This window comes from Benincasa hispida, chromosome 12 (assembly GCF_027475165.1).
Source record: "Benincasa hispida cultivar pf3 chromosome 12, pf3_genome.v1.1, whole genome shotgun sequence".
Taxonomy (NCBI): Eukaryota; Viridiplantae; Streptophyta; class Magnoliopsida; order Cucurbitales; family Cucurbitaceae; genus Benincasa; species Benincasa hispida.
The window spans coordinates 62,622,011-62,766,189 of NC_143489.1; the positions used below are offsets into that span (position 1 = coordinate 62,622,011).

Genomic DNA, 144,179 nt, shown 5'->3' on the forward strand with positions numbered 1-144,179 from the left:
CCTCTATCAGCCTATATAAAATAAGATTATGATTTTGTTATTTTATGTAAATAGTTTTCCTTATTTTTATATTTTTAAAAATTTCTCATATTAATATTCATTTTAAAAGATCCCTACGATAAAATACTTCCAAATTTTATAGTAAAAATACTAATAAATAATAAAAAAGAATTAAAAAAAAACTATAAACAAACGACGAATTGCTTTCAAATATAGAAAAATGAGTTAATTTATTTATAAATATAACAAAAATATCACTATCTATCAAATATTGATAGGCGTCTATCAATATCTATGTACAGTGATATTTTGCTATATTTAAAAATATTGTTAGTAATTTTATCGTTTAAAACAGTTATCCATAAACAATCTTACAAACTAAATTTAAGATTTATTAAATTTAATATATCAAAATGGTACTTTAATAATAAATAAATAAGTAAACAAATATGAAAAGAGGAATTTTCTTTAGGGGGAGATTGATTATTAAAGAATAAAGAGGGAACAAATCTACGAAGCTTTTAAGAGCAGTGGGGACAAATTCAGAAGTGAAATGCAAGCAAGCAATAATTCTCTCGTCTCCTATACCCTTTTTATTATTGTTTTTTTCGTTTTTTTTTTTTCTTTTCTCCCTCTTATTTTATTGAAATTATAAATAAAATAAAAAATGGTCCCATTGGGAATTGGGTCTGGGGGGACATTTCCTCTTCACAAATCGGAACAGGGACATTGAACTTATAAAGGAGAGAAAAAGAAAAAGGAAATTACTATAAGTGATTTTATCGCATTTTAATAGTTAATATAAAGATTTATTCTTTTATTTTAAGCGAGTACTTTAATGGTCTAAATTAGTCTCTAATATTAATTTATTGTTAATATATAGATTAAAATATAGGGACGAAATGATACTCACTTATATATATTTTTAAATATAAATATAAATATATACTTTCAAGATTTGGAATTTGTACCACTTTTATAAGTTAAATCTATTTAGATGAAAATATAGGGACGGAAATCGATTTGGGTACCCATTACAAAATTAAAAAAGAGTAAAGTTGGTATTTCGTAAATATAATCATTTTTTAAGTAGAATAAAGGTATAGGAACTCGAACCGTATATCTAGAGATGTTCGCGAGGTGAGTTTGGAGATATCATTTTCCATCCCTGTGAAACTCTCCATGGATATTGGGGTGGGGATCAGGTTCTTTGCGAGAAAAATTTCCCATTGTTTTTTTTTAAAAAAAAATCAATCATTTAAATCATCAATGTGAGAAAATTTTAATTAAATAATTAACTTTATCACTAAATTGTTTATCATGATTAGTTCTATATGACAATTTGAATTTATAGATAAATTAGTCGAATTTTGGCCCAAAAAGCTAATTAACTTTTTTAGTATAAAGAAATAAATATAAATCAAATTATTCACATATATAATCTAAATTTAAATATTCAATCTAAACATATTGATTAAATAATCAAACTTGAAAGGTAATATTTATATAATAATAATAATAACATAACATTAAATAATTATATTTAAAAAATAAGTAGAGGCTAACCGGGGTGAGAATAGGGAACGGGGTGGTGGTAGGGACGGGATATGCATCTCCATCCCCGTTTAGCTCATGGGGATTTTTTTCTCCATTCCTTGCCTAATCGAGAAATCCTCATCCTGTTCGAGACAAAGCCCTATGGAAAAATTGGACATCGCTTGACATATCTCTTTATCAATAACACATATTGCGTGTGAGTTGAGTTATGCTTCCTAATCATGTTAGCTTTACATGTTTTGTAAATTGGGTTTTGTCTCAAAATAAATAAAAATTGGAACTTCAAAGTGAAGAAAATCGAGTATGTTTGAGGATAGTTATTTTTAAAAGATAGTTGACGTTAATTTCATTTTTTAAAAAACATTGTTGGATGGTCTCTAAACTTTTGCGAAAACAACATTTTGGACATGTTTGATGATCATAATCACTTTTTACCTCTAAAACTGTGATGTTTGGCAACAATTAGAAAGTATCAATCACTCAAAATGTGATTCTAAGCGATTTTTTTTTTTTTTTAATCTTTTTAGTATAACAATTGACTGAATGGAGGATTAAACTTCCAACTGTAACACCCCAACTTTCTATCATACTTCTAGGAGCTACTATATGCATACGTGGACTTGACATTAGATTTCTCGAAGAAAAAGTAAACAAAAGAAATAAAATTTTTATTTCATTAAATAAAGCTCAAATAACAAAATCTTGAAAAAAAAACTCCATTCGGGGTACTCCTGACTCTAATTTAAAATAAATTGAGCAAATAACTAAATTAACAAATAAATTGAATAACCAAGAGTTTTAAATGCTAGACTCCTAAACTAAAACATACAAATAAATAACATGAAGGAACTCTAAATAGAGAACTAGTGAGCGGAAGCGGATCGTTCTAAATTCCATTGAGAAAGAACACAAATAATTACAGTCAAGAAGAACAGCTTGTGCACAACGAGTAAATTACAGCATGTTTCTTTTAAGAACAAACAAGGGATAGAGTCTGCAATACCTTTGAAAAACCGTTTCTTCAAGTATCCCTCGATCGTTCAGCAACGCATCCAACAGCACAAACTCGAACGCAACGATCAAAACTCGATCTCAACGAGCAACTGGATGAGCCTCAATCATAATCGAGTACAACTCGATCCTTGACCCTCGAACGGAATAAGAACACCACCACAAGAGTTACCTTGGTATTCTTGGTGTGAGAATCTATGAGTTGTGTGCCCTGTATGACTTTGGATAGAGGAATGGAGGAAGGGAACAATCGAGTATACAACAAAAGAAATAAGTCTATTGTATAGACTTGCTATTCAATCGTGTAGCAACAAGTAACTATCATATAGTAAACTCGATACTTGATCATTTAGGCTGTGAAATACTATCGTTTAGTAAAAGTCTCTTACTCTATAGTTTTTCTTTTTGTGGGACGATACGGATTACTCCTTTTTTTTATTTTGAAAAAATCTTTTTCTTTTTATCTCACAGTTACCATAAACCGCCAATAACCTCACATTTAAGTTGGTTATTGAGAAAAAAAAAATCATTAATTATCACATAATTAATATATTATAAATAAATATAATAACCAACTTATCATATTATACTTATAACCTATAATTTTAATATTTCATCACATGAAATACATAAATAATAGTTATTTTTCTATTTTATGGTATTTAATATAAATCATATTTATATTAATTCATCTAATCAAATAACGTATCAAATATAGTATATCAATTATATCACATATAATTGAATTAATTTAATTATATCATATATAATTAAATTTCCTCTTGTTAATTTGAACACTTCAAATTAACCCAAAATCTGATTCTCAACTTGAACCCATTGAGCTACCAAGGGGACCTTATGGACCTGTAGCTTGAAGCTTCAATGGTACGCGAACAACAGACTAAACTCTTTAATCACGAGATCCATCCTCCGTTAACTGTCAGTCACTCCACTAAAGACTAATAACTCACTTTTCGCACTACAGATATATTTCTGAGTCAATATAACCAATCAACAGTACGATGACCCTTCACAAATCGCTCGTAAGTACAACTCGAACAATTTACCGTTTTGCCCCTATAGTTACATCTAACTCCTTAAGTACCACTAGTTCCTTTAATGAACAATAAGTCATAATCCCACTATAACCGAGTCCTCTCTTCCCAAGAGAGGGTGTGGCTACTATGTTCAAGACCTGGAATCAACTCTTAAGGGAGCAATTTTTCTACTTACCCCTGCTTCGGAGTGAAGGAAATCGAAAACGAGATTTCTATGAGTAGTGGAACAAGATTATTCCAAATTACAATCATGAATCAACAAATCATTTACAGTCGACTTCAAACAAACAGTTATGCGATTCATACAGAAATTACAGCATGTAAAATACAAAGGAACAGAGAGTAAAACTCTACGCACATAGGCAAAATCGTTTCCACGTTCTGTTGCGTGACCACTCGAATAACAGCAACCACGAATGCTCGATCTACATGACCGCAACACCGCACAAACACAGCACGAATACTTTGCGTTCGTCCTCAACAATCTCCTCGATCACAAACTCCTCCGCAACATGAACGACCTCCACAGCACCACGAACGGCCTCCAGAAAACCTCGACGGTGTCGAGTCGAGTCTAACACCACCAACAAGGCGACCTTGGTATTATCGGTGTGAAAATCCAGAGGGTGGGCTCTGTTCGGACTTGGTATGAGGCAGACGAACGGAGGAAAGAACGATTGCATCCACGACTGGGCAAGTGGGAGATGGCTGAGACCTATCGTATAGGTCGATGCCCAATCGTTTAGATAAAGCTATACAATCGTCTAGCAAAAGCTATACGATCGTTTAGCTCGGTTTGTCGCGTACAGACTCTACATGATCGTTTACCTTGGGCCAACGATCGTCTAGCAAAGCTATGCGATCGTTTAGTAAACACTGCACGATCGTTTATCTCGCACCTGCACGATCGTTTAGCTCACACCTGCACGATTATTTAGCTTGCACCTGCACGATCATTTAGCTCGCCCAGCCGTCGTTTAGTAAATCTGTATTTACTTGATGACTTACGTGAGTTTCTTTTCGCAGAGAGAAAACTCAAAATCCTTTTTCAAACTTTTGTAAAAAACTTCTTTTTCAAATAGGAAACCACTTTTCTTTTAAACTCACGGTTACCATAATCCAATAACCACCCACTACTTTGGTTATTTAAAAGATAAAGTATTAATTATCCGATAATTAATATTATTATAAACATAAATGATAACCAACTTATCATACTATATTTATAACCTATAGTTTTAATATTTCATCTTATGAAACATATAAACCATAGTTCTTTTTCTATTCCATGATATTTAATGTAAATCTCATTTACATCAATCCTCCACTAGGTGTATCTTATACATCATACTGATTATATCATATATAATCAAAATACCTCTTGTCAATTTGAACATTTCAAATCAACACCAAGAATTGATCCTCAATAGAATTTAAGCTACCAAGGGGACATCATGAACCTGTAGATCTGAAGCTCCAACGGTACGTGAATAATTGACTAAACTCTTTAGTCATGGAATCCACCATCCGTTAACTGCCAGGCACTCCACTAAAGACCAACAGCTGAACTCTCCTTACTACAGATATATTATGTGTCCATCTTAATCAATCAACAGTGCGACAACCCTTCACAGATCGCTCGTAAGTACAGCTGGACCAGTAACCGTTATGCTCCTGTAGTTACATCTGTCTCCTTAAGTACCACTGATCCCTCTAATGAACATAAGTCATAGTCCTACTATGACTGAGTCTTCTCTTCCAAAGAGAAGTTGTGGCCACTATGTTCAAGCCCCAGAATCAGCCCTTAAGGGAGCAATCTCTCTACTTATCTCTGCTTCAAGAAAGGAGTGAATTCCATCTTATAGATTGAGTTCCCAGCTCCTAGATCAAACAAGTCCCCAAGAAGGCAGACATGTTTAATTGACAATCTGGCCACTCTCACCCATACTAATCAAAGGACCGCCCTCAAAGGCAAAAGTTCAAAAAACACTCAGGATTGAGGTCGTGTCACCTATGGTCGTTTAGGTGAGATGTAAGTCTCTAGTATCAACGGCGTTATATACAAAGTCTAATCATCTCGTGGTCCAGGTCTTATACAAACTCTTTGTATAGGACACCCCTGCTCCACATCTCCACACGAATGATCAGGATCTACCATCTGTAGTAGTTTACAATATTTGAAAACCTGCAGGCCGTATTCGTAGTGTCACCAGGATCAGGTATCCCACCTTAATCCTTATACTACATACCGATTTAGGTTATCATTTAAGGTATGATCCACTTGTATATCACATATACATGCTTAAGTTCACATAAGATAACCAAGGAGCTTTGTTTATTGGATATGAGTAAATGCCTGAATTAAATAATATTTATTTTCTTCATTGAACAATGTGAATCTTTACAAAACAACGAGATTCCGAGAGAATTAGGACACCAATCCCAACACGGAGAATGAGTGAATTCTGTCTTGTGTAGCTGAGTTCCCAGTTCCTCAATCAGATGAATCCCCAAAATGGTAGGCTTGTTCAGTTGGTAATCTGACCATTCTCACCCATAAAAATCAAATGACCATCCTAATAGGCAGAAGTTCCCAACTCACTTAGGATTAAGGTCATGTCACCTATGGTCATTCTAGTGAAATGTAAGTCTCAATTATCAATGACGTTATATAAAGAGACTAATCATTTTGTGGTCCGGTCTTATACAAATTGTTTGTATAGGATACCCCCGCTCGCATATCTCCACATGAATGGTCAGTATCAAACCATTTGTAGCACTTTACAACACTTGTAAAATCTATAAACAGACCATATTCGTAGTGTCACAAGAATAAGGTATCCCTCATTTATCCATCTACTATAGATCAATTAGGTTATTACTTAAGACATGATCCACTTGTATGTTTCCATACACATGCTTAAGTTACATGAAATAATCACAGATCTTAGTTTATTGGATTGATTAGGTGCATCCAATCGTTCATCGAGATCGTGTTCTGATCGTTGCGTTCGAGTTTGTGCTGTTGAATGAGTTGTTGAACGATCGAGGGATACTTGAAGAAGAGTTCTTTAAAGGTTTGCATACTCTATCCCTTGTTCAGTCTTTTGAAAAACATGTTGTAATTTACTGTTTATGCATAATCATTTCCGTTTAGACTGCAATTGTTTGTGTTTTTTTTCAATGGGATTTGGAACGATCCGCTTCCACTCATTGAATCTCTGTTTAGATTTCCTTCAACATATATGTGCGGAAGCATTATCCTTTCCCAATAGTGGGGTCATGGATCCTTCCTGTCATTCGTCAGTCTATTTTTACCTTTACCTGAACACATGGAGAGAAAGGGATGAGTACATAAATATACCTAATAAACGACCTACTACTGGGCCCACGAGGTGGACTATTAGCCTTTCTATTGGGACTCAAGTGCACCAAACACATCGTAGGTATAGGCATAAGCATAGGCATAAGGGGTGAACCCGAAGGCACGCTTCTATAAGTAGTGACCCTGGAGGGACATGATGATAAACATAAGTGATGGTCTCAAGGGAGCATTGTATATAGGCAAAAAGTGTGAACTCGAAGGCTCACAACGTGTGATATGCATAGACTGATAGAAGTTCTAACAGTCACTATCAGTCTCACATAGGCATAAAAATCAATCAAAGTCTTAAATCATGCTTAGGTTTCATAACAGTTGAACAATTCATCCATCAATCAAACACCACAACAATATGTAATATTGAAATTCCATGGCATAAACATAAGCTTCAAAAATTCCAAATGACCAACAAACATGTTATAACATTCCAAACCAACATAGGAACTAATACTTAACACATACTTGGGTTTGAGGGCGAACCGACAGTAGGTAACTTACCTTACTATTAAGCCCAAATATCAAGCAATTAGACCTCCTTTTTGGCTTTGAAAATCTTGAATCAAGGTGCCTAAACATAAAGCATAAATAACTTTAGTTTCAACTTTAAGGCCCAATTCTAATACATACATTACAAAAACATAATCCACCTACCAAACACGTGGTTTACTCCAAACCACTACAAAATTCCACAAAGTACTCCAACCTATCATAAGCAAGAACCAAATAGTAAAATTTAATTTATAACAATTTTCTCAAACTTCACAAGTCACAACGACTTAAAACTTACTAAAAATCTACCAAAATCACTCTTGATACCACTGGACAACATGCTTGTAGCTCCAAAACCTCCTTCAACCTTTCAAACATAGTGGGTAACTCAAATCAGACAAATCTAAATGGGCATTTTAAAAATCATACAAGAAAAGCCAAATAAACCTTAAATCCCACCCCAAAACAAAGATAAACCCAAAAATTAACTTAACTCCAAATTTCAAAACCATTTATCACCTATTTTACACCCAAGATTAAAAATTCAATTTTTTTTCTTTCAACCACAAAATCCTCAATTTATACAGGATAAAACAAATTTGATTTACCTTAAAATTTTGGGATGTCACACCAAGTTTTAGCAATGAAATAATGTCAATTATCGTTGACATAAGCTTACTTTGACCAAGATAATTTTAAGTGGTTTTCTTTATTAAAAAAAAACTATTATTTTGTATTAAAAAATTATCGTCATATTTCACTTTATTTTGTCTTTTTTTTAAAAAATATATATATATTTCTCACTTTTCTCTCTCTTCAGTGGTTTTTAACTCTGTAATTTTTTTCCTCTCCTCTTGAATTTTTTTTCCTCACTCTTAATTTTATTCTCCATGTAATTTTCTCTGTGTTAATTTGTTATAAGAATTGTTTAGTATTTGTTGTGAGAGTTGTTGGGAGGTTATGCCTATTATTAGATAGTTCTTTGGGTATAAATACTCATGTATTTCACCATTCAAACATACAGAAAGAAATAAAGTAATAAACCAAATATTCTTGCATGGTATCAGAGCTTCTGATCCAGCTTCAGACTGTGCCTCCCCCTCAATCTCTTCAATTGTGTAGTCGTCAAGCATTGTCACACAACGCCAAACCAAGCTACATTTTGTGAAGCTCTGCCGTACCACTGCCACCACCTTCGTCTGTTTCATATCTGCAAAGCTCACTGGTCCTAGAAATCGTTCAGATCCGGGATCGTCCATGCACCAGACAATCGTCCGTGTAGCGACTGTCCGTTCAGGTCTCTCCTCTGCCCATCCGAGCAGATTGTCAATCTACTCCGTTTCTTTTTGAGGTCTGATTTTCGTTTATGTCGTCTCTAATTCGAGCTGACCAAAGCATAAAATTAGTTGAGCTGACCGAGCGCCACCGAGCCAAGCCGAACTACCTGCGAGCCAAACCTCTCCAAGCCAAGCCAAGCCGTCTACGAGCCAAGCCTTAATTTGAGCTATATTTTCCTTAGGTGCCATTTGTCATGTGCATTTTTTTTCTATTTTTTTCTGCCTCTAATGGGAAAAATCGATGCCCTTCGTTTTATTAGCACTGTGTTGGACGACACCAACTACGTCACGTGGGCATATCAAATGAAGAGTTTCCTGATTGGACGCAAGTTGTGGCGAATTTTTACTGAAGATGCCACTCAACCCTCCAAAGTGCAACTAAAGATGATAGCAAAATTATTGAAAGATTGGAGGATTGGGATAACAAAAATCACCAAATAATCACCTGGTCGGGTAACACTTCCACTCCGGCCATTCATACCCAATTTGATGCATTCAACATAGCTAGAGAATTGTGGGATTTTCTATCTACACCGTTTCAAACCATTGGTCCCAGTCACTATTATCAGTTGCACTCTACCCTCATCAACAGCAATCAGGAGGCCAGATAATCTGTGAATGACTATCTGACTATTCCTCAACCTATTTGGACCCAGTTAGATCATGCCAAAATTAGTCTGGATCATCTGCGACTCATCAAGGTTCTTATGGGGCTCCAACCAGAATATGAATCTGTTCGGGCTGCCCTATTACATTGTAATTCTCTGTTGTCTCTCGATGCAGCAATTCAGAAAATCCTCTTTGAAGAAAAAAAAAAGGCTTGGGCTGGTCTCCTCTCTATCATCAGAGGTTTCTCTTACAACTACTCATTCATACTCTTTCACCGAGTCCTCTTTCTGCAAAAACTGCAAATCACATGGTCATAAGTTTACTAATTGTCCTACCATTGAGTGTAGGTATTACCACAAACGTGGTCACATCTTGGACAGTTGTCCGACCAGACCGCATGCCCCTTGGTTATACTACTAAGTCAAAAAATTCTACCAAGTCTGGCCCTCCACCTATTGTTGATCCTGCAACGTCTGCTGATGTGACGTCTTCCACCACTCCAAGCCTCCAGATCAGTGACCTCTAGGATTTTCTCAAACAAGTGTTATCTACTAATGCACCCGCGCTTGCTGTCCACTAGGTACATCTTGGCTTCTGGATTCGGCTTGCTGAAATCATATAACCTCCAACATTGCTCTGTTATCTGCCTCTACCTCTATCAAATCACTTCCTCTTGTTCACTTCAGTGACGGTAACCACATGACCATTTCTAAAATTGGTACTGTTAATACAGCAACTATAACCCTCTTCGATAATTATTATGTCCCTAATCTGACCTTTAACCTTGCTTCTTTGTTCAGTTGTGTGACCTTAGACTTACTACTTTCTTTTTCCCTCATGGTTGTTAGGTTTAGGATTCGCGGACGGGTCAAATAGTTGATACGAGTCGCAAGGTGGGAAGATTATTTGAGCTCACAGTCTTTCAACCACCAGTCCTCCTACCTCTTTCTACCGTTGTCACTGATACTGGTATATTTCAGTGGCATCTATGTCTTGGTCATGCATCTTCTGACAAGATTCATAATTTAATTTATGTTGGTAGTTTGAATAATGTTTCGCAATTAAGTTCTTTTGACTATTTACATTGCAAACTTGCAAAACAACCTGCTCTATCTTTTTTTGCTTCTGACTCACTATGCGATACTCCATTTGGTCTGGTTCATTCTAATATATAGGGCCTTGCACCTACTCCTACTGTCGATGGTTTTCTATATCTTGTGTTGTTTATTGATGACTACTCCCATTTTACCTGTATTTACTTTATGAAACATCATTCTTCCTTATCCCAAGTCTATATTGAGTTTGCAAATATGGTCTGCATGCAGTTTTCACATACTATCAAAATTCTTTGCACCCATAATGCAATGGAGTACAAGGATGCCCAACTACTTTCTTTTCTCACCCAACAGGGTACTCTTGTCCAATGTTCATTTCCTTATACTTCCCAGCAAAATGGTCGAGTTGAACGAAAACATCGCCATATCCTGGATTTTATTCGTGCTCAACTTCTCTCTACGTCTTGCCCTGAGAAGTTTTAGGGTGAGGCTGCATCTACGGCTGTTTATGTCATCAATTGCCTACCCTCTGCGATTATTCACAACCTGTCTCCTTTTGAACGGTTATATGGTATCTCTCCTCTTATTCTCATCTTAAAGTCTTTGAGTGTGTGTGTTTTGTGTAAACCCTGAACCCTAGTTTTCCTACTTAAGTAAGTAATAAGTATGCTAATTAAGATTAAGGTTATGTTAAGGTAAAGTTGTAGGGAAAATTTAAAAGATAAGAAGAGTGAAGGAAGAAAATTCTAAGTGTTGGAAGACTTGTACTCGGGTAGCTTGTTGGTAGGCAAAATAAGTAAAATAATGGCTAAGTGTTGGAAAAATGCATGGAGGCCATGGGCATTAATAAGGGAGCCATGGGCATTAGTCTTATATTTAGAGGTTAAGCAAGCTTATTTGATGACTAGGTGTAGCCGCGTAGTGATGCTTGGCGATGGAGTTGTGCAAGCCAAGGTGATGGAGCTGGACGCATGAGAACACCATGTGTTGATAAGGGTTGTGCGACACTAAAAACTTGTAGAGGTTAGTGAAGCTTGCGACCAATGGTGTGCTATGCAATGACAAGAATGGGCAATGTTAGGCAACACATGGCTTGAGGCATTGGCATGGGCGCTAACTAGATTGATGTGCAATAACCAAGAGCTTTCCATGCATTGGTGATGGTCAAACAATGATCAAAGCCTTAAGACGTTAGTGCGTGAGATGGTGCATGCAACAAGGTAATGCCTTTGGCAATAGGCATGTTGAGGCGTTGGTCTTAGGGAAAGGTGATGAACAAGGGCATGCAGCCAAAGAAGTGGGTAATGGTGCAAGCATTGGTCTTAAGGCATGAGACAATTGGATGGCATGGGTTGATGGGATTGTCATGCATTGAAGATTGCTGAAGAAAATGGCTTGCATTAATGGCCAAGGGAAGATGATCAGCTTAAACCACCGTTTAAGTATCTACCTGTAGAGATTAGGTTTAATAATTCCAAGTAGAGGTTGAGGTGGCAGCCTAGTAATGAAAGTTTAACAGGCAGATTTTAGTATAAATAGAGTGGCTGAATTCAGAAGGATGGTTTGAGCAATCTACTCGTGCAATTGAAGTGATTTTAAAGCCATCTACAAACTGAGTAAGTCTAGTTGTTGAGGTAGGGATTCCGGAAGGAAATCCCAAAGGAATCAAGCTGGAGATTGAAGAATTTGTAAGAAGGTCGAGCTCTCGGATAAGTCTAAACCAGTGTTGAAGATTTGAAGTTTCTAGCCAAACCACGAAAAATGTTGGGTTCAAATTTTAAGATAAGCTTGTTAAGACAATTCTAAACAAGTTTGTAGAAGGATTTTTCTTGAGAAAAGGTCTGAAAATTAAGTTATTTGAATTATAAATTAAATCTGGAAATTTTGAACAAGCAGGCAGCTTCTTGGGATGAATAAGCAGGTAGCTCGATGGTCAGCATTGTGTGCATGGGCTGAGATGAACGCCAACCTATGTGAGGTTAAACATGGGGCTAAGTAGGCGATCATAAGAGGCTTAGACACCTAAGGACAAGGTTGGGCATTGGTGTGCAGCTTATGGAATACCTAGGACATGCGATAGACACTTGATGGTGGGTGATGGAAGTGTGTTGCTGCCTAGCCAAGCTTAATCTAAGAAATTTTCAAAGTTCAACATCTAGAAGGGTTGGCGTTAGAAGGTAAGGTCACTATGGTGGGGAGGTTATGAGCTTAATTATGGAAGTTAGTCTAAAAAAGGGAGACCATTGCTAGTAGCTAAAATATATTGTTATGTTCACAGGGTTGACACTAATAGGAGAAGCTTATCAACCCTTGAAAGATTGCCAAAGCTGCGAGTGACTATAAATGTTTCTGAATGTTTTAGTTAAAAGTTTATTCTGATGCTAGCTTATTCTAAAGCAAGTTATCCAAGCAAACCAAGCCTAGAAAAGATGCTAACGCATGCTAGTTTTTAAAAGAAAGTTTCTAAAATATGATTAAAGTAGTGATGTACTTAGTTATTTGAAGCATATGTTAGTAATGATGTTTTATGACACCGTGTTTTTAGTAAGCCTTTCTATGAAAATATTTCCTTATAATGTATTAATGACTCAATACTGAAGTACTAGGAGAAGGTATCTAAGCTTAGTTTTAGTTACGATCCTTGATGTCATGATCCAGGTTAGTTATACGTACACGCATGACAAGTGTAAAGGTTTAAGATAGAAGGCTGAGCAAAAGGGTCTCTCCCTCAAATGAAGATCAACATGGAGGACTAAGCAAAAGGGTTTCTCCCTCATGAAGATCAGTTTTAAGGTCATGGCAAAAGGGTCCACACCTTAGCCTAGGTTATGGTTGGAAGTTGAGCAAAAGGGTTTCTCTCTCAACTAAGGATTTGTTAAAATATGTTTTTAGATATGATATGTTTAAAAGGTTTTATGTAAAGCCAGGTTTACGATTGGGAATTGAACAAAAAGGGTTCTCTCTCAACTGAGGATCAGATAAGCTATATTGTCATAAATGTTATGTTTTTTTAAGTTATGCATATATGTGTGCTTGGCCAGTATTCAGTATTCAGTTTTCAGTTACTAGTGTCTAGTTTAAGCATGGGATTTGTGTTTTAATTAAGTCACTCACCAGGCTAGTAGCTTACCTGTTTTTAAATGTTTGCCTTTCTAGGTAGAGGTCATCTCCCTAGAGGTTAATTGCATCGCTGCTCTGCCACTTAAAGTTTAGTTGAAGGAAACTTAGGTGGTTACTCTGTAAATATTTGTACACATGTATTTGCATACTAGGGACTAGTTCTGAGTGTGTGAGACCTACTAAATCTTATTGTTGTATGTATATATTATAAGTCGCTATGTATGGTACCCTAAGGTTGTCTTAATATTCTAAGTTCCGTTAGTCCTTGAATGTTATTTATGATGTTCAGAGTGAAGGAACTCGTTTACAAGATATCCATGAGTGGAAGCGGATTGTCCAAATCCCATTTAGAATGAAAACACAAATTTACAGTAAACAAACAGTTTATGCATTCTAAGTGAAATTACAGTATACTCTTAAACAAGAAATAGAGATCAAGTGATTAAACCTTTGAAGAATACTTCTTCTTTTACAATCCTCGAACTGTCACGAACTCTTCGAACGGCAAAAAAACTTGAACATAGCAACCTTGAAGACTTTCTTCAAGAATCTCACGAACCAAAACAAGACATAACCACGTGGATTCCTCGATATACTCAGGGTGAGAACCCAAGAGTTGTGGGCTCTGACTGTTTTGGTTAAAGGGAGTTTGAGAGTTTGGAGGAGGAAGCAGATTGAGGAAAAAGCACTATCGTATAGCAAACACTCAATCGTGTAGAGGAAAAGCACCTATCGTGTAGGTTCTGCCTTTTTCGTGTAGATCTGTTTGTCTATTCCAAAATAAAAGAAAAACAATTTTTCATTTTATTCCAATTGTCATAAAGTTGTATAACCACCCACTAAGGTGATTTGAGATAAAAAAAAAAAAAAAGATTATTATTCAAAATAATAAATAATATAAATAAATATGATAATCAACTTATCATAATATACTTATAACCTATAGTTTTAATATTCCATCATATACAATATAAACTATAGTTCTTTTTCTCTATTTTATGACATTTAATATAAATCATATTTATATTAAATTTAACAACTATGAATCTCATTCATAGAGAATATATTTGAATCACATTCAAATATTTATTCCTCCAATTAAACTATAATGTATCAGTTACATTATGTCAATTATATCATATATAATTGAATTAATTTAATTACATCATATAAAATTAAATTCTCTTTTATTAATTTGAACAATTCAAATTAACCCAAAAACTGATTCTCAACTAAAACCTTTTGAGCTACCAAAGGGACCTTATGGACCTATAGCTTGAAGCTCCAACGGTATGTGAATAATTAATTAAACTATTTAATTACATTATTCACCATCCGTTAACTATCAGGCATTCCACTAAGGACCGACAGCTGCACCCTTCACACTACATATATATTTCTGTGTCTATTGGATATAACCAATCGACAGTACGATGACTCTTCACAAATTGCTCGTAAGTACAATTGGGCCAAATTACCATTTTACCCCTATAGTTATCTCCAACTTCTTAAGTACCATTGATCCCTCTAATGAACAATCATAGTCCTACTATGACTAAACCTCTTCAGGCCAGGAGAGGGTGTGGCGCCACATTGTTCAAGACTTGGAATTAGCCCTTAAGGGAGCAATTTATCTACTTACCCCTACATCAAGGAATGAATGAATTTCATCTTGTGTAACTGAGTTCCCAGCTCCTCAATCAAATGAATCCCCAAATGGTAGGCTTGTTGAGTCGGCGACCTGACCGTTCTCACCCATACAAATCAAAGGACCACCTTCATAGGCAAGAGTTCACAACTCATTCAGGATTAAGGTCATGTTACTTATGGTCATCTTATTGAAATGAAATTCTTTATTATGAACGGTGTTATATAATGAGACTAAACATTTCGTGGTCCAGTCTTATACAAACTCCTTTATATAGAATATCCCCGCTCGCATGTCTAATATATGAATGATCAGGATCAGATCATTTGTAGCACTTTACAACATTTGTAACATTTACAAAGCGGATCATACTCGTAGTTTCGCCAGGATAAGATACCCGGCCTTATCTATATACTACAAACCATTTAAGTTATCACTTAAACATGATCCACTTGTATGTCTCCACGTACATGTTTAAGTTACAACGATAACTTTGGATGTTAGTTTATTGGTTTGTGGTTAATGCAACTAAAATATCACATATTTCATAGACAGAGTGAATATAATATCAAATATTATTAATCACATACAAGTTTGTTCATACAAGGTTTACAAACTATAGGACCCTACGAGATTTAGGGCATCAACCCCGACATAGAGTTCCTAAACATGACAGCTAGGCAGTAAGTGCCACATAAAGGGTTGGCAACTGCTATCATCACACTCTCTTTCAGGTTAAAAGAGTAATCTGGGAGGGGGTGTGGTGTTTTGTCCTTCTCCATCCTCATGAACATACCAAACTCAAACCCAAAGCTCGCCTATATTGTTTTCTTGGTTATGGGACTGAGCATAAAGGGTTTCGCTGTTGGGATCCTATTTCTAAAAGGCTTCACATCTCTCGTCATGTCACGTCATATGTTCTCCAGTATATTATCGTTTCATATTTCCCTTACTAGCCCCCACCCATTCTTTATTGATCACTCTACTTATATCTTCTCTGTATGTGATTTTTTGCCTGACTCTTCCCTCCTGGCTGTTCCTGAGCTTGATTCATCTTCTTCCACCAAAGCGCTTTCAGATCTGCCTTTTGCCCCCGATGCGGAATTAGAACCTGTACTTGTTCGTCGATCCACTTAGGTAAGAGAAACTTTTCATCATCTCAGAGACTATCATTGTTTTTCCACTGTCATGTCTTTGGTTGAACCTTCCTCTTATCAGGAAGCCTGCACTATTTGGTAGCAAGCAATGCATGAGGAACTTCAGGCTTTGGAGAAAACACACACCTAGGATTTTGTTTACTTACCTCCTGGCAATAAGCCTATCGGGTGTAAGTGGATTTATAAGATTAAGACTCGTTCCGATAAGTCTATTGAGCGATATAAGGCTCGCCTGGTAGCAAAGGGTATTCTCAGAAGTATGGTATTGACTATAAGGAACTTTTCCTCTCGTTGCCTGAATGATGTCTGTCCGAAGCTTGTTAGTCGTAGTCGCTGCCAAATAGTGATCTCTTCTTCAAATGGATATTAAGAATGGTTTCCTGAATGACACTCTATCTGAAGAAGTTTATATAAAGCCACCGCCTAGTATTGCTTCGCCATCTCAGAAAGTTTGTCTTCTTCGCAGTGCTTTGTATAGACTCAAACAAACACTTCGTGCCTGGTTTTCAACCTTCAGTGCCATTGTCACCCAACTTGGATTTGTCTCCAGTGCTCATGACTCAGCTCTCTTTACTCGCAAGACTCTGCATGGCGTTGTTCTTCTGCTATTGTATGCAGATGACATGATTATCACTGGTGATGATTCGCATGCTATTTAGGAGAACAATTTGAGATGAAAGATTTAGGCCCTCTCAATTATTTCCTTGGTCTTCAGGTTTCGTCGTGTTCTAAAAGGTATTATTTATCTCAGGCGAAATATGCGTCTGACCTTTTAACGCATTCTGGTATCACTGATATTGTTATTGCACCAACACCATTGGACTCTAATGTCCGCCTAACCTCTTTTGATGGCATTCCTCTCGAGGATTCCACTATGTATCGATAACTTGTTGGCAGTCTCATATACTCAACTATAACACGCCCGAACATTGCCTATGCAATCCATGTGGTCATTTAATTCATATATGTTCCTTGCACTATTCATTTCACTATTGTTCTTCATATTTTGCGATGTGTTAATGGCACTCTAGGACATAGGCTTTGGTTCTCTTCTCAGTCTTCCTTGGTTCTCTCTAGCTGCACTGATACTGACTAGGCTGGTGATCCTACTGATTGACGATTCACCACAGGTTACTTTTTTTATTTGGTTGATTCTCTCATCTCTGGCAAAGTAATAAACAAACTATTGTATCTTGCTCTAGCATAGAGTTGGAATATCGGGTACTTGCTGATGCTACTTCCGAAGTTTTGTGGCTTCCCTGGCTTCTAGCTGATATGTGAGCTCTCTAGGTCTCTGCTACTATTTTTGCATTATGACAATCGTAGTGCTATTCAGATTGCTTATAATGACGTGTTTCATGAACGAATGAAGCATATCGAGATCAACTGTCACTTTGTTCGTCATCATCTTCAAAGCTCCACCCTGTGTCTTCAAGCCATATCTACGACTGAACAGCCCGTTGATATATTCACTAAAGTACTCTCCCCTGCACGCTTTGGTCAATTATCTTGCAAACTCAAGTTGGTTTCTACTTTACCACCTTGAGTCTGAAAGGATGTTAATTTGTTATAAGAATTGTTGAGTATTTGTTGTGAGAGTTGTTGGGAGGTTATGCCTATTCTTATATAGTTCTTTGGGTATAAATATCCATGCATTTCATCATTCAAACATACAGAAAGAAATATAGTAATATACCAAATATTCTTAATCTGGTTTTTTCAATCTCAAATGTAATGTTTTTTTTTTATAAATAATTTGACTATTCTAAAATTACTTTAAAAAATAAACATTGTTTAAAAAATATGCTTAATTAACTTTTTCTCTTTCTAATGGTTTCTAACTCTCCCTAATTTTTTTCTCAACTTTTTTTTTTCAAATTAACTTTTTCTCTCTTTTTTTTTCTATTTAACTTTTTCTCTCTATCCTTTTTTGCTCTCATTTTTCTCCCGCTCTCATTTTTCTCCATCTCTGTAGTTGTTCTCCATATATATTTGTTAGTCTCCCCAAATTGTATATGTATCTTTGACCTTATTTTTCTAGGTTCAAATTTTCGTTGCCTTTATTAAAATTTTCATCTACCTAACATTTTTTGCTTTAAAAACTTTCTCTAACTCTCTATTTTTTCTCTTTTAAATTTTTATTTTTCTCTATACAATTCTCACTATCGCTAATTTTTTCCAATCTCAAATGTAATGTTTTTTTTGTTTTAGTAATTTGATTATTCTAAAATACCTTTGAAAACAAACATTAGTCATTTGAAAATATTTTGAACTAAATATAAATAATTTGAATAAATATGGAACCAAATACTAACATTATTTATCACACTTTTACAAAAACTAATTATAATTAAATAATTTAACTAAAAACACTATGAGCTATCTCAATTAGCATAATACTTGTACTATCAATATCGTGGCCAGAGGTTTGATTCTCCTACCCAATTCTTAATGGATCACTTGTTAATAAATCAAGTCTATTAAAATCACTATTTTTAAAACACTCCCCAAAACATGCCCTTAGTCTTCAGACTTTAGTTTGTAACCATGTAACTTTTTATTTTCTTAATTTTGTAACAATCGACCTGTAATTCAACTATGCAACAATTTAGTAGGTTTCATTTGAAAAATTATAACAATTTAGTTTTTGCGTTGTGAAAAATATTACTAACATTGCCATCATGAGCATAGCTCAATTGGCATGGTGTTTGTACTACCGACCTCAAACCTAATCTATTTGATTATCTTTGATGTTGTTTACTACCGTTTTGCACATGTACTGACGTATGGGGTCTACTTCTAAATCCGTACTAAAAAAACACAAATTGATTGACGAGTGGAGGGTAGTCAATCCAATCCAATTGCGTCTGAAAATTACGAGTATCATTATCGTCATGACTACGATTGCCATTATTGTCAATGTTCTAAATGAAAATTTATGAATTTTGACATTTTTACTGTTACCATTACAATTATCGTTATTGTTTGACCTTTAGAGGTAATGGTAATGGTAAAATTAAATTTGAAAAAATTCATCATTTTAAATAAATGCAATAAAAAACAATCTGATTATATTTTCGACTGGAGCCCATTATAATCGATATATCAATGAAATTCCATTACAACTACATCAATTTTCATTACGAACTGGTAAACTTAGCCTTGATTTCTTTTGTGATTTTTTTCATGCTTGAGACTAATTTGCTATAAGTTTGAAAGCATATAACTACATTGTACTCATGTTAAAGATCATGGACTTAATTGCTACAACCTAAAGTTGTTGGACGATGTATTTTTTAACCTAACTTCTCAAAAAAATTTTTAAAAAATGAAAGTAATTATCCATGCTACGGATATACTAGTCAATAAACACGTACAATGCACGTGAAAACTTGTAATCTAATTTTGTTTTAAATAGTAATTTTTTAGGATAAAATAAATAAATATTATAAATTTTGTTTTAGTTACCATCAACTTTTAAAAATTAGATAATGTAACCATTTTTATTTTAATATTATCATATTATCGTTTTTTTTAAAAAAAAAAAAATCTTATATCTAGTACAGAGAGAGAAATTTGTCATAGTAATTAAACTATCAAACCAATATGTTAATATTCCAGTATTGTAATATATATAATGCAATATTTTTTATTCTAATGTTATAATATATTTATGGTGAAGTCACACAAAATGATGTTTTGTTTCACTATATTAATTACTACTTTGATTCAATTAAATAATCTATTTTTTTGTTTTTCTCTAAACTTTCTGTCACATAAAATTACTTTTTAAATAATGTGAATGCAAGTATTTGTTTTGTTTTTCTTTTACACGTGCATCTCACATATATATTTGGAAGAGTCAATACACCAATTCAATATGTGTAACCACCTCCACCTCGAACATCCAATTGGCATCTATTGCATTCAATCTCAAAAAGTTGTGTCCTATCAACATCAATTGCATTTATTCGACCTAATACTTGATTTTTTAATATATATAAAGTTATTTTGTAACCTAAAATTGAAAAAGTCACCACCACGGTCTTTCAAACGAATACTTACACTCGAAAAGTCACGATCACTCAACAAATAACAATATGAGAATTTATGAACAATATAAGCCCAAAAGGGGCATATAAAGATTCTCCCTACGTAGACATTTTTAATGTAGTAGAAAGAGATAATGGACTACGAAGAAAGAACTTTTACATCCTCGTTTCTTTCTTACATATTTTAGGAATTCTTATTTTGTCATTTATTATAATTATATAGATCAAAATAGTTACATGCGACATATGCATTCTTTTACTTGTGGATAAGAGTTATACTATAGATATAAAACATCGAGATCATGCGTAGATATATCTAATTTATAGAATTCAACATTCTAAGTCCAAGTCAACGTTTCTCTCTAGAAGTTTCTTACATATGAGAGAAAAGGAGCGACTCTCAAATGTTTTGACGATGCAATTTTAATTTTTAAAAAAGAAAAAAAAAATCTCATTCTTAGAAGTTTCAACCACAAATGGGAGAGGAGTAAGTGGGATTTATTTTATTCTATTAATTAAAAAAAGTAATTGAAAATAATATAAAATTAGGGTGAGAGCAAGTTGACAATGATGTGTCCAAAGATGCCTTACAAAAGTCCGATGGGAAAGTAATAAGCACCCTCCTTTTTCCGGCTAACACGTGTCTTCCAATTAGAGGCCGCTGAGAAGCTTCCATTATATAATAAATTTATATTTTTTCATACAATTATTTAAGATTGCGACCAACTACCCCAAGATATTCCAATTAATCAATAAAATCAAATCCTATAGGTTATGTTTTAATAACCATTTTATTTTTGGTTATTGATTTTTGAGAATTTTATTTATTTTCTTACCATTTTCTTAATGCTATTTTATCATCCAATTTTTTTAAAAAAATATTTATTAAGTAAATTGTTATGAGATAATTGATTAAAAGACCCAAATTTTAAGTCTCAAAACGAATTTTATCTCACTTTTTAAAGTTTAAGAATTTTGGTATTTAACTTACAACTGTCGCCATGCAAATTTACAAAATTATCCTTAAATTTTATTCCGTCTTCCTTCATCTTCTTCCTTTTACGTTTTCTTTTTTTTCTCCTTATTCTTCTCCCCCATCTTTTCATCCATAGTACTTCCATTTTGCTTTTTTCTTCTCTCCCTCTATTCATTTGTTGTCTTCTTTAGCAACATATACTTAACTCCGGCGACCTCTCTCTTTGTTCAGTTTGTGTTGCAGAGCGAGAGTGTGAGTTAGAGAGGGAAAATTGGAGAGCGAGATCATCAACGGGAGAAGTGAGACTGTGAGGGAAATGAGAGAGAGGAGAGCAAGATGCGTGAGAGAGGAAAATGAGCTGGAGAATGAGAGAGGAGATAGCAAAGAGGATAATGGGAGAGTGAGAGAATGAAAGACCAATTTGCATGCGTGATGGTTTCGTTTTGGTAATTTCACCTTAAAAAAAATATCATTTTCAAAAAGCGGGGCAAATCTCATTCATCCCTCCCCTAATTATATTTAGCTTGGGACATGTTTATGAGTGCTTTTGAAATGGTTAAGAATCACTTCTGTCGTTTTTTTTAAATCATTTCGAAACATGTCTTTAATAATTCAAAATCGATTTTTAGTATGAAAATTACATTTAAAAATATTAAATTGATTTTAACACGACAATTATGAGGATGAGAGATCAAACATCTTTTCTAAATAGAGAGAGCAAATCTCAATTAACGTTGAGCTAAACTCATTTTGACAAACTTCTCATTTGGTTAATCATATTTTCCACGACACATTTCTATTAAATGAACTAATCTAATATAATAATAAAAACAAAAAACAAAAAAAAAAAACAATCACAATCAACCCCACGTTGCTTTATAAAGTGGAGCCCTCCAATTTTTTTCGTTGAGTATAACAGATGTTTAATGGATTTGAACAATCTCATGAAAAATGACATTTTCATACGCCAATTGAGTTATGCTCATTTTGGCATGGAGCTTTTAAATTTATTTAATTTAAATCATATTGGAAAAAAACATATATTGCTGTGTAATTTATTTTTTGGTTTTACTATCAGTGATTTGCATTAGATCATTGTCATAAATCATTAATCTAGTATTTGAAATTCATTAGTCAAACAAGAATAAAACTTCACATCCACCATCTGATCATATTTTAACAAATAAAATACTAATTGCCACTTCAAAAATTGAATATTAATTTAATTTTCCACTGTTTCACCTTTGATTGAGAGGGGAAAAAAAGGACATTGCTAAATGCATGAAAATAATATCTCGTGGATAAAATTTAACTTTTCCTCTCACCCTCACAAATTTGCTTATTATCAAATCAACAATTCAATAGTAATTGGGGGAAAAATCTGCTGCATGTTGTGGTGGATGGATTTTCCCTACATTAGCCTTCAAAGGCTACAGATTGGATTGGTGGCTTCAGATTGATTAGATCTCAGCCACATAAAAAAACCAATCTCTCAAGCCTCAAATGTAGGTCCCACCTCTCTCTTTCAATCCCATTTATGTTCTCTCACTTCAATAAATAAAAATTTAATCTACGTGTCAATATTTTCACCCCATCAAAGTACGAGGTCGATATATCATTAGCTTTGATAATGGTTTTGAAATAGCTAAAATATTTCACTTTAAAATACATCTCAAATATTTCAAAATCAATTTAATGTTTGATTTGATTTTTATAAGTCATAAAATTATGAATATAGCTGAACTAACATAAAATTTATATTATCAATTTTGAAATTAAAGATTCGATTCTCTTACTCCGCAAACAAACATGCTAACAAATAAAACAATAAATGTGAACTAAAGTCGATATGTACATAAATTCGATAGATCAAATGTGTGGTATCATCTTAAGAAGTATTTATTCAAACTCTCACTCTTCTAACTGTTGAACTAAAAGAAATAACTACAAAAAGGCATGTGAAAAGGAAGCCTATATAAGGTCTATTTGAATATTATGAAATAAATAAGTTTGATAAATACCAAATCTAAATACTTTGCATCTTAAAAGTTAATGTGTTCCCCAAACAATAGCTTCGTGTAAATGTTAATTTGAATATGGCTGTCACTATTATCTTCACTAAGATCAAAAGTTTGATCGCCTACCCTACATCCGTTTCACATAGGAAAAAAATTGAATTTGCTAGTCTCCCCACCCTATACACCAAATAATTATTGAATGAGACGACTACAATGTGGTTACCTTCAAATGACCATTAAATATAGTTTCAAAAATTGAATTTGCAGATTTTAATATGTTGATCAATGCATAATTGCTAACCACATCATAGCAGCCACCGCTAGTCATTTCATACCCACGTTTAAGTCTCAATGAACCTTTTGTGCCGGTAACATGTTGTAAGACAATGAGAACAAAAACAAGAGGTAGTTACAAATATAGCAATCAGATCCAGAATATTAGCAGATATAACACAATGTAAATGAATTTGTAGATATAATAAAAATTAGATCTAGCTCTTAGAGTCTATCAGTGATAAATTATATCATTGGTAGGGGTTTATTAGAGATAAAATCTACCACTGCGGTAGAAGTCCATCACAAATAAATTTGACTATATTTATAATTTTTTAAGAGTGTTGTTATAGAGTTAATTATTATTTTAAAAGTGCCATATATTGTAATTATCCAAAAAAACTGAGAAAAATATAAATTAAAGAGTGAATATTTTCTTATATTCTGTTGCATATTTCAAAGGTCTCATCATTACTGCCATGTATAGAGGGTACAAGAGATAAATATATCGGAAGATAATGCGAGAATGGGCTTTAAAGCCCATAACTTGGGCCTGCCACTATAATCTATGAGGCCCATAGAGAAAGTATGTGAAGGCCCATTTTATCCACAAATGGGCCTGAAAGTGGAAATGAGAGGTCCCACGGACCCATCATAGGAATACGTGGATGTGTGATAAACAATGAAAACTCACGATGACCACAAGAATGATTTTGTCTTCTTTAGAGGTTCTATCCATTCACATTCTTTTTATCCAAAGCCACACATTTTCTTGCAAATACGTAAAAAGTTTCAACGAGATAAGTATTTTACGGTACCAAAAAAGTGGGGGAAAAAAGCATTTAAATATTATTTTTCTAGTTATTGATTTATTACGAGAACGGAGAGAAACAAATTCCATCTATTTGTAACCATTTTGTTTTTCTATTTTTTATCTTTAAAAAACAAACATACTTTAATTTCTTATATTAAATTATATTTAAGATACAAGAGTTGAGTTCTTAGCCAAATTCTAACAATAAAAATAAATTTTTTTAAAGAGAAATTATTACAAATGGTAAAATTATTAAAAATATTTACAAAATATAATAAAATGTTAAAACTATCGCTGATAGACGCTGATAGTTATAAAATTTTGCTAAATTTTATAAATATTTTGATTTATTTTTCTATATTTGAAAACAACCATTTTTTAAAATTATATATATGTTTTAAATTTTCAAAATTCTACTTGATTTTTTTAAAACATTAGTGAGAAATTAGATAACAGTATAAAAAATTTAGGGGTGAAATGAATGTCTATAGGCTCAACTTAACAAACAAATAATAAAAAAAATGAAATTGTTACTAAATGGAACTTAGCTTTTGATTTTTTTTATTTTTGAAAACTAAACTTCTCGTTTTCCCAATTTTCTTATGATGATTTTCATCTTTCTTAAACGAAAGAGTTGAATTCTTAGTAAAATTCCAAAAAACAAAAACATGATATAAAAATTATATGTTTAGTAAATAGGGCTAACATGAGATATAACAAATTTTAAAGTTTTATTTGAAGAATGACAAAAATGTTTCAAAATTATAAAAATAGTAAAACAAATTTATATTATAGAAAATACTAATTAGTAAAATATAAAACTACCCTAAAACAACAAAATTAAGTACAAACGAGAATGCAAAGATAAAATTACACCGTAATTCGAAAGTAGTTAGATCAAATCTAATTTGATAATAACATATAAATTCAAATATAATACGGGGAGAAAAATAAAAAAAGGAAGCTAGTTGATTTATAATTACGTTGTATTCATAATTCAATTTTCATTTAAGCTTTAACAATTAAATTGTATTTATAACTTCATCAACAACAAAACTTACAAAAGAAGCCTAACTCGTTATAGAGACATAACAAAAATAGTAAGATTGCAAAAGTAAATACATATTTGTTTGTCAAAAAGATAAATTAATGATATAATAATATAATAAGATGATAATGAATAAAATATGATTAAAAAAATTAAAAAAATGATAAAATTTAAATGAAACACACCATTTGTTAGACAGTAATATGTACAAAATACTGAGTAAAATTCAAATCAGAATAAAAAAATTAATTCGAATAAAATAATATAAAAATTAAAGATATATTATAATTTAAAATCAAAATGATGAACAAATTATAGATCAATTAATTTTGAATATTTTTCAAAAAGTGGTTAAATTAAATTAAAACAAATATGAAACCGTCAACTCAAATTTTAAAATGGTAGTAAAACCCGACACCTTTATCTCTTAAATCCGTTAGGTTAAAGTCTCGTGACCGAAAATTATATTTACATTGTATTTCTATTGAGAATCTATACACGATCTCGTAATTCCATATATACTATATTTCTATTAAGAATTTATACACATTATTAAAAAAAAAAACCACTACTTGACCGTACCAGTGACAATTTGAGAATTAAAAAAATATATATCATGTGCATGACACGCTTTTGCCAAAAATCTTATTGTTTTTATTTTATCAACAAAAACCAAAAGACATTCTCATATTTTGCTATTTCCTCCCTTTTTTTTTTTTTTTAAAGGTTTAGCTTAATTTCTGAAAATATTGGTAGAAAGTAAAAAACAAAATGTATTTAGGGATGGAAAGAGTTTCGATGAGATTAATATTTAGAAAACAATTATTATCGAACGGACCCTTAGGGTTTGAGAAAAAATAATTCATATAACATGTCAATTGAATTGAGAGACAATAACAAACCAAACACATTACACGCGTTCAAAGTCTATAAAGCATTGCCAGATGTTCAAATTATCATTCATATTTTAGTTGTGCTAAAGATAAAATCATATTTTAAATAATTTACAACTTCCTACACACAGATATTTCGAAGAAATTAAAAAAAAAAAAAAAACTTTTGTATTAAACTTCAACCAATCATATGAGATTCAACCCTAACCCCTATAAAAAGTTATTAACATCTTCCTGATTGAATGATACTCAAAATTTCAAATATCAGATAAATTTTGATTCATTAGATTGACGTATAAATATTTTGGTAATTGAACTTATACAGGACTACCAACTTAAACTATAATACATAGCAAATTAGTCTATGTATTTTTAAATTTACGACAATTTAATCCTTAACTTTTAATATGCAACACTTCAACCCCATGATTTCAAATTTATAATAATTTGGTCCCTACTATAATAAATGTTATAGAAAAATATAGGTCAAGTTTTAGCACATATCAACTTAACCTTCATAATTTCAAATGATTTTATCGATCTATATGTATAATAAAATCCATTAAATCATAATAATTGTTATGATAGAAATAAAATCATTAGAGATTATAAAGTATTAGAGACTATTGATTGATAGGTATTACTGTTCAGTGACCAAAGCACTACAATTTAAAGTTGAATGACTAAATTGTTACTTTTTAAAAGTTCAACGACCAAGACTATTTTTGAACTAAAACATTAAAGAAAGTTGAAAATAAATATACCAAGTAATGTAAAAAAAAAAAAAAAAAAAAAAAATCAAAAATAGAAAAATAAGGGACATTATTTTCACAAAATAGCAAAAAATTAATATTCTTTGGTAGATGCTGATAGAAATCTATCAGTATCTATCAGTGATCGTGATAGTCTTCTGTTAGTTTCTATCACCCGGAGTTTGTTTAACTTTAGTTAATGTATTTTCAATCCCTTGGAGTTTGTTGTTAGAAATCTATCAGTGTCTTTATCAGTGATGGAAACTGATAGAAGACCATCACAGATAGACACTTATAGAAATTTATCAGTGTCTATCAATAGTTCTTTTTTTGTTATTTCTGTAAACAATTTGACATTTTTTCTATATGGAAAAATTTCCAAAAGATAAAAGTTTAAAAATATATTTTAGCCTTCCTACTTTGGAGTTTGTTTAATTTTAGTTAATGTATCTTCAATAAATTATAAAGACATCAATAGTTTATTGTTGATTTTCTTGATAACTATTATGTTATAAATATATACTTACCTGTTGTATTTTTCTTACATTAAAAATATCATTATTATTTAGATAAAAAAACTCCAAGTGTCTAAATTTAAGCTTAAATATTCAACAAATTCTAAAGTACTAATAAAAAAATATATTTTAACTTAAATAAAATAAAAAAGTTTAGAAATATCATTATGGTCTCTAAATTTTAAATTTGTTCAATTTTAGTCCTCTTACTTTTAATTGTCTAATTTTAGTCTTTTTATTTAAAAAGAATTTTAAATTTAGTCACTCAATGTTAATTTTTATCAAAATTGATTAAATAATAATAATAATAATTTTTATGTAAGAAAATATACCATATAAATATGTTTTCAAAATTTACATTAAATATATTAATAGATAACATAAAATTTTATAAAAAATTCAACAATAACCAACAACGAGGACAAAATTTAAAATTTATTAAAAGAATATGAAATGAAATTAAACCATAAAAAATATAGAGATAAAATTGTACAAATTTGAAAGTATATTGGCAAAAATGATATTGCATACGACGTAGCTTAGCAAGCTATAGTGTAGTATAGTGTGGCACCAAACTCGATAAAATAAAAAAAGAAAAAAAAAAGAAAAAAGAAAAAAGAAAAGGAGAGAGAAAAAAGAGGAGGAGAGAGAAATGAGGGAGGAAGAATCCGGTGTTGCCAATTTCGGTCTTCCCGAGGAAGTACTGGAAGTTCTACCGTCAGATCCATTCGAGCAGCTCGATGTGGCTCGGAAAATTACCTCCATTGCTCTCTCGACGCGTGTTTCTGCTCTTGAATCCGAATCCTCCGCTCTCCAGTCGCAAATTTCCGAGAAGGATGCTCTCATAGCAGAGCTGCAATCGCAGATCGAATCTCTCGACGCCGCTTTATCCGAGAAATCCGAAATTCTCGCCCGCGCCGAGCAAGAAAAGGTCTGCCTGATTCATTTTGCTTTTTGATTGCCGTTTGTAATTTGTTTTGGTTTGGATTGTGCATCTTTGTGCTCATTGTAATTTGCAGGAGACGTTGTTACAAGAGAACGCGTCGCTTTCTAACACCGTGAAGAAACTCACTCGAGATGTCTCGAAGGTATAGCGGTAGTTTTTAATCGTTTTGTTGTTTGTATATTTTGATATATATATATATTTTTTTAAAACTCTAAGTTTGGATTAACATTTTCGAATTAATTATAATTACGATGAATATGTGAATTTTGGAAGTTACAATAGAGTCAGATTTTTGTGCGAAGTATGGGTTGAATAAATATGACATATGGACGTTCGATTTTTATGTTGAATAAATATGGCATATGGACTTTCGATTTCTATGTTAAACTTGAAATAGTTGAAAATCACTTCGCAGTGTAGAAATTCGCAAGTTTATTTTCATATGATGGAAGGAAATAGTGGAATGCTTCGAAGTTAACCTGCAAAAGTAGAAGGGATACATATATATGTAAAATTCGTTAGAAGATTGACTCTTGCATTGTTTGCAGCTGGAGGTCTTCAGAAAGACGCTTATGCAGTCGCTACACGAGGACGAGAATTCTGTAAGTTGTCTTTATCCAATACCAATATTGGCTAAGTGTTTCGAGAACGTTTTGTTTAACCCATAGAAAAGAATAAAAAAGTTTTAATGTTATTTCAACTTTCGTTCATCTTGGGCCCTTCTTATGTCGTCAATTTTTGTATTTATACTTTTCACTTTGTTCATTTGATTCTCTCTTGGTCTGTGTAGTTCTACAAAGTGGCTATTTCAATGGCAAAATTCTCACAAATTTTATACCAAACAAAAATACCCTTGATTACGAAGTTATGGCTTCATCCTTTTAAAAACTTATTGCGTGTAGTCTTGTGCTGAAATTGTGACACAAAAAATGAAATGAAAGAGGAAAAGAAGGAACTAAAACGATCATTTCAGGAACTAATATGGATGAAAACTATATGTACAAGTATCAAAATGAAAAAAACTTGGAATTATAGGGACTGGAGTAGTATTTAAACCAAAACATATATATCAAATCAGCGGTGGAAGCAGTGTGATGAAATATTGTCGGCATTTTGTGTAAAATCTGAATTCTGATTTCAACCTTCTTTGTGCTACTATAGACAGCCACAGGAGGTTCAGAGGCTGCCGTTAAAATAGAGAGTCAGGAAAGTTTGCCCTCTGCCTCGGTTGTTGAAGGTAACAAGTTACTCAAAATCAGTTTCTGTGTTTGCACAATATCATTGTTCAAATTAATTTTTCATGGCCGACTTGTAGCTGTGAAGCACATAAGTGGTTGTTTGTGACAACCCAATTGATTACATTTGTTTGCCCTTGGTTCTGACTTTGACATTTTCTATTCATATGTTTTGGAAGATGATCTGACATTGCCACCATCTAAATACTCATCGGTCCAGAGCAACACTTCTGAAACAGTGAATTCTGTAAAAGAAGAGCATGAGGCAGATGGTAAGTACATACCACGATTAATCTCGGACCCTACATGTTATACACGAACCGATAACTGTAGCTAATTCTAACGTATAAAATCACGAATACCAATAGTCAATGAAACAGGTATAAGTTTAATAATTTATAATTAACAAAAAATTTAAAACAGACTTATATCGCTCAGCTTGGTTATGTGGTTTTTCACTTTTCTTTATCCCTCTGTTGCAGTGGTAACTTCAAGGCCTCGTGTATCAAATAGCCTTCTGTTAGCATCACAGACTAGCACTCCTCGGCTGACACCTCCTGGTTCTCCTCCCATTTCTTCTGCATCCGTGTCTCCTACGAGAACATCTAAACCTGTTTCCCCAAAGCGTCATTCAATGTCATTCTCTGTCTCAAGGGGGATGTTTGATAGGACCTCGATGTATTCGTCCGCTGGAAATCACAGTTCAGTTTCAAGCCCTCATGGAGGACCTCATACTGGTTTGTTCCTAAAACGCCGTTTCGAATTCTATTGCTTGTACATTCGGATATCTTTAGGAATTGGTGGGTGTATTTGGTCTGGCAATTTGGCAAATGCAAATTTGAAAAAAAAAAAAAAAGAAAAAAAAAGCACGGGTCGATTATAGCATAATTCTCATTGGGTAATATTTTAGTGTTTTCTTTCCTTTTATCTTTCTTATCTATATATTATGTTAATGAGGTTTTTCTTTCAGTAGTCTTCCTGGGTATCAAGCATTGATGATTGAACTAGCTAATGGACAGAAATAAATGTGATGCGTACTATTTCCATAATTACAAAAGTTGAAGCTTGTTTTCTCTGAGCAGGTGGTACTGTAATTCTGTTTTAGATGTAAGGAGCTTTCTGAATGGCTTTTCTTGCGTGGAGCCAGTTCAATTTTTAAGTAGAAATGCACCCATCTAAATTTCATTTCTAAAGATCATATTATGCATCACCCATCATTCTCTAAACATGGCAGCTAGGTTTAACAACACTTTTATTAACTAAAAGTGAGCCAAGCAGCATCCCTTATATGATTGTGTACCCACCAACACACAGTTCGTTGCATTTGAAGAATGTAACCGACTATTGCTTATTGAATGTTTTGATTACGTTTATATTTATTATTAATTGTTTCAGGACGAACGCGAGTTGATGGGAAAGAATTCTTCCGCCAAGTGAGGTAAGAACTAGTATGGGCATAGAGCTTGAACATTAAACAATTGAAAGTGATCTTGAACAACTAAACAAAATCTAAACAATTTCAAAATCAAAAAGAATACTCAACGTGGCTGACAGTTCTTCACTGTTAGATGTAAAGTGAGAAGTACCTCGAGTTTATATCAATTGGTTGTTAATGGGGTATTGAGATCTTTGAATCCACATCCAACAATTATTATAAAATAGCCATATTGTGGTGGTTTCGTTATAATCTTTTCCCAACTTTCTTGCTACTTTTGACAACCAACTGCTATTTATCACTCAAAAAAGAAAAAATCCAATTCCTTAAAAGATGTTTCCTCCTATTTTGCACGTGCTTGCTAATTTTCCATTTGGTCATTGTTAATGTTTCTACTTTGCCCCTTTGCTGTAGGAGCCGGTTGTCTTATGAGCAGTTCAGTTCATTCCTAACCAATGTTAAAGAGTTGAATGCCCACAAGCAAACAAAAGAGGTACTGTCCTCTGTCTCTCCTTGCACGTGCGCACACACACGAACATGCACACAGTTAAACATTGATGAATCGTTTTTTTTCTCGATATTTTAGGAGACCCTTCGGAAGGCTGATGAGATATTTGGCCCGGATAACAAGGACCTCTTTACTATATTTGAAGGGTTGATTACTCGTAATGTCCACTAAAAATGCCATGAATATAATGTACGTAGCATTCATAAGCACTGGTCTCGCACCTTGTCGGCTACTATTTCAGCTTTGTATCTATTACATATATTCATTTTACTTCAATGAAATAAGTGTTAAAACTTCTAGCATTATTGTAGAGACCTTAGTCGAGAATAATTGAATGATATTTCCCAGAAGAGTTGGAATGAATTAGGACTAAAACATGTAAACGTGTCATTGTTTTAGTAAGTTAAGAATTGAGTAGCCTGAATTCATGTATTCAATATTTTGATTGTGCAAATGAAGGAGTTATAATGAGTTGTAGAATTCTCTAATTATGTAATGTGTTTTGAGTTTATTATTTGCATAAGTGGGTTTTATAAGTTTAAATTTACATAGCTAGCTAATTAAATTAGCTAACTTGTATAATGAGATTAGCCTATGTACATGCCTATTATCGACTCGTTCTAGTCTCAAGTTGCAAAATAGGAGTCCAGTTAATTAATCTTTGCCTTGTTATGTTTAGTTATATATTTAGAAAATACCTCTATATTTTCAAAAGTTGCAATATTCACTTTGAACTTTCATCAACGTTTCAAAACTACCATTAGAGAAACAATCAACTAGGGAGTGTTTGGAACAAGAAGTAGAGTTGTGAACTCTAAGGAGTTGTGAAGTTTGGAGAGTAATAGAACTTTTGGGAGCTACGGTCCAGGAGTTAATGAGACATAAAATTAACTTAGAGTCCATGATCTTTTGGACCAATCAAGAAGTGGAGTTCACAAGTTCACTCCTCCTAATTCCTACTCCAACTTTTTGGGATAAAGACCCTTGAATTTTAAATAGAAATCGGTACTAAGAACAGTATGCCTCTTAAAATATTGTGATGCTCCAAATTTTCGTTCTTGGTCATTGGCATATTATTCAAGTCTCAATTTTCACTTGAAATTGTAAAGAATTTCTACTTAAAAAGTAGTTTAAAAATGTTTATGAAAGTTTAAAGTTAATATTATAACATTGGAAAGAATAAAAATATTCTTGAAATAAATGACAAAAGTAAAAAGGCAATTTATAATTTAGCCTGTGTTTATATTGAAAAAGGGAGAAGGAGAAGTAGATAAGTAGCTTGATGATTGAGAATGATAACCATTTTTTTAAATTATAAAAAATAGTTTATATGATGATTGTGCCATGTGATTTTTACATGCTTAATTTTGTGATTTTTTAAATTTAAATTTTAAGAAATTGATGTCAGAAGTTTGTTACTTAGGAAATGGAGAAACTTTTTTGATGCATCCCATATCATAGAGATTTGGCCAGAGAGGCCAGATTGATGGATCTTGTTTTTGAGATGCAATCTTTTGAAGCAAAATTTCTCCCTTAATGGTAGGCTTTTTCACATCTTTAAGAAAGGCTTTGAATGAAACACCACTTTTGGTGCATTAGAGAGACTGACCATCATTATACACCTGGATGTGTTATGTGTATTATTAATGGTTGGGTCAAAATATTATTTTGATTCATATATTTTGATATTTAATTTAATAAATCTTAAATTTAGTCACTTAAAGTTACTTTTTATCGAAATTGATTAAATAATAATAATAATTTTCATGCAAGAAAATATAATTTCTGAATATGTTTTCAAAATTTAGGGTAAAAATGCTAATAAGTAACAAAAAGTTTTGAAACAAATAAATGATAAACAAGTATAAGGACTAAAATTGGATATTTAAAAGTAGAGTACTTAAAACGATATTTGAACGTCATTGTTATTTTATCATTATTTTGAGTTAAATGCCTGGGGATGAGAATTTGAAACCTCCTTTAGTAGGAAGTTGTTTTCTTTTTCAGTCCTTTAGTTGAAGGTTGCTTTAATCAATTGAAAACAAATGTTTAAATCTTATTTTTATTTTTCGATCTTGATATTTATTTTAGTTTCAATTTTTATATATTTTTTAATACTTTGAAAAAGGAAATAAATAAATTGCCTTCTGTTTTTGGTAAATGATTTAAATATCTATTAGCTATAACTAAGAAAAATTATACAAAGTATCAGATAATATAATATTAAATTTACCTTTATCCATGAACAAATTTTTGGGTCTATCGTTGATTTAACATGGTATTAGAGCAGATGACCAAGGAGGTCATGTGTTTAAATTCCTGCAATGTGTAATATGTCATTTTGAAACAATCATATATGTAACTCTATCAACAACGGTAGGCAACCGAAACATAAATAAACTTATTATTGTATTATATCAATATCATTGATCACAAAATTAGAGATCAAGTTCGAAAATATTGTGGATTTTCAAATTATTGACAAAAATAGGGTACATGAGAAAGAATTTTTAAAAATAGGTGGGAATGGGAAGTATTGACAAAAATAGGATAGTTTTAGTATGAAGGAAAATCATGTACGGGGTACACAATTAACATTTAATCCAGTCAGCATCACATCGGCTCAGTTGATGGACCAGGACTATGATTTTTTTTTTTAAAATTGATTGACTAATTATTTTTTTAATTGGAGATGTACAACAATATTAAGACTCGTGGACCGGGTCCACAAATTCCTTCATTATTAAACAAGACGACTCCCTAACCCTTACCCCATGTGGGGTTGTCTTTGTGTGCCTCTAAATTAGCTTCACCCTGTTGTTGTTGTCGTCTATGACGAATACGTCTTCGATTAGTGTCAGCAACATTGAGTCGTCTTGTTTGTTGAATAATACTTTCTATGTTGACCAATGTTTGGTGACACATTGAATCCAACTCTGGTAAATTGTGCTGAATATTGTTGTATATCTTCGATAAAATTATTTTGTACGATGAAAAAAATAAATATTAAACAATATTCATATCACATATTTAGAAAGTCGCCTCGTGATTGAATCTCTTACCATGCAGTAATAGTAAGCACTGTCAGGTGTGATAAATCGTCTCGTGATTGAATTGTACTAAGGAAAGTAGTCATCTGATACAGCTGGCCCATTTGTTATTTCCCCCGTGCACAACAATCATGTCGTCTATGCTAGTAGGATATATATTTCGCGTGAATTCGACGCCAGTCTTGGTCGTGCTTACCTCTCAAATCAATCTGGTGTAGTGTTGGGAGTGTATAGCACAACGAAGGTATCGTTTGTCGCAGATCGAACTGTCTCAACATACGATCTGCCACTATATGGAAGCATAAAAGAGGGCTAACAGTTAATCAGACGTCTTCACCATCACGACAGTAATCAGGTAGTGATGACCAAATATCTTGTGTATATGGCGTCCAATTAAACTGACAAAAAAAAAAGAAAAAGAAAAAGAGAAAGAAAAAGAAAAAGAAGGTAATTATACACCCAAAATGTTTTAAATATTCATTTATATATACATTTGTTACCTGATTATGCATCAGTTTGTCAAATATTTTTCGATATATTAGCAACATATTTGCTGACTGTTCAGAGGCAGTTAATATACCACTCCATCTAAAATTATGAAAAATACAATTAATTTATATTCTTACATAAAATGATAACGAAATAAATATATAAATGAAATAATACCTGGCACTAAGTGGACGATGACATGGGGTCTGTAACTGGACTTGTGGTGTTATAATTGGAAATCTATCATAAGCCCATACAGGTAGTAGTATCAGCGGCCTTGCTATTTCCAACGTTTGTGCATTGGTAGCCCGACAAAATTCTCTATAAAGCCATGTAAGACAGGCACCACCCCACGATTACGTATCAGCATGCTGTAAATCAGACAGTATCGAGAGAAACATGAGATGTACTAGAGTGTTCGACTTGTCAGCAAACAAAAATCCTCCAATAAGTTGCATAATGTATGCTCGTGCATACCTATGTACTCCGATATCGTCGTCATGGGGAGGTAATTCTGGAAATTGGGACAACCACGGGATACTCAATATTGAGCCTTTCAGATCATTTGGTAGAACGCCTAAGAGCTCGTCACAAACATTCTTCCAATCATATTGTAATGAACTTGTCAATGGTTCTCTGTTCACTCGTAACCCAAACTGAATGGCAACATCTTGCAACGTAATTGTACATTCCTTACAAGGCAGGTAAAATGTGTGGGTTTCTGGTCTCCAACACTAACTAAAGCAGTGAGGTACCGATCAAGTTGGATTAATCCAATCTGTGCAACCCCAAGAAAACCTGCCTGTTCAACGTAGGGAATAATACATGATCAAATGGGATAGTATGTTGTGCAGATGCCTCCTTTCTTCGATAACTCAAAACTATGGTACAAGAACTATCCCATATCGATTGTGAACGATGTGTATTTTGTTGATATAGTTGTACAGGATTAGAAAGACCAGACTCCATTACTTAAGAAGTTCAAATTACATTACATAACAAAATCCATCACATAACAAAATCTATTTCCTAAGAATGAATTAGATAAAATAAATTCATTACATAAAAGGTACAATTACATAAAAAATATAAGTACATAAAAGATACAATTACATAAAAAATACAAGTACATAAAAGATACAATTACATGAAACATACAATTACATGAAAAATACAATTACATAAAAGATACAATTACATAAAAAATTGAATGACCCGAAGAGGAAACACCTAATGTACGTTGTGGACAAGTATGTCTGTTATGTCTTTCTCTCTTGCAAATTATACATCGAACTTTTTGGCTTGCCTCTCTTCAATCAATTTCATTATGAATGCATATACTTTTTGGCCGACTTTGTTCTCTTAGTAAGTTCGCATTCAGACGAACTTCTATAAATGATAATTTTGGCCAATAATCTAGGTGTTTTATTGGATGGAAGCGACCTTCATAACATCGCTTGAAATGAGACAATTTGTAGCATCCATCAATAAAAGGTATATATGTCAAACACATGTAATTACAACTATAATTACATGAGAGCATGGAATTTTGAATGACTGCCACTTATTACAAGAACAAGTTCCTTCTTTCAAGCTCAAATTTGTGTGTGTTGTCTTTTATAGGTTGAAATCATATTGTGCGATAAAATGTTAGCTTAACCAAAAAAGTAATTGGCCCTGACATTCCCCTAAGCACGCTTAACTTTGGAGTTCTTATGATTGAACTACCGAAAAGGAAGGTGCATCTTGTTGGTATAGATAGTAACTTTCAATTCTTTTAAGCCTTTCTTAGCCATGCTTTCATGTCCTCAGGATCCCTCTCATTTGGATGTAATATCAGTTCATTCATGTACCCCTCCTGAACTCGGGTCGTTACATAATTTCTCCCAATCACCAAACACAACAATCAACATTTTTCTTTTTACTTTCCGCATCCGTCTATAATTAACATTATAGCCATATTTTTTTAATTGCTTTTTGGAGTAGGGCCATATGTATCCTAGGATTAGCTCTAACCAAAATTTGGATTTCGATACTCATAAAATTTGAATCAAGCTATGAATGATCCTGTATCAATTCTGAAAACAAACATGAGTGTTCCCCTTCAAGTTTAGTGATTTTGAATATCCCATGATTTTACGCCGATATGCCCGTAACCTCCAATCATAACCATCCTTCCACTGTTTGCATCTCACATACCAAATATCTTGATTTGATTCCACTACAATAATCTCATAGTGTTCTGTCACACGATATTTTTTTACAGCAAGTTGTAAATCTTCTTTAGTATTAAATAACATTCTTTTATGTATTAAACTAGAATTATCTACACATATTCTTCTTTCCTCCAAAGTTGACCTTCGTTCACATGTTGAATTAGTAATTTTCCAATCTATTTGGGTGAACATATCCGATGGTACCAACCCAAGATCATGTTCCCCACTTCTATCGTTTCCAAATAATTCATCAAGTTCAACATCAATATCACAGTCTCCATCATTTCCAGGTTCAAGAATGATTAAATCTTCAGGACGCATCGACATATTTATTATAATTTTTTCAACTGTTATAATTGACAAAAAATATATTAATACGACAAAAAAAAATTATTTCTTCCTTTTTAAGAAATCCAAATATTTTCTTAAATCAACCCAACAAATAGCCCAACAAAATCAGTCCAAAAAAATCCAATTTCTAAGTTCAACATATAAGATCTAAAGATTATATATTTAAATCAATCCAAATCTAAGATCCATAAACTATACATTTAAATCAGCCCAAATAAAAACAAAATAGCATATCCATGAATCATACATTTAAATCAACCCAAATGCAAACAAAATGATATATATATGAAGCAGTCTCATTTTTATAAACAAATACACATATTGGAAAAAAAAATAATTTTTTTTTTACTAAGGTGGGCGACGACAAAGATTGAAGACAGCGGGTGGGAGAGATCGGCTCACGGCGACAACAACAAGAGAGGAGAAAAAGGTAATCGTGAAGACGACGAACGACAGTGGATTTGGCGACCGATGGTAGTGGAGAGGAAGAAAGGAGAAAAAAGGTCTCGGATGGGAGAAGAAGAAGGGATTGCGGCATTTAAGGGACCACTAAGTCGTGTACCCGGTACACGACTTAGGGTAATCGTGGACCCGGTCCACGATTATCTCGATCAATGTTGCATAATTGCCATTTTGATTGTCTGCGTGTGCCAAATCACAGGGACTCGTGTACCGGATATACGATTTAAACATAATCGTGTATGGGATACACGATTAAAAAACCTATTTTTGTCAATATTATCCACCCAACCCTATTTTTGTTAATAATTATTAAAATAACATTATTTAAAAAAAATTCCAAAATTAGATGTTTGAATTTTCATTTAAAGAATTTTTCTACAAAAAAAAAACCAAAAACATTAAGATTGATATAAGTACCCACATTTTCGTGAACGAGATAATATAAGATTAGATAATTTATAAATTTCAAGAATGAAAATATTCATTATGAGACCATCAAGGATGAGATCGATCTAAATTAAAAGTGAACCATACATTAAAAAGAATATATATGAACAACAAAAGAAAGTGGATGTGAATCAAATGTAATAGGTTTTTCCTTTTAAGTTACTTTTAAAAAAATTTGGTTAAAATATAATTGTGTTCCATGTATTTTGAGTTATGACTGAGGGTGGGAGATACTGGCATTTGATGTTTGGTCATGAATACATATCATATATCAGTTAAACTATATTTATATTAGCTAAATAACAAGTTTGATTGAAAGTATAGGTCCGTTTGATAATTATTTGGTTTTTGGTTTTTATTTTTGAAAACTTAAGCCTATATACATTACTTTCCCTCTAAATTTCTTCTTTAATTATCTATTTTTTACCAATAGTTTAAAAACCAAGCCAAAATTTGAAAAAAAAGTAGCTTTTAAAAATTTCTTTTTAAATTCAATCATTGTACTTGATAAAGAAGCAAATCATTGTAAGACATAGAGAGAAAATAGACTTAATTTTTTAAGAAACAAAAACAAAAAACGAAATGGTTACCGAACAAGGCTATAGTAGTTGAAATCAAAAATTTAAAAAGTATGTAGATTGGAATAGAATAAAATTCAAATTATAGGACCAAAAATGATATTTTAATGCCCATATACATAAACAGAAGAGATATACAAGATGCATAAACTTGTACTATCAATCTCGAGGTCCATGTGGTCGATATAAAATTCTAACTCTATTAAGATCGGTGGCTGATGATATTTTTCTCACGTGTGCAACGGGAGATTCATTTTAGGCATATTCGAAGATATCAAAATATGGTACCTAAGGGTATAGCTTGTTAGGTAGTGGATGGGTCTCAATCCCATTGTTGGTGGGATGATTTTCCTAGTTGGTTATGTCTTTGCTAAACCTAGTCTATGGTTTAATCTTCCACCTCACATATTGTAGTATATATTTATGTGTGTTATGAGGAGATCATCCTTATCTCTCCATTTTATCACTACTTTTTTTAATAAATAAATAAATCACTATTTTACCTTTTCTGAAAGGAACACGATTTGATGGAACATGACTCTTTGAATATATGTATCTGGTGAGCCCAATAGATACAATTTATATCGATAGATTTAGTAGATACAACCAAAACCAAATCGAAAAAAAATTCATCCCAACCGCAACTGAAAAAAAAAGCTAACCCTCTCAACTTTTATGATTTAAATTGAGTAGTATGAGCTATTCATGTTATCACTTATCAGATCATTTGAACACCTCTTAAAGAAAACTGGATAAAAATTAAAGATAAAAAAGTTAGTCCGGATGGACGAATAAAATTAATTTATTTTTATTTTTCTTATGACTTCAAATATTATTTATCTTTCACATTAAATACGAGTAAATTTGAAATTGAGGGACTAATAGTTATAACATAAATAATTTCATTTCTATGTACGTTTTTTTTATTTGTTGCATAATAGTTTTAGAAAATAAAACATTTGCATATTTACATATTGTTATATACTTACTGGTGGGGCTGAACCTCCAAAATTTTGTATCAATTTCTCTTTACCTGTCAAGTATAAATAGGAATATTGCTCATTTTGAGTTAGACAAAAATTTAGATCAAAGAAAGTGAGAAAGAGCAACTAATCTGTAATTCTTCTTTCTCCTTCTACATTCTTCAAAGTTTAATAAAAATTGTGTTCCCCTTCAAGTGGATGTAGGCAAATTTCTACCAGAACCATTATAAACCGTGTGTATCATCTTGTTTCTCATCTCCCTCTCCAGCTTCTTTTCCCTTAATCTCATCCTTTCATTCTCTCTTGTGTCTATGGTTTCTAATTGTTTAAATAGGTTGCTTTTCTTCATTTCTTGCATGCAATTTATTTCCTTCTTGCTTGACGTGTGGCCTTTCTTGTTGTACAGTGTTTAGTCTCTTTAACCTGCAAGTGAAAAATTGTAGCAGTGGTATGAGAGCCTACTTCATCAATCAAGAAACAAAATCTTGTTTAAACAAGAATGACTATTGCTAGATTTGAAATTGATAAGTTTGATGGAAAATAAGACTTTGGGTTGTGAAAAGCCAAGATCAGGGCAATCTTAGGCCAAGAAAAGACCATAAAATCTTTAGAAGACCTAACAAAACTACCAGCCTCGATGACACAAGAAGATAGAGAAATCTTGGAGTCTATTGCTTATGGGACAATCAACCTTAATATAAGTGATAATGTTCTCAGGCAGGTTATTGATGAAGAATCTACTTTCAAGATTTAGAACAAACTGAATAATCTGTATGTCTCAAAAGATCTACCCAACAGAATATATCTGCGTGAGAGATTTTTTACATTTAAGAAGGATCTAGGAAAAACTCTCTCTAAAAATCTTGATGAATTCAAGAAGGTAACCTCTGAGTTCAAGAATCCTGGAGAGAAAGTTGGAGAAGAGAATGAAGCCTTTATCCTCCTAAACTCACTACTAGAACCTTACAAGGAAGTCAAAATAGCTTTTAAGTATGGTCGATACTCTATTAACACAGAAACTATTATTTCAGCCATCAAAACTAGAGAAATGGAGCTTCAAAGTTTGAATAAAACCAGTCAGAGTGGGGAAGGATTATTTGGTAAAAGCAAATCCAAGAATAAGAAACATCACATGGAAGAGAAGGGTGAAAAGGGTCATTCTAAGCCAAAGTGTACCTACTGCAAAAAGGATGGTCATTGGAAGAAAGATTGCTAACCCCGTAAACGTAAACAGAATGAAAAGAATAAGAAAAACAATATGAGCCGTCCACGGGTAAAAATTCCTTTTCTTTCTCTGATGTCCTTACAGTGACTGAGAACAATAATAGCAATGGTGATTCTCAGTTCACCTATGATTTGATCTTGGACTCTTGTTGACCATTCCACATGACTCCCAAAAAAGGCTACTTTTGTACCTATCGAGAGTAGAATGATGGTAAAGTTTACATGAGAAATCATGACTCTTGTGAGATAGTTGGCATTGTTGGTTTACAAAAACATGCAGCGGAAGAAAACAGGATCATTAAGCATTCCAATATCTCAAATTTGACATCAAATTAAGCATATTCACGAGGTATTAAGTGGGTTTCATTACATACATTTGAAGATCCTCTTCTTCAACAAAATATAGATGCAATCTTCTCTAATTCAGGTTGTGGACCACCACTAGAGCTTCCCTACTATTCTCTAGGAGCCTTAGATTGAGTTGTGAGACTCAAAACAAGCTTGAACTTAGGGAAATTGGAGGAGAGGTTTTCTGGGTTTTCAGCTTGTTGAAGAACAACTTCTTCAACTTTAAAAAACTAAGCAATTCAGCAATTGCATGTTCTTTTCAGCTGAATCCCATTTGTATTTTAAACCATCAACCCATGCTTTGAAGTCTTCTCTCATGAAGACTCCACCTACTTGGTGGAATTAGTGGATTATGGTGATTAAGGTGCTTTGAAGTCGAGTGGCGAAATCCCACTTTGTGGGTTTTTCTAAATTTCCAATTTTTTCTATTTTGAATTTTGAATTTTGAATTTTGAATTTTGAATTTTGAATTTTGAATTTAAAAATCAAAATCAATTTTCAATTTTAATTCTTTAAAATTGAAATTTTATTAATTTTACAAAAATTAATTCAATAATTAATTTTTCTAATAAAATTAATAATTAATAATTAATTATATTAATTTTATATCAAATATTAAATTAATTTATCACCAAATCCATCACCATGAATCCCTATTCATGAAATTAATATTTAAATATTAATCGATTATCCAATTCTGTTTAATTCCAAAATTAAACGTGTAATTATATCACGCTATTCTAAGGCTAATTCCGTTTGTGAGCTAGTAGGGGGACCTAATGTTGGAATTGGTGTCCTAATTCTCCCGAAGTCACGTAGTTTGTAATATGTACACATTGTTATGAATAAAATAAGAGTTATTTTATTTGATATTTACTCATATCCAATAAACAAAACTCCATGGTTATTGTATGTAAACTGAAGCATGTATATGAGATATACAAGTGGATCATGCCTTAAGTGATAACCTAAATACGTCTGTAGTATAAGGATTAAGGAGGGATCCTTGATCCTGGTGACACTACGGATAGGACCCTCTTTGTAGAGGTTTGCAAGTGTTGTGAACTACTAAAGATGGTAGATCTTGACCATTCATATGGAGACATGCGAAAGGGGGTGTCCTATACAAAGAGTTTGTGTAAGATCGGACCACGAGATGATTCGTCTCTTTATATAACGCCATTGATACTTGAGACTTACATCTCACCTAAACGACCATAGGTGACATGACCTCAATCCTGAGTGTTTTGGGAACTCCTGCCTCTGAGGGCGATCCTTTGATTAGTATGGGTGAGAGTGACCAGATTGTCAACTCAACATGCCTATCTTTTTGGGGATTTGTCTGATTTGAGAGTTGGGAACTCAGTTACACAAGATGGAATTCACTCATTCCCCAAAGTAGGGGCAAATAGATAGATTGCTCCCTTAAGGGTTGATTCCGAGTCTTAAACATAGTGGCTACAACTTCTCTTTGGAAGAGAGGACTCAGTCATAGTAGAACTATGACTTATGTTCATTAAAGAGATCAGTGGTACTTAAGAAGTTAGATGTAACTACAGGGGCATAACGGTTATTGGCCCAGCTGTACTTACGAGCGTTCTGTGAAGGGTTATCGCATTGTTGATTGGTTAATATGGACACATAATATATCTGTAGTAAGGAAAGTGCAGTTGTCGGTCTTTAGTAGAGTGCCTAACAGTTAACGGATGGTATATCCCGTGACTAAAGAGTTTAGCTAGTTATTCACGTACCGTTGGAGCTTCAAGCTACAGGTCTATAAGGTCCCCTTGGTAGCTCAATGGATTTAAGTTGAGAATCAGTTCTTGGTGTTGATTTGAAATGTTCGAATTGACAAGAGGAAATTCGATTATATATGATATGATCGGTGTGATGTAAGAGATACATCAAGTGGAGGATTAATGTAAATGAGATTTACATTAAGTACCATGAAATAGAAAAAGAACTATGGTTTATATGTTTCATAAGATGAAATATTAAAGCTATAAGTGATAAATATGATACGGTAAGTTGGTTATCATATATATTTATAATAATATTAATTATTGGATAATTATATCTTTTTCTCTAATAACCAATTGAGTGGGGGGTTATTAGTGGTTTCATGGTAACCGTGCGATACAAGGAAAAATGTTTTCCTAAATTTAGTGGTAGTTGTTAGAATTACTATTCTCGAAAAGATCTCACGCAGTTGCCGTCAAGTGAATAGGATTCACTAAACGATAGCTGAAGAGAGACTAAACGATCGTGGAGTGACACTATATGATAGTTCACTCAGTTGGCCATTAGTTAAACGATCGCAGAGCTTTTTCTAAACGATTAGGCATCGTCTATATGATAGACTTTTGTCATCTTCCACTTGCTCAATTGTTTACACGATTGTTATTCCTCTAGTCTCTTCCTCTAACCAAGTCCACACAGGGCTCACACTTCTGGATTCTCACACTGAGAATACCAAGGTAGTCATTGTGGTGGTGTCTTACTCAACTCGAATGACGTCGAGGTTTTTGGAGGCCATTCATTGAGTTCGCAGTGTTCGTGTGATGTTCGCGATGATTGTGCTGTGTTGCGGTCGTGGTGATCAAGCATTCGTGAGTTGCAGTCTTGGAGTTTGCATGAGCGTTCATGATCGAGGGAGTTTTAAGATGAGTCTTCAAAGGTATGTATAATTCTATCCCTTGATCTTACTTAAAGCATGCTATAATTTCGTATTGTGCATAACTTGTTAGTTTCCATATCTTGATTATAATTATGTATGTTCAAATACGAATAGAATTTGGAACAATCATTCCGCTGCTCATGGAAATCATAATATTCGATTTCCTTCACCTAATGGACCTACAGATCATGGGCTCCAACGACTTTACACCGAATTAACCCCCATTCTTTAACTACCGGGTCACTCCATTAAAGCCCAGTAGTTGCACTCCCCTCACTGTAGATATATTGTGTCCACTCGATATAACCATAATTAGTAAGTTAACCCTTCACAGGTTGTTCGTAATAACGAATGGGTCAAAAGGCTGTTTTACCCCCGAGATTACCTCTTGTTCCTTAAGTCACTAATCCTCTAATAAATATTTGTTTTATGATCCGATCATCAAACCGAGGCCATCTCGAACCAATGAGAGGGTGGGACCCTTTGTTCAAGACCCAAAGTTAGCACTTAAGGGAACAACCTCTCTACTATCACTAAAAGCGGGTAGAAGTGAATTCCGTTTTGCACCTTATGTCCCCAACTATCTACCCGGTCTTACCCCTAAAATGGGAGGCTTATTGAACCAGTGCTGTTGAGCCAACCCTCACCCATGCAAATCTAAGAATAATCCCGAATAAATAGGAGTTCATAGTTAGCTCAGAATTAAGGTTAATTTACCTAGGCCATCGCTTTGAAATAGTTAGTCTTAAACAGTAAACAACATTATAAAGGAAGAGTGACTTATTTCTTGGTCTGATCTTATGCAAACTCATTGCACAGGATACCCCAACTCCTCATGTCACCACATGAATGAATCATACTTCGTTTGTAGCACTTTACAACTCCTTGTAACAACTACAGAGTGAGCCGCATCCAATAGTGTTACTAGAATAAGACACCCAACCTTATTTGTATACTATAGATTATTTTGACTATTTATTCGAACCTGATCCACTCTTATGTCTCCACATAAATTTCAAGTACTCATGTAATAGTCATGGATATTTTAGTTTATTGGATTTATTTATAAAACGAAATAAACAATTCATTTATTCAATAACAACTTTATTGATTCACAAAATAAGTTTATTGTTTACAAACCACAAGTTTTAGGACATAAAACCTAACATGTATTGCTTCGGTATCTTTGAAATTGGAAGACGGGACCTCTAAACTCTCGAGGAATGTGAGACATGTTCCAACTTTGAAAAGAAACCTGATTTCAATCGAAATCCTAGACACTATAGGTTATCACTACCAAGAACAAGGTGGAAAGCTGCATTGTTAAAGATTCAAAGGTAGTTCTCACAGGGGAAAAGAGAAATGGATTCTATGTTGTAAGGAATGTGCAAATGATTCCCACTGCCTACATTGCAGAAAATAAGTCTCTCACAGAAGGTGACCTTTGGCACTAAAAGATTATCTCATATTAGTGCTAAAGGCCTCCAAGAGCTTTCTAAACAAGGTGTTCTGCTAGAAGGCATGGCTGCTCAAATGAAATTTTGTGAATTTTGTGTAATTGGGAAAGCTAAGAGACAAAATTTTCAAAATTCTAAGCATAGAGCATTAAAAATTCTGGCTTATATCCACTTCGACCTACGGAGGCCAGCTCAAACACCCTCACTTGGAGGAATAAGGTACTCCTTAACTTTAATTGATGATTATTCAAGGAAAAGTTGGATTTCATACTTAAAACTAAGGACCAAGTGTTTCAGAAATTTAAAGAATGGAAAGTTTGCATAGAAAAGCAGACGTCTAAATCTGTTAAGTGTTTTAAAACTGATAGTGGGTTAGAATTTTGCAATGAAGAATTGGATACTTTTTGCAAAAAATAAGGTATTGTAAAGCATAGAACTGTTAGGTACACATCACAACAAAATGATGTAGCTGAGAGACTTAACAAGACAATAATGGAGAGGGTAAGATGTCAACTATCTGATGTTCTCTTGCCTGGAAAAAAATATTGGGTAGAGGCGGCCTCATACACAGTGCACACCCTAAATAGGTGTCCTCACCACTCCCTTCATTTCTCAACCTTAGAAGAAAAGTGGTCAGGTAAGCCTCCCAACCTAAATCAGTTAAAGGTCTTTAGGTGTGTGGGATTTGTGCATCAAAATCAAGGGAAGTTGAAGGTTAGGTTGTAAAGTGTATGTTTGTGGGATTCACAAAAGGTGTTAAATGGTATAAATTGTGGTACCCAGTGGAGAAGAAAAGTATTCATAGTAGAGATTTCATCTTCAGAGAGGACGAGATTTAACTCTCAGAATCCTCAATCTGAAGACACATCCCAAAAAAAGGCTCAAGTTGAGGTGGAACATTGCTCAACATCATAAAGGAGTAGTGCCCTTGCCACAAGTGATGGTACTCCTTAAAGATCCTCACAAATCTTAAATAAAGAAGATTCTGATGAAGAGAAAAATGAACCCCAACATAACTCACTTGCAAGGGACAAACCAATGAGACAAATTAATCTTCCAGCCAGGTATGCTGACTATAATCTAGTCTTTTGCGTGTTAAGTGTAGAGTATGCAGACAAAGCTATAAATTATCCCAATGCAAGAGAATGGATCAATGGTATGAATGAAGAAATGGATTTGTTATCAAAAAATAAAACATGGATCCTTAAACCTCTACCAAAAGGCTATAAGCCCATTGCCTCTAAATAGATCTACAAAATCAAAGAAGGAATTCTAGGATTTCAACAACCTAGATTCAAGGCAAGACTTGTAGTTAAGGAATTCATTAAAAAAGAAGGGATTGACTACAATGAGATTTTCTTTCTTGTTGTGAAACAAACCTCTATCAGACTGCTTTTATCCTTAGTTGTTCAAAATGACCTTGAGCTGAACTAGTTCGATGTTAAAACTGCTTTTCTTCATGGCAACTTAGATGAAACAATCTGTCACACCCCCTCCCAGTTTACCCTTCTTAATCCAGAAGTGAATGTAACGATAGAAGTTACCAACCCTTTTGTGGCACTTACTACCTAACTAACATCCTTAACCTGCTTAGATCCCCAGAATACATATATAACATTCACCAAACTAATGAATTCTAAAAAAATAACCTCGGAACACCAGGGATCAACAACAACATAATTACATCATATTAACACATACAGAGTTCAGCGGTCCCAATATACTTTACTAGTCCCTAATATGAGCAATATATATGTACAGACATTTACAGAGTAAACTCCTAAAACTTCTCTCTAGACTTTGGACTTTTAATTGGAGTCCTTGAGTGGCAGAGCAGGATGACAGCTAACCTCTGGGGAGGTGATCACTACCTGGGAAAAGAAAAACATTTGAAAGAATGAGCTACTCGCCCAATGAGTGACTTAATAAAAACATAAAACTCATGCTTAAACTGAAAGCTCGAAAATATAATACTGAAACTAACATATGCCAAGAAAACGTGTACATAAAACTTTTAAAACCATTATATTTGAAAACTGAATCTTAGATGAGAATGAACATCCATCGCTCTAATTCCTAACGCCAAGCCATGGCCAGATAAGACCCCTACTTCGATCTCTTCATACTGAATTATGGCTAGGAGAGACCCCTACGTCGATCTCTTTATTGAACTACCTACGTGCACGTGGAGTTTTCTAAGTACCGTCAACACCTTAGGTACATTTACTCAGATACCTTCCTTACCTTCAGTATCTAGCTCACTTAAGCTATTAAGTTCTCGAAGAACATTAAAAAGAATAGTTTTCAATATAACATAGAAATCTCTTTAAGATACCTTCCCTACCTTCAATATCCTTTTTCATTGTGTTCAGGAATACCAACACATATACTTTGATAACCTTAGGTATTTAAAACATAGTACATCAAGCTTCATCCAACCTTAGCTTTAACCCTAACGCATGCTCAACAACATTAAGAGCACATATGCTTTAAAACATAATACAAATACTTGTAACATAAACATGTCATAGAATCTCCTTTTGAAGACTACCATGGTTCAACCATTGTACCAAAGCATATTTTATAAACTTTGTAACTAGCATGCGTTTATTAGAGAAATGCGTTGCTTGGAACTTCTTGTAAAATAACCAACATAAAAGCAACTGTTAATAAAGCATGGATTATTAAAATATTTATAAACCATTTATAAATCATTTATAGTCACTCACAGCTTGTCGGGCTCTTGAACGGTTTATATGCCTCTCCTAGCTCTTCTTGGCCTGAAAGGACATAATGCCCAGTTAGATTCCTTAGAATTCTTAGAAAAATGCTTCAGGTAGCTTGCTTACTAATGAAACTTTCACCAACAAAACAACAGTACTAATAAGATGATCATCATGAGCGAGATCACCCTCATGAGCGAGATTTACCACTTCTAGCGAGATTTGTGACTTCTAACGAGATTTGTGACTTTCCAGCGAGATTTGTAACTTTCCAACGAGATTTATGACTTTTCCAGTGAGATTTGTGACTTCTAGTGAGATTTGTAATTTTCCAGCGAGATTTGCATCCTTAGCAAGATCCTCCTTTTCCTTAACTCACTCTCGCTCTCGCTCATTTTCTTATCTCTCTCTCATTCTCAATCACTTTCGCTCATTTTTTTATCTCTCGCTCACTCTCGCTCATTTTCTTATCTCTCGCTCGCTCTCGCTCACTATAGTGAGCTGCCTGCTTAATCTTCCCAAGCAGCTGCCTGCTTACGCACTGATTCCTTGTTCCAATTTCAAAAATTCATAACTCAAAATCCAGGACTCTTTTTAAGAAACTTCCTTCTACAAACTTATTTAGAAATGAGTTAACTTTCTTACTTTCAAAATAGCAGCCGAAAATTCCTTGTAGTTTGTCCTGAAGCTTCCAATGTTCACTCTGACTTTTGATTAATCCGAGAATCTGCCCCTTCTATAAATTCTTCACTTTTTGCTATCCTTCGTGTGAGATCTTTCTCCGGAAAAACAACCTCAAAAACTAGATTCTCCCAGCTTTAGAATGATACTGATCTCACTTAATTTGCTCAAGTCATTTTCCAAAACCGAGCTTCTGAAATTCCTCTCCCTTTTATACTTCTTTCCGCCTCCCTTGTTCAAGGGTCAAACTGCCGCCTCATTCAGCACTTAGTGCTTCTGGCCAATTCCCATTATTGAGTTTCTTCAATTAATTTGTTTTTCCTTCTCTTCCTTCATAACCCATGTTAGGCCTTCGCCTCATAATAAAAATTTAGCGTGCATCGCATATTCCATCGTCTAACAGCTAACATTTATCGTCTAGCGCCCAACATTTATCGTCTAGCGTCCAACATCTATCATCTAGCGTCCAACGTCTATCGTCTAGCGCTTATCGTGCAGCTCATCGTCTAGTGCTGATGCCGATCCTGCAGTGCCAATGTCCGATTGCTTAACACTATCGTCTAACGTATAGCGCTATCGTTTAGCGAGATCCTTCATATCGTCTAGCGCATCGTTCAGCTCCGCGCAATTACTACATGATCGCCTACTGCATCGCTTAGTTCTTCACGCATTTACTACACGATCGCCTAGTGCCTGCCTACATGATCGCCTACCTCATCGTGTAGTGCCGTTCATTTACTAGACGATCATTTACCCAATCGTATGGCACCACTCATCTGCTACACGATCGTCCAACGCCTTTGCTCGCACACACTTGAGGCTACTGCAAGCCTTATCAATGCATCATGCCTTTCAACCCATGCATTCATCCTTATTACCAATGCATAGTTTACCCTTGCCTTCAACACTTAACCTCTACAAGCCTTGGTTGCTACACACGCAACCCCATGCGCCCATGCTTCTCCATCAACGCATGTCTATACTTTGCTTCCATACTTAGACAATTTTCACTTGTTATATTATCTAGAACTGACCATTGACTAAGTATTTCTAACACTTAGAATTTTCTTCCTCCATCGGCCTACCTTCTTTACCTCCTTCCATAATTTTACTTAACACACTTGTTACTCATTTATGTAGGAAAAATGGAGTACGAGGTTTACACAATCTATATGGTCTAGCCACAAGGCTATATTGAACAAGGAAAAAAAGACCTATATTGTCTCCTAAAGAAGTCAATCTATGGTCTTAAACAATCATAAGGTTGTTGGTATGGAAGATGTCAAAAATTGGCTTTAAGAGAAGTTCGTTTGATAGCCGTGTCTATGTAAACCATCAGACTTATAATGAAGAAGTATTCCTACTTTTACAAGTGGATGAAATGTTGTTAGCTTCTAAATCTAAAGACATAGTGAATCAAGTCAAGTCTCTACTAAAAAAGTAATTTAAAATTAAGGACCTTGGGGGAACCAAGAAAATATTTGACACTGAAATAAACAAGGATAGAAAGAATGCCTATCTGACTATAAGTCAAAATTCCTACCGTGAAAGGATCCTTAAAAGGTTCAAATGTCCAATGCCAAGCCTGTCACCCTTCCTTTTGCTTACCACTTCAAGCTCTCGGCAGACAGCTGCCCAAAGAAAAAGGACTCTGACCATCTAACCTATATGTCTAGCATTCCCTATACTCAGGCAGTTGGTAGCCTAATGTACCTCATTATCTCAACTAGGCCAGACTTGTCTTATGCAGTGAGTTTGGTCAGCAGGTACATGTAAAATTCGGGAAAGAGGCACTAGAGGCTACTAAATGGATCTTAAGATACCTCAAACACTAAAAGGATTCTAAACTAAAATACAAAAGTAATGATTCATATAATAATGAGCTCTATGGTTTTGTGGATTCAGATTTTGCAAGTGATTTGGATAAACAGAGGTCTCTCACAGGTTACATATTCCTATTTGGTAACAACATTCTAAGCTGGAGAGCCTCATTATAGACAATAATAACTTTTTCAACTATAGAGCTGAATTTATTGCTTTATCAGAAGAAATTAAGGAAGGACTATGGCTCAAAGCATTACTAAAAGACTTTGGTACCAACTAAAAGAAGGTTAGATTTTTTTGTGACAATCAGAGTGCGATCTACCTTTCAAAGAACCATCAATTTCATAATCGGATGAAACACATAAATGTTAAATACCATTTCGTTCGAGATGAAATCGAGAAAGGAGAAATTGAGGTGGTCAAGATACATACCTCTCAGAACGATTCTGTTATGCTTACAAAGGCCCGACCAAGCAGAAATTAAAGCTCTGCCTTGACTCAATCGGTTTCGTCCTTCCTGAAAAGGGTTGAAAGAGCATTAGAAGGTGAAATCTCAACTGAATTTTGAAAGATTCAAAGGTGGAGAATGTTATATACTTATTGATTGGGTTGAATCTCCTAAAATTTCGTATCTATTTCTATGTACCTGTCAAGTATAAATAGGAATACTCATAGCTCATAGCTCATTTTGAGTTAGATAGAAATTTAGATAAAAGAAAGTGAAAGAGAGTAACTCATCTGTAATTCTTCTTCCTCCTTCTGCATTTTTCAAAGTTTAATAAAAGTTGAGTTCCCCTTCAAGTGGATTAGGCAAATTTCTGCCAAACCACTATGAATCGTGTGTATCATTTTGTTTCTCATCTCACTTTCCAACTTCTTTTCCCTTCCTCTCATCCTTTCGTACTCTCTCGTGTCTTTGGTTTCTGATTGTTTGAACATGTTGCTTTTCTTCATCTCTTCCATGCAGTTTATTTTATTCTTGCTTGACGTGTGGCCTTTCTTGTTGTACACGTGCAGTTAGGCCTGCTTCTGTATATTTGATGAAATCAGCTCAAATGATGAAATGTTTGTAAGGCCTTTCTTTGCTGATCCAAACGTGAGCCCAGTTCTTTTGCCCCAAAAAATACTTTGGTTGGTAGAAAACTTGGCTATTATGTGCCCACGATTTTCCAACTAATGCCTTACACGTGGTTTGAACCACCGCTCTTTGTCTGATGGAAAAATGAAAGAAATACTTTCTTTCTGATGGGTGATTAATGCAGAATTAATTTTCTTTTTCTCTCTTTTGCTCTCTGGTTCTCTGGTTCTCTGCCTTCTGAGTTCTTTCACTTTCTTCTAACCCTAATGTCTTCTTGTTTGATCTATGCGACTGCTTTGAGTATACGATGGAAGAGTCATGCAATTGTGTAGACGATGGTAGAAGGAAATGGTGAATGAACATGCAATTGTGTAGACGATGTGAAGGAAATGGTAAACGATCATTCAATCTTGTAGATGATGAGAAGAAAGGGAAGGAAATGCACGACGATATACGTGGTTCGGCTATTGAAGCCTACATCCACGGGAAGGAGAGAGTTTTATTAAGAGCTAAGTTTCAGATTTTTTCTTTTATAGATTTTCCAAGTTCTTCTTGAAGGTATGTATATTGTTGTATCTAAAATTTGTAAATGATAATACTAATTTCTGATACAAGTAATTACAATAACAAACTGTAAAAGTTAAAGAAATGTGAAATAGTTTTTGAATTTTGAATGTATGAGCTTATAATCTTCAAATCTCCACCTTAAGCTCAACATGCAAGCTCTTCTCCTTCCGGATTTAACATGTCTTCACCCTTTTTCAGGAAGCAGAAACCCGTTCTGAACAATACAGTTGGCAAGCTTGAGTTTACTCATAGGTTTGGTAAGCATGTCGACTGCGTTTTCGGTGGTTTGAACTTTCAGTACCTTGACTTCTCTTTTCTCTATTCTATCTCTTACAAAATGATACTTGATATCTATGTGTTTGGTCCTTGAATGATACTGAGGGTTTTTGGAAAGATGAATGACACTTTGGTTATCACAGTAGATTTTTATTACTGTTTGATTAATACCAAAGTCCTTCATCAATCCTTTTAACCACAGTGCTTCCTTTATTGCTTCTGATAAAGCCATGTACTTTGCTTGTGGTTGACAATGCTGTGATTGACTGTAAATTTGCTTTCCAACACAACAAATTAGAGCTAAATAAGAATAGATAACCTGTTAGAGATCTTCTTTTGTCTTGGTCACCTGCAAAATCTGAATCAACATATCCATATAGCTTTAAATTTGTTTCATTAGTACTTTGATATGTTAATTTCGACTGTTTAGACCAAATTAGATATCTTAAAATCCATTTTGTTGCTTCCCAATGTCTTTTTCCAGGGTTAGACATGTATCTACTGACTAGACTAGTGCTGTATGATAGGTCTGGTCAAGTAGATATCATCAAGTACATTAGACTCCCTACTGCTTGATTATAAGGAATTGATTGCATTTGAGTCAAATGTTCTATGTCTGTTTCTTTTGGTGAGTTTTCAGAGGAATGTTTAAAATGAGTAGCAATAGGTATGGTGACTGGTTTTGCATTTGTCATATTAAATATGTTGATTACTTTTTCATAGTAGCTTAGTTGACTAATGGTTAGGGTTGAGGAAGTTTTGTCCCTTTGAATTTCAATCCCAAGGATCTTTCTAGATTGACCCAAGTCTTTCATGTCAAATTCTCTCTTTAAGAGATTTTTGACATGAGTTAAATCCTCCTTAGATTTTTCTGCTAGTAACATTTCATCAACATAGAGTAATAGATAGACTCTGTCCTTATAGGTAGAAGAATTAATATAAGAATAAATATCATAGGAACTTCTTTGAAATCCAATACTCTCTATGTAGTCGTTAAACCTTCTGTACCAACATCCAGGGGGATTGTTTTAGACCATATATTGACTTATTTAGGAGACAGTACAGGTCTTCCTTTCCTTTTTCCTCAAACCCTTTAGATTGAACCATATAGATAACCTCATCTAAGTTTCCATGTAGGAAGATAGTTTTAACATCTAGTTGATCTAGTTCTAGATTGTACTGAGCAACAAGAGATAAAAGTAGCCTAATAGAGGTCTGTTTCACTACTGGTGAAAAAATTTCAGTATAGTCTATTCCTTCCCTCTGAGTAAACCCTTTAGCCACTAACCTTGCCTTGTACCTAGGTTTTTCTTCTTTGGTAGAACCCTCCTTTAGTTTATATATCCATTTAGAGACTATAGGTTTACAACCTTTAGGAAGAGGAGCTAGGGTCCAGGTATTATTGACAGTGAGTGACTCCATCTCTTCACACATAACTTGAATTCAAGACCTAGCATTAGGGCAGTTCACTGCCTCTTCAAAAGTGGCTGGTTTTTGGTCACTAAGAGCTATTGTGGTATTTAAAGCTAGGTTCATATAGTTAGTTTCAGTATACCTAGCTGGAGGAACTATCACTCTTCTTTGTCTATCCTTAGCCAAGGAATACTGACTTAAATCAGGTATAACTTCAGTATTCCCAGTATTCTCATTTGAGGCATCCTCTTCTTCTTCTTCTTCTAATTCTATAGGAGGGTTTTGGTTAGTGGAAGAAACTTTAGGTGACTCCACCTCAATTCTAGTAGTATTAGGGCTATTAGGAACTTCATAAGATGTCTTTTCCTTTTGCATAAACATTTCTTTTTCTCTAAAAGTAACATATCTGCTTAAAACAAACCTTTTATCAATAGGATTTCACATCTTAAATCCTTTTACTCCCTCAGAAAACCTACAAACATACACTTTACTGCCCTAGATTTTAATTTCCCCTGATTTTGATGAATATAACCAACACATCCAAATACCCTTAGGTTTTCTAGGTTAGGTGGATGTGTGGTCCATTTTTCTTCAAGAGTCAAAAAATTTAGGGAGGAATGTGGACACCTATTTAAGGTGTACACAGTGTAACTTGTAGCCTCAGTCCAGTATTTTTCACTCAGAATTGCATCTGATAGGCGACATCTAACCCTTTCCATGATTGTTTTATTTAGTCTTTCAGCTACTCCATTTTGTTGAGGAGTGAATACAACTATCCTATGCCTAGTAATTCCTGTTTCTTTACAGAATTTGTTAAACTCTTCACTACAAAATTCCACTCCATTGTTAGTTCTTAGGTATTTAATTTCTTTAGAAGTTTGTTTCTCTATCATGAGTTTCCATTCCTTAAATCTATCCAATATTTGGTCTTTAGTTTTAAGGAAGTAAACCCAACTTTTTCTAGAGAAGACATCAGTAAAAGAAAGCAAATACTTTGAGCCATTTAGGCTAGGTACAGGAGCTGAACCCCATAGGTTAGAGTGTATATAGTTTAGGATAGCTTTTGTGGTATGTTGTGCTTAAGTGAAACTTTGCCTTGTGGCTTTCCCTAAAATATAGTGTTCACAAAAGATTAGATTTTTTGAAAGACCTTTAGGGAGAATCCCTTGATTAGATAGGACTTCTAGGCTTTTAGCATTTATGTGAGATAACCTTTTGTGCCATACATCAATCTCTGTGATCTCATTTGTGGTGGCAACATAAGCCCTTGTTATCATTTCAACTTCTTTGACCATAAATAAGTAATTTATCTTTTCCTCAACTAATATTACTTTAGAGTCCTTTAGCACCTTAAGGGTTCCTTCTTTACCCCTGTATTCACACCCAATAGCATCTAACATACCTAAGGAGATTAGATTTCTCTTAAGTAATGGAACATATCTCACATTCCTAAGAAGTTTGATGGTTCCATCCTTAAATTTCATGGAAATAGAGCCAATGCCTTCTATTTTCCAGCCTTGGTTGTTTCCCATATATACCATTTCTCCTTCTATTTCTTTAGAGGTGTTAAACCAAGGTTTCATTGAGGTCATATGATAGGTGCATCTGGAATCTAGAACCCAATCATGTTTTCCTAGAGGGTTTACATGATTGGATTTATCTAAAGTTGAGGCTAAAGCATCTGAGTAGATGAAGGAACCTTCTACAACAGATGCTTCGGGCTGTTTGCCTTTTGAATCTTTCTCTTTCTCTTGGTTCTTTCTCTTTAAGATAAAACAATCCTTAATTAGATGTCCATTTTTCTTACAGTACTTGCATTTTATTTTCTATTTTGATTTATTTTCTTTTGAGTTGTGAGGTTTTCTATCTTTTAAATGGTTTTGTTTGAAGTTTCCTTTTATAAATAGACCTTCACCACTAGGTTTATCCTTTCTATCAATCTGTAGCTCAAGCTCTCTAGTTCTTAGGGCTGAGATTATAGTGTTTGTGCTTATACTATCCCTTCCATACTTTAGAGCATTTTTAATTTCTTTATACGGTTCAGGCAAGGAGTTTAGAAGCACATAGACCTCATTTTCATCACCAAGTTTTTCTCCTAGAATTTTAAATTCAGCAACTATTTTCTTGAACTCATCTAAGTTATCAGTTAATATTTTAGATGAATCCATTTTAAATGTGAAGAATTTCTCCCTAGGATACATTTTGCTAGGAAGATCTTTAGTAGCATATAACTTTTCTAGCTTAGTCCATATCCTATATGCAATTTCTTGATCTAAAACTTATCTAAGAACACTGTCACTAAGATTAAGAATCAACATATCATAGGCTGCAAGCTCCCTGTCTTCATTTTCTTGAGCTGTCACAGTGGCAGAGAGTGTTGATGGATCAAGGAGGGCTCTGTGGGCTTTCTGCTGGCCGAGTATCACCTTGATCTTGGCCTTCTACAGTCCGAAGTCTCCTTTGCCATCAAATTTCTCCACCTCGAACCTTGTTACTGACATTTTGGATGAAAAACTTGTGTCTTGATTCTCCAAGAATTGAGATCTTGTAAGTCTTTTGCTCTGATACCACTTTGTTGTGCCTGCTTCTGTATATTTTGATGAAATCAACCCAGATGATGAAATGTTTGTGAGGCCTTTCTTTGTTGATCCAAACGTGAGCCCAGTTCTTTTGCCCTAAAAAATACTTTGGTTGGTAGAAAACTTGGCTATTATGTGCCCACGATTTTCCAATTGATGCCTTACACATGGTTTGAACCACTACTCTTTGTCTGATGGAAAAATGAATGAAACACTTTCTTTCTGATAGGTGATTAATGCAAAATTAATTTTCTCTCTCTCTCTCTCTTTTGCTCTCTAGTTCTCTCGTTCTATGCCTTCTGAGTTCTTTCACTTTCTTTTAACCTTAATGTCTTCTTGTTTGATCTGTGCGGCTGCTTTGAGTATACGATGGAAGAGTCATACAATCGTGTAGACGATGGTAGAAGGAAATGATGAACGAACATGCAATCGTGTAGATGATGAGAAGGAAATGATAAACGATCATTCAATCTTGTAGATGATGAGAAGAAGGGGAAGGAAATGCACGACGATATACGTGGTTCGACTATTGAAGCCTACGTCCATGGGAAGGAGAGAGTTTTATTAAGAGCTAAGTCATAGATTCTTTCTTTTACAGATTTTTCAAGTTCTTCTTGAAGGTATGTATGTTGTTGTATCTAAAATTTGTAAATGATGAGTATTTATACTAATTTCTGATACAAGTAGTTACAATAACTAACTGTAAAAGTTAAAGAAATGTGAAATAGTTCTTGAATGTTGAATGTATGAGCTTATAATCTTCACGTGCTCAGTCTCTTTAACCTGCAAATGAGAAATTGTAACACATATATTATATCATATGTTTTCATTAACATTTTTTCTTTAGACAAATAAATATTATTTTAAAATTTTAAATTAAAAATTTGACATTTTCACGGGTATTGCAAGCGTTTGTAAGGGTTGGGACTGGTATTAAGTTATTAACTACACAGAAATTTGAAAATCCTACGTGTAGAAATTTAAACGACAAGAACCGATTTTCCCGGGAAAATTACAACTCCTCAACGTGCTTTGCATTCAACGTCCGTTTCAAACATATTTTCGATTTCCCAGTTACGCCCATGTTTGTATATAGTTTTTTTCCCCTCCTCTGATTGCTGTTCTTCATTACAGAATGACGTACAACTTTGATGGAATATGCAAATTTAAATCCGATTTTTGAGCATCAAGTTTCGGAGATCAATCAAAAATAGTAACAATGTTGAAAATGGCGATTTGAATTCATGCCGACCACTACTCTCCCTCTCCCTCTCCTTCTCGGCTCAAAATTGCTTTCTGAATCCTTCGTTGTTCATCGATTCTAATAAACTTCATGGAAAATGATCAAGAATCTTCTGCTTCTTCTTCCAGGCAACTTCTCTTTTTTCCATTTCTTTCCTTTTTCACCTTTCGCGATGTAAAAATGTGTCAGATCGTTTGATTGTGTTTGTCACGTTTGAAATTTTGATTTCGTAATGGCTGTTATTGTTAGGTTTCTGTTTGCATTTTTTTTAAAGGAGCGATGTGATTGTTATCTGTTGATTCCAGTTGTTGCGCAATAATTAATCAGGTTTAGAAGTAAGGATTGAAACGATTAAGTGTGCTTGAGATTGATTACTAGTTGTTGTTTTCCGAAGTAGTAAGATGTGGAAATGTATGAGATCATTTGATTCTGTAGCTGATTTTAACGTGCAGAATTTTGATTTCGTGATGGATTATTAGGTTTCTGTTTGCATTTTTTTTTCAAAAAAAGATTGGAGGCGATATGAATGTATCTTTGGATTTCAATAGTTGCGGAATGATTAATCAAGTTTAGAAGTAGGATTGAAATGATTTGACTGTGCTTGAGCTTGACGAGTTGTTGTTGATGTTGTTTTTCGAAGTATTAAGTCAAGCGAGCGAACGTTACAACGATCGAAGATGTTGGAAGCTTCAATCATAGAGAAATTGGATCAGCAAAACTCTGCGGATCTGGCTGGATGCGGTCCGACTGAAATTCAAACGTCCGGAAGGTTGTTTCCCTTTCTACTTCGATTACCTCACATTTATTATTTGCATATTTGTTTATTCAATTTTTAACAGTTCCTGTACTTGGCAGTATGATTTTGCGAAGCTATTCTTTTAGTTTTTTGTCGGTTTATTTCGTGCATGAACGATTGGTTTGGTCTTGCACGTCCCCTAGTGGCTAGTATATATTTGAAGGTTTTTTTTGTGTTTGTTTTTTCTTCTGCAGTATTTGATTTAATAGTTGTGGGGTGGGGATTGGGAACTTTGGAATATAGTATAGGTTCGGCCTATGATGAAGGTTATTGTTGCCTTAATTATAGAGCTATGTTCATGTTGGGTTTATTTTGTCTGGTTGTTTCTTCCTTAATTACCTGCTTCATTCTTTCTAGTGGCCATTTATTCAAATTTCCCTTGTCAAAAAAGTGTTTTATATTGGGTTATTAGAGATTTTGCCATGGAGCTTTTAGGCTGTTTGTGCTGTCAATTAGTTGCTTACATGGGAATTTGTTGGACAGCGACGATTCAAGCGATATTGATAGTCAAAATCAATCAAAAGATCAGACAAATCAAGCTGTGGGGACTCCCAAGTTAGGGAACAGATCAAGACCGCGTGGATTCTCCGACTCTTTTGCTTCTCATGGTAAGTAAATCTCTAAGCTACTTCAAGTATTTTATCATTGATCATGTACTAATGTTATGATTATATGTTTGGTAGAGTTGAGATTGTTTGATTTGGAAGATGAAACCAAAGATGAGTCATCTCCAAGAGGGGTGCTCGAGGACTGCTCAAGAAGTTTAGATTCTGAAACAACTACTTCCCGGGCCAGCACTTCCGATTGGGAAGGTCATCCGGACTCGAGAAATCCAAGTCATTGGAGAGGGTTTTTTCGTTTACTGAAGAAAGGACCTCAAATGCGATTTCAGACCTTTCCTCCTCTTAAAGCTGTTCCAAAACTCACCAGAAGAAAGAGCAAAAGAATTAGAGAGGATATGATTCCGGTAGTATCGCCAGTGATGGACTCTTCTATAGAGACAGAGTTTTGCTATTTCAGATCTTCTTGGAAGAATTTCACACTTTCAGAGCTGCAAGCTGCAAGCAATAACTTCAGCCAAGGTTTATTTCTAAACACCAAATCATCCTTGTTATGTGAAACTTCGATAATGTCGTTCCTTTTGATGGTAATAGTTAGTTGATACAAGAATATCTAGTTTGTATGCTGATAAAACACTTTTCTTTTCTTCTGAAGAAAACTTGATTGGCGAGGGTGGTTATTCTGAAGTTTATAAGGGTCAGCTGGAAGATGGGCAACTAGTTGCGATCAAGCGGCTTAATAGAGGTAGCCAAGAAGAGATGACTGCAGACTTCTTGTCTGAGCTCGGAATTATTGTTCATGTCGATCATCCTAACATCGCAAGTGTAATTGGGTACGGCGTTGAAGGGGGAATGCACCTTATACTTCATTTATCACCCCATGGGAGCCTGGCATCCATACTTTATGGTTTGTTATTTATTGTCAATCTTTTGCATTTCGAACCACTTAATTTACTGCTAATCGGCCGGTATAATATAGGGCCAAAAGAGAGATTGGATTGGTCAACCAGGTATAAGATTGCTCTAGGAATTGCTGAAGGCCTCCTGTATCTTCATGAAGGCTGCCAAAGAAGAATAATCCACAGAGACATTAAGGCCGCTAATATATTGCTTAGAGATGATTTTGAGCCTCAGGTATGCTTTATGCTCCGATAGTTGTCCAAGTGTTGTAGCTGGAGATATGCAGGAAAGTTTAACTCAATGTGCAAACATAAATGTCTTTCCTTTGTTTTGCATTCATACATTTCGAATGGCTTGTAAAATTAGCAAAATGAAAGTGATAACATCAAATAAAAATCCTTAGCATAATCATATCAGGATATCCAACATAAAAATGCAGTTTCAAAATCTTTTATACTGCTAACAACAAAAGAGTACATTATATGTTTCAAATTCTTGTTTGGTGAATACTTGAAAATGAACCCAGATATCCGACTTCGGGCTTGCAAAGTGGCTCCCAGATCAATGGACTCACCATACTGTGTCAAAGTTTGAAGGCACATTCGGGTTCGTCGATCGAAGCATCTTGTTAAGAATTTTTAAAAATCCTACTCCTCCAACCCTGATCCTCCTCTTTTCTGATGGTTATAGGTACCTTCCTCCTGAGTTCTTTATGCATGGCATTGTTGATGAAAAAACTGATGTCTATGCCTATGGAGTACTTTTATTGGAACTCATTACCGGACGACGAGCACTGGATAGCACACAGCAAAGCCTTGTGATGTGGGTACGTTCGCTACTGCAACCTCAATTTTTGCGACTTTGGGGACAATTTTATGTACCAACACTAATCTGTTTTCGAAACTATTTGCAGGCTAAACCTCTACTTTCTAAGCAGAATTTCAAGGAACTTGTTGATTCATCTCTTACTGACACATTTGACACCGAGCAAATGAAACGGATGGTGACAATAGCTTCAATGTGCATAAATCATTCTTCAATTCAACGGCCGGAAATGAGTGAGGTATGCACTTTTATCTTGAAGATTCGTAGTCGCTCTTTCTATAACTGTTAATCTAGATAATCATAGTACCATGACCAATCTGTCTGAAGTAATGTAAATACAAATCTTCCCGAAACTTCTGGTACCTGTAGTATCCTATTGAATCAAGTATTGAAACTTAAAAAGATACCACTTGTTTCCTTGTCCTCATCCCTGACCCAATTCCTGATGTTAGGACGAAGTAAAAAATGGATATTGTAGCCAACCTGAATGTAGCTTAACCGATTAACAATCATCTACATCCGACTAAGAGGTAATCATAAGTACCATGACTTCTTAGACTGTCAATCTAGATAATCATGATTCATGAGTACTATGACCAATCAATCTGATGTAACCTATATTCAAATCCTTCCATTGTTGGAAATCCTTTAGTACCTGTAGTTGTCGTACATTAGTCCTCCGTATCCATACTTTTATCCCAGTGAAACTTAAAAAGACGTCTTTTTCCTAGTCCTCATCTACAGTCCCGGTTCATGAGATCCAGACAAAGATTAAAGAAAATTAATCGCGTGAAGCTAAAAATGGATCTTTTTAGCCAACTTGACCAATAGTTTGGTTGATTAAGGTATATACTTCTCAACTAAGAAGTCATAAGCTTGAAATTCCACCATCGTATGTTAATGAACTAAAAGAACAAAAAAAAAAAAAAAAAGAAGAAGAAGAAGAAGAAGAAGAAGAAAAAGAAAAAGAAAAGTTGTATCTGTAGTCCTCTATTTGGACACCTTCTAATAAGAATACACTCAAGAATACACGGAAGACTCAACAATACTGAATATAGAAATATATGAAAGTATGCTATAATATGCTAAGAAAAGTAATAAGGTAACCTAGTCTTTCGAGGGGTTAGTCTCTTCCAAATTTCCAACAAAGGAAGTCCCACAAAATTCTTCACATAGTGATTTTACTCTCGCCTACTATTTATTGCCAAAAAGACCTAACAAACTTACTAATAATCCTAATATTTCCTAAACTAGAAATCATACATCCTCTCCTAGCTCGAGGTCATCCTACATCTTGGTGTAGAAGATTGCCTTTCATTTCTGAACATTGAATTATGTTCATCATATTTTTCTTAAATATCAATTAAGTTTCTTTCTAATGTAACAGTTTTGTTTCTATTTTTCAATTCTAAAATTTATGCTTGTTTTCTCACATTTTTCAATGAAAAAACAAAGAAATCCTAAAAATTAAAAAACTAAATAATTATCAAACGAAATCTGGAATTTTTCTTTCTTCGACAATTTAGTATATTGCATTTGGAATGATTAAAAGAGAGCCATTTTCCCACACACATATATATTGTATGCAGATTGTTCAGATTATGAAAGGGGATGGAGTTGGTAATTTGGAGCTTGTAAAACGACAGAAGTCTAAACTTCAAAGGACTTACTCTGAGGAGCTTTTGGATGCAGAAGAATACAATTCTACAAAGTATTTAAGTGATATTGATCGACATTTGGAGGTTGTTTTAGGAACTTGTCATATCGACGTTTAGATTATTTATTATCACATAAACTTACACGATATAATTTATATATGATATTTATGCATTTATACTCGATCATTAATATATGGATCCTGATGTTTCAATTTTGTGATTTGAAGGTTTTTTTTTTTTTTTTTTCCGTTTTAAATATACCATTTTATGTATTGTAGATCTTGTATTCATTCGAGAAAACAGTGTTAGTAATTAAACCAACATGAGATAGTCCAAATGTTGTTATTATGTAATTATATTTGATTTTTCTGTTTGCTAGCTTGTTTTGAGTTAGAAGGGATAAAGAATATGTTTAGAAAACAAAAAATGTAACAAATTTTTAAACATGGTTATCTTATTATTTGGAGAGTATATTCTTGAAATATAGCACTTTGCAAATTTATTGATTTATTACAATTATCAATTTATCACTACTATATACAAAAGGAGTTTCACGAAATATAGGATTATTATACTTATTCACAGCTATAGTATTGAATTTCCACTGATACATTGATATTTTCATGATTCGACATCGATTATATATATATAACGTGAAAAATTTTGGTATAAAACTAAAGATGTCCGTCTTGGATGGGACTGGGAATCCCTAGTTTTAGGAGGAATGAAGAACTTTTTTCTCCAAATGGGATGGGAGTCTGTTTTTAAAATGAATTAATTTTTTTTTAATTTTAATTAAATGGCATGGGGACAAACATGCCATCCCCTAACCCCATTCTATCCCGTGAATATCTTTATTTTAGGAAGAAAAATAAAAATAAATAATATAATAACTTACAGTTATGAATCAAAGTTACGTTCAAGAGGAATTTGAGTAGATTAAATTAAGATTGACATTTAATATTTTTATTTTAATTACTCATGAATGATCGATTCTAATCGAATCCATTCTTTTTATAATGGTTAAAACTCCAAATTTTGACTAATCGAGCATGGCTCAAAGGATCATGCACAAATTACCCTACCACTAATGATTATATCAAAGATCAATATTATTATTATTATTTTCAATCTCAACAAAGAGTAAACAAAACAGAAAACTAATTGCAAAATAGGATGGTCCTGGTGGTCTTTACGCCTGATTCTAGCAACTTTGGATCTTCGACAATGACCAACGAAACCAAATGTTGATGTATTGTTTTCACGGTTGGTAAAGAGAAATTCAACAATAACTCCTTGTTTACCACACAATACATCAACCAACGATTGCATTTAATTCATAAAAGTTTCCAAAGAATTAGAGAATTGACATTGTGTAAAGTATAGCTAAATCTGTTAGGATGTTTGTCATTGTAGTATGATTGACTTATTTATTACAGGCAAAACTGTAACATGTTTTTGTAACATGTGCAACATGTCTTCCAACATGCTATGACATTGTCAATGACATTGTAACGTGACAGACAAAAAATTCGACAGAATATTTTTCTTTACCTGTCAAGATCTTTATGCAAATTTCATGGCCTGTTAATTTATTCCCTGTAGAGATGATTTATTCTTCCCTTGATGATCTTTTCAAAGCCTCCCATATATGGTTGGCCATTTTGAAGATTATTTTTGTACCGTTGTCTTGTGTGGTTGTCGAACACATAAGTGTGTCATTTTATGTGATTGCGAAGCTTTTGCTATTGTTGATCTTGAGTGTTTCTCTAGATCATGCTTAATCATTCTACTACAACTTGAGAAGAGATTCTTATACTTAGGGGAACCTAAGTTATTCAAGTGAATGAGACTTCATTTATAGGTGGAAAGACAAATGTTCTTGGTGAGAGAGTCTCACAGTTAGAGGGAGCCTAAATGATCATTTACTAATAGTCTTACACTTAGGGGGAGCTTAAGTACATTGAAAATGAGGGGATATCACACTTAGAGAGAGAGCCTAAGTTTCACTGAGAGTGAGTCTCATACTTAGGGGGAGTCCAAGTTTCATTGAGTCTCCCATTCTCTAAGTTGGGCTATTGGAGTGTCACTGTAATTTCCATTTATTTACAGATAAATACATTGTTTTATATTGATAGAATTATTTTTCCACGAACACACTGCCCCTCAGATATAGGTGGTATAATACCGAACTAGGTTACCAAACTCTATGTTCTGTTTTGGTTTTCGTTTTTTGCATTTATCTGTAATTTTCCTGGAAATGTTGTAACATCGTGTGTAACAAGTTCTGTCATGTGCTAGATAACCTTCATTTCAATTAGTATTAGAGCGGGTCACCATTATTTTTGGTGTTTCGTTTTGAATTTCTTCAAATAGTAGGAATCAAAGAAGATGGATCTACCACACATCCCTCGGTATTGGATGGGACAAACTACTCATATTGAAAGACTAGAATGATAGCTTTCTTAAAGTCTATTGGTCACACGACTTGGAAAGTAGTGGTAACTGGATGAACTCCTCAGGTTGTTGTTCCTAATGTTGGAAACATCCCTAAGCCTGACGCTGAATGGACTGATGCTGATGACAAAGCATCCATAGGAAATTCTCGTGCCTTAAATGCTATCTTTAACAGTGTGGATAGAAATATCTTTTGTCTGATTAACACATGTGTCTCTGCCAAGGAAGCTTGGGATATTTTGACTGTTGCTTATGAGGGAATATAAAGAGTCAAGATTTCTATACTTCAGTTGTTGACCACCAAGTTTAAAAGTTTGAAAAATACTTGAAGATGAAATAATTGCTGAATTTAATGTCTGTTCACTTGACATCGCTAATGAATTTTTTGCCTTGGATGAGAAGATTTTGAGAAGCTGATTAGAAAAATTCTTAATTCTCTGCCTAAAAGATTTGATATGAAAGTAACTGCTATAGAAGAAGGTCAAGATATTAGCAACATGAAACTTGATGAACTCATGAGATATTTACTTACTTTTGAGATGACTTTTGATAGAAAACCTGTCAAGAGAAATGAAGGCATTGCCCTATGTCCAGAGCTTAATAGGTGCCATTAGTTCTACCTAACCCGAAACAAACAATATTTATAAAGCTCGAACAACAACCTAACTAACTCGTAGTTAAAGTGGAAGTAAGAGATCAATCCACAGGGAAATATTATTTAATCCTTTCTTTAGCCAAGCTTAACTATAAAAGCTATCAAATGGGGGTTTTGATTAAGATAAGAAACATGCTAAAAAAAAAAAGTAAAAGATAGTTGTAACCAAGTTTAGAGCAATCTTGCTTCTAATCCAAGTTAGACGTTCATTGTAATTCTTATCATTGAATTCTAGAAATTTAATTCATAATCAGATTAAGCATGCAACTACTTAATCTAAATTAAACTAGTTTCTAAAAAAGCGGACAACTAGCATAACCTAGTCAAGAAAACATCCTATCAACAGTTAAGGTAGGATAGCCCTAACCGTAATCTATCAACATAGTTCTACTTCTATTGGGTTCCTTAGCGGTCATATAGAAGAGATTACACGTGCATTAAGTTCTAGGATTCAATTGCGTTGATTAATTGTTAAGATAGCTTACTCAGTTAACCGATTTTTCTTCAAATCTAGTAATTAGTGCGTCTTAGGATAGTCAACCATTCAACATACAATTACTATTGCCTCTTGGAGATCTTGGCTAGACATTCTATCGAACACATTAAAAGCAACGTATTCAATCATGAGTGAATGTGACAAAACCAAGCATTTAGGCTAAATATGTTCAAGATATAGATCATTCAACATGCTTCAAGAATTAAAAATGGATTCAAGAATGCTCAAATTCAGATTGCTAACAATAAAGAAAAATAGAAAACTCAAAAGAATTTGCAAGAACTCTTGAAATACAAACAATATTGAATTACTTCACAAATCCATGGAAAAATTCATGAAGAATTACAAATTACTGATTATAAATAAAAAAGAAATCAAAGTCTAACCTAGGTAGGAAACAAAATTACCATAGAGACTAATTGATATAGAGAGAAATTTTAGCTTCCATCAAAATCGTGCTTCCTCTCCTTCAGAAAAAAAAAAATGAAAGAAAACTATTTATAGTTGAAGGGATAGCGTCATGATGCCAAGACCAGCGTTGTAATGTTAAATTGTAGAAAAAGCCCAAAAGCGTTAGGCTAATGTTGCAATGCTACACTGACGCTTGGTTGCGCAAGGCACGTAGGATAAATCACGTCAAAATCCGGAGCGTTGCAATGCTATGGGGAGTGTTGCAACACATCGAGTTTTTGCAGCAAAAAGCGAACGTTCTGTCTTTAACTCGATACACGATGCACGATGGTCCTTAACTTGATGCTCAATGCATGATGGCCCTTACTCGATAACATTTACTCGATGGCCTTTTTGAAAATTACTCGATTATACTCGACAGTATTTTAGTAAATACTCGATGCTCAATGACTCAATGGTTGATTATACTCGATGGCATTTTGGATATATACTCGATGACAATTTACTTGATTACTCAATGGCCTTTTACTCAATGACACTCGATGGTAATTTGGTAATTTTCTGATTCTTTTCAATTTAGTCGATTTTGTTGGTCAGTTTTTTTTATCATTTTGGCACAATTTTCTTTTAATGACTTCTAAACACCTCGGAGACCGTTTTACCTACAAAATTAGCATTTAAAATAAATAATCAACACTATTTTGGGGGAATTAACACAGAAAAGTACTTTACAATAATTGTAACATCTATAAAGCAGGCCATACTCGTAGTGTCACAAGGATAAGGTATCCAACCTTATCCATCTACTACAGGCCATTTAGGTTATCACTTAAACATGATTCATCCTAATGTCTTTACATACATGTTTAAGCTACAAGATAACTTTGGATGTTAGTTTATTGGTTTGTGGTTAATGCAACTAAAAATTGAAATAAAACATCATATATTTTATTAAATAAATAAGATGTTTGTACATTACAATTACAAACTATAGGACCTTGAGAGATTTAGGGCATCAACCTCAACAGTGTACACGCCCAGACATATGCTATACAGTTGGAATAGTCAGCAAATTTCAGTCAAATCCTAGATATGATCATTAGACTGTCGTTAAAAACATCCTCAAGTATCTTTGGAGAACGAGAGACTAAATACTTATATATGGTGCTAAGGATTTTGATCTTTACTTGATACACTGATTCTGATTTTCAAAACGAAGTGTATTCTAGGAAATCTACTTCGGGATCAGTATTTATTTTAAATTGAGAAGCTATAGTATGGAGGAGTATAAAACAAAGTTGTATTGCTGACTCCACCATGAAAGCGGAGTATGTAGCTGCATGTGAAGTAGCCAAGGAAGCAGTCTGGCTTAGAAAGTTCTTAACCGATTTGGAAGTGGTTCCGAATATGCATTTGTCGATCACTGTCTCATTAGGGAGATGGTACACTGAGGAGATGTGATCGTCACGCAGATAGTCTCAGAAGACAATTTAGTTGATCCATTTACAAAGGCTCTCATGGCTAAAGTGTTTAAGGGTCACCTAGTCGGACTAGGACTATAACATAGATAAATCTAAGGCAAGTGGGAAAATGAATGGGTATTTGATGCCCTAGTTTATTGTATTTATTATCTCAAATAATCAACATTGTATATATATGTAAACCCATTGGAGTTTTAGTCCAAGTGGGAGTTTGTTGGGTTTTATGTCCTAAAACTCGTGGTTTGTAAACAATAAACTTATTCTATTATCAATAAGGAAGTTATTGAGGTTTATTCAATAAAGTTGTTATTGAATGTATGAATTGCTCATTTCGTTTTAGAAAGAACCTAAATCCAATAAACTAAGATCCATGGTTATTACATTAGTACTTGGACTTTATGTGGAGACATAAAAGTGGATCAAGTTTAAGTAGATAGCCAAAAAGGTATATAGTATACAAATAAGGCTAGTTACCTTATTCTAGGGACACTATCGGATGCGATCCACTTTGTATTTAGTACAAATGATGTGATCTTGAATCATCCATGTGGAGACATACGAGTGAAGGCATTCTGTGCAAAGAGTTTGTATAAGACCGGACTAAGAAATAAGTCATGCTTACTTTATAATGTTGTTTACTATTTAAGACTAACTATTTCAAAGCAATCACCTAGGTAACTTGACCTTAATCCTGTGTAACTATGAACTCTTGTTTATTTGGGATTATCTTTAGATTTACATGAGTAAGGGTTGGCTCAATAGGGTGCAAGAAGGAATTCGCTCCTACCCGCTTTAAGGGATAGTGGAGAGGTTGTTCCCTTAACTCTGACTCCAGGTCTTGAACAAAAAGCCCCACTCTCTCATTGGCTTGGGAGGGACTCAATTTGATGATTGGATCACAAATCAATTGTTCATTAAAGGATCAGTGAGACTTAAGAAGCAAGATGTAATATTGGGGGTAAAACAGTTTTTGACCCAGCCGTTATTACGAACAACCTGTGAAGGGTCGACTTACTGATCATGGTTAAATCAAGTGGACAGAAATATATCTAAAGTGAGAAGACTGCAGCTATTGGGCTTTAGTTGAGTGACACGGTAGTTAATGAACGTTGATTGATTCAGTTTAAAGAGTTTCGTCAATTAATCTTTGATCGTTGGAGCTCATGATCTGTAAGTCCATTAGGTTCCCCTACTAATTTACAAATGGACTAAACCTTAGAATAGCATGGTGAGAAAATTTGAAACATTCAAATTCGAATTTAGAGAATTATTAATTATATGTGATATAGTTAAACGTTTACTTATCGAATTAAACAAAATTGCGGAGTTGGAGAATATTTAAATATGATTTAAATATTACATACATGAATAAGGATTCATGATTGTGGAATTGGTTGTTTAATAATTTAACATTGGATATTAAATTACTAATTAATTAAATAGTTTAATTAATTATTTAAAATTAATTATTTGGATTAATTTTATTTAAAATTTAAAATTTGAATTTTATAAAAATACAAATATTAAAATCAATTTTTATTTTAATTTGATTTTATGAAATTTAAATTAAAATTTGAAAATTGATAAAAATATGATTAAGTGGGATTTTCCCACTTAATACTCCTACAATTCCACTCAATCCTAGTTGCTTGATGTCATTCATACATGCAATTTGATTTGCATGTTAATTTTGACAAAAACAAATAGATTTTGAACAAAATTCAGTTCTATGAACTGAAAAGAGGACATGCAATTCAAAATTTTGAGTTTTTTTAGTGAAGAAATATTCTTCAACTCTTGGACTTCAAACCAGAAAAAATCTTCAAAATTTCCCTAAATTCAAGCTCATTTTGGATCCCACAATCCAATCTAAGGTCCTAGGTATTGGGGTTGATGCCCTAAATCTCGTGGGTCTTATAGTTTGTAAACATTGCATGAACAAATTCATCAAGTGATTAATAAAATATATGATATTTTAGTTGCATTAACCATAAACCAAGAAACTAACATCCAAGGTTATCTTTGTAACTTAAACATCTATGTGGTGACATACGGGTAGATCATGTTTAAATTAATTTTAAATGGTTTAAAATTAGTTCACCTAGACTTATGTTGGAAGTATTTCTAATGAGATTAGAAATAGGTGAACCTTTTAATTTGTTTTAATATGATTAAAAAAAATTATGTTAAAAGATTAAATTTAAAAAATAAGTGCCCATAAGGAACCTTTATCTAAGAAACGTTCTGTTTAGGCGGGGGTATTTAAGCTGACGAAAATGGAACACCTCCACCTAGGAACCTACCTAGAAAGTGAATTGGGTAAATATTTTATAAGTATGCAATAAATGATTGATTTTGTTAAAGAGTTTAATAAATGAAATAAAGTATTGTTAAATCATTCAATATAAATGTTATATTGAGCAAATTAAAAGGACTTAGATAAATTCATTAGCCATTTTTTAACTAAGTACAACGAAACCCTAAAAATATTAGAATATTTTAGTGGGAGAAAATTGATATTCAATATATCAAATTTTAGCTTCCACATCCCTAAGAGTTCACATCGTGAGATCTATGCTTGGCTTCGTGTCGCCCTGGGCGCGACCTTCCTTCGAAAATTGTTTACATGGGTTAATAGCAAGATGAATAGGGAAAGTGTCCATATTAAATGGGAGAGGGACATGTGTTGACATATCCTATGGTCTCCTCCATTAGGTTGTACCATGAGATTCCAATGATCCACCTGCATGTCGTCCTAGAGCGACCATCGCTTCAGAGGTCTTGATCATAGAAGTCGAAACAAAGCAAACTCCAGTAATGGATAGAGTCTCTTAGGTTAATCTTCAACAGTTGTCTTTCCTTTTGGTAGCCTATTGAAGTGAATCTCTGGGAGCTGAAAATGAGAGGGCCACACTTACAAGATGAATTAATCTAGTTAATGAAACATTGGCCGAAAAACGGTAGCTAAAAACTATAGGAACAAAAGTTATTCTGGTGTTAGTGATTAGCTAAGATTATCTCAATTTAAGAGAGGAGTAGTTGATCAACCTTTGATGGCTATTGCTCTGAACCTTTGAAGTATCATTGCAAAAACTAAATGAATAGATTAATTAGGATTTTATGATTACACATGTTTTTTGCTAAATTGATTGGATAATTGTGTAATGGATTGAGACAAATATAACTAATATGGTCATTTATTTGTTTCAGCATGAATTCCTCAATTATTTTTTTGCTTAAAAATGGTCAATTAACTGAAGAGAACTATGTGATGTGGAAACCTAACTTGAACACGATTCTAGTTATTGATGATTTGATGTTCGTTAACAGAGGATTGCCCTCCAATCCCCACTCGTAATGCATCTTAAGTGTCGAAGGATGCTTATGACCACTAGATGAAGGCCAATGACAAGGTCTGAATCTACATCTTGGCAAGTCTGTCTGACGTTCTTACCAAGAAGCATAAAGCCATGATGTCTATGTGTCAAATCATGGTGTCCCTCCAGGAGATGTTTGGACAATCATCCATTTAGATCCAACATAAGGCCTTTAAGTACATTTACAATGCGTGCATGAAAGAAGGCCAGTCATTAAGAGAACATGTTCTCGATCTGATGGTCTAGTTCAATGTCGCCGAAATGAACGAAGTGGTCATCGACAAGCAGAGTTAGGTGTCCTTTATTTTAGAATATCTTCCGAAGAGTTTTCTTCAATTCCGCAGCAATGCTATTATGAATAAAATACAATACACCATAACTTCCCTCTTGAATAAGTTAGACTTATCGGTTCCTTATGAAAGATAAAGGACCAGTAGAAGGAGAGACAAATGTTGTCCATTCCAAAAAGTTTCACAAGGGTTCATTCTCGAAAACTAAGTCTGCTCACTCATCTTCTAGTTCTAAGAAGATCTAGAAAAAGAAAGGAGGAAAAGGGAAGGCTCTCGTTGAAAGGAAAGACAAAGGCAAGGCCAAGGTAGCCGACAAGGATAAGTGCTTGCACTGCAATGTGGATGGTGTTGGGTTTTATGTCTTAAAACTCGTGGTATGTAAACAATAAAACTTATTCTGAAAGTTCAATAAGGTGTTGTTGAATAGATATTTTGCTTGATAGAAATCCAATAAACTTGAAAGTCCCTTGATTATTGGATGGGTACTTGAACTTTATGTAGAGACATAAAGGTGGAGCAAATTCGAGTAAATTGTCAAAATGATCTATAGTATATGAATAAGGTTGGATACCTTATTATGGTAACATTATTGGATGCGACATTCTCTGTATTTATTACAAAGAGTTGAAAGGTGTTACAAACGAAGTGATCCTAATTCATTCATGTTGAAACATAAGGAGTAGGGGTGTTTTTGTGCAAAATGGTTTGTACAAGATCGGAGCATGAAATTAGTCACTCTTACTTTATAACACTGTTTACTGTTTAAGACTGACTATTTCAAAGCGATGACCTAGGTAACTTGACCTTAATCCTGAGCTAACTATGAACTCCTGTTTATTTGGAATTATCCTTAGATTTGCATAGGTGAGGGTTGGCTTAACAACGCCGACTCAATAACCTCCCATTTCAGAGGTAAGACCGGATAGATAGCTGGGGATACAGGATGCAAGAAGGAATTCACTTCTACCCGCTTTTAGGGATAGTAGAGAGGTTGTTCCCTTAAGTGCTGATTCTGGGTCTTGAACAAGAGGCCCTACCCTCTCATTGGCCTGAGAGGGACTCGGTTTTGTTGACTGGATCACAAAACAATTGTTCATTAGGAGATCAACGGGGACTTAAGGAACAAGAGGTAATTTCGGGAAGAAAACAGAGATTCGACCTAGCCGTTATTACAAATAACTTGTGAAGGCTTGACTTACTAATCATGGTTATATCGAGTGGACATAATATATAGGGGAGTTCAACCATGGGCTTTAGTGGAGTGACCCATTAGTTAACAAATGGGGGTTAGTTCAACCTAATGAGTTTAGTCGAATAATCTTGGATCGTTGGAGCCCATGATCTGTAGGTCCACGAGGTCCCCCTACTAGCTCGAAAATGGATTAGCTTTAGAGTAACGTGATAAGTTAATTTGAAACGTTCAAATTAGAATTAAAAAGAGTTGGAGAATTTATATTTAAATATGATTTAAATATATGAAGCTGAATTTGTGTAGAATTAATTTAATATTGGATATTAAATTAATTAGAATTATTTAAATTGTTTAAATAATTATTTATTAATTTTATTAGAAAATTAATTTGTAAAATTAATAAATTTTGATTTTTAATCAAATGTGATTCTAAAATCAAAATTTTGGATTTTGAAAATACAAAAACACAAAAATGGAAAATTGGATTTTCAACTCCATCTTCAAGTAGCTCACAAACAACCCATCATCTTCAAGCTTCATTTACTCAAAGCATGAGTTGCATCTCATGTAGCTATCTTCATTGCATGATGGTCTGCAATATATTGAAGAGATTGGAGTGATTTGAGGCAAGGCAACCGATAGAATTTTAGTTGAAAATTCGTGTGAAAAGGTGTTCTTCATTGGGTTGTTGATATGAGCATTCTTTAAGTTCCCTTTAATTCCAACTTATTTTGAGTCCCACAACTCAATCTAGAGCACCAAGAGAATAGTATGATAGATCTTGTGGTGGCCTGCATAGAGATTTGGAGGAATTAGCAGCTGAAAATCGAGATTTTAAAGGTTCTTCAAAGGTATGTTTTGAACCCATTAAATTCTGCTTGAGCATGTTTTCGTTTATGCCAAAATTAATCAATTAGAGTGCTTATCGATCGTCGTTGATTTCGCTACGTGCTGATATAATCCAACAATTGGTATGAGAGCATCATATAAGCATTCAATTTAGTTTAATTTTGGTTTGATGGGTGTTTTATATGAGAAATATGAAACTATTGTACTGATATGGTTTTCTGAGTTTTGGCTTTTAATTTCTCATTGATTTCTCAATTAAATTTGTAATTGGCTCTTGCTTGATAAGCTTATCTTTGTTCTCAAGAGTCTGTAATTTATTTGGAGTCTTTAGAGTTGAAATTAAACTTTAAATCGAAGAAACAAGCGAAGAGACCGAGTTGTAGATTCCAAACATTCAACCTCTGTTAATATTGTCGTTGAGCTTTAGTAGCTAAACGATCGTTTAGCTTCATGCGTTAGCTTTAGGACAAGTGGGATATTGTTGGGGTTTATGCCTTAAATCTCATGAGTTCCATAGTTTGTAAATTAATTTTACACAAATTATTTATTTAATAAAATAAAGTATTATTTTACTTGATATTTAGTTCGCAGTAACCTAAATCTAATAAACTAAGATCCAAGGTTATTTAATGTAACTTAAACATATATGTGGTTGATATACAAGTGGATCATGTTTGAATAATAACCTGAATGGTCTATAGTATATGGATAAGATTAGATACCTTTTCTTGGTGATACTATGGATACGACCAACTTAGTAATTGTTATAATTGTTGTAAAGTGTTGCAAATGATCTGATCCTGATCGTGCATGTGGAGATATGTGAGTGGGGGTATCCTGTACAAAGAGTTTGTATAAAACGAAACCATGAAATGATTAGTCTCTCTTTATAACGCCATTACTTGAAGAGACTTACATGTCACTAGGATGACTATAGGTAACTTGACCTTAATCCTGAGTGAGTTGTGAACTCTTTCCTATAAGGGTGATCATTTGATCTGTATGGTGGAAGTAGCCAAATTCACCGACTTTATATGTTTACCATTTGGGGATTTGTCCGAGTAGGGAATTTGGAACACAGTTACACAAGATGAAACTCACTCATTCTTGGTCATAGGCTAAGTAGATAAATTGCTCCCTTAAGGGTTGATTCCAAGTCTTGAACAATGAGGCGTCTTCCCCTCTCACTGGCTACAGAGGGGTCTAGTTTATAGTTAGACTATAATTAATTATTCACTAGAGGGATCGGTGGTACTGAAGAAGTTAGATGTAACTACAGAGGTAAAATGATAATTTGACCAAGCTGTAGTTACGAGCAATTTGTGAAGGGTCAACTTACTGTTGATTGGTTATATCCATGGACACAGAAATATATTTACAGTGCAAAGAGTGCAGTTATTGGTCTTTGGTGGAGTGAACGAAAATTAATAAATGTTGATTAATTTAATTAATCAATCTTGTATCATTGGAACTTCTAATCTATAGGTTAATAAGGTCCCCTTGCTAACTCAATAAGGATTAACTAAGAATCAATTAATTTTGGATTAATTTGAATTGTTTAAATTAATTAAAGAGAATTAATTGTATGAAATGCAATTAATATAATGTATATGGATACATTCTAATATATAAAGTTTGATGAGAGAGATAAATATTTGAATATAATTCAAATATTAGTTTTATGAATAAGATTCATATTAAAACTACAGGTTAAAGTTAATATGAATATGATTCATGTTAAAGCTATAGGTTATGTGAGAGAATGTAAAGTTAGATTATATTTCATATGATATAATATAAACTATAGGTTATGTTATATGTGATATAATATAAAGTTTGGTTTCATTATATTAATTTTAATATATTAAATATGGGAGTTATTCTACGTGATGAAGGGAGTTATTTTGAATAACTCCTCTCATCCTCTAATAACATATTTCATACAGAGTTTTGAGAAGAATATTTTTCTTCTAGGGTAAGTTTCTTGTTTTCCCTTTCCTTTATGTATTTTTAGATAGCATGCTTAAAGTAATGTTTTTTTTTTTTTTTTGCATTTTCTTTGTTTTTTAATTTCTTTCAAAAACGAATTCATTGACACAAAAGCGATCACTCGCATCTGCTGAGGATTTAAATCCTTCATGTTTTTCATTTTAGGATCTGATTCCTAAAAACAGTTAGAGGCTGAAGAGATGATAATGAAAGTAGAGTGGAAAAGTTGTCTCAACTGTTGCTGTAGGGAGTGTGAAGTTATTTTTTTTTAGCAAACACTGTTATTTGTTATTGGATGACATCTATTTGGTTCCTCAAATTAAGAGGGACCTTATTTTAGTTTCTTGCCTAGTTGAACATTCTTTTATGTTTCATTTCTTGGTAATAAAATGTTTATTTCAAGAAATGGATTTGAAATATGTTAAGCTAGTTTAGAAATTAACTTATATGTGCTAAGACCATTAGCATATAACTCACTTCTTAATACTGAAATGTTCAAAATAACAACTTCAAAGACTAAAAGATGAAAAGTTTCTCTTGAAAATGATACCTATCTTTGGCATCTATGTTTGGGTCATATTAATCCAAATAGAATTGAGAGATTGGTAATGAGTAGACTTTTAAGTGAGTTAGAAATGGATACTTTACCAGTATGTGAATTATGCCTTGATGGCAAAATGACTAAAAGATCTTTTATTAGAAAATGTTATAGTGTCAAATAGACCTTGGAGCTTATATATTCAGACCTTTGTGGTCCGATGAATGTTAAAGCCAGAAAAGGGTATGCATATTTCATCTCTTTCATAGATGATTATTCAAGGTATGGTTATTTTTACTTAATACAACATAAGTCTGAAACTCTTGAAAAATTCAAGAAGTATAAGATTGAAGTTGAAAACTTGTTAGGCAAGAAGATAAAAACATTTCAATCAGATCAGGGTGGAGAGTACATGGATTTGAAATTCCAAGATTATTTGATAGAACATGGAATCACATTCTAACTCTCAGCACCAGGTATACCACAACAAAATGGTATATTAGAAAGAAGAAATAGAACCTTGTTGGACATGGTCCGGTTAATGTTGAGTTATACTCCATTGCCAGATTCTTTTTGGGGATATGCAGTACATACTACAGTTTACATTTTGAAGAGATGTTGATGAAGGCATGATAACTTGTAGAAATACAAGTTATTTATATCATCTTACTTAGAATATGCGGCAATAGGAAGGAAAAGTTGCATCAAACATATTAAAATTGGCTTAGAAACGCAGAAAATTGTAAAGGTACCGGAAACACAACCGCTGACACATTGCGATGGCAAAAAGGATGTCTAAATCTTTGTTTTGTAGGTAACAGGTATCACCGCATGCAACGATTGCTCGTGGACAAGAAGAACAACGCATTCTCGGGGATTTTGTGTCACAACATGAGACGATTTCTCATGGACAAAAAGAGCAATGCATTCTTAGGGATTTTGTGTCACCACATGCGACGATTGCTCGTGGACAAGAAGAGCAACGTATTCTCGGGGATTTATGAAATTGTACAGCTTTTCTGATGTACAACCTGACAAATGGAACGTGGAGTAGAGCGGACATTCCCACCAAGCCTCGACAGGAAAAAGTAACTTTTCAGAGTGGGACCACTGACGCAGGAGGTGCTGAGGTCTATAAATAGCAACATCAACACTCAGCAGAAAAAACATAGACACATAGAGGGAGAAAATAGAGAAAAAAATCACACGGAAAAAGAGAAGCTCTGTGCAAGGGTCATTCTTTCCTCGAGAACTCTTCTGAGAAGAAAGTTCTCCACCTCATTCCTCCATCATGCCGGCAAGTAAAATAGCTCCGATCGGGATTCGTAGAAAGACATTGACATGCTGCTTTCATTTATTCTTACTTTTCGTTCATCGATTGTTGTTCATTTTTTGTCTTTCATTCATATCTTTGTAACAAATGCTTTATCTTTACTAGTTAATATCATTATCATGTTCATGTTCATCTCTCTATTCACCATAACGCATTCATCTTCCATTTCTCTCACCATGAGTAACTAAACCTCTAGGGTGCTGGGGAAAGTTTGAGCGAGTAAGTCAACCTATGTTGAAGAAGTTAGCTAAGTTTAATTAACGCATGCTAGATGACATCTTCACCTATGAGAGTAGAAGTGAAGATGCTAATCTACCTCTCGAAAGAAGGTTGATAGAATGCGTTAACTAAAGTAAGAAGTATTTCTAACGATGGAAATAACCTTGCGTTTGCAAGCGTCCATTCCTGATCATCATAGAGATATGGTGACGCAGGCGATCACCAAAAGGTGTAAGCTAAAGGAAGACAGAACCTTAGTTGCGTCCTCAATAGGATTGGCAAACTTGCGATATTCTTTCCCCAAACCCGTGCTCACTCTGATCCGATTCACAAGACTTGCCATCGCATTCTCTCATACACACCTTGCACAAATTTAGATTTATTTACCTGCTTATTCATTTACCATCACATTTTACCATTTACCTGTTTATTCATTTATCATCGCATTTTACTCTTTACATCGCATTTTACTTTTCAGCAAATCACAATATTAATTTGATTACGGTCGCATATATCACATCATTGTCGTATTAGCATTGTAATCCCCGTGTTCGACCTCAGATCACACTAAAAAACTTGCGGTGGAATTATACTTGGTTTCAACGCAAGAAAACTTGTGACACGCATAAACTATATGAACGCATTCTACAGTGAATTTTGTAGTATCACATATATTATCTAGAAGTATGATTAAGATATCGCATCGCATAACGCATATAGTATATCATCATATCTTTGCGGTGGCATTACATTCCATTGCACAACAAGTTTTTGGCGCCGTTGCCGGGGACTTGGCAGCTAATAGTTTGTTGAATTTTGTGTTTTCACAGGCACCTTTTTTACCTTGGGAGTATTGTAGCTTGTGCGACCAAGTTTTAAACAATATATGAAGTGTAGGCGATGCGCCGAAAGCTAGTATTGACCCCGAGATAGAAAGGCAATCAGTCGCATGAGCTGAAAGCAGTTATAAGCGCGTAGCGACCAGCATGCGCCCAACAATTGTCGGAAGTTCCAATGGTCAAGACGAGCCTCTTGACCCAAGCAGTTGAGATCAATCTCCTACATGGAAGACTCCTTGCAATGCCTCACTTCAATTTCTCCAGGAATGACTTCTATTCTATCTTTGCTTTGCTTTCCTAGTTAGTTTATTTTTAATGTTATTTTGGATATGCGGTTGATTCTTGGATGAGGTGCATTCGCTCCTTGTAGGTGCGCCAATAATTCTCCTCGGTGCGCAGTTACAAAGGAAGAATCCTCTCCATCATTCAACACATGGCTTTGACTGCATGAATTCTAAAGCATGGTCGTAAGTGTTATTCTACTCGAAGGTTCTTTTCTTGCTATCTTGTACGCATTATCATTTTGAAATTTTCTTTTTCAGTTGCCTACCTTTGTGTTGATAATATAGCATCTATGATGGTACTTATAATTCACTATATCGGCTAACTAAACATCGCAAGGCTCACCTCACTTTTAATAGCTTCTTCAAGGTTTGTCAGTTTAAGTTTCGTTATGTGTAAACCTCTGCTCAAACATTTGTTACCACATTTCTGATGAGTTTGTCTTTAGCTTTTCGGCGAAAGTGCTGCTGCTCTCTAAGTTTGGGGGTGGCAGTGGTCCCAAAAAATGTGTTCACTACATTGCGATGCTATATATATTGAAAAAAAAATGTTCGAGAATAAAAACTCCACTGTCAGCGTAAAGAGAAAACTCAAGCTGATAAGAGCCAAAACGAAGAACGTAACCAGATTCGACGCCACATTCTAATAATAAATCGCAAGGCTTTGAATTGTTTTAAATGGACGCATTGTTAAAAGCTAAACGCAAAGTTGTGGAGAATGGGTAAAAAGTTTATTAGCAGAGGCTTACCTAATTTAAGCCTAGAAAAGATCTCTTTGAAAAAGTAGCCGAAGTTGAGGAGAGCGTTGTTGTCAAGGTTAGAGGTATGAGTAAATTATATTTTGAGAGGCTGGTCATCACAAAGGAAAGCTAGAAGGTGAATTATGAATTTCCTAAGCATAAAACATGCTTAAGGACAAACATGATTCTAAGTTTGGAGGTATGATGATGGGTAGAAATGTACGTTATTATAGGTCTTTTATTTAGAATTATGAGGGTTGATAAGTAGAATATGAGGTGATTATACTAAGAATTCATGAGAAAACGAGATTGCGTCAATCGACATTGAAAATCTTGGCTAACCCACTATTATGCGTTATTTTGCATCCAAATGTTTATTTTTGTAGCTAACATAGGAATCGATTGCATGCGGGGAATCTCTCCATTGCAGAGGCGATCGCATACGTTCGACGCATGGTTGTTGCGACCATTAACTGCATGCGTCCATCGCATAGAAATTGCAGCTACAGAGTAATAATCATAATAGAGGGATGAACGCAAGGGTGATGGAATACAATGATACTTCGGAAACAAAGCATGAACGCATACCTCGGGAGTATCAAAAGTTGATGTTGACATTTCACCTACCACGCCATTAGTAGCAGAGATTCAGAGCAAGTTCATCACGCTGTTAGCTGTAGAATTTCAAAGAAGAACCATTAATGGTGTCGACGATCAAGCTCTATAAATAGAAGCCTTAGAGCCCAACTTCAAATAATCTGAGCTTCTGCCTTAGGGTTGATCCTTGTGATCTAGACGAAAGTGTGAGAAGATATTCTTGAGAGTCCTTCATTCCTTTAACCATTCCGAGTGACGATCGGAGCTCCGTCGGAGTTAAATCTCAAGAGAGACTACTACACCGCCCATCCATGGCACCACCGACAGTCTTGACACACATCTGATGGAAGTAAGACATTGCCTCCATCTGGCCCTCCATTTCTCTTCTATCTTTGTATTGTATTACATTTTGGCTTAAAAGATTAATACATTTTGTGATCAATGCATTTCTATATTCCCTTCGATTTCATCTTTATTTACTTTTTCTTATCATTCTTTACCTTTATTGCACGACTAAGTAAGATTGCTAGAGTATCACATACTTAATCATGCTATATAGACATATGAAGCATGTAGCAAACCACCGAGAGGTGTGCGTTGCGTGAGTGTTGTGAGAAAATCCTCTTTTCTTAGTATGAAGTTGTAGCAACACTTGTCTATGAGTAGTCGTAATGCTTGTCTATAAGAAAAATCAACAGCGACTAACTGCCCAAGAGGGAAGTAGTTGAACGCATTAAGCAAAGTAAGCAGTGTTCCTAGAGATAGGAATAATCTTATGTCAACCATGCTTTATGTGATTACCTTGTCTTATGAGCGCATCATTCATCATTTAGGCATACTTGAGAGAGTAGTCTGAAAACCAAATATAGGCTTGAAAGAGTCAGATTGCATCACATAAGCAGGAATAGAGGCTTAGAGATAAGTTATGTTTGCTATTACACAACATATGCATCCTATAGATAGGATATGAAAGTATGCAGTCACATCGCATGCGTCCAGAAGTAGGATACGGTGGTATGCGGTCATCTTGTTTATGTGTGGGAGCACGTGAGCAGAAATAGAGACTTAGACATAAGTCCTCTCGACACTATCGCATATATATCACATGCGTCTTTGTCAAGTGTGTATAGCATAATCGCATAGCTTGCACTGGCTGAGGTTGCCCTTGCGATCAAGCTTAGTGATGTGGTGAAGTCATCCCCACCATTTTATCTATTTTCTTATGCATTTTATTACGTGTTAATAGTTGTCGCGTCTCTAACTCTCATAGTTATACTTCCACTGCTTAATCTGTTAATTAGGAGTAGGAGTAACGCATAGCCCTTAAACTTCAAATTCTTTTATTCTTCACCACAACATATTACTTCATAACATTTAGCTACAAGTCCCTGAGTTTGACCTCGGATCACCCCGAGAAACTTGCGATCTTGTTACTTGGCGAGAGAGCAAGAAAACTTGTGGCATGAACACATGGTTATTGCATAGATTCTTAGACGCATGTTGCATATCCTTTAGTCCAACGCATGACCAGCGATGCATGAAGAACGAACGATGAACATATATTTATTTACTCCATTTCCCACGCATCAAGACACATCGAGTCAGGTACATCATTATCAAGCGTTGAGACTATCTCGACATAGTGGGAGGGTTATGAATCATCTACACATTATGTGGGTTTTATTGAAGCCCAAGTCATCGTACAGATGATGAAATTGAGGATTCATTATCCTTGCAGAATGATGTTGAAAAAGATGAGTGGATTAACGCCATGGATCAAAGAAATAGAGTCTATGTGCTTCAATTTTGTCTGAGATCTTGTAGATCGACCTGATAGCATAAAAATTATAGATTGCAAATAAATCTACAAGAGGAAAAGATGTGTAGATGGTAAGGCACAAACCTTTAAGGCTAGATTAGTGACAAAGGATTGTACCTAGGTTGAGGAAGTGAACTATGAAAAAACTTTCTCACTTGTTGTCATGTTAAAATATATCCGAATACTCCTGTCCATTGCATCATAATATGACTACGAGATATGACAAATGGATGTCAAGACTGCCTTTTTTTGAATGATAATCTTGAAAAGTGTATCTACATGAAACAACCAGAGGGATTCATTGAACAAGGTCAAGAGCAAAAAGTTTGCAAGCTTAAATAGTCCATTTATGGGCTGAAACAAACACATAAATCTTAGAATATAAGGTTTAATACTGCGATAAAATCTTATGGCTTTCATTAGAATATTGATGAACCTTGTATCCATAAGAGAATAATCAATAGTTCAGTAGCTTTTCTAGTGTTGTATGTGCATGATATCCTACTAATTGGGAATGATGTAGATTTACTAACGGATGTAAAGAAATAACTAACCGCTCAATTTGAAATGAAATATTTGGGTGAGGCGTAGTTTGTTCTAGGAATCCAAATCATAAAGAATTGTAAGAACAAAATGCCAGTCTTGTCTTAGGCATCATATATTGACAAGATGCTTGTCAGATATTAGATGCACAATCCCAAGAAGGGTTTATTACCTTTCAGGCATGAAATTATATTGTCTAAGGAGCAATTCCTAAGACTCCTCAAGAGGTTGAGAAAATGAGACGGATTCCCTATGCATCGACTATGGGCAGCCTTATGTATGCCATGTTGTGTACAAGGTCTGATATTTGCTATGTAGTAGGGATAGTCAGTAATTATCACTCTAATCCAAGATATGATCACTGGACCACAATTGAGACCATCCTCAATATCATAGGAGAATGAGGGACTATATGCTTATGTATGGAGCTAAGAATTTGATCCTTATAGGATACACTGACTCTGATTTTTCAGACTTATAGGAATTCTAGAAAATCCACATCAGGATCAAAGTTCACTCTTAACGGAGGTACTATAGTTTGGTAGAGTGTCAAGCAAGGTTGTATTGTTGGCTCTACCATGGAGGTTGAATATGTAGTTGCTAAAGAAGCCGTTTGGCTTAGGAAGTTCTTGATGAATATGAAAGTTGTTCCAAATATGACTTTGCCTATCACACTTTGTTGTGATAATAATGGTGACAAACTCCAATGAACCTTGAAGCCATAAGTTTATTACATGAACGACTTGAATCAAATTGTTTGTAACACTTACAACACTTGTAACGTTTACAAAGTGGGTCATATCCATAGTGTTACTAGGACAAGGTACCCAACTCTACATACATTATAGACCTTTTAGGTTATTACTGGAACATGATCCAACTGTATGTCTACCACATAATGTTCAAGTTATATTAAATAATCATAGATCTTAGTTTAATGGATTAAGTTATGCAAAACTAATAAATGAATAAAATACTTATTTATTTTATTAATAAATAATATATTTATAAGATTACAAACTATGAGACTTATGACATAAATCCCAACAATCGATAAGTCTACTTTTAGTCAAGAAGAAACTAGAGGTTCTGAAAATATTGTTCTTATTATTTATGTGATATGGCTTGTAACTTTATTGAGATTGAACAGGTCCTATTGGTACATTTTGTAAGACTGATGTTATTTCAGAAGATGTTTGTGAAATTGTTGATGCTTTTGTCTTAGTTTCTACTTGTATTGATTCTACAAATAACCCTGCTAAGTTAGAGTTGTCTGAGAAAAATGTTGTTGTAGTAACCTTACTAGGGGTCTCACTGATATATCTCTTGTGTGTGCTGAAAATCAAGTTATTGGGAATGTTTCTTCTGATGTTAATTTTGAGTTAAATGTCTCTGCTGATTCGGGATACCATAGTTTTGTTAATCCTGATGTTAGAGAAAGTGTTGGTGTTCAGGATGTGCATCAAATTGTTGAGGACATGTCTAAAGATGTTGGGGTGAAAGATTTGGAGGAGAAAAGAGCCCTAAGGAGATGAGTACTAATGATGATATTCCTCTAGGGGGTGTTTGGGGTAAGAAGTTGTTATTATAGTCCTAGGTTGTTATAACTAGGTTATAATAGTTTGTATTTGAAGTATAGATTATTTTAGTTTGAATTATAATAATATGTGTTTGAAGTATAAACTATTTTAGTTTGAGGACATAGTAAACACCGTAGAAAAGAATGAAAAAAATAATAAATGTAAAATAATAAAAATTGTAGTACAGTGAATACTATAGCATGAAATAGTGTTGACCGTAGCTAATTGAGAAATACAAAATAGTACTTACTGTAACAAAATGTGATTGTTATAGTTTTATGATAGTTCCCGCCCTAAACACATCCTAAATATTTTGAGTAGAAAGAAGAAAATGAAAATTGAGAATGTTGTTGCCTCAAATCTCGAAGGTTCCTCCCATTCATATGAGAAAAATTTACAAAAGGCCATCACTTCTACAAACTTAACTAGATCCTACATAATTCTTAAATATTACTTTTGTGGTAATGGATCTATAATGAAAAATTTTACATACTAATAAATAAATAATAATGATAAAAAAATGAAGGTAATAAATAAATAATAATGATAAAAAAAAAAAAAAAGACGCTTGCAAAATTTATGGAGAAATTTAGCTGAATTCTCATCTCACAAACCCCACTAGTTGGTGAAGTTAAAAACTAAAAAAAAGACGGGTTTCGGATTCTGACGAGGCAATTTCGCACGTGCAGTTGGTGTGAATTATCTTGCTGTTCGACGTTGACAATTTGACTTCTGTGAGAGGAAAAAAGCCTCTGCTCTGTGATATTCTGCATTTCCAGACTTCTGTCAATTTCCTCCGATAACTCTCTCTCTCTCTCTCGCTATCGCTCTCTTCCTAATTTGATCCGACCTAGACTATGTTCAAATTTCGTAATCTGTTATTCATCTTCTTGATTTTGATCTCATTGGTTGTTCGGGAATCAACTTGTTCGTATGCTGGTTCGGCTAGCTCCACCGTAGATCCTAGTAAAGTGAAGCAGATTTCATGGAAACCGAGGTTCTTATCGCTATCATTTTCAAATGCACGGATCTTCTTTTTGTTTTCTTTTTTGTTCTTTTGTGTTTGTTTGCTGAGAAAGTTGTGAACCGGAAATTAATGAACTCTAAATTGCTTTAGCTTCTAATTTCCGGTCGTCTAGGTTTAGTTCAGTGACTGTTGACTTCAAACTTTTGACAAGGCGATTTCACTGAATGTTGCAGAGCTTTTGTATATGAAGGTTTTCTCACGGACCTAGAATGTGACCACCTGGTTTCTATAGTAAGTTTAGATTTAGTGATATTCATTATTCAGTTTGATATGGAAGTCACGTCGTCAATGTAAATCTCTGGTTGAAGGCTTGTTTTTCTTCTGCGATAGGCGAGATCCGAGCTAAAGAGATCCGAGGTTGCTGATAATGATTCAGGAAAGAGCAAGCTCAGTACTGTGCGAACGAGTTCAGGAATGTTCATTTCTAAAAGCAAGGTCAGGTTTACTCTCCATACTAACAATCTTCCAATTTCTCTGGATGTTTTCTCTAATTTCTCTTTTGGTTTTTATTTTTGATTGGAATCAACTTCTGTTACTGGTCGTCACTGAAGTTATTTATTGAATTAAACGATATGGAAGTAACTTCTCTGTTGCGAAACTGAAATATATTGCCTTCTCAAAGAGGTTAAACAATCAAATTACGACAGGAATGTGTTCCTGATAGCATGGATGCAATAATCAACATTACGTTGACTGTTAGTACAAAATTAGAGAGTAAACAATTTTTTAGGAATAATAGCTTAAAACCTCCTTATCTCCTATCTTGTCGAATTAGGACTAGATTAAATAGTTTGAGCGGTTAGGTTTTAACTTTTAATAAATCTAATATACAGTGTACTGTCTGATTTCCCCTGTATCTTAGAATTGTAGTATATAGTATGACAATAATTATTTCCTTTGGTTCTATTAGATATCATTTTAGATCTCTTCTTTTTACTCCCATGTTTGTATGAAATATTTACATTTTATTTGATATTTAGGATCCAATTGTTTCTGGCATAGAGGACAAAATTTCTGCATGGACTTTTCTTCCAAAAGGTACACGATTTGTTTCACTGTCAAATCACATATTGGTCATTGATATGTTATGTCATATGCATTTGAATTACTACAGCTGATTGCCATAAGTAACACTCATGATTTCTTTATAATTATACCTGGGAGAAGTCAAGGAGTGCATATATTACTGAAATGGTTGTCAATGTCAAGTATCAGTGCTAAATGTCGCGGGTATTTCTCATTTTTCAGAAAATGGGGAGGATATTCAGGTACTGAGATATGAGCATGGAGAGAAATATGAGTCACATTATGATTACTTTGTTGACAAGGTAAATATTGCCTGGGGAGGACATCGTTTAGCTACAGTTCTTATGTATCTCTCTAATGTGACCAAAGGCGGTGAAACAGTATTCCCCTTGGCAGAGGTTAGTTCAAGCGTTAATTCACAAATTACTTTACTAGAACTAAATTATTTATATTCCTCATTTTCAATTTTAAGATTACCTCTTCTTAGATCCGAGTACTCTCTAAATAATAAACATACAACTCTGTCTTTTGATGGAAAGGATCCCTTTATATGACTGTCTTCAATATGTTGAAATATTGAAATGAAACGTGGGAAAGCCTGGATGTTGGATAACCCAGAGGTCTTTGCCATTATTTTATAGAAATTCCTACTGAAAATGACCTAATTTTTGTTCAGATGGATGATACGGAACCCTTTTACCCGATTTGAACCGTATTTTGTTTGTTTGTTTTTTTTTTTTTTTTTTCGCATTTTTTTTTTCTCCATCAAAATGTCTAGCAACTTATACATGTTCATTGTGGATGTAATACAATCCAGCTTAGAGGCATTTAACACTTGCTGCAGCACCGCCTTTTTAAGTACTTCAGTTAGGAAAAATGTTATTGTAATTATGTCAAAGGACCGAAATTCTCCAATTCCCTAGAATTTTAATCAAACTATTGGTGAATTGGATTAGACCTGAAACATCTGAGATTACTGAAATTGTTCCTCGTGGAGAAACCAACTTTTGAAAAATTCTATTTGGTTTTAAAGTTACATATAAATTGGAAATGAATTTGGTTCAGAAACGACCATAATCGATAGCTGACTTGTTTAACCTCGTTATATAACCTCCAAGCAGAAATCTGCCCATCGGAGAGCTTATGAAACAGACGAGGATCTCTCAGAGTGTGCAAGGAAAGGAATTGCAGGTCAGTCACCAAACAAATTATAAGTGCTTTTTCAGTACTTATCAAACCATCTAACTTGCATGAAATTGATGTGCTTTATTGGTTGACATTATTCCGCACTTGGAACGATGCAGTGAAACCGAAGAAAGGCGATGCCCTTCTTTTCTTTAGTCTTGAACCAAATGCTATCCCAGACACGAACAGTCTCCATGGAGGTTGCCCTGTCCTTGAAGGAGAAAAATGGTCAGCAACAAAGTGGATTCACGTCGACTCTTTCAGCAAAAACTTAGGAAACATTGGGAATTGTACTGATCTAAATGAAAGTTGTGAGAGATGGGCTGCCTTAGGGGAATGCACCAAAAACCCAGAATATATGGTCGGATCTCCAGAAATGCCTGGCTACTGTAGGCGGAGTTGCAGGATCTGTTGATTTGATCTCAATGATACACTCGAAATTTCGATACCTTTAGGAGGTAAAATTCTCGTCTTTGGTGGATAGTAATTGATTTGTTTTTAAATCATTGGCGTAGTTTGGAAATTTCTTTCCTTTTCAGTTGCACTTTGATTTGTTTAGATTTTCCCATATTGGAAGTATTGTTCTTCCAAAAAGAAATTGGTTAAATTGTAAAATTGATCTATAATTTGAAGAAAGTTAGAATTTAGTCCGTATTGTTTATAGTTAGAGTTTAAGAATTTAGTCCCTATAATTAGAATTTATTCCACAACTTCAAGCGGTAAAATTCTTGTCTTTGCTGGATGGTAATGGACTTATTTTAAAATTATTGGCTTCGTTTGGAAATTTCTTTCCTTTTTTCATAGCATTTTGATTTGTTTAGGCTTCCCCAAATTGAAAGTATTGTTCCTTCCAAAAAGAAATAGGTGAAATTACAAATTTGGTTCATATGATTTGAAGAAAGTTAGAATTTAATCCGTATGATTTATAATTAGAATTTAGTTCTTATGATTTAGTAAAACCCTCCTAAAGAGTCCATGATAAGGACTAATTATGAGAATTTTATCAAAGCATAAGGAATAAAGTCTAACTTTTAAAATCATAGAGACTAAATCCTAATTTTCTCCAAACTATAGAGATCAAATTTATAATTTAGCTAAAGAAATAGGCAAACATAATTACTTGATAAAGTTTTATCACTCATGAATTTCTTGACCTTTGTTTTTTTTTTTTGGTGTAATTTGGAACGTCAGTTATTTGTGGAATGGAAAGCAGTACAACATTTATCGTGAAGCTATCCTGAAGCACGGATGGATGAGGCAGTAGCCGTTGGGTAATTATGATGAGTATGTATTACTTTATTGACTTTATTTTTCTTATTTGATTTTTTATATGATTCTCTTATAAGAAAGAATATCGTGGTTTTAAAAGCTATAGTTTATATACATTACAGAAAAATCGAGTAATTTTGCTGATGTGACAATGAAGTGATTAGAGAGTCTAACCTTTCATATCAATAGAAATGTCTCTGGTAGAAATGAGTTTATAATATGAAGAGATAAAAATACAATCCATCTATTTTAAATTTTAAGTACTTTTTTTATGTTGAAAATCATTTGTTTTATTCATCTTTTGAAAAGATGAGTTCATAAATGGGTAAAAAATGAGCTCATTTGCATGCAAGTCAATGGACTCTCTATCTCTTTCAAATCTAGAAAACTTATTTTCTTTCTATTTTGGGATTTACGGATTTACTTTTAGTCCTTGATATTAACTTTTGTCAAAAAGCCTTATTAACCTTCCTTCTATATATATATATATAAATATATAATATATTTTTTGAAAAAACACTGAGATATCCTTGTATTTTGAAATTTGTTCAAATTTTGTTCATGTTTTTTTAATTGTCTAATTTTAGTCTCAATATTTTTAATAAATTTTTAATTTGGTCCTCAATACTAGCTTTTTTGTTGACTTTTTTTTTCAATTTTTTTTAATTATCTATTAGCATTTTTACTACAAAGTTTGAAAACATATTCACAAATGAAAATTATTATTATTATTTAACTAATTTCGATAAAATTTAATATTGATGGACTAAATTAAGGTTTATTGAAAGTAATTCGACTAAAATTAGATATTTGAGAGTATATTGATTAAAATTGGACAAATCCTAAATTACAAGAATTAAAAATGAGATTTTAACTAAAAAAGAAACTTTCTCCATAGACATGATTACGTATATAAGTGTCATTTTTTTTTTTAAAAAAAAAATTATTGTTATTATTTTACTCAACTTGATATAAATGAACTTCTGAACTCATTTTAGATGAAAATGCTATCTTCAATCTATTATATGTTTGAAAACTTGGGAAATTTATACGGGTGACCCAATTTTTGGATTCAAAATGTCAAATGATCCATTTTTAAAAAATAATGTCAATTGACCGTCTGCTGATATCATCGTCATACCAAATTACGTAAATTGCCCTTATACTAACCTCATGAGGTAAATCTCGCTCTCGTCTGATTAAATGCTCTCGCTCTCGTTTGAAATTCTCTGGTTTGATGTGATTGCTCGTCAGTGTACGAATGATTTGACAATTTTTATGACAGAAGACTCAAATCAAATCAATAATACCTAAACACAATAGAATGGTGATTTTCTTAAACTCTAAACTCCATTTCAAAGGTGATTACTTCTCTGGTTTTCGACGGTGTTTTGTTGAATGGAGATTTTTCGAACGGGGATTTTCAAGACGAGGTTTTTTCAGAACGAAACAACTTTTTTAAAAAGGTGTTTCGTCTGTTTAATTATTTTTGCTGTATTATTTCTGGAAAGGTTGCATTACGACATTTTGTATAGGTAGAGTAAGAGAGAGAGTAAGAGTAAGAGAGAGAACGAGATTGAGAGAGAGAGTACACTTCAATCGCTTGTACAACTTAATGACAAATGTTCTCTTGCTTCGTAGGATGACATAAAAGTGTATTTATTCGATATGAAGGTGATTAGGATGAGAATGAAAGTTCGTATATTGGGGGACAGTTGAGAGGAATCATTGTGCCTCATACATTGAAGTATGAAGAACTTAAATCTCGCATTTACAGAGTTACAAATGTCAGTTCTTCAGAGTTTGATCTTGTACTAAAAGTTAAATATAAGCTTGAATTTGAAGCCCCTCCACAATGTATAATGAATAATGGTGATGTTCGCTTCCTTCTTTTACGAGAAGAGCTTAGTAGACTTTAGATAGCTGTAACGTTGAAGACTAATTAGGATGAAAATATTGGAATGAGGTTTGGAAATGCGAGTTATGATGATACGGCTGTGGACAGACAATACGAGGAATCATATCAGTTTCTTCGGGAAGATGATATTCTATTGTCTACCAACACTGTACCATCAACATTCGATTATATGGATTGTGGTCCTTCAGTGGATGTGAATGAGCAACCAGCAGGATTGAATGAAATGGATCGTGATCATGGAGATATGCGTCGTTCTATAGCAGTTTCAGTAGTTCCACCATTTGTGGCTTCAAGTCATAAAACAGAGTTGATTATGCCTGGCACCTCTTTATCTGGGACAGAAGACGTTGAAGTTGGTCAACTATTTTTGAGCAAAGGACTTGAAAATGAGATTATCTATTCTGTTCATCAACAAAAATTTTGAATTTAAGGTCGGGAAATCAACCAAATCTCTGTTCACTGTCAAATGTATTAGGGAGACATGTAAGTGGAGTTTTCATGCAGTCAAAATGGAAGGGTCTGATATATTCAAGATCACAAAGTACTGCAGTTCGCACACATGTTCCATTGGAATTTTGAATCACTACCATAGATAAGCAACTGCTACGGTTGTTGGTCAGTTCATTAAAGATAAGTTCACGGGAATAGGACGTATTTATAAACCTTGTTATCGTTGAGGATACGAGGAGAGATTATGGTGTGAACATAAGTTATGATAAAGTGTGACGTGCCAGGGAAGTTGCATATGATCTTACTAGAGGTACTCCAGAATACTCATATTCCATATTACATGTTTATGGAGAAACGCTAAAAATAAAAAATCCAGGTACAATTTTTTAGATCGAACTTGAAGATGAGGTGCATTTTAAGTATATGTTTATGATATTAGAGCCTTGTGTTAGAGGTTTCACAAGCTGTCGGTCTTGTATTATTGTTGATGGGTCGCACTTAAAAGGAAAATTCAAAGGCACCATGTTAGTTGTAGTTTCTATAGACGGGAACAATCAATTATACCCACTAGCATATGCAATAGTGGACAATGAAACCGATCGATCATGGAAATGGTTTATGTCAAACTTGAAATGCAGTATCGGAGAACCCGATAATCTGGTGTTAGTGTTTGATCGGATGGTATCTATTGATAATGCTATTTGTGCATTTTTTCCCACGGCATTTCATGGATTGTACACATGGCATATAAAACAAAATCTGGTTACAAACTCTAAGGATAGCACGATTGCTAGGATATTTAAAGGTGCAGCAAGAGCATTTCGCATGATAGAGTTCCAGACAAAATGGGACGAACTTCGTAGTTTTAGAGATGGTGTTGTCACGAAATATTTGGAAGACATCGGTCTTCAAAGGTGGGCACAAGTTTACCAAATAGAACGAAGATATGATAACATGACAACCAATGGTGCATAGTATTTCAATTCGTTAACTAAAGAGTATTGATTATTGCCCATAGTATGCTTGATTGAACATGTTAGAGGAATGCTCTAATTGTGGTTCTACGAACGGAGGAATTACTGGGCATTTCGAATGACATTGCACTCTGACTACTATGAAACCCGATTGGCAAGTGAGGCCGATAAGGGCAGACAATATCAGGTGGAGCTTATTGATTGTTATCGGGTACACGTGCGAGATAATCGATTGGACGGTATTGTCAGTCTTCACACGAAGGAATGCACGTGTAAGGAATTCGACTCACTTGGTATCCCGTGTTCGCATGCAATTGTTGCTGTCAAGGAACAAAATATACCCATCCACAGTCTTTGCAGTCGATTTTATACAATGGACTATCTAATGACTGCGTATGTGGAGCCTATAAATTCATTTGGCCACATATCTGAATGGAAAAGACCTCATAGATATGTAGAAAAGATTATCCTTCCTCTGAAGTTTGTGCCACAAGTCGGGCGACGGAGAGTGAGAAGAATATCATCTAGAGGAGAATTTCGCAGACAAATGAAATGTGGTCGGTGTGGGAATTATGGGCATAATCGCCAAAATTGTACCAAACTACTTACAACCGTGCGACGTGCTGAAAATGCAGAGACTGTGACACAAACATCTCTCATCTAGTTTAGTTTGTAACTAGTAACATTTCATTTGTTATAAATATCATTGATCAATTTTTCATACGTCATACTTGTAACATGCTTGTAACATACTTCATACCTTTTCATACTTCATACTTGTAACACTTCATCTTTCATGCTTTCATCTTGTAAACAAAAAACAATAACAAGTTAGAGTATTTCTATAATAGCAATCTTCATACTCTCTCAATCTTCATACTTGTAACAAAAAACAATAACTTCATACTCTCTCAACATCTCGCTCTCTCAATGTTTAAACTTTGAACCTTGAACCATATAATGTTCTACATACCATTGATACAATGAAAAGAGCAGTAGCTCAATTATGCATGTTTTGATAAAATTCTGATATTGAACTTTGAACTTACATGAAAAATACATGTTCAATTATACAATGAAAAGGGCAGTAACTCCATTATACAAAAAAAATAAATGTTTTTACATACATAAAAAATACAATAAAAAATACATGTTCTATACACAAAAAATATGGAGTGTTTAACCATAGTTGACACGCTAACTGCATTCTATATTCACTCATCTTCTCCTGAGTGATTACGGACGAATCAGCACCAGTCACCAGGTGTTCTAGTAATTTGATTGCGAAGATGCCACAATCAAGCGACCCGTGTTGTATGTCGATGTTCATAGGTCGCGAGATTTTCCAACAGGCTGTGGATAGTCTATTTATTCGTACTTGCGAACGATTGACAGCTCATTATCGAGGTTGGATGGTCGTATATCGGGTCTAGATAGTCGTGTATCCAGTATGAAGGAAAACATGACGGACATGAAAGGGCAATTGTCGGCCATCCTGTCACTGTTGCAGTCTATGTGCAAGGTTTGCATTTACTATCATTTTATGTCTTTACGTGTTTAGTTTTTACGTGTTCGTGAACTCATCATTTTACTTTACTGATTGAAGGGTTCCACGATGAATGAGGAGACGACCAGGTCACCCATCCCATCTCAAGATCTTGATACCAATAATGCGACTGCCTCTGACACTCCTATCCCCCCCTTTACAGCCCAATACCACCACGACATCACCAATTGACATCGAACCTATAGAGGCCGACGTCCCACAAACAGAGCTCAACATGTCTGCCTTACTCACCATGCCACATACAGAGGCTGATATGTTTGGCATCCCAGAGGCCGACACTTCTCGGATTGTTACGACCACAAAAGAAGTTACACTGGTGAGTAATTTATTAATCAGTAATCTTTATTTATATTTTTATATTTCTTGATGAGTAACGTTTTGTTATCTGTTTATGTAGGAATCTCGAAGAATTAGTCGTAAGAGAAAACCTGTTGATAAATATACACCCCCAGCTCAAGTAAAGAAGAAAAGTGTGGTTAAGCATCCTCTCCCAGGTGTAGCTACGTCACTATCCAGAGCGATCGTCACATATAACGTAGCACATGATGTTCCACACAATATCCTTACAGAAATGATGGGCTAGATCTCGGACAACAATACTGACAACGAGGTTTGAGAGAACTCCTTTAAACCACTCATCAAGCAATTCTTCAAGGAATTGATTACCCTGAATTCGTTGGTCGAGTGCGATGTAAGTTTCCTAGTCTTGACTTCTTTACATGTTGGCTATCTTGTACTTTTACTGACATAGTAATTTTTTGTGCAGATCATAAATACTTTATTTTATTTTTTGAAAGAAAAATTTTATACCCGGCCCGACATGTGCATGCACAAGTTCACCATCTTGCCAATTGGTGTAACGGTAAATTTTGATATTTCATTTCTTAACTTCTCATTATATTTCGTTACTTAACTTCTTATTTTATTTGACAGAGTCACTTTAATGCTCGTGGCGGGGTATTTAAACGAATAAAGAATAAGACACTTCTGGAGGCTACCCTAGCATGGGAAGATGAAGACACGTATAAGGACTACGTCACTGATAGATTCGATGTCAAATGGGCAGATGCGGATTTTGTTTATACGGCGATGAATATCAGTGACCATTGAATGGTCCTTGCAATGGACATTAACAGAGGCCACATATTCGTATTCAATTCACTTCCGTCATACACACCAATGACAAAGCTGGTGAATTGGCTAGGGCCATTGACGGTCACAGTATCATCCTTACTTCACTACTGTGACGTGGATTGTTCAAAATCGAATCTATCCACAGCCCGTTGAAAAATCTTGCGACCTATGAATGTCGACATACAACACGGGTCGCTTGATTGTGGCATATTCGCAATCAAATTACTAAAACACTTGGTGACTGGTGCTGATCCGTTCATAATCACTTAGGAGAAGATGAGTGAATATAGGATGCAGTTAACGTGTCAACTATGGGCAAACACTCCATATTTTTTATGTGTATATAACATTTATTTTTTATTGTATTTTTTTATGTATGTAAAAACATTTATTTTTTATGTGTAAAAACATTTATTTTTTATGTGTGTAAAAACATTTATTTTTTATGTATAATGGAGCTACTACTCTTTTCATTGTATAATTGAACGTGTATTTTTTATGTAAGTTCAAAGTTTAAAGTTCAATATCAGAATTTTATTAGAACATGCATAATTGAGCTACTGTTCTTTTCATTGTATCAACGGTATGTAGAACATTATATGGTTCAAGGTTCAAAGTTCAAACATTGAGAGAGCGAGATTTTGAGAGAGAGTAAGATTTTGAGAGAGAGCGAGATTGAGAGAGTATAAAGTTATTGTTTTTTGTTACAAGTATGAAGATTGAGAGAGTATGAATTTATTGTTTTTTGTTACAAGTATGAACATTGAGAGAGTATGAAGATTGCTATTATAGAAATACTCCAGCTTGTTATTGTTTTTTGTTTACAAGATGAAAGTATGAAGTATGAAGTGTTACAAGTATGAAGTATGAAATATGTTACAAGTATGACGTATGAAAAATTGATCAATGGTATTTATAACAAATGAAATGTTACAAGTTAGTTACAAACTAAATTAGATGAGGAGTGTTTGTGTCACGATCTCTGGCATTTTCAGCACGTCGCACGGTTGTAAGCGGTTCAGTACAATTTTGGCGGTTATTCCCATAATTCCCACACCGACCATATTTCATTTGTCTGCGAAATTCTCCTCTGGATGATATTCTTCTCACTCTCTGTCGCTCGACTTGTGGCACAAATTTCGGAGGAAGGATAATCTTTTCTACATATTCAGGAGGTCTTTTCCATTCAGATATGAGGCCAAGTAGATTTATAAGCTCCGCATACGCAGTCATTAGAGAGTCTACTGTATAAAATCGACTACAAAAACTATGGATGAGTATATGTTGTTCCTTGGCAGCAACAATTGCATGCGAACACGGGATACCAAGTGAGTCGAATTCCTTACACGTGCATTCCTTCGTGTGAAGATTGACAATACCGTCCAATCGATTATCTCGTACGTGTACCCGATAACAATCAATAGGCTCCACCTGATATCGTCTACCCTTATCGGCCTCACTTGCCAATCGGGTTTCATAGTAGTTAGAGTGTAATGTTGTTTGAGATGCCCAGTAATTCCTCCGTTCATAGAACCACGATTGGAGCATTCCTTTAACATGTTCAATCAAGCATACTATGGGCAATAGTCGATACTCTTTAGTTAACGAATTGAAACACTCTGCACTGTTGGATGTCATGTTAATATATCTTCGTTCTATTTGGTAAACTCGTACCCACCTTCGAAGACCGATGTCTTCGAAATATTTCGTGACAACATTGTCTCTAAAACTACGGAGTTCGTCCCATTTTATCTGGAACTTTGTCATGCGAAATGCCCTTGTTGCATCTCTAGATATCCCAACAATTGTGTTATCCTTAAAGTTTGTAACTAGATTTTGTTCTATATGTCATGTGCACAATCCATGAAATGCTATGGGAAAAAATGCACGAGCATTGCTGATAGATACCATCCGATCAGAAACAAACAACAGAATATCGGGTTCTTCGATACTGCATTTCAAGTTTGACACAAACCATTTCCATGATCGATCGGTATCATTGTCTACTATTGCAATAAATATATACTTGAAATGCACCTCATCTTCAAGTTCAATCTCAAAGACTGTACCCGGATTCTTTATTTTTAGCGCTTCTCCATAAGCATGTAGTATAGAGTATGAGTATTCTAGAGTACCTCTAGTGGGATCATACGCGGCTTCCCTTGCACGCCACGCTTTATCATAACTTATGTTCACGCCATAATCTCTCCTCATATCCTCAACGATATGACAAGGTTTATAAATACGTCCTATTCCCGTGAACTTATCTTTAATGAGCTGACCAACAACCGTAGCAGTTACTTGTCTATGGTCGTGATTCAAAATTCCAATGAAACATGTGTGCGAACTGCAGTACTTTGTAATCTTGAATATATCAGACCCTTCCATTTTGACTGCACGAAGGCTCCAATTACATGTCTCTTTAATACATTTGACAGTAAACAAAGATTTGATTGATTTCCTGACCTTATATTCAAATTTTTTATTGATGGGCAGAATAGATAACCTCATTTTTAAGTCATTTTTTCTCAAAAATAGTTGACCAACTTTAACGTCCTCTGTCCCAAATGAAGAGGTGCCAGGCATAATCAACTTTGTCCTATGACTTGAAGACACAAATGGTGGAACCACTGAAGCTGCTGTAGAACGATACACATATCTATGATCACGATCCATTTCATTCAATTCTGCTGGTTGCTCATTCACATCCACTGAATGACCACAATCCATATAATCGAATGTTGATGGTATAGTGTTGGTAGACAATGGAATATCATCCTCTTCCCGACAAAACTGATACGATTCCTCATATTGTCTGTCCACAGTCGTATCATCATAACTCACATTTCCAAACCCCATTCCAATATTTTCGTCATGATTAGACTTCAACGTTACAGCTATCTAAAGTCTACTAAGCTCTTCTCGCAAAAGAAGGAAGCGAACATCATCATCATTCATTATGCATTGTGGAGAGGGTTCAAATTCAAGCTTATATTTAACTTTCAGTATAAGATCAAACTCTGAAGAACTGACATTTATAACCATGTAAATGCGAGTTTTAAGTTCTTCATACTTCAATGTATGAGACACAATGATTCCTCTCAGCTGTCCTCCAATATACGAACTTTCATTCTCATCCCAATTACCTCCATATCGAATAAATAGACACTTTTCTTCATCCTACAAAGCAAGAGAACATTTATCATTAAGCTGTATAAGCAATTGAAGTGTACTTTCGCTTTCAATCTCGCTCTCTATAATGAAACACCTTTCTGAAAAAACTGTTCCGTTCTGAAAAAGCCTCGTCTTGTAAATCCCCGTTCAACAAAACACCGTCGAAAACCAGAGAAGTAACATTTTTTAAATGGAGTTTAGAGTTTAAAGAAATCACCATTGTATTGTGTTTAGGTATTATTGATTTGATTTGAGGCTTCCGTCGTAAAAATTGTCAAATCATTCGTACACTGACAAGCAATCACATCAAACCAGAAAATTTCAAGCGAGAGTGAGAGCGTTTAATCAGACGAGAGCGAGATTTACCTTGTGAGGCTGGTGTAAGGACAATTTATGTAATTTGGTATGGCGATGATGTCAGTAGAGGGTCAATCGACATTTTTTTAAAAAAATGGATCATTTGACATTTTGGACCCAAAAATTGGGTCATCCGTACAAATTTTCTTGAAAACTTCTACATCATGCCAAAAAAAAAAAAAAAACAAAAAATCAAACAAAAAGAAAAAGAAAAATAAAGTCCTAATTTGATAGATGGTTGTTGGCTTGTTGACTTGGTTCTCATCTTTTAGCACTATGTTTGGCTCTTTGTAAATAATTCAGATGTGATGAATTCAGCAAATTCAAGGAACCAGATTTCAATCCAACTATAGCTGAAAGACAAGGGAAAGAAGTCAAAATCAGATCATTTTAATCATTTAGGTTCTGTTTAATAATCATTTCATTTTATCTTTAGTTTTTGAAAATTGAGTTTATTTTCTCATTTTCTACAATGATTTGCATATTTCTTTAAATATATTAGTGAAAATTCATAAACAAAAACAAGTTTTGAAAAACCATTTTTTTAGTTTATAAAATTTGATTTGATTTTTTAAACTATTGTAAAAAAAATATAACAAAGAAAGAAATTTAAAACTGGAAATTGTGTTTATAGACTTAATTAAAAAAAAAAAACGAAAACCTCATTTGGCAATTATTTTCTTTTTTGGTTTTTGTTTTTGAAAATTAAATTTATAAACATTACTTTCACCTTTAAAATTCTTCCTTTGTTATCTATTTTTTAGCAATAGTTAAAAAAATCAAGTCAATTTTTGAGAACTAAAAATAGTAACTTTTCAAAAGTTGTTTTTTGTTTTTGGAATTTGACTAAAGATTCAACTATTGTACTTTAAATCATTGTAAGAAATTGAGAGGAAATATACTTAATTTTCAAAAATCAAAAGCAAAAAAATAAATAGTTATCAAACAAAGTCAAAATGATTACCAAAGAGAACTTCAAATCTTCACAAACTATCCATTTAATAATATTATAGACAAGCTTAGAAAGATTCCACAGCTACTTAGTGGCAGGTAAAGGAGGGCAATCCACAAAAGTGCGAATATTCAAATGATGAACATATCAATAAAGCAATGTGCAACTGTACATACAAGCATGGTATAAAATTCTTTCGTCACACGTCAATATTTTTCACATATTCATGTATTGGACATCGATGTTAATGAATATTTTCATTATACTTAAAAAAAAATTATGAAACGGTATTGAATAAGAAGGGGAGAAAAAAAAAAAAAAAAAAAGGAAAAAACAGATTTTAGAACTAATTCCTCTTATGTCCATAAATTTCAAAATGTTACACTTTATTTAAGTTCTAAGTTTAATTTTATCTTAGTCTCCTAGGTTTCCAAAATGTTACAATTTCACTTTTAAGATTTGAGTTTTATTTCATTTTGGTTCCTAAATTTCAAAATTTATATTTTTAATCTCAATTTTTCGCTCAATACTCATTTTTTGTTTTCAGTAGTAATATCTGTTAGTTAATTTAAAAGAATTATAATTAATTTACTCTCTAACATCATTATTAAAACTAAATTTAAAATTTCACTTCATAAACATTTTAAATTAATTGATAGACATTAACGCCAAATGCTGAAGATGAGTATTTAATGAAATATCGAGATTAAAACAATAAATCTTGAAACTTAAGTACTAAAAGTATAACATTTAAAATCTAAAGATCAAATAGAAATTAAAGTAAAAATTCAGAGATCAAAAAGATTTTTTTTTTTTTTTTAAAAAAAGAGTTAGAATATAGTATAAATTACAGACATTTTAACTTGTTATAAAAAATAATGATTAAATATTTTGTTTCAGAATATTTAGTGAACGATGGTCACTCATCAAGCATCTCTTTAGTGGGCATGGAGATTCTTCCTCCCATCACCCAATAACACAATCTCGATTACGAACTATTTTTTTCCCTTCCTCTTCTAGAAGATGGAGCCTTGCTCGATAAGAAAATTATATATTGCATTAAACATCGATGACCAAACTAAGTGCTTGAAACTATTAGTCAACCCATTATCTAGGTGGAGTTGATGCCTTAGAGGAAAACTTCAGGTGCTACTGTAATAATATGGAATATTGAAAACTTTCATGGTAGGAAGAGGATAAGATACTTAGTCCTATACCATAATACTATTACCTTTCTAGTTTCTATCTTATCCTTTTCATTTTTCTAATCCAGAAGACATGTTCAACCTTCCATGTTGGGAGATTTGAATCTTTTAACTGTTTGGGTTAAATCCGATCCAAAATCACTGTAGTTTTATCCTTTTTGAAGCCAACTAGAACATTTTATTTTTTACTATTAACCATAAGAATATGATTCCAACACATCATTACCTAAATTCTTTTTACTTTTTCTTATATATATATATATATATATATATTAAAAAAAGAAAGAAAAAGTAACAAGAAAGAAGAATGGTGAAGAGAGGAGAGGACACTAAGGAGTCATCTCATTCTCATCATCCCAAAGAAAATATATAAAAATATATGGAAATGGGGAAAAAAGAAAAAAAAAAAAAAAGATAAGGATTCCCGATCCACCACGTCCTTAGTGTCTCAAAGAAACAAATGGCAGCCGACCAAAATGCTAAGGCACCATTTTTTTTTTTGGGTACCTCACAAAGCAAAAGGGGTTTTCAATGGCATAATTTTGGTCCAACTTTCTGTCCCTTCTTTGCTTAATCAAAACCAACTAAAACAAATCAAACAACAGCTGTCCGATTTGCTCAATCCAGATTCCTTCTGCCTTCACAAGAACTTCAGATTTAAATATTGATTTCATTGGAATAAAGATGTAATATCCCATAATAAATGAGCATAACTCAATTCCTCAGTACCTCAATACATGTCTTCAACTAAGAGATTTGATGCGTGAAACTTCCCACTCCCAAATATTGTGTTGAACTTAATATATATATATATATATATGAAAATTTTCACTCATAAAAAAATGTCAAAACTATTTACAAAAATAGTAAAAAAAATAAAAACACTAATAGATACTATAAATGTTCATCAACGGTAGACTTCTACCAATTTCTATTACTAATAGATACTGATAAACTCAAAGAATATTAAAATATTATTATTTTATGTAAATAGTTTTTTTATTTTTTTATTTTTGAAAATCCCCCTTTTATATATATATATATATATAACATACTACATACCAAATCTGAATAGATAGGATTATGTTAAAATATGAAGATAGTACATTTTCAATATATATATATAAAATGATGGTAATGATAATTGTTTAATACTTTTACTTGTTAAAATTATGTTTTTAATATAATATATGTATGTTTTACAACTTTTGTTGATGGAAATTTTAATTAATTAATTAAATGTAAGAGAATGAATTGAAGTAATCATATAAATTCATTATTAAAATATTATTATATTAATTAAATTAATCTATAAAAATAAAAAATAAATTATTCTACATTAAACATTAATAAAAATAATATTGATAATCAAATAATTTAGTTTAACTGCTAAAAAAAATAATTAAATAAGTATAAATTAATTAGAAAATAATAAATAATCATATAATGCAAAATACTAATTATAAATGTATTAAAAGTACTACTTTGGTCCGGTATTTTTTGTTTTGATTCATTTTTGTCCCTATACTTTCAAAAAGTTCATTGTTGTCTCTTACTTTTAACTTTGATTTATTTTAGCCAGATACTTTCAAAAGATTCATTTTGATCCTTGCATTTTTAATTTTGTTTCATTTTGGTTTATATATTTTTAAAAAGTGACCATTTAGTCCCTTCATTTTCATTTTTATTGCATTTTTAAGTGATCAAAATGATCACTTTTTTAAAGTACAACGACCAAAATAAATATTTTAAGAGTATAAGAACCAAAGTAGTATTTTAACTTAAAATTTTTTAAATATAAATAATATATTTGATATTTAATAATTAATTTAAAATAACGAGTAATTATGTATTAATATTAATTCATTAATCAATAAGTTTATATTTTATTGTTAATCTCTTATCTATAAAAATCTCACCTATAACAAGACTACTAAAAATCTACATAAAATGTATTGGATTTTAAAAAGTGAAATCCGGTAAAACAAAAGCAAAATATTAAAATATCTATGTAGAAAGCCGTGACAAAACCCACGAAACAAGCTGACCCCTGAAGTAAAGAATGAGAAATGGTTAAAAATTCAGGGATCAAAGACCAAAAGACTATAATAGAATATGGTAATAGTTGAAGGACCATAAGAAGTGGCGCTTGGCATGACCAACTTTGCTTGCCAAAAGTTTCACTGAGACACCCATATTCCAAATTCATTAAAAGAGAACTCTGAAATCTTTTCTTATACGAGAGAAATCTTTTCTTATACGGGAAGTTGCAAACATAACAATCAGGCACAAAAGGTTAATAGATATAGTACAATGCAAAATAATTTACAGATAAAATAACATTTAGATCAAACTCTCAAAGTTTATCGGTTATAGACTCTATTGCCAATAGACTGACAGGAGAAGTTTATGAGTCTATGTAGATTTTGTTATATTTGCAATACTTTAAAAATGTTGCTATACACTAAATTATTGGCCCTAAAAGTGCTACTACTTATTTCTCATTGCAATTATCCTTTCTTATACACGTACGTTATCAAGCTCAACTTCAACAATCAACAACGACCAATAGTTTCTCAGGAAAAAGAGCAACAAAAAGGAAAAGGAATATTATAAACTAGTACAGAGAGCAGGAAAAGAAAAAACTAAAAAGGAGATCAAATGGTAAAGGGCTGCTTTCAGAGTTGAGAGGATCATAAAATGAATAAATGACACAAAGGCCGAGAGGTAAAAAGGAGAGAGAGAAGACTGTGGAGGTTTAGGGACACAAATTATCAGTAGTGCACAAATCCAGAGAAGATGAAAAGTTGTTTTGTTGGCCTGCTAGTTTAAGTACAACCAAAAATACCTAAAAATAAGGGAAAAGCTTTGCATTGCTTTGCTGCTAGTGCTACTACGATCATTAAGAATCATCATCTCTCACCAATAATTTTTTGAAGGTTTTCTGGCACTCCAACCCCTTGTGTGATGCAATTATTGCTCAATATCTGCAATTTAAGGTAGGTGGCTTTGTTGGGTTGCAGTTGTAAGAACAGAGTTTTTTCTTTGTGTGTGTGTGTGTAGTGCCAAGCATGGAGGTCGGGTTGATGCAGAGACAATGGGTTGAGTACACAAAGTCGTTATTCTTGGAGGTACGAACATAAGCTAAGATAAAATCAGACATGGATTTTACTTTTCTTGTTTTTTAATCTTCATTCTTGTGTTTGGTTTTTGGTATTGGGAGATTGGGATTTCTTCTTTTGTAGTTTTTTTTTTTTTTTTTAAATAAAATTAAAATTATTATTATTTTTTTTTTAAAGATAAGAAACGATATGATATTACTCGAAAAAAGAAGAGAACAATCAGGGGGCCGGGGAGAGAGAACCCTGAAAAACTATAAGTTTTCTGGTTGTTTATAATCATGGAAAGGTTGTAGTTACAAAAGACTTTTCTATGAGTATATCTTAGAGGAAGTTAGGTTCATAGTTATTGTTTTGTATGCTCTGTTTCTTGATTCTGGAATTTGGTTTCTGGTGTTCTCTCTTTGTTGGGGAGGACTAGGATTTCTTGGACAGTCAGTTTATAGAGCTGCAGAAACTGCAAGATGAGGGCAACCCAGATTTCATTGTTGAAGTGGTGTCACTTTTCTTTGAGGATTCCGAGAGGCTTCTCAATGATCTCACCGCAGCGTTGTGAGGCTTCTCTATCTATGGGTTTCTTTGTTTTGATATGAGTTTTTCCTGGATTTCAAGGGTTTCTTCCTTTCCCTTGCCTTTTTACAGTGATCAACCTGATGTGGACTTTCAAAAGATTGATGGCCATGTTCACCAGCTTAAAGGAAGCAGTTCGAGGTATAGGCATGAAACTTATTACGGAAGCCTCTCTAGTTCCTGCTTTTCCTCATATCCTTGTGTTAACAAAGGCTTTTGGAAGCTATTTTGAAAATAAGTTTTCTGCATTTCTTTTGCAAAGTTATGATATTTGAGGAAAGAATTACTTAAACATGTTTTACACTAAATTCTTGGTCTAAAAAGAGGAGGGCTATTTTGCATAATAGCTCCCAAACTAGTTTTTCTTTCCCTAATTTTAAAACGTAGGGTGAATGAAGTTTCCATTTGGCAGCTTGTGATGGAACCTCTTCTAAAATAGAATTAAATATTGTTTTCACAAAAAACTCAACTGAGTGAAGAATTTTGTAACTTTTGTGATTAACAGCATAGGTGCACAGAGAGTTAAAAATGTCTGTATTGCCATGCGCAGCTTCTGTGAGGAACAGAACATTGATGGGTGAGTTCTTATTTGTTGAAGGCTAAGCTAGGTTATTTCTGATGCTTAGGTTCAAGTAGGGTTTTGATTCTTGAATTTTATCTAGGTCCCAAAATTTTGGAAGTTCCTTTTTGGAACTAGAAGTTTTATCTACTTTTTACTTTGGTTTTTTTAGCATTTAAAAACTTTTCAATTTTTTACCATGAAATACTTCATCATTATCAAAGCTTTTAGCCCCAGTTAGGTTCTACTGTATTACTATTAAAACAAAATCAAAAGTTTTTCTTGTTGAACTCCTTCAACATGTGTGCAATTATTGAAAAAAATCAGCTTATAGAAACAATGAAACATTTTGGGTGCAGGTGCCTGAGATGTCTGCAACAATTGAAGCAAGAGACCTGCCTTGTGAAAAACAAGCTTGAGAATCTATTCAGGGTCAGTACATACGACTGTCGGTTTTAAGAACTAGCACATCTTTCTTAATTTTGACGGAATTAAACATTAAATTGTTAATTGCAGATGGAGCAACAAATTGTGGCTGCCGGTGGGTCAATCCCTGCAACAGAATTGATATTCTAAGTTGAACCTAAGAGGATACTTCTTAGAGTCACAGTTGATGGGAATGTTGTTTTTCCATTTTCTTGGGGTCCTTGTGAAATTATTGTTCTTCTGTTTGATGAGACCTGTATGAAAGTTTAATGTGTGAGGAAGTATTTCTTTGAATAGGAGTGAGGAAGTATTTCCTAAACCATTCCACTTTCCTGTGTGACGTCAATACTAAAAGAAGGTTGTATTTAAGATTCCGATGGAGTTCCACATTGTGAACAAGACTAGGATTGGCTTGTGTTTATAAATATTTGAGGACTCTTCATTTTCAAGTTGATTTTAAAGGTAGGTAAAAGCTCTACCAATTGTGTCTGAGTGCACCTTTTCCGCTTTGACAAGACATCAGAAGAGGATTTCTTTGGCAGGGATTTGGGGGTGCAATACCAATTTTTGTATACATATATAACTTCAACCACGTAATCCCAACAGGGAACATTAATACTAGATCAGAGACTAACCTAAGCAAGTTGATACGTCACTAGCAAAATAGAAACTTATACCTTGAAAAGAAAGAGGATGCATTTTACCTGTCCCTTGTCTGAGAAAGATTTTGATAATTTATTTGAGAGAAGGATCTTTAATCTAGAAGAGTGTAGTCAAAGCGAACATAGCTCAACTAGCATCTACTATGTGTTAGCGATTGAGAGGTATATGGTTTCTTTAATTTAGAAGAGCGTAACCTTTCTCTTAAGGAGGAAGGTGAAATTCTTGGATGGTTGAGCATTTCAATGGTAACTTGTAAAGAATGGTCATATGGCACTTCGGTGTCAGATGCACTTGATGATTTATGTGGAAATTTGAGAATTATCAATGAATTTGGATAAAAAAATGAACACCAATTGTCCAAGTCTATGAACGAATACAGCATGTGATTGGACACAGTATAAAAGATCTTTTAGAAGCACATAATCCATCAGGGGACGATTGGGGCGTGGACATAACGGTCTTTATGACACAATCAATAATTCGCTTCATTTTCAATTAGGTCTTGCTTTAGCCTCTTTAGGAGTTATTACTTCCTTGATAGCTCAACACATGTACGTTTTACCTGCTTATGCGTTCATGGCACAAGACTTTACTATGATATTAAACACCTCATAGCGAGCATTTCAAAGAAATACTTCTTGCACATCCACTTGGCTTATCCTAATTTAGCATAAGTCATAAAAACTTGAGTAAAACAAAACAAAATGGTATCTTCAGTTACATGGAAAATATTTTATTGAAGGTGATGTTTGAATACCAGATAATAACATCAAGCAAGACTGCTAAATTCAATAATTCTTCTTAATCTTGTTTCCCCATAATATTGATCAACTAGGCAAGAGTTTGATCTAAGTTTTCCATAACATGACGAACAATCCAAGTTGACAATTCATGATGTATGTTACTGCATTTAGGTTATTTTGTGTTATTATTTAGAAAGATGAATTGCAGAAACAGCGAATAGTTTCAAGTCTCCTCTGGTCTGAAATTTTTATGTAGGCTGGAGATTCATGAGCTTCAATTATCCGATGTTCTGATATTTTTATGTTTAATATCAAGTTAAATTTAGAAATCCATCATATTCTAGTGGCAGTCCTTTCATGGAGATCCGCAAGATTTAGTCATCTTACATGTAAGGCACTTAGTTAGGGATATTAGTATGGTATTAGTATTGCATTAGTATGGTACAAATTGTTAGGATACTAATATCCCTAACTAATTACCTTACAGAAAAATGCCATGCAAAGATTCTAAGCTATTCAGCTCAACCAATTCAGACTTCAGACTACTAAGAACGGCCAAAACATTTCTAGTTCCCCTAGAAACGAAGATATTATAGCTTGCTCAATCATTCAAAATCCTAATTCTGAAATTTACTGGTCACCCTTTATCATAGTACAGGGTCGATTAACTAAGAAAGATCATAAGTCGGGTCATTTGTTTCCTTCTACCTTGATTGGGGATAAGAATCTAGAGTCAGTAAAATGAATTTTGACATGTACGTTCCTACAGAACACACTACAGTACTTCAGACTGTCGCATATGTAGACATGATTATCATACTATTACTCAAACATTCTGCAGCAATTTCTTTCTCATCTCCCTTCTCATGTTTGCGAGCATAAGATGAGATAGGTATACAAGTTGGTTCAAAGACTTGGCAAGAAGGTAACTACTAATTTCAAATTAGGTTTTAGGAATTACCACAAGTTAAACAACAGGGACAAATTCTTTGCACATGGACAGTAACTTACTGCCGAGTAAGATTTGTCATGGTTGCTGCATTTGAGCTTATGAATAAAAAACACAAGGAAACATGATTAAACATCAGAGCATTATGGCCTTGTATTTATGGTTAACGACAGCTCCACCAAGTCTTAGTTCTATCTAGACAGGTTCAGAGGTATCCATCATTTTCTACAATTTTCTTATTGAAGCCTTCTCCATTATACTTCAATTTGTTGATTTCGTTTGAATTCGCTCCTTCAGCACCGGGATGCCCAATTTGTGCGTCACAGACTCACAGTAACAAAAACCATTACAAAAGACCACTTACATCTTTAGTTATTGTCATCGTATGTACGTATTTCCACCTTTATCAAATATTCAGTCTTAAACTACAAAATTCTCATTCACGTTATCAGCCAAGTCCGTTCATTAGAAACTAACAATCTAATTTTATTTTATTTTATTTTTTTGTCAGAACAAGTCTTTCAAATCCAGTAGTTCACCACGTCTAAGGTACGAATATCACTATTCACATATCCGAATGACTAACAATGCATAATGGAAACACTGAAGGCTGAACGCTGAAGCATTACGATTCCTTTACCTTTCTTTGCCTTCTTTTAACTAAAAAGATTCAGTAGGTGCTAATTCAGTCATTATAACACGTTATTGGTGGCAAAAAAAAATCCAGATCCACTGATAGAACTTTACTAATGCATATGAAAACATTCAATTCTCCAGGACTAATCACAATTCAAATAACTAAGATTTTCACAAAACCTGATGAAGAAGCCTCCGAATAGCAACCGATCCGGCCTTTTTCCCATCATTTCCGTCATGGACGCCCGAGTCCGACTCGTCGTGATACCATCCCACCGATTTCTGAGCTTCCAGAACGATCTGAGAGAGGCCTGAAATGCAGGTCCAGAACGAAGAATTCAAACACCATTCAGAACTCAGACAAGCATAAGCATATAAATTTAGCATTCAATTAACGCACCTTCTTTGACGGTCTGTTTGTTCTGACGAATATCATGTACAGTGGCGGAAATCTTCCAGTACAGAGGACGACCGACATAGAAAAAGACGAGGAGGAGGAACACCACCATGATAACGCGAAACGTAATCCTAGCCGTCGACGACGCCATTGTTTCCGGTGGTTATGTCTGATAGAGAGAAACAGAAAGAGAGCGAGAGAGAGCTCAGAGATTCCCGCGATGGAGTTGAAATGGTTAGATCAGGGAAGAAGAAGCGAAGCTCGGCGCTTCCTCTTTGGTATTTATATCTGTTTCTATTTCATTTTTGTCTCTTATGCCAGTTGTATTGTAGTTTAAATTTAGGTAATATTTTTATTTTTTTAAAAAAATATTATTTGTAACTTTATTCAAAGAGGAATTAACTTTGCATACATAACTACATTTGAGCTTTCATTTCTGTTTAGGACCTTTTTTTTTTGTTCGTCATTGTTCGGGAGAGCTTATGTATACTTTGATTCTCAACTAATTTTATAGGATAATACGCTCAACTTTATTACACTATTTTGATATAAAAAAATTTCAAGATATTAAATCTTAAGTAGATGATCATCATGAATTGAATTTATTTCTTACAAATCCTATGATACTATGATGGTCGAAAAAAATATTTTCTTAATTTGTAAGTTTTGAATATAGTTTTTATTTGATCCATACTTTATATATTTAAATCATATTTAAATATAAATTCTCTTATTCCATTTAATTCTCAAGTTAAACACATAATTAAAAACTTAAATCTCAATGGTAAAATTGCAGCATCAGAGACTAAATTGAAATCAAATTCAAAACTTAAAGATTGAATGTGTAACATTTGAAAATTATGGACCAAAATAAAAATTAGATCCAAAATCTATGGACTAAAAAAGTATTTTTCCTAAACTTCTTTTTTTGCCTATAACAAAAGTGAAGTGACCTTTTCTATAGTGGAGAAAATATAAAACTCGTTGTAATACATAATAATTGTCCAATTTATTTTTCTCTTTTTTAATTTTTAGTTCAACCATATTCTCTAAGGATTTAAAGTTTTGGTTAAAACGATCTTAACATCAATTGATATAAAATTTATATTATCGATCTTGAGATCATATAAAAATCATATAGCAATCAATATCATCAATCTCATCAAGAATTAACATCAAATAGTAACCAGGTAGCAATTGATATTATTGACAATCAGTATCAGAAAGAAATCAAACAACAATCAAATATCAATTGATATCATTGACAAACATATAACAATCAGTGCCAAATAACAATTAGACGATAATTAGATAGCAAATCAGTATTCAAAACAATCGAACAACAATCATATTAAATTGCAAATAGATATCAATCATTATCAAATAGCGTTAAGTATCATTAAGAATCAATGTCAAATAATACTCCGACAACAATCAAATAACAATCATATAACAATAAACATCAAATAAAATTCAAATAATAATCAGTATCATTAGCAATTAGTATCAAATAACAATCAGATAACAATTTCGATGTTGATAAACATGTTGTGAAGTATTGGACAACGTTGTTGTGGCGGCATTGAATGTCACTAAAAGAAGGGTTCATCTATTAGTGGAACTTTAAAATTTACGCTGAAAATCATATGGTCGAGTCTTTATTCACCTTTAAAAATATAAATGAACAATCCTCACTTCACAATTTGAATCAGAGGACAAGAAATTAAAAGCAAAATGTTTGAATGAATGCTATAGGTAGAACGGCGGCATCACCTTAACAAAGTTCCAAATTCATTTGAAAAAAAAATGCCCGCATTTTTCAACTTTTATGACTTGGGTTGGACATTTTCATCTTTTTGCTATGTTTGAAAGAAAAAAGAAAGATAAATGAGTGACACTATCAATTTCCATTTTCTTTTTTACTAAATGTGCAAGCCGTACTATATAATATACGTTGGATTTGAAAAAATACAAAAGTGAAACAAAATTTGGATTTTCTATTTTTAAAACAGGATTTATTGAGAAAATTTAGACCAAAGTTAAGTTATACCTTTTTTTCTTTTTTAGAACTAAGTTAAGTATACCTTTTAAGTATAACATGCCCAATAAATGTGTATGAGTTTATAATTTGTAAATATTAAACAATGTAAAAGGTGAATTTATAATTTATATGATCCAAGTTTTTTTTTTTTTTTTTTTTTTAATACAACAACTATAGAGTGGGGATCAAACTTCTAACTTTTAGGGAGAAAGGTCATGCAAATTACTATATATATATATTTTTTAGTACAACAAATGAAAATGGAAGAGATTAAAGATGGACTCAAAATGAAGAGCATAATTTGCCTATGAAGGATAGTCTTCAAGCCACACTGCCAAATGTCGAAATCTACAGGCATGAGAAGCCAAATCATGAGCAACACGAATTACTCCTATGATATATCCAAAGGAAACCAATGATAGATCTACTAAGATAGACATCTCAAATAGCATCAACAAAATTCTGAGCCATATTCGCATATCATTCCCAACCATAAGGTTTCAAAGAATTTTGGAATCAATTTTGATTCAAAGCTGGGAAATGACAGTCTCAAGAGCTTTGGAAAGACCATTAAACATGACAATGATTTTAGAAACTCACTTTAGCTTTATATGATCAAGATTGACAATTATAATTTATGATAAACAAACTCTTATCACAAACAACGAGGTGAGATGAAGATTGACTTTATAGAGTCTATTTTGGTTAACTTTCTAAATGCTTAAAAATTTATTTTTTTAAACTTATAAACACTTTTTAAGCATTTAAAAAGTCAATAAAAAAAAACTCTTATTATTTATTCAACTCAATTTAATTTTTTTTTCTTCTTAATCCCCCATTCATTTTTGTTAGGGTATTTGTCATTACAGTATGGTTGACTAATTTATTACAGATAAAACTAGAACAACATGTTTCTATAACATGTGGAACATGTCTTGCAGTATGCTAGGACATTGTCAAGGACTTGTATTGTAATGGAAAGAAAATTATGCATAAGTTTTTTTTTCCCAAAAATTTTGTAGATTTTGTGGCATGTTATCTTTTTCCTTGTAGAGTTGATTTATTTTTTTATTGAATATCTTTCCAAAGCTATCTATATAAATATTGTGGTTTTGTTCAATTATAGGGTTGGTTGTTTTGAAGATTCTTTGAATTCGGTTGTCTTGTGTTTTCTCTCGAACCACAAATGTGTCAATCTTTCATTAGGGAAGATTATATTGTTGTAGATCTTGAGACTTATTCTAGATGCATTGGTTCATTCTTCACAACTTGAAAAGAGATTCTCAAACTTAAGAGAGCCTAAATTTTTTCAAGTGAAGCGGTCTTCATTTGAAGGAGGAAAGACACAAGTTCTTAGTGAGAAAGAGTCTCATACTTAGGGAGAGCCTAAGTGATCATTCACTAATATTCTTATACTTAGGGGAAGCCTAAGTACATTGAAGGTGAGGGGATTTCACACTTAGGGGGAGCTTAAGTTTTATTGAGAGGGAGTCTCATACTTGGGGAGTCTAAGTGATCATTCTCTAAGTTGAGCTATTTAAATGTCACTTTAATTGTCATTTATTTACAGATAAATACATTGTTATAATTGTTTTACTTTATATTAATGAATATATCTTTCCATGGGTACACTGCCCCCCAGATGTAGGTGGTATTGCACTGAACTGGCTTATCAAACTTTGTGTTATGATCTAGTTTTAGTTTTTTAAGTTTATTTATGATGTTTCTGGAAATGTTGTAACATCGTGTGTACTAAGTTTTGTCATGTGTTAGATAATATTTATTTCAATTTTTTTTTTGATTTAGACGACACTGGTGATTTTCTTTATCTCAACTCTCACGAAGGACAATCTTCGTTTTGTAAGCATTTTTATTTTTACATTGTTTTTCCATGTTATAAATTTAGAGGCTAAATTCTACCTTTGGTTTTATCATTGAAATTTCAAAAATGTTTCAAAACTAGTCTTAGAGTAAAAATCCATCAAAATATTGATGAAAATTAAAACTTGGAACGATATGGAAGTTACCTAAAACAAAAATTGAAACTACCGGACCGCTTCAAGTCATTATCACATCGTTTTGTTGGGATTTATACCCTAAAACCTTGTATTAATTAGTTATTTGATATAATAGTTGATTATTTTATTAAGCCCTTGTTCTTTTTCCTCTTGTTTATACTTAGAATTAACTCAAATAAGTGAGTTTAGAATTTACCTAAATGAGTCATTTGGATTAAATGACATAAACATATTTCGTTGTTAAACATTGAAGTTAGTAGTTGGAAATTACTTTACAATGCAAGTATCTTTTTATTTATTTAGTAACTTAGCAACATTATTGATTGTTGGAGTAATTTATCATGATTGGGAAATTAGCTATTGAATATGAGATGTGATTGACTAAGTGTTAAAAAGAAAGAAGGAATAAAATTTGGTGGGAGAAACAAGTAGGTCGAGGGTAAGGAGGAGGAGTGCTAGGATTGAAAAATATTTTTCAATTAATTTCCTAAATTTATAAATTAAATTTAACTTGATAAACATAATTAGGGATGAAAAGGATAAGTAAAAGTGATAAGAATCCATGTAGTAGGACAAGTAAGCAGCTGGTTGACTCAAATTGATTGGATGAGGAAAAGGCAGTTTTTGGCAGCTTGTGAAGGGTATTTTTTTAACGCTAATTCTTCCAATCTACTCGTGCAATTTTTGTGATTTTTGAACCAAATGAAAGCTGATCGAGTGTATAAGACACCCTAGGAATGTCGGAGTGATTTGAGATAAAAAAAAAAGTTGAGAAAACTTGAAGGAAATAGAGGTTGTCTGAAAATTGGGTGAATCTGAGCTTGCTGTTTTGAAGGAGTTTTCAATGCACTTAGAGGAAGATTTTGGTGCTCAAAATTTTTGTAAGCTAGTTAAGAGGCTCCTCTTGAATTTCATGATATTTGAAGTTTATTTGATTGGAAATGATGTTTTGAAGCTTTGAAAAATTAGGTTTCTCTAGGAAATTCACTAGGAAAAGTCAACAGCCAGGCACCCCCAGTCACGCCCCAGCCCCACGCGTGCTTAACGCCCAACACCACCCACCTGCACGTACACTTGCCTTGCCTACCTGCACCGCCTTGCACGCCTTACATTGCCCATCTGCCTCATGCCCGCGTGCATGTTGTCATGCCCAGCGTCCCTTAGCGCGCGCCCCATGCACACGGCTAGCCTTGGGCGCCCACACCTACAGCTAGAGCCCACATCCATTTTTGGTGTCCAATTACCCTTTTTTTTTAAGCATTTTTGGTGTTGATGGAAATTTTTGAAGCCCAAATAGGATTTTCTTGATATTTTGACCCTAAAAATGAATAATTTTGGATTATAAAGTGATTTTTGGGTCATATTGGATATTTGAGAAAAATGGGCTTATAAAGAGAAAAATGTGAGGGCTTAGGGTTTAAAATGAATTCAATTGGTTTTAAGGAATTGTTGAGGGTTATTTATGATTATTTTGACTTCTTGGAAGTGTCTAGTAACCTTGGAATCTTATTTCAGGTCAAATTGAGATCGGGAAGGCTTATAAGCCAAGGAATTCGTGCCTGTGACTGTGAGTGGTTTATTTTCAAGTATTCTATATAAAATCTATATGTGGTACTGTAGTATGGTGTGATTTGAGTTAAAAGCTCACCTCTTTTATAAAAACCACATTTTAAATATGTTTGATAAATGATTTCTGATTATCGTGAATTTCTTATGACTTGGATGTTGAAATGTGATTGAACTTTGGGTCGTTCAAGCATGGTTTTAATAATAGAATTGATAAAGAATGTATAATGAAATGTATGTTCCAAGGATAGAATGTTGTGATGATTTCTAGAAATGTGGTTTTACACCACAGGATATGGTGATTGAGGGCGATGGTTCATAAATATACCTGTGGTCGTTGAATTTGATAATGTAATGAGAAATGTGTGAAATGCTTTCTTGAATTGTATAAGTTTGTGAAACAAGGTTTCGAAACCCTAAACCTATACACCCTGACTAGCAGGGGATCTCCATGAACTAGTGTGGCTAGAGAGGAATCTAAGTTTGAGGTGATGAGTTGTGTATGAATGTTTCCTATGTATTTCACTGACTTACTAGAATTGAGAACATCTCTATTTGATTGATAAAACTTGATAACGGGCAGAAATGCACGTTATTACAACGCAAAATTATAAAACAATGCATGAATGCGATGGTAAAAATATACAACATTGCGTCCAAAAGCATTAAGTTCACAACATTGCGATCGCATGCGTCCATCGCATTAAAACAACTAACTTATGTATTTTTGTTAAGAAAATGTGTTGGCGCAAGGCGGAAATGCGATCCAAAGAAATTAATGTCCGAGCGCATTAAGAGATTGCGATCGCAAGGCTATGCGATCATTTGCGCTCGCGAAAATCTGCTCAAGAAGGTGGCCGCCAGCGTATCAAGGTGGGCGCATCTGGGTGAAAGCTTAATAAATCACGATGGGACAGAAAGCTAATGACGGTCAATTTCGAATTAAGTTGACAAGCCGTTAACGACCTACTGTAGCATGTACACTCAACTTTTCGGTGACAATTATTCGACGCATCAAACAGAGAACTAATGCCATCCTATCAATGCAATCATAAGAGAGAAGAAGCTTTTCATTCTGGAGCTCTATAAATACCAAAGGCCATCTTCACTGAAGGAGTTCGACAGTTGTTACAGTTAGCTCCGTTTTACAGAATTTTCCTTATAGATAGAAGTAGCCTTGTTCATAGTTTTTCTTTTACTTAGAAGGCGGAAGCGAGAGAAGGGAGATTACACCGGGAGATCGTCATGGTGAACTCGGAAGAGTGCCGGGGAGCGTCGAAATCAGAGAGAGGGCCAACTCTTGCGGAAGCAAGAACATCTTTTGGGCGGAATAGAGAACACAGTGTAAAAGCCTTGGGAAGCAAGGAATTGCTACCAGACTCTCAACCCTTATTTCCATTGTCATTTTGTAATCTGAACTTATTTATAAAAATGAAATTTGCATCTTTATATCTGTCCACTCTCTGTACATTACGCATGAGTAGCTAAATCTGTCGAATGGGTTGAGAAGCACTTAGCTAGCATAACCTCGGATCTTCATTCTATGCGATTATCTTGTATTATGTGTGTGTCTTTTGTCCATTAGGGATACTTGGGAGGGTAGTCTAAGGATAGAATCTAGGCTTGGAAAAGTCAGATTAGAATCTAGGATCGGGAGAGTCAGATTAGAATCGCATAATCAAGAGATAGAAGCTTAGGAATAAGCTCTGTTTGCTATGAATGCATCACATGCACCCCAGAGATAGGATATGATTGTATGCGGTCGCCTTGTCCTTGCATGCATCATCAACGCATAGGCAAGAAGTAGAGACTTAGGAATAAGTTCTATAGACATTATCGCATTCATCACATGCGTCCTAAGCTATCGCATTTGCCTTGGAAAATGATTTGTTGTCGTATAAGTGTAGCTTGAATGCATTCTCGGGAAACGCCAGCTAAAGATCTTCTCAACCTGTTCCTTCACATACTCAGTGTATCTATCGCATTATTACTCTTCCCTCAAATCCGCCGCATACTTTTTATACATTAAACAATAAACCAACCGAACCACTGATTTATTTGTTACCGCAAAGTGATCTAAAATTACCATCACATATTGTCTTCCTTAGTCCCTGTGCTCGACCCTGGGCTTACCAGGAAACTCAGTAGGATTTATACTTGGGTCTTGTTGAGAAAACTTTCTTGCACAACGCATATTCCACCATCGCATACCACTCCATTATTTCATCGCATAAAATAACGCATCAAGTTTTTGGTGTTGTTGCTGGGGACTTCGGCAATACAGTGTGCTAACGGTACTTTTTTTATTTTCTTTGCAGCTTTCAATCTCTGGCGAATTACAACACAAAGATTGAAAGAACGTTCCGACGAAGATTGAGAGACAGCCGCCAACGACATCAACAAGAGAAAGATAACATGGCGGAACAACTAGGGAATAGAGCACCAAATGAAAATAATGTCATGGCGAATCCCGTCCTATTGGCGAACGACTGCAATAGGCCCATTAGGGATTATGCGTCGTCCAACATCTACAATTTCTCCCCAGGAATCATGAGGCCTGCTTTTGATGGATCGAGATTCGAAATGAAACCGGTGATGCTGCAGATGATCCAAACTGCCAAACAGTTTGATGGTAGGCGTGGCAAAGATCCGCACACCCACCTCCGAAGTTTCATCGAGATCTGCAACACTTTTGTGTTCCCCAACATCTCCACTGAAGAGGTTCGACTAACTTTGTTTCCATTTTTGTTGTGTGACCAGGCACGAAAATGGGCTTATTCTCTCGAGCCAAGGGAGATTACCTTATGGGAGTAAGTAGTAGAGAAGTTTATGAAGAAGTACTTCCCTCTGATGGAGAATGCCAGAAAAAGGAAGTTGGTCACCAATTTCAAACAGGATATTGACGAATCGCTCAGCGATGCTTGGGCGAGGTCTAAGAGGCTGGTAAGAGATTGCTCGCATAACGGCTTACCAGACTGCTTACAAATGGAGATTTTTTTTTTATCACGGATTAAACTCTGCATCGCAGACCGCTGCCAATGCGGCAACAGCTGGAGGTCTGCTGGATAAAACTTATGATGAGGCCAAGAATATCCTTGATCGCATTTCTAAAAATCATGAAGACTGGAGAGAAAGCGATCAAAGATTGAGAATCAAGAATAGTGACGCGAACAATGGGGCCATCGCATCCCTTCAGAGTTAAATGACTGTGATGATAAACTTGATATAAGAAATCGCAATCAATAGCCTAGCAACGCATAGTGGGCAAGTGAATGCAATCAACCAGATAACCGCAAGTTGTGCTACTTGCGGTGAAGGACATCCAATAGAAGAATGCCCGCAAAACCCACTGTCAGTCTGTTTAGTGAAGAACAATCCATTTTTTAACATGTACAACCCTGTGTGGAGAAACCACCCCAATTTCGCCTAGAAAAATCAACAGGAAAATTTTCAATTAGTGACGCAAAAAGAAAGGCCACCCGGATTTTTCTCGCGAACCAATGGTTAACCACAAAATCAAGCCAGCAGTTCGCAGGTGCCGTAATCTTCCTCTTTGGAAAGTTTGTTGAAGCAATATATATTGAAAAGAATAAAACAGTGCTTCAAAACCAAGCGACGTCTATCTGCAACTTGGAAATTCAAATAGGCCAGATTGCGGGCGAACTCAAGAATAGACTGCAAGGGGCCCTGTCGAGTTCAATGGAACTCCAACGCAACCTAGGGGGTACTGACGTTGTGGAGCAGAAAGACTGTGGCAGGGGAGAAGAAGAAGCCTAGCTGGAGTGCTCCAATTACGCTGGAACCAGAGATTGCGTTGACTCGAGGAGAAACAGAAGAAAAAGAGGCGATGGAACCAGAGATTGTGTCCACCTCGGAGCCGAAAGAACAAGGGACCGTGAGAATACAGCTGTCACCATTCCCTTAGAGACTCAAAAAGAAGAAAAAGGACGAGGTACAGTATCAACGCTTCATAAATATGTTAAAACAGTTGCACATTAATATTCCGTTATCTGAAGCAATTGAGGAGATGCCTACATGTGTGAAGTTCCTAAAGGATATGGTGACAAAGAAGAGAGGCACTGGTAAGTTCGCAACAGTGGCTTTAACGTAGAGTTCAAAATCTATAATCCCACCGAAAATGCGTGACCCTGGGAGTTTCACTATACCTTGCTCTATTGGAGGATTATACATTGGTCAAGCGCTATGCGATCTCGGGTCCATCATTAACTTGATGCCCCTGTCAATTTTCAAGCAGCTGAATGTGGGGTAACTTGTGCCCACGACGGTGACTCTTCAATTAGTGGATTGATCTCTTGTGCATCTAGAGGGGAAGGTGAAGGATGTTCTAGTTACAATCGACAAATTTATATTACTAGCAAACTTCATCATCCTGGACTATGAAGCATACAAGGATGTGCCCATCATCCAAGGACGACCGTTTTTATCTACTGGTAGTGCCCAAATTGATGTGCATAAAGGAGAGATCATGTTGAGTGTGAATGGAAAGAAGTTCAGGTTTGACATTATCCGATCCATGAAATATCCTGATGAAGAAGACCTTAATGAATCCGACAAAGAGAAGCCTGACGATGAAAATGAAGATGAGGATGCGATCGCATCCATTGTATCATGCAATGCGATCACAGAAAAAACAACCAAAGAAGATGAGGTGATCGCATCCCAAGAAGTTAAGCCGACAGTGAATAAAGAAAGAAAAACAAAAAAACCGTCCTTAGAACAACCACAAAAAATAGAGCTGAAGACCCTTCCTAACCACCTGAAGTGTGCATTTTTGGGGCAGAATGAAAAGCTACCGGTAATCATTTCCTCTACACTTAATAAAGACCAAGAAAATGCGCTTCTAAGCATTCTGAGAAAGTATGTAAAAGCAATTGGCTGGACGCTTGCAAACATTAGAGGAATTAGCCTCGCATACTGTATGCATAGGATTTGTCTAAAAGAGAATCACAAAGGATCGATCGAACAACAGCGCAGACTTAACCCTGCGATGAAGGAGGTCGTAAAGAAGGAGATAATCAAGTGGTTAGACGTAGGCATTATCTATCCAATAGCCGACAGCACATGTGTCAACCCCGTGCAATGCGTGCCGAAGAAAGGAGGGATGACGATAGTCCCTAATGCAAATAACGAACTGATACCGCAAAGAACCATCACCGGATGGCAGATTTACATGGACTACCGCAAATTAAATGCGACAACAAAGAATGATCATTTTCCTCTGCCTTTCATCGACCAAATGCTGGATCACCTAGCTGGAAATGACTTCTACTGCTTGTTGGATGGGTATGCCGGTTATAACCAGATCATGATTGCTCCCGAAGATTAAAAAAAAAATCACATTGACCTACCTGTATGGAACATTTTCGTTTCGACGCATGCCGTTCGGACTCTACAATGCGCCAAGTACTTCCAAAGGTGTATAATGGTAATCTTTTCGGAATATCTCGAAGACTCTATAGAAATATTCATGGACGACTTCTCTGTGTATGGGCAAACGTATGAAGTCTGTCTTAACAACTTGGAGAAGATGTTAAAAATATATGAGAAGACGAACCTCGTGCTTAATTGCGAGAAATGTTGTGAAGGAAGGCATTGTACTTGGGCACAAGGTCTCTAGGGATGGGTGATGCGTTATTTTATGCGATGAAATAATGGAATGGTATGCGATGGTGGAATATGCGTTGTGCAAGCAAGTTTTCTCAGCAAGACCCAAGTATAAATCATACTGAGTTTCCTGGTAAGCCCAGGGTCAAACACAAGGATTAAAGAAGACAATATGCGATGGTAATTTTAGATCAATTTGCGGTAACAAATAAATCAATGGTTTGGTTGGTTTATTGTTTAATGTATAAAAAGTATGTGGTAGATTTAAGGGAAGAGTAATAATGCGAAAGATACACTGAATATGCGGAGGAACGGGTTGAGAAGGCCTTTAGCTAGCGTTTCCCGAGAATGCGTTCAAGTTATGTGATCATGCTACACTCATGCGACAACAAATCATTTTCCAATGCAAATGCAATAGCTCCTAATTTTAGGACGCATGCGATGAATGCGATAATATCTATAGAACTTATTCCTAAGTCTCTACTTCTTGCCTATGCGATGACGATGCATGCAAGGACAAGGCGACTGCATACAATCATATCCTATCTCTAGGGTGCATGCGATGTGTTGATAGTAAACAGAGCTTATTTCTAAGCTTCTATATCTTGATTATGCGGTTCTAATTTGACTCTCCCGAGCCTAGAAGGAAAAAGTTGCGTCGATCGTATAGAAATTGTCTTAGAAACGCAAAAGTTTTAAAGTGTCGTAAGCACACCCGCTAACACCATTGCGATGGCAAAATGGAATGTCCAAGTCTTTGTTTTACAGAAAACAGGTCACCGCATGCAACAATCGCTCGAAGACGAAAAAGAACAACACATTCGCACCGCATGCGGCAATCGATCCTGAATAAAAAAAGATCAACACAATTGCAGAGCATGTGACGATCGATCGTGGACGAAAAGATTAACGCATTAGCACCGCATGCGGTAATCGATAAAAGGATCAACGCAATTGCACCGCATGCTGCGATCGATCGTAGATGAAAAGAGCGATGCATTCGCAAGGACTTCTGAAATTGTACAGCTTTTCTGTTGTACGATCTGATAAATTGAACGTGGAGCAGAATGGACATCTACACTAAGCCATGGCAGGAAAAAGAAGCTTTTCAGAGTGGGACCACTGACGCCGGAGGTGCCAAGGTCTATAAATAGCTTCATCAAATTCAAAGAAAGGAGGTTGGTCTGAAGAGACAACTTAGAGAAAATCCGGGGAGAAAGATGAGACAAGACTGGAAGGGAAGTCTTTGGAGCAAGTAATTCATTCCCATTCCTGAAGAGAAGCTCTGTGCAAAGATCACTTCTACCTGGAAAACAAGCCTGAGAAAGAAGTTCTCCACCACATTCCTCCTACACGTCAGCAAGTAAATCTTCTCCGATATGGATCCATGTCAAGACATTGACACGCTTTCCTTATTTGTTCTTACTTTCTATTCATGAACTGTGTTCATCTCTAATCTTTCAATCATTATCTGTAACAAACGCTTATCTTTAGATTTTAGTATCATTATCATATTCATCGTCATTTCTCTGTTCTTCACCATACATTCATTATCCATTTCCTTCACCATGTGTAACTAATTCCCCAGGGTAAGGGGAAAGGATTAAGCGAGTAAGTTAATCCTTGTTGAAGAAATTAGCCGAGTTTAGCTAACGCATGCTCAATGGTATCTTCATCTGTGAGAGCAGAAGTGAAGATGTTATTCCACCTCTCGAAAGAAGGTTGGAAGAATGTGTTAACTAAAGCGAGAAGTATTTCTAGAGATGGAAACAACCTTGCGTTCATAACGTTCATCCCTGATTCACCATAAACATATGGGAACGCGACCAATCACTGAGAGGTGTAAGCCAAGGGAAAGCGAAACCTTAGTTGCGTCCTCAATAGGATTTACGAACTTGCAATGTTCTTTCCCCTAACCCATTCTCTTTCTGACGCATTTCACAAGACTTGCCACTGCATACCATCAGATACTTGCACATCTTCACAGCTAGTCCTCAATTTGTTTATTTACTTGTTTATTTATTTATTTGTTACTGCATTCTACTTTGTTACTAAATTTTCTTTATCACCGCATCTTATTTTATCACCGCATTTTATTATCGCACTTTATTTATCACCGCATCTTATTTTATTATCGCATCTTATTTTATCTCTGAAATCTATTTATCATCGCTTTTTATTTATCGTCGCATTTTATTACCGTATTTTACTTTTAACCATATTTTACTTTTCTTAACACAATTCATTATTATTTTGCTTTCCGGTCGCATATATCACATTTGTATCGCATTAATCACCGCAATCCCCGTGTTCGACCTCATATCACTCTGAGAAACTTGCATTGGAATTATACTTGGTTCCAATGCAAGAAAACTTATGACATGCACACACTACACGAACACATCTAAGCATCACCACATACAACATTTTAGAACATAGTATCGCATATTATCATAATCACAAAGCACATACGTCATCAACCTTACAAGGTTTTTGGTGCAATACACAATTTCTGAAATGAACAACACTTGCGCCCCTAATGATTTTCTGGCGCATGCCAACGCAGGGACTCCTTATTTCAATCTGGACTTTTTACGTCCATGGCAGCTTTCCATTCTTTTCTCAGTCTTTTGGGATTTTGATTGCCTTAATCTGGAGGTTTTCCCCGTTAACGTTCATCATAATCTCCCCTTTGTGCACATCAATTTGAGCGCGAACGGTTGTCCCATTATGATGGGTGCATCTTCGTCTGCTTTATAATCCAAAATGATGAAGTCTGCCGGCAAGATGAATTTGTCAATTGAGATTTCGGCATCTTTCAACTCTCCTCCGGGATGTATTCGTGATCTGTTCACAAGTAGGAGAGTCTCCATCGTGGGCATGAGTTTGCCTATATTCAATCGTTTGAAGATTGATAGCGGGATTACGTTTATACTCGCCTCAAGATCTCATAGTGCTTGACCAAGGTTGACCCCCTTCAATTGAGCATGGTATCGTGAAAATTCCTGGGTCACACATTATTGGCGGAATCATAGCATTTTGCGTTACTGCCACCACAGCGATCTTTCCTTCATCATTCTGTTCCTTTTTCAATCTTTGCGGGAATGGTGGTAGCTGGACTTCTTCATTTTCGTGTTCTAGAGGCTTGAAAGTGGATGCAACTTCTGTGTTCATCTTCTCGGGCTCTTCTAAATCATATGTCAACAGGTCCTCGGTTGTCACCGCATTCAAGTTGGTCGTGATGGGTTCCTCCCCTACTTCCGCTGCCATTTTTTCGCTTAGCAAAGAGACTGTTAAGCATTGTTCCTTTCCTGTACCCCTAGAGTTGCTAGGGAGCTCAGTTGAGCTTGGCAACATTCCTTGTGGTCTATTCTTAAGTTCGCTCGCAATCTGTCCCATCTGAATTTCAAGATTGCAAATGGACGTTGCTTGATTCTGAAGCACTGATTCATTCTTCTCAATGTATTGCTTCAGCAAACTCTCCAAGGAGAAGATTGTGGTTCCTGCGAACTGCTGGCTTGATTATGCGTTTGACTGTTAGTTCACGGGAAAAATCCAGGTGGCCCTTCTTTTTGCGCCACTAGATGAAAGTTTTGTTGTTGATTTTTCCACACGAAATTGGGGTGGTTTCTCCACCCGGGGTTGTACGTGTTGGAATAAGGGTTATTCTTTATGAAGCATACTGACTGCGAATTTCCTGGGCATTCTTCCATCGGATATGCATTTTCACAGATGACACAACTTGCGGTCGTTTGAGCAATTGCGTTGACCTGCCCTTTTTGCATTCCCGTGCTATTAATTGCAATGCCCTGTATCAAACTCATCATTGTAGTCATATGGTTTTGAAGGGATGCGATGACCCCGTTGTTTGTGTCACTGTCTTTAATTCTCAATCTTTGATCGTTTTCTCTCTAGTCCTAATGATTTTTAGAAATGCGATCAAGGATATTCTTGGCCTCCTCATAAGTTTTATCCAACAGACCTCTAGCTGCTGTCGGATTGGCAACCGTCTGTGATGCGGGGTTTAATCTTTGGTAGAAAATCTCTATTTGCAAACAATCTGGTAAGCCGTTATGTGGACAATCTCTTACTAGGCTCTTAAACCTCGCCCAGGCATCGCTGAGCGATTCGTCAATATCCTGTTCGAAATTGGTGATCAACTTCCTTCTTCTGGCATTCTCCGTGGAGGGAAGTACTTTTTCATAAACTTCTCTATTACTTGCTCCCATGAGGTAATCTCCCCTGGCTCGAGAGAATAAGCCCATTTTCGTGCCTGGTCACACAACGAAAATGGAAACAAAGTTAGTCGAACCTCCTCAGTGGAGATGTTAAGGAACACAAAAGTGTTGTAGATCTCGATGAAACTCCGAAGGTGGGCTGCGGATCCTCGCCACGCCTACCACCAAACTGTTCGGCAGTTTGGATCATCTGCAGCATCACCAGTTTCATTTCAAATCTCGATCCGTCAAGAGCAGGCCTCATGATTCCTGAGGATAAATCGTAGAGGTTGGGCGACGCATAGCCTCGAATGGGCCTATTGCGGTCGTTCGCCAACAGGATGGGATTTGCCATGACATTATTTTCATTTGGTGCTCCATTTCCTATTGTTTTGCCATGTTATCTTTCTCTTGTTGTTGTTGTTGGCGGCTATTTTTCAATCTTCGTTGGAACGTTCTTTCAATTTCTGGGTCTTAATTCACTAGAGTTTGAAATTTGCAAAGAAAATCAAAAAATTACCGTTAGCACACTGTATTGTCGAAGTCCCCGACAACGGCGCAAGAAACTTGGAACATTATTTTACGCGATGAAATAATGGAGTGGTATACGATGGTGGAATATGCGTTGTGCAAGCAAGTTTTCTCAACAAGACCCAAGTATAAATCCTACTGAGTGTCCTGGTAAGCCTAGGGTCGAACACATGGACTAAGAAGGACAATATGCGATGGTAGTTTTAGATCACTCTGCGATAACAAATAAATCAGTAGTTTGGGTTGGTTTGTTGTTTAATGATAAAAAGTGTGCGGCAGATTTGAAGGAAGAGTAATTATGGGACAGATACATTGAGTATGCAGAGAAACGGGTTGAGAAGGTCTTTAGCTAGCGTTTCCCGAGAATGCGTTCAAGCTATGCGATCATGCTACACTCATGCAACAACAAATCATTTTCCAATGCAAATGCGATAGCTCCTAATTTTAGGACGCATGCAATGAATGCGATAATGTCTATAGAATCTATTCCTAAGTCTCTACTTCTTGCCTATGCGATGACAATGCATGCAAGGACAAGGCAATCGCATACAATCATATCCTATCTCTAGGGTGCATGCGATGCGTTGATAGCAAACAGAGCTTATTCCTAAGCTTCTATATCTTGATTATGCGGTTCTAATTTGACTCTCTCGAGCCTAGATTCTAATCTGACTTTTTTAAGCCTAGATTCTATCCTTAGACTACCTTCCCAAGTATCTCTAATGAATGAATGACACATACATAATACAATATAATCACATAGAATGAAAATCCCAGGTTATGCTAGCTAAGTGCTTCTCAACCCATTCGACAGATTTAGTTACTCATGCGTAATGTACAGAGAGTGGACAGATATAAAGATGCGAATTCCAATTTTCTAAATAAGTTCAGATTATAAAATGACAATGGAAATAAAGGTAGAGAGCCTGGTAGCAATTCCTTACTTCCCAAGGCTTTTACACTATGTTCTCTATTTCGCCCAAAAGATATTCTTGCTTCCGTAAGAGTTGGCCCTCTCTCTAATTTCGACGCTCCCTGGCACTCTTCCGAGTTCACCGTGACGATCTCTTGGTGTAATCTCCTTTCTCTCGTTTCCGCCTTCTAAGTAAAAGAATACTATGAACAAGGTTACTTCTAGCTATAAGGAAAATTCTGTAAAATTGAGTTGGCTGTAACAACTGGTCGAACTCCTTCAATGAAAATGGCCTTTGGTATTTATAGAACTCCAGAATGAAAAGCTTCTTCTCTCTTATGATTGCACTGATGGGATGACATTAATTCTTTGTCTGATGCGCTGAATAATTGTCACCGAAAAGTTAAGTGTACTTGCTACAATAGGTCGTTAACGGCTTGTCAACTTAATTCGGAATCGACTGTCATCAGATTTTTGTCCCATCGTGATTTATTAAGTTTTCACCCAGATGCGCCCACCTTGATGCGCTGGCTCTATACGGCCACATTCTTAAGTAGTTTTTCGCGAACGCAAATGATCACATAGCCTTGCGGTTGCAATCTCTTAATGCGCTCGGACGTTAATTTCTTTCGATCGCATTTCCGCCTTGCGCCAACGCATTTTCTGCACAAAAATACATAAGTTAGCTATTTTAATGCGATGGACGCATGCGATCGCAAAGTTGTGAACTTAATGCTTTTGGACGCAATGTTGTATATTTTTACTGTCGCAATCCTGCATTATTTTATAATTTTGCACTATAATAATGTGCATTTCTACCTGTTATCAACGAGTTGGATGTGGACAAGGCAAAAATTGAAGCGATTGAAAAGCTCCTACCTCCAACAAATGTAAAGGCTGTCAGGAGCTTCTTGGGACATGCTGGATTTTATAGACGTTTAGTCAAAGACTTTTCAAAAATTGCATGACCACTGAGTGCAATGATGGAGGCAGTTAGAAAGTTTGACTTCGATGACCAATGCCTCAACGCATTCATAATTTTGAAGAATGCATTAACGACTGCACCTGTGTTGATCGCACCAGACTGAACACTGCCCTTTGAATTATTGTGTGACGCAAACGGTTATGCGATGGGAGCAGTACTGGCGCAGAAGAGAAAAACAATGCTACATCCCATTGCATATGCGAGTAAAACCTTGAATCCTGCTTAAACAAACTACTCCACCACAGAAAAAGAATTGCTTGCGGTGATATTTGCATTGGAGAAATTCAGAGCTTATTTGTTGGGAACCAAAGTACGCATTCACACTGACCACTCAGTGATAAAATATTTGATGACAAAGAAAGATGCAAAGTTGAGATTGATTAGATGGGTTCTCCTCCTCCACGAATTTGATATGGAAATCATTGATCGCAAAGGGACGGAGAACCAAGTTGCGGACCACTTATCCAAATTAAAAAATCCAGAGGTTGACCGCAGTCAGTCAGAGGTGAATGTAACGTTCCCAAACGAGCAACTATTTCAGATTGAAGAAATTCCATGGTACGCAGACATGGTGAACTATCTGGTTTGCGAGCAATTTCCCAAAGATTATACCGATCACCAAAAGAGGAGACTCAGACATGAATGCAGATCATATTATTGAGATGAGCCAAATCTTTATAAGAGGGGGTCAGACCAGATTCTGCGACTGTGTGTACCGGATGCTGCTCACTAATGCATATTATCACAATGTCATGACTCGCCATATGGAGGGCACTTTGGAGGCCAACACACAGCAGCGAAAATATTACAAATTGGGTATTATTGGACAACACTATTCAAGGATGAAAAAGACTACGCGATGAAGTGTAACCGGTGCCAACGCATGGGTAATATTTCATGGAAACATGCGATGCCCATGAACATCATTTTAGAACTGGAATTGTTCGACATCTGGGGCATTGATTTCATGGGACCATTCCTTCCATCGAATGGTCACAAATATATTTTGTTAGCCATCGACTACGTTTCCAAGTGGGTAGAAGCGGTAGCATGCGCCGCAAGCTATGCGGCAGTAGTCTCTAAATTCCTAAAGAAAAATATTTTCACTCATTTTGGCACTCCACATGCCATAATAAGTGATGAAGGTTCCCACTTTGTCAATCACATCGTCAACAAGTTGCTGCTCAAATATAACATCCTCCATAAAGTGGCCATCGTATATCATCTACAGACAAATGGTCAAGCTGAAGTGTCCAACCGGGAAATCAAGCTGATATTAGAGAAGGTGGTAAAGCCTTCACGAAAAGATTAGGCAACAAAGCTGGACAATGTACTGTGGGCATACAGAACCGCCTATAAGACACCTATAGGCATGTCTCTGTATGCATTGGTGTTTGGTAAAACATGTCATTTACCACTTGAACTGGAGCACAAAGCGCTGTGGGCGGTGAAAAAGCTTAACTTCGACTTAAAGGCAACAGGGGAAGTATAGAATCTCCAATTGGTCGAGTTTGATGAGTAGAGAACGCAAGCTTATGGGAATGCCAAAATTTATAAGGAACGAGCAAAACGTTGCCATGACAAACAGCTATGCAGGAAGAATCTCCACGTCAAACAAAAGGTCTTACTTTTCAATTTGCGGCTACGGCTCTTTCCTGACAAATTAAAGTCATGATGGTCCAGACCCTTTATAATCAAAGAAGCACTCCCGCATGGTGCGGTGATGCGTTATTTTATGAAGTTAAATTATGGATGATATGCGATGGTGAAATTGCATTGAGCACTCAAGTTTCATCAGCATAATCCAAATGTAAATTCCACTGAATTTCCTGGTAAGTCCAAGGTCAAACTCAGGGACTTGTGAAAACAGGTTGCGGTGGTAATTTTTATGAAAAATTTGCAGTAACCAAATAAATCAATAGTTGTTGAGATTGTTGTTTATGGTGATGAAAAAAAAATAAATACGGCGGATTTGAAAAAAATTCGGATTGTGTGATAGATGCACTGAGTATGCGGATGAACGGGTTGAGAAGGTCTTTAGCTAGCGTTACCTGGGAATGCGTCAAACTATTCGATCATGCTACAACCATGCATAACAAGTCATTTTCCAATGCAAATGCGATGCTCCTAAGTCTAGGACGCATGTGTTGAATGCAAAAGTGTCTATAGAGCTTATTCCTAAGTCTCTACTCTTGTCCTATACGATGATGCAAGATGCATAAAGGCAAGGTGACCGCACACAATCATATCCTATCTCTAGGATGCATGCGATGCATTAATAGCAAATAGTGCTTATTCCTAAGCTTCTATCTCTTGATTATGCATTCTATTCTGACTCTTCCGAGCCTAGATTCTAACCTAACTTTACCAAGCCTAGATCCTGTCCATAGACCACCCTCCCGAGTATCTCTAATGGACGAATGAAGCATACATAATACAAGATAACCGCATAAAATGAAGATTCCCAGTTGTGCTAGCTAAATGCTTCTCAACCCATTCACAAATTTAACTATTCATGCGTAAATAACAGAGAGTGAACAGATATAGAGAAGGAAATTCCATTTTTATGAATGAGTTTGAGTACAAAATAACAATGGAAGATAAAGGTAGAGAGCCTGGTAGCAATTCCTTGCTGACCGAGGCTTTTACACTGTCAATCTCTATTCGGTTCCAAAGATATTCCTTCTTCCGCAGACGTCGGCTTTTTCTCTGTTCTGAAAGCTTCCGGCGCTCTCCCAAGCTTACTAGAACAATCTGTCGGCACAACCTTCTTCTTTCTCGTTCGCCATAAAATGAAAGAAAATCTAAGAATGAGGCTAAACTATGAACAGAACGATGAACTCGTAAAAACTGTTGAACCGTTTTTCTGAAGGATGTCTTTGGTATTTATAGAACTTCTAGGGTGAAAGGCAGCTTCTCTCTCATGATTGCACAGATGGGACGGCTTTAATTTCTGACTGATCGCTGAATATTTGTCACCGAAAAGCTGAATGTACTTGTTCGTTAGTGGCTGTCAACTTAATTCAGATTCGACTGTCATCAGCTTTCTGTCCCATCGTGATTAATTATACCTTTCACCCAGATGTACCTACCAAATTGCACTGACTAGGTTGCGGCAATTCTTCTTGAGTAAATGTTGCAAGCACAATCACCGCAAAGCCTTGCGGTAATACTGCGCTCGACCAATGATTTTCTACGATTGTAATTTCCATCTTACATCAATGCATTTTTTGCATAAAAACACAAAAATCAACTGTTTCTATGCGATGAACGCATGCGGCCGCAATATAATAAACTTAATGATTTTTAGATATAATTTAACATATTTTATCAATGCAAGCCAGCATTGTTTAAGAACTTAGCACTATGATAACATGCATTTTTGCACGTTATCACACCCCCAAATTTAAACAACGCTTGTCCTCAAGCATAAACTAAAGACTTCATTTAGCAAGTCAATCGCAATGTTCTTTTCCTAGATTTCTCAAGGATACTTTGTTCAAATCCTACTTACCAAAGTTTCCTTAAGTCTTGCTCAAGTCTCCTCTTAAAATATTTCTAAGACCTAGGGACCGCAAGCTTAACCTTCAAAAATACTTTACTAACTTCCGGGACATCGCATGATCTATTCTAAAGAGAACTTTTTTTTTCACCAGGGTGTCAAATGATTTTATTCTTGCATAGTTCTTGACATTGTTATTATTTTTTTTCCTGACCTTGCACTGATCCAAGTGCCTTGCCTTCGTTTTGGCTTGCTCCCACGTGTGTCATGCGGACATCCAACTACGAGCAATGCGCTATTCCTCATACTAAACTCATACCTACCTGACAGCATAGTTACGGTCATTTATTTATGTGTTGATCCTAGTGACTTACTTTCGTTTTGGCTTGCCCCCACGTGTGTCATGCAGACATCCAACTACGGGTAAGTGCCATTCACAACTTAATTCTTATCAACATAGGTTTCCCATTGTGTTGACAGTGGAGTTGTTATTCTCTATTTTTTTTTTCAAAATAGCAAGGTCGAAAATAAATACCGCATCCTCAAATTTAAAATGCAGCAATATCCTCATTGCCAAAAGATTGAAATAAATCATGCGATGTTCCTGGAATGCTTTGTAAAGAGAGTTTGTAAGAAAGCTAGCAAACCCCTAACTTCTAGAAATGTTTCATGAGGTGACTATCTTAAAATTAAGTTGACTCGAGTATATACGAAAGAAATAGAAACATGTTTTTCATCATTGAAATCATACTTGACAAAGAAACAGCATGCGGGAACTCACTAAATTTATCGATGTCAAATGATTGCGGTAATCAAAGAGGATGCAGTGATAAATCTTTTAAAACTAAAATGCGAAGCGATAGTGCAAATTTTAAAATAAAGATAAGGAAGAATAAAACCCTCAAATTTACGTTGTCGCCTACATTGTGTATTGATGATGCATCCTTCTTTGCGGCGATCTCTCTTCTTTGGATTGCAGTGACGGAGTGAGATACATTTCTTCTTCGTGAAACACCTCGGCAATCCTGTGCCTTGAATGTTGCACTAAAAACAGTGAGAGGGTCAAATGATTTTTAAAAAAACAAAATTATTTTACCGCAATTTTTTTTAGAATGAAGTAGGAATAAGTAAAGGGCAGATAGATAAATGATGATTAAGATGTTGAAGAAATGAGAGTTCAAGAATCAAACAAAGGATACTCTAGAAGACTTGCGCCCCAAATGTTGTTGCTTGCTAGCGCAGGGGCCACTCCATTTTTCTTTATTCCGGGTTTTTCAGATCCACGGAGGTCTTTTTTGGTTGAAAACCACCCCCGTAATATGCCTTACCTTGCTGTCCATTAACCTTAAATGTACGGCTTCCATCTTCAGTGCTCAGCTCCATCGCACCATGTTGGAATATTTCTTTAATGATGAAGGGTTCGGACCAGTGCGATTTTAATTTTCCAGGGAAAAGCTGGAGTCGTGAGTTGAATAGGAATACCCTCTGACCAACCTGGAGGTTCTTGCCGCATATGTGTTTGTCATGCCAACGCTTGATGCGCTCCTTGTAAATTTTTGCATTTTCATATGCGTTAATCCTTCATTCTTCTAGCTCGACCAATTGCATTTTTCGCGCTTCTCATTCTTTCTTAAAATTAAAGTTTAGCTTCTTTACCTCCCACAGTGCCTTATATTTCAGCTCCAAAGGCAAATGACACGCCTTACCAAATACCAACGCATATGGAGACATACCTATTGGTGTTTTAAATGCAGTTCGATATGCCCACAACGCATCATCAAGCTTTATTACCCAATCTAATCGTGAAGGCCTTACTACCTTCTCGAGTATCAGCTTAATCTCCCGATTGGACATCTCGGCCTGACCATTAGTCTGCGGATGGTATGCGGTGGCCACTTTGTGGAGAATGTTGTATTTGCGCAGTAGCTCCTTAACGGTATGATTGACAACGTGAGACCCCTCATCACTTATTATGGCACGTGGGATTCCAAAACGAGTGAAAATGTTTTTCTTCAGAAATTGGGAGACTACCATGCATCGCTTGCGGCGCATGCCACTGCCTCTACCCACTTGGATACATAATCGACGGTTAATAAAATATAATGTTTACCATTCGAGGGAGGGAATGGTCCCATGAAATCAATACCCCATATGTCGAACAATTCAAGCTCCAAGATGGTGTTCATTGGCATTGCATGTTTCCATAAAATGTTACCTGTGTGCTGGCACCTATCACACTTCATTACGTAGTCAGCTGCATCCTTAAACAATGTAGGCCAAAAGAATCCACTCTGTAAAACGTTGGCTGCGATGCGCTGTCCTTCAAAGTGCCCAACATATGGTGAGTCATGGCATTGCGATAATATGCGTGTTGAGCATCATTTGGTAAGCATAGTCGCAAGATCTGGTCTACCTCGTTTTTGTACAGATTCGGCTCATCCTAATAATAATGTTTGCATCATGTTTGAGCTTCCTTTGTTGGTGGTAGGTATAATCTTCAGGAAATTGTCCGTAAACCAGATTGTTGACTATGTCAGTATACCAGGGAAATTCTTCAAAATGGAACAACTGCTCATCCGAGAACACCACACTCACCTCTGATTCATTGTGGTCAACTTCAGGGTTTTCCAATCTGGACAAGTGTTCCACAACTTGGTTCTCTGTCCCCTTCCGGTCAATTATTTCAATGTCAAATTCTTGAAGGAGGAGAACCCATTTGATCAACCTCGGCTTTGCGTCCTTATTTGTCATTAAGTACTTTATTGCCGAATGATCAGTATGGATGAGTACCTTTGTCCCCAGCAGATATGCTCGAAATTTTTCCAACGCAAAAATTACCGTCAGAAGCTCTTTCTCTGTAGTGGTATAATTTATCTGAGCAGGATTTAATGTCTTACTCACATATACGATGGGATGCAAGATTGTTTTTCTCTTTTGTGCCAAAGTTGCTCCCATCGCACACCCGCTTGCATCGCACATTATTTCAAAAGGAAGTGTCCAGTTAGGTGCAATTAACACGGGTGCGGTATTCAGTGCATTCTTTAAAACTCTGAATGTGTTGAGGCAATTGTCGTCAAAATCGAATTTTCTATCAACCTTCAATAACGCACTCAGGGGTCGTGCTATTTTCGAAAAATATTTGACAAAGCGTCTATAGAATCCAGCGTGCCTCAAGAAACTTCGTACAGACTTCACGCTTATTGGAGGTGGAAGTTTTTCAATTGCATTGATTTTTTCTTTATCCACTTCCAACCCGTCTCGGGAAACCTTGTGTCCTAACACTATGCCCTCCTTTACCATGAAATGGCATTTTTCCTAGTTAAGCATCAGATTCTTCTATTCACTATGCACTCCTTTACCATGAAATTATGGATGATATGCGATGGTGAAATTGCGTTAAGAATTCAAGTTTCCTCAGCAAAATCCAAGTGTAAATTCCACTAAGTTTCCTGGTAAGTCCAAGGTCGAACTCAGGAACTTGTGAAAACAGGTTGCGGTGGTAATTTTTATGAAAACTTTGCGGTAAGCAAATAAATCAATAGTTGTTGAGATTGTTGTTTGGGATGATGAAAAATAAATGAATGCAACGGATTTGAGAAAAAGTCGGATTGCATGATAGATGCACTGAGTATGCGGATGAACGGGTTGAGAAGGTCTTTAGCTAGTGTTACCTGGGAATGCATCAAACTATGCAATCATGCTACAACCATGCACAGCAAGTCATTTTCCAATGCAAATGCGATGTTCCTAAGTCTAGGACGCATGTGTTGAATACAAAAGTGTCCATAGAGCTTCCTAAGTCTCTACTCTTGTCCTATCCGATGATGCAAGATGCATAAAGGCAAGGTGACCGCACACAATCATATCCTATCTCTAGGATACATGCGATGCATTAATAGCAAATAATGCTTATTCCTAAGCTTCTATCTCTTGATTATGAATTCTAATCTGACTCTCCCGAGCCTAGATTCTAACCTAACTTTTCTAAGTCTAGATCCTATCCATAGACTACCCTCTCAAGTATCTCTAATGGACGAATGAAGCATACATAATACAAGATAACCGCATAGAATAAAGATTCCCAGTTGTGCTAGCTAAATGCTTCTCAACCCATTCAACAGATTTAGCTACTCATGTGTAAATAACAAGAGATTGCGACCGCAAGGCTATGGGATCATTTGCGCTTTCGAAAATCTGCTTAAGAAGGTGGCCGCATAGAGCCGACGCATCAAGGTGGGTGCATCTGGGTGAAAGCTTAATAAATCACGATGGGACAGAAAGATGATGACGGTCGATTCCGAATTAAGTTGACAAGCTGTTAACGACCTACTGTAGCAAGTACACTCAATTTTTCGATGACAATTATTCGGCGCATCAGACAGAGAATTAATGTCATCCCATCAGTGCAATCATAAGAGAGAAGAAGCTTTTCATTTTGGAGCTCTATAAATATCAAAATCCATATTCACTGAAGGAGTTCGACCAGTTGTTACAGTTAGCTTAGTTTTATAGAATTTTTCCTATAGATAGAAGTAGCCTTTTTCATAGTTTTTCTTTTACTTAGAAGGTGAAAGCGAGAGAAGGGAGATTACACCGAGAGATCATCACGATGAACTCGAAAGAGTGTCGGGGAGTGTCGAAATCAGAGAGAGGGTCAACTCTTGTGGAAGCAAGAACATGTTTTGGGCAGAATAGAGAACACAGTGTAAAAGCCTTGGGAAGCAAGGAATTGCTACCAGGCTCTCTACCCTGATTTCCATTGTCATTTTGTAATTATGAACTTATTTATAAAAATGGAATTTGCATTTTTATATCTGTCCACTCTCTGTATATTACGCATGAGTAGCTAAATCTGTCGAATGGGTTGAGAAGCACTTAGCTAACATACCTGGGATCTTCTTTCTATGCGATTATCTTATATTATGTATGCATCATTCGTCCATTAGGGATACTCGGGAGGGTAGTCTAAGGATAGAATCTAAGCTTGAAAATGTCAGATTAGAATCTAGGCTCGGGAAAGTCAGATTAGAACCGCATAATCAAGAGATAAAAGCTTAGGAATAAGCTCTGTTTGCTATTAACGCATCGTATGCACCTTAGAGATAGAATATGATTGTATGCGGTTGCCTTGTCCTTGCATGCATCGTCATCACATAGGCAAGAAGTAGAGACTTAGGAATAAGTTCTATAGACATTATCGCATTCATCGCATGTGTCCTAAAATTAGGAGCTATCGCATTTGCATTGGGAAATGATTTGCTGTCGCATATCTGTAGCATGATCGCATAGCTTGAATGCATTCTCGGGAAACGCTATCTAAAGACCTTCTCAACCCGTTCCTCTGTATACTCAGTGTATCTATCGCATAATTACTCTTCCCTCAAATCCACCACATGCTTTTTATACATTAAACAACAAACCAATCGAACCACTGATTTATTTGTTATCTCAAAGTGATCTAAAATTACCATCGCATACTGTCTTCATTAGTCCCTATGTTCAACCTGGGCTTACCAGGAAACTCAGTAGGATTTGTACTTAGGTCTTGCTGAGAAAACTTTCTTGCACAACGCATATTCCACCATCGCATACCACTCAATTATTTCATCGCATAAAATAACGCATCAAAACTCTGAGGCTGAAAGATGGCTTATCTCGAAGTTAAACAAATCGTGTGATCCGAGACTGAAAGATGGCTTTACTCTTAGAGGGAGTGATAGGGCTCTGGGGCTGAAATATGGCTTAACTCGGAATCAGATGACTATTAGATTCTGGGGTTAAAATATGGCTTAACCCAGAAGACACAACCTTGCTCTGGGGCTTAAATATGGTTTAAACCAGAGGTCCTAACGTTTATTTGGGGCTAAAAGATGGCTTAACTCAGAGTCAGTTTGATATGATGGGTTCTAGGGCTGAAATATGACTTAACCTAAAATTATAAGAAACTCTATGTGCACGTATAACTTAATAAAGGGTAAACCATATGAGGATAGTTTGGAATGACTATCAGTAAGTGGCATGTGTTGGTTGACTAGCTATTATGTTGAAATGTATAGATTGTGCCACTATAAAAGTTTATATGTTTCAAGGGTTAATGATGATCAAAATGTTGTTTACTGTGTTATGCGTTAATAATGGTTTCATGAATGAGTTCTATGTTTATGACATTGTTGAATGATTATTGACATGAAGGTCTATCGATGTTTTAAATTTGTTATTGATTTTCTAAAGAGAGAGAATATGTTTATATTAAATTACCACTTATTGGCTTTAGCTCACACTTTTCGTGTTTTGTGTCCCCCCCGGTAGCAAGCAAGTTCCTAATTCAAGTTGAGTTGTTCACTACCACACAATGAGAGTCTCCTGCTACATTGTAGGTCTACATGTTTTAAAGTCCAGTGTAAATAGTTTGCATATCACGAACCATATGTACATATGTATTAGAGTTTTGGAAGTGAGGCGTTGTGGTTGTACAGTATAAAACGTGTTTTTGTAGTACATAAACTTTGTTGAATTTTGTATATAACAGGAAATGGAAGCTATGAAATGTGTTTGTGAATGTCATGATATGGAACATGTTGAGTGGAAATTAGATGTATTAAATTTCATTGTGTAACTGTTCAGGTTCAGGTACTTGGTTAGTTGGATGTTAAATGTCATCAGAGGAGGTGATGTTTAACATCTTCACACCTCTTTCTGGATTAGGTGGGTAATCTGGAAGGGTATGTGCTATCTAAATATGCAATCATTAGTTATCCATTATAGGAAAAATTTAATGTTATTTTATGAGACTTGAACAGTATGTAGTAGACAAACAAGTAAATAATGTTCAAGTAATAACCTAAAAGGTCTATAGTATATGGATAAAGTTAGGTGTCTTATCCTAGAAACACTATGGATATGTCCACTTTGTAAGTGTTACAAGTGATGTAATATGAATCGTTCATGTGGTGACATGCGAGTGGGGATATCCTATACAATGAAATTGTATAAGACCGGACCACGAAATACTTAATTTATCATTCTAACGCTGTTAATTGAATAGATTAATATTTCATAGGATAATCATGTAACTCGATCTTAATCATACGTGATTTATGAACTCTTGCTCATGAGGGTCATTTTTTTTATTTGTATGAGTGAGAATGGCCTTAGTTGTTGACTTGTTATGGCTACCATTTTGGGGACGATACTTAGTAGGGAGTTAGGAACATAACTACACAAGATGAAATTTACTCCTTCTCGCCTTTAGGGTAAGTAGAGGAGTAGTTCTCTTAAGTTATAATTTTAGGTTTTGAACAAGCATTTTCACTAGCCCAAGAGAGGATTGGTTTATGGTAGGACCATAAACAGACTGTTCATTAAAAGGATTAGTGGTACTCAAGGAGTAAGAGGTAATTACATGGGTAAAACAGTAATTTAACCTAGCTATAATTACAAACTGTTCATGAAGAATCAACTTACTTGTAATGGTTAAATCCATGGATGCAGATTTTTGGATTTAGTGTCCTAAATTTCCTTCATCTTGTACTTTGTAATTTTGTATATACAAATTATTTATTTAATAAAATAAGCAGTATTTTATGTGACCTTTAGATAGCATTAAATCAATCCAACAAACTAAGATTGAAGGTCATTCAATGAAACTTGAACAGTAAGTGATAGATATACAAGTGGATTGTGTTCAAGTAATGACCTCAAAGGTCTACAATATATGGTTAAGATTGAGTGCCTTATCCTGGTGATACTATGAATACAACCCACTTTGTAATTGTTACATGAGTTGTAAGTGTTACAAACAATATGGTCCATATTGTTCATGTGGAGACATATGAGTGGAGTATTATATACAAAGAGTTTATATAACACTGGGCCACAAAATGATTAGTTTCACAGAATAACATCGTTGCTTGAAGAAACTAACTTTCAATAGGATAACCATAGATAACTTGACTTTAATCCTGAGTGATTCTATCAATGAGGACAAACCTTTGAGTTGTATGGGTGAAAGTGGCCTTTTCACCGACTCAATATGCTATCATTTTAGGGTTTTGTCTGAGTAGGGATCTGAAAACACAACTATACAAGATGGAATTCAATCCTTCTTGTTGAAAGGGAAAGTAGATAAATTCCTCCCTCAATAGATGATTCTAGGTTTTGAACAATGAGGCCTCACCCTCTCATTAGTCTAAGAGGGGTTAGTTTATAGTTGGATTAACTATAGGGGTAAAACGGTAATTTTGACCCAGCTGTAGTTACGAGCAATTTGTGAAGGGTCAACTTACGATTGATTGGTTATATTCAATGGACATAGAAATATATCTACAATGTGAAGAGTGCACCTGTCGATCTTTAGTGGAGTGACTGATAGTTAATGAATGTTGATGAATCCAATTAAAGAGTTTAGTTGATTGATCTCGAATCATTGGAGCTTCTAATTGTTGGGAATGGTATCCTAAAACTCCTTGTAATCTCGTAGTTTTTAAACTTTGTATGAACATATTGATATTATAAAATAAGTGTTATTTTATAAGCATTTACTTAATCCAATAAACTAAGATCCGAGGTTATTTTATGTAAATTAAACAAGTATGTAGAGAAATACATGTGGATCTTGTTTAAATAATAACCTAAATGATCTGTAGTATATGGATAAGGTTGGGTACCTTATCCTGGTGATACTACAGATACAACTCGCTTTGTAGATGTTACAAGTGTTATAAAGTGCTACAATTGATCTGATCCTGATCATTCATGTGGAGACATGCGAGCGAGGATATCCTATACAAAGAGTTTGTATAAGATCAGACCACGAAATGATTAGTCTTTTTATATAACACCATTGATAATAGAGACTTACATTCACTAGAATGACCATAGGTGACATGACCTGAATCCTGAGTGAGTCGTGAACTCCTGTTCATGAAGGCGATCCTTTGATTTGTATGGGTGAGAGTGGCTAGATTGCCAACTCAACAAGCCTACCATTTTGGGGATTCTTCTAATTGGGGAGCTGGGAACTCAACTTCACAAGAAAAAATTCACACCTTCTTTGATGTAGGGGTAAGTAGATAAATTGCTCCCTTAAGGGCTGATTCCGGGTCTTGAACAAAGTGGCCATACCCTCTCTTGGGAAGAGAGGACTCAGTAATAGTGGGACTACGACTTATTGTTCATTAGAGGAATTAGTGGTACTTAAGGAGTTAGATGTAACTACAAGGGCAAAACGGTAATTTGGCCCAGCTGTACTTACGAGCAGTTTGTGAAGGGTTATCAAATTGTTGATTGGTTATATGGACATAAAAATATATCTATAGTGCGATGGGTGCAGCTGTCAGTTTTTAGTGGAGTACCTGGTAGTTAATGAATGGTGAATATCGTGATTAAAGAGTTTAGTCAGTTATTCACGTACTGTTGGAGCTTCAAGTTAGAGATCCCTAAGGTTCCCTTGGTAGCTCAATGGATTCATGTTGAGAATCAGATTTTAAGTTAGTTTGAAGTGTTCAAATTAACAAGAGGGAATTTAATTATATATGATATAATTAAATTATATGTGATATAATTGATATGATGTATTTGATACATTATTATTTGATTGGAGAAATTAATATAAATATGATTTATATTAAATGTCATAAAATAGAAAAAGAACTATGATTTATATGTTGCATATGATGCAATATTAAAACTGTAGGTTATAAATATAATCGATAAGTTAGTTATTGAATTTATTTATAATTTATTAATTATATGATAATTAATATTTCTTTTTCTTAATAACTGACTTGAGTGGGTGGTTATTCATGTTTGTGGTAACTTTGAGATAAAAGGAAAAATAGTTTTCCAAATCATTTGGACGAATCATCCCATAAAAATTACTATCGGATTACTAATCGAGTGACTATACGATAACATTGAGTATACTAGACGATAGCTTGAGAGACTACACAACCGAGTATCAAATCTATACGATAGGCTTCTTCTTCTACATGATCATTTGATCGCATATTCGATTGTCTACTCGATCGCTTACTTTCTTTATCTCTCTATCCAAAATCATCCAGAGCCCACAACTCCTAGATTCTCACATCGAGAATACCAAGGTAACCTTGTGGTGGTGTCGAGTTCTGTTCGAGGATCGAGGATCGAGTTCAACTCGTTGGTGATCGAGGATCTTCCAGTTGATTATTGCGTTCATGTTTTTTGGACGTGTTGGTGTTTGGTCGAGGAAAATACGTGAAGAAAGAGTTCTTCAAAGGTATTATCACTCAATCCCTTGTTTATTGTTAACAAGCATGCTGAAATTTAGTCTTTAATTCATAATCTCTTCTGTATGATTGTAAATGTTTGAGTTCTTTCACAACAGAGTTTGTATAAGACCAGATCACGAAATGATTAGTCTCTCTTTATAACACCGTTACTTGAAGAGACCTACATTTCACTAGGATGACCATTTATGACTTGACGTTAATCCTGAGTGAGTTGTAAACTCCTGCCTATGAGGGCGGTCCTTTGATCTGTATGGGTGAGAGTGACCAGTTTCATCGACTCAATATGCCTACCATTTTGGGGATTCATTCAAGTGAGGAGTTGGGAACACAATGATAACTGGCAGAAATGCCAGTTATTATAAGCCTTTTATTTAGAATTATGAAAGTTAACAAGTAGAAAATGTGGTGATAATACTTAGAATTTGTGAAAATTTGAGTTTTGCGTCGATTAGCATCTAAATCCTTACTGGCCCAATATTAAGCGTTACTTCATGCCAAAGTGTCTAATTTTGTAGCTATTGCAGGAATCAAATGCATGTGTTGGAAATAAGCACTCACAATCAAATGCATGTGCTGAAGCTAGGCGAATGCAAAGACAAACACATGCGCTGAAAACGAGTTATTGCATAGACGAATGCGTGTAGAGATCGCATGCATCCATCGCATGGAAGTTATGGTGATCAAGGAAATACGGTAATCACTTGGAGATTGTGGCCACAGAGTGATAGCCATAATAGAAGATCGCAAGATGGGTAGAACGCGTTGATACTTCAGTTGAATCAAGCTCGGACGCATACCTTGGGAGTATCAATAAGATAAGACGATGTGACAATGCCCATACCACGACAAAAGTAGCAGTGAGACATAACGCAATCATGATAGCTGTCGGCGTTTAAACTCTATAAATAGCCCCTTGGACCTTCATTTCAAGACATCCAAACTTTTGCCTCAAGACAGGGGTTTGCGATCACAGATGAGAGCTTGAGCAAGATTTTCAGTGAGAATTCTTCACCTCCACAAACCAGACCGAGTAACGACCGGAGCTTTCGCTGGAGATGGAGCTCGAAAAAGACATCTCCACCATTCATCCATGGCACCACCGGCAGCCTTGACGCAAAGTCCTTCATTTCTCTTCTAACCTCTGTATTGTATTACATTTTAGCTTAAGATATTAAGACATTTTGTAATCAATGCATCACTTGATTCCTTCAATGCCATCATCTTCATCATCTTTATCTTTATCATCGTTTACCTACATCGTTTATTTATCAAAGGCGATCGCATACTTAATCGTGTAGCCTAGAGATAGGACGCATGTAGCAACCCACCGAGAGGTGTGCGTTGTGCGAGTATTGGGAGTTAATCCTCTTTGCTTGGTGTAGCAATGCTTGTCTATGGGTTGTTGCAATGCTTGTCTATAAGTTAAATAGCCACGTCTAACTACCTGAGAAGGTAAGAGATGGAATGCACTAATGCAAAGTATGCATTGTTTCTAGAGATAGGCACAATCTTATGCTCGACGCAACCATGCACTATAGAAATATAATCATGCGGTTGACCACCGAGAGGTGTGCGATGCGTTAGTGTGACGAGCTGGGATTACTCAAGCGATTTAAGATAATAAACATTACTATGTGTTAACGGTTGTTGTGTATCTACCTATTCTCATTGCAAGTCTTCTATTGCTCAACTGTTTAGTTAGAAGTAGGAGTAATGTGTAAATCCATTAAACTTCTTTTTATTTTTATTCATCTCCTCAAATGCATTGCTTCATAAGCATTATTGAGTGACAAGTCCTTGTGTTCGACCTCAGATTACTCGAGAAACTTGCATTCTCGTTATACTTGCGAGAAGGCAAGAAAACTTGTGATAGGAATGCATGGTCATTGCATACTAGATTAACGCATTTTCATTCCAAAACATGACCTCCGACGCACGGGCATAAACGCACAGCTTAAGCATGTCCAACGCATGATTCCGTGCAATAATCCCATCACCCGTTCCTTTTATAAAATCCAACACACAACTACATAAGAAGGAACTCACTCCTTCCCGGTCATAGGCTAAGTAGATAAATTGCTCCCTTCAGGGCTGATTCCGAGTCTTGAACAATGAGGCACCTCACCCTCTCACTAACTAGAGTGGGGTCTAGTTATAGTTGGACTGCGATTAATTGTTCATTAGAGGGATTGGTGGAACTTAAGGAGTTATATATAACTACATAGGTAAAACAGTAATTTTGACCCAACTGTAATTATGAGCAATTTGTGAAGGGTTAACTTACTATTGATTATTTTGTATCCAATGAACTTAATAGTGCATTGTCGGTCTTTAGTGGAGTGACTGAAATTCTTCTCCTTCCTCTATAAAAAAAAAATTCTCTAAAAAATTCTCCAATTCCTTCATCAAAATTCTTGACGAGCCCATAACTTTGTCATGATTTCTCACCTTGAGAATAACAAGGAATATACTGGTGGTAGTGTCCATCTCTTGAAAATTTGTTGTGTTCGTGGTTGAAGTGTTCGAGAGAAAGATAAGAGATCGTGACCACCAAAGAGGAAAAACGTGAATGATAGTTTCTTCAAGGGTGAGTGTTCTCTCTTTCCCTTTCCTCTCTGTTATTTAAGAAAACATGTTCAGTTTATTGTTTATCCTTTGCACTATTTATCCTCTGTACTTTAAGTTATTCCAAAATGGAATTCACTAACACAAGTGATCACTCGCTTCCAATGCGGAAATTCGATTCCTTCAATTGGTATCAGAGTAAAATCGTGTCTCTGAATTTCTTTTTGGAATTTAAAAATCATAGAAATGGCGGGACTTCTGTATTGCATTATGGTTATGGTTTGCAAGTCAGATGTTTTCAAAAATTGGCACTTAGTTTTTCTGATTTAATTCATTTAAAGTTGTAAGGGTCTATTGTTTTGGATGTTTAAATTCTTGCTATCGAGTTTGTAAATCCATGTCATTCGTGATGAAGAGTTTGCCATGAAAAAGACTTCAATTCAGAAAAAAAATTGGTGAAAAACGAAGCAAACCATAACCACAATGTAATACAATAGACCCTTACAACTTTTTTTGATGTGTAGAGCATCGCAACACTCATCATAGAGCATAACGACATTGCATGATTTCTATTGAAGGCCGCTACACTCTTGTCATAGCACTGCCGCGCTCCAGAAGCGAAGGCTAGAGTACAGTGGCACACTCTAATAGTGCCACTACGCTCTG

General features: G+C 34.9%; 7 protein-coding genes across 15 annotated transcripts; 5 read left to right on the forward strand and 2 right to left on the reverse strand.

Moving 5' to 3' along the window:
- Nucleotides 1–16,782: 16,782 nt before the first annotated feature.
- LOC120067570 (uncharacterized) lies at nt 16,783–17,969 on the forward strand. Its single transcript, XM_090308400.1, has 3 exons — nt 16,783–17,059; nt 17,501–17,553; nt 17,694–17,969. The coding sequence occupies exons 1-3, from the start codon at nt 16,783–16,785 to the stop codon at nt 17,967–17,969; spliced, it is 606 nt and encodes a 201-aa protein (XP_090164526.1).
- A 10,305-nt stretch (nt 17,970–28,274) lies between these two features.
- LOC120068419 (PH-response transcription factor) lies at nt 28,275–32,376 on the forward strand. Of its 2 annotated transcripts, XR_016525076.1 has the most exons (10): nt 28,348–28,695; nt 28,784–28,852; nt 29,259–29,312; nt 29,872–29,947; nt 30,125–30,217; nt 30,428–30,682; nt 30,916–31,027; nt 31,341–31,383; nt 31,795–31,873; nt 31,967–32,376. XR_016525076.1 is itself a non-coding variant. In XM_039020179.2 (9 exons), the coding sequence occupies exons 1-9, from the start codon at nt 28,417–28,419 to the stop codon at nt 32,057–32,059; spliced, it is 1,041 nt and encodes a 346-aa protein (XP_038876107.1). In that variant the 5' UTR covers nt 28,275–28,416; the 3' UTR covers nt 32,060–32,376. The 2 variants fall into 2 exon arrangements, 1 of the variants encoding a protein (XP_038876107.1); XM_039020179.2 differs by lacking the exon at nt 30,916–31,027 and having other exon boundaries at nt 28,275–28,695.
- A 26,537-nt stretch (nt 32,377–58,913) lies between these two features.
- LOC120068037 (Protein kinase superfamily protein) lies at nt 58,914–63,667 on the forward strand. The gene is made up of 9 exons (XM_039019708.2): nt 58,914–59,323; nt 59,834–59,958; nt 60,034–60,432; nt 60,566–60,817; nt 60,890–61,044; nt 61,337–61,416; nt 61,501–61,636; nt 61,724–61,873; nt 63,225–63,667. Exons 1-9 carry the CDS (start codon nt 59,232–59,234, stop codon nt 63,408–63,410), a joined length of 1,575 nt encoding a protein of 524 aa, XP_038875636.1. The 5' UTR covers nt 58,914–59,231; the 3' UTR covers nt 63,411–63,667.
- A 21,932-nt stretch (nt 63,668–85,599) lies between these two features.
- LOC120067179 (putative prolyl 4-hydroxylase 4) lies at nt 85,600–95,948 on the forward strand. Of its 4 annotated transcripts, none has more exons than XR_016525078.1 (13): nt 85,600–85,976; nt 86,180–86,237; nt 86,337–86,441; nt 86,987–87,044; nt 87,255–87,430; nt 88,154–88,223; nt 88,337–88,675; nt 89,409–89,501; nt 94,161–94,350; nt 94,435–94,711; nt 94,793–95,086; nt 95,162–95,257; nt 95,329–95,948. XR_016525078.1 is itself a non-coding variant. In XM_039018655.2 (8 exons), exons 1-7 carry the CDS (start codon nt 85,837–85,839, stop codon nt 88,630–88,632), a joined length of 903 nt encoding a protein of 300 aa, XP_038874583.1. In that variant the 5' UTR covers nt 85,600–85,836; the 3' UTR covers nt 88,633–88,675; nt 89,409–89,672. The 4 variants fall into 4 exon arrangements, 1 of the variants encoding a protein (XP_038874583.1); XR_016525077.1 differs by having other exon boundaries at nt 94,224–94,350; XR_005478940.2 differs by lacking the exons at nt 94,161–94,350; nt 94,435–94,711; nt 94,793–95,086; nt 95,162–95,257; nt 95,329–95,948 and adding an exon at nt 91,128–91,461.
- Nucleotides 95,949–96,477: 529 nt separating this feature from the next.
- On the reverse strand, nt 96,478–98,388 carry LOC150032121 (uncharacterized). Its single transcript, XM_090308401.1, has 3 exons — nt 97,776–98,388; nt 97,438–97,619; nt 96,478–97,344 (listed from the first exon to the last, which is right to left on the reverse strand). Exons 1-3 carry the CDS (start codon nt 98,386–98,388, stop codon nt 96,478–96,480), a joined length of 1,662 nt encoding a protein of 553 aa, XP_090164527.1.
- Nucleotides 98,389–99,120: 732 nt separating this feature from the next.
- On the reverse strand, nt 99,121–109,558 carry LOC120067764 (Low-density receptor-like protein). Of its 2 annotated transcripts, none has more exons than XM_039019340.2 (3): nt 109,283–109,556; nt 109,063–109,193; nt 99,121–99,413 (listed from the first exon to the last, which is right to left on the reverse strand). In XM_039019340.2, exons 1-3 carry the CDS (start codon nt 109,428–109,430, stop codon nt 99,408–99,410), a joined length of 285 nt encoding a protein of 94 aa, XP_038875268.1. In that variant the 5' UTR covers nt 109,431–109,556; the 3' UTR covers nt 99,121–99,407. The 2 variants fall into 2 exon arrangements, with proteins under 2 accessions (XP_038875268.1, XP_090163928.1); XM_090307802.1 differs by lacking the exon at nt 99,121–99,413 and adding an exon at nt 108,858–108,906 and having other exon boundaries at nt 109,283–109,558.
- On the forward strand, nt 103,740–106,340 carry AHP1 (histidine-containing phosphotransmitter 1). 4 transcript variants are annotated; one of them, XM_039019333.2, is made up of 7 exons: nt 103,740–104,156; nt 104,281–104,348; nt 104,758–104,888; nt 104,979–105,047; nt 105,412–105,483; nt 105,825–105,897; nt 105,982–106,340. In XM_039019333.2, exons 2-7 carry the CDS (start codon nt 104,289–104,291, stop codon nt 106,039–106,041), a joined length of 465 nt encoding a protein of 154 aa, XP_038875261.1. In that variant the 5' UTR covers nt 103,740–104,156; nt 104,281–104,288; the 3' UTR covers nt 106,042–106,340. The 4 variants fall into 4 exon arrangements, with proteins under 4 accessions (XP_038875261.1, XP_090163926.1, XP_090163925.1 ...); XM_090307799.1 differs by having other exon boundaries at nt 103,837–104,156; nt 104,758–104,885; XM_090307800.1 differs by lacking the exon at nt 105,412–105,483 and having other exon boundaries at nt 103,771–104,156.
- Nucleotides 109,559–144,179: the final 34,621 nt, after the last annotated feature.

What these genes read in the sequence shown, in the direction of transcription:
- LOC120067570 (XM_090308400.1), top strand. Translation starts at nt 16,783, where the DNA reads ATGGATATTAAGAATGGTTTCCTGAATGACACTCTATCTGAAGAAGTT. An exon ending in AGATGACATGATTATCACTG is followed by an intron (nt 17,060 to 17,500) that starts GTGATGATTCGC and finishes GGTTCTCTCTAG; the next exon opens with CTGCACTGATACTGACTAGG. An exon ending in TGATTGACGATTCACCACAG is followed by an intron (nt 17,554 to 17,693) that starts GTTACTTTTTTT and finishes CCTGGCTTCTAG; the next exon opens with CTGATATGTGAGCTCTCTAG.
- LOC120068419 (XM_039020179.2), top strand. Translation starts at nt 28,417, where the DNA reads ATGAGGGAGGAAGAATCCGGTGTTGCCAATTTCGGTCTTCCCGAGGAA. An exon ending in TCACTCGAGATGTCTCGAAG is followed by an intron (nt 28,853 to 29,258) that starts GTATAGCGGTAG and finishes CATTGTTTGCAG; the next exon opens with CTGGAGGTCTTCAGAAAGAC. An exon ending in TACACGAGGACGAGAATTCT is followed by an intron (nt 29,313 to 29,871) that starts GTAAGTTGTCTT and finishes GTGCTACTATAG; the next exon opens with ACAGCCACAGGAGGTTCAGA.
- LOC120068037 (XM_039019708.2), top strand. Translation starts at nt 59,232, where the DNA reads ATGTTGGAAGCTTCAATCATAGAGAAATTGGATCAGCAAAACTCTGCG. An exon ending in CGACTCTTTTGCTTCTCATG is followed by an intron (nt 59,959 to 60,033) that starts GTAAGTAAATCT and finishes TATGTTTGGTAG; the next exon opens with AGTTGAGATTGTTTGATTTG. An exon ending in AAGTTTGAAGGCACATTCGG is followed by an intron (nt 61,417 to 61,500) that starts GTTCGTCGATCG and finishes TGATGGTTATAG; the next exon opens with GTACCTTCCTCCTGAGTTCT.
- LOC120067179 (XM_039018655.2), top strand. Translation starts at nt 85,837, where the DNA reads ATGTTCAAATTTCGTAATCTGTTATTCATCTTCTTGATTTTGATCTCA. An exon ending in CAGTATTCCCCTTGGCAGAG is followed by an intron (nt 87,431 to 88,153) that starts GTTAGTTCAAGC and finishes ACCTCCAAGCAG; the next exon opens with AAATCTGCCCATCGGAGAGC. An exon ending in TGCAAGGAAAGGAATTGCAG is followed by an intron (nt 88,224 to 88,336) that starts GTCAGTCACCAA and finishes GGAACGATGCAG; the next exon opens with TGAAACCGAAGAAAGGCGAT.
- LOC150032121 (XM_090308401.1), bottom strand. Translation starts at nt 98,388, where the DNA reads ATGGGGTTTGGAAATGTGAGTTATGATGATACGACTGTGGACAGACAA. An exon ending in TAAGTTCACGGGAATAGGAC is followed by an intron (nt 97,620 to 97,775) that starts GTATTTATAAAC and finishes CTTATGGAGAAG; the next exon opens with CGCTAAAAATAAAGAATCCG. An exon ending in TGTTTGTTTCTGATCGGATG is followed by an intron (nt 97,345 to 97,437) that starts GTATCTATCAGC and finishes ACAAACTTTAAG; the next exon opens with GATAACACAATTGTTGGGAT.
- AHP1 (XM_039019333.2), top strand. Translation starts at nt 104,289, where the DNA reads ATGGAGGTCGGGTTGATGCAGAGACAATGGGTTGAGTACACAAAGTCG. An exon ending in CAAAGTCGTTATTCTTGGAG is followed by an intron (nt 104,349 to 104,757) that starts GTACGAACATAA and finishes GGGGAGGACTAG; the next exon opens with GATTTCTTGGACAGTCAGTT. An exon ending in GAGGAACAGAACATTGATGG is followed by an intron (nt 105,484 to 105,824) that starts GTGAGTTCTTAT and finishes TTTTGGGTGCAG; the next exon opens with GTGCCTGAGATGTCTGCAAC.
- LOC120067764 (XM_090307802.1), bottom strand. Translation starts at nt 109,430, where the DNA reads ATGGCGTCGTCGACGGCTAGGATTACGTTTCGCGTTATCATGGTGGTG. An exon ending in CAAACAGACCGTCAAAGAAG is followed by an intron (nt 109,194 to 109,282) that starts GTGCGTTAATTG and finishes CCTGCATTTCAG; the next exon opens with GCCTCTCTCAGATCGTTCTG. An exon ending in TTCGGAGGCTTCTTCATCAG is followed by an intron (nt 108,907 to 109,062) that starts GTTTTGTGAAAA and finishes GAATCTTTTTAG; the next exon opens with TTAAAAGAAGGCAAAGAAAG.